At 51.3% G+C, this 136,880-nt stretch overlaps 2 protein-coding genes across 17 annotated transcripts; one reads left to right on the top strand and one right to left on the bottom strand.

Annotated features, from left to right (window-relative positions):
- Positions 1–31,533: 31,533 nt before the first annotated feature.
- On the bottom strand, positions 31,534–82,166 carry KANSL3 (KAT8 regulatory NSL complex subunit 3). 9 transcript variants are annotated; one of them, XM_032958505.2, is made up of 25 exons: positions 82,011–82,166; positions 78,048–78,184; positions 77,637–77,770; positions 67,497–67,679; positions 66,804–66,894; positions 65,738–65,923; positions 64,643–64,774; positions 61,258–61,380; positions 59,300–59,401; positions 57,733–57,804; positions 57,530–57,604; positions 57,000–57,157; positions 55,839–55,902; positions 53,208–53,438; positions 52,346–52,604; positions 50,062–50,130; positions 49,455–49,730; positions 47,381–47,494; positions 45,076–45,191; positions 41,563–41,671; positions 41,389–41,453; positions 40,896–41,136; positions 36,540–36,993; positions 35,486–35,567; positions 32,539–32,665 (listed from the first exon to the last, which is right to left on the bottom strand). In XM_032958505.2, the coding sequence occupies exons 2-24, from the start codon at positions 78,168–78,170 to the stop codon at positions 35,522–35,524; spliced, it is 3,423 nt and encodes a 1,140-aa protein (XP_032814396.2). In that variant the 5' UTR covers positions 78,171–78,184; positions 82,011–82,166; the 3' UTR covers positions 32,539–32,665; positions 35,486–35,521. The 9 variants fall into 9 exon arrangements, 8 of the variants coding, with proteins under 8 accessions (XP_032814392.2, XP_032814391.2, XP_032814393.2 ...); XM_032958501.2 differs by lacking the exon at positions 35,486–35,567 and having other exon boundaries at positions 31,534–32,665; positions 82,000–82,166; XM_032958500.2 differs by lacking the exon at positions 35,486–35,567 and having other exon boundaries at positions 31,534–32,665.
- Positions 82,167–82,187: 21 nt separating this feature from the next.
- Positions 82,188–106,817, top strand: LOC116944709 (sideroflexin-3-like). 8 transcript variants are annotated; one of them, XM_076068375.1, is made up of 12 exons: positions 82,275–83,759; positions 85,721–85,896; positions 86,112–86,148; positions 89,360–89,493; positions 89,688–89,786; positions 90,155–90,230; positions 100,658–100,743; positions 101,403–101,530; positions 102,411–102,460; positions 104,154–104,203; positions 105,044–105,091; positions 105,717–106,817. In XM_076068375.1, exons 1-12 carry the CDS (start codon positions 83,730–83,732, stop codon positions 105,811–105,813), a joined length of 1,011 nt encoding a protein of 336 aa, XP_075924490.1. In that variant the 5' UTR covers positions 82,275–83,729; the 3' UTR covers positions 105,814–106,817. The 8 variants fall into 8 exon arrangements, 2 of the variants coding, with proteins under 2 accessions (XP_075924489.1, XP_075924490.1); XR_012942480.1 differs by having other exon boundaries at positions 82,261–83,759; positions 102,411–104,203; positions 105,044–106,817; XM_076068374.1 differs by lacking the exon at positions 89,360–89,493 and having other exon boundaries at positions 82,269–83,759; positions 89,688–90,230.
- Positions 106,818–136,880: the final 30,063 nt, after the last annotated feature.

Here is a 136,880-nt window from a genome sequence, read left to right as displayed (position 1 = left end):
CTTGTGCAACCAGAGGGGGACAAGCATCTGACCCCCTGGGAGAATCGTCACTGTGTCTCACCAGCGCCTGCACTGACGTACAGCCCCTGGCTGTATCCCCGGCCGGCGACAAGAACGCCAACCTCCGTCCCGAGGGCAATTCCAAACACCTATGGTCAGTCAAAATTTTCAGGGGCATCTTCCCGAGGAAGTCCGTCCCCAACAGACACAGTACTGCCAGGGACTCGGACACCAAGACGGCTCCTATCAGTGAAATGCCACCGATCAAAACCTCCGCATCAATCTGGCCCAAAATCCCCAGCGACCCCCCATTAGCCGCAAAACATGGGACAGGGACGGCACGCAACCGACGGCAATGAGCCGGCAAGATGTTCCGAAATTATGGTGGCGGAGGCGCCGGTATCAACGAGAATCCGCACATCAATGCCCTGGACAGTGTCGACGACCGTGGACGACCCAACGGCCGCGGCTACAACTCGACGAGCCAACAGCGACCTCCGAGCGTGCCCCATTGCCCACGTCTCACCCAACGTGACAGAACGACCGCGCGACACAACCCGACGTGACAGAACGACGACCGTGCGTGGATCGGCACAATCAACAGATGGTGAGATCGAACCAAGGGCTGAATGTGTGGTGCACCAAGACTCGCCTGGGGATCCTTGGACGTCGAAGGCAGGCGAGGGGGCACTCGGCGACGTGACCCAGCCGCCCGCAGTTAAAGCAGACGCCGCGAGTGGAGCCCGGGCTAGGAGGAGATGAGGAGGCTGGTTGCTCCACCCATGGCGCTCAGTAGTATGCTGCCGAACGCTGGCGCCTGTCACGGCGGCGCAGGCAGGAGCGGCCTTGTTCTCCTCGGATGTCTCCTCCGCTGGCGCAATGCAGGCCATGAGGCCCGAGCGCTTCTTCAATCCAAGATGGGACTGAATACACTGGGTGATCACGAGGGACATCGGGTTGTCGTCCTCGGTCGCGGGCAGGAGAACGTTTAATTCCTTGGCCAGAGCCAACAACCGATCCAGCACAAGGGAGTTGACCCCCGTCTTCCCAAAGTCCGGGTACGCCGCCTGTGCCAGTGACAGGAGGGCACTTCTGAAGGTGAGGAGCGAGTCGGTTTCCTCCCGCCGTAATTCGACAAATCAGTTGCAAATGGTGGACGGTGGGTCGTAGATGGTGGCCATCTCCTTAAAAGCCGATGTCAGCGAGGAGCGCCGCGCAGGTGGAACGACGTAAAATGCCCCCAACGAGTCGTCGTCAAGACATGTCGGGAGCGCCCTCAGCACTTCCTCGTCTGACTACCCTGCCATGGTGCAGCCCATGGTCAACCGGCGTTTTAACGCCTCCCAATCCCCGCCAGCTGCGGAAAATTCTTTCACAAAGGGGAGTCGGCGATGCAGCGCAGGGTCCTCCCGCTGCGCGGCGGGCGGGTGAGTGGAAATGGCGGCCTCCACGCCGCGTGCTCCCGCAAAATAGCGGCCACGTGGTCCGCCGGAATGGCAGGAAAATCCCACGGTTGCGCTGCCGCCGCCATCGCAACGTCGCCCCGCGGTCCTGGCTCGCCCAACGCCGGCTGGTCGACGTCCAATTTGGTGACCAGCTCCGCCACTGCGCCCAGCAACTCCCCGATGCGGGCGCTCATCGTCCGCCGATCTTCGGCTGGAGACGGATCCGCCGGCCGGACCCCGCAGCGCTGCTCTACCGCCGGCGACACCTCGGTGGGACCCTCAAGGGCTGCCATCTCCGAGGCCGACTGCTGGGCGAGAGCTCCATCGTCGAACTCATCCTCAGAAGAGCGTCTTGCAAGTTGCCTACGGAACGTGGACATAGCGCATAAAGGTAAGTCTAACCTTAGTTATTGCCACTTCTGGCATAAAATGCAATGGGCTCAGATAGTGTCAGTCATTACACAGAGTACAAAACGGAGGCACAAATAACGTCTCCGTGAATCTGTTTATTGTGGGACTTTAAGAAGCATTGTCTGTAAGTTCGTTTATCTTCTTTGGTTCTTTCGGTAAAGTCACGTAGAATGAGAATAAAATAATAAATTGATAAAATAAAATAACGCAATAAAATTCTCACGATGTTTCAGCCACAACACAAGCGGCCTTCATCAGGTGAAGGGACGAGACTGTCTGGAGGACAGCGCTGGAGCGAACAAAGCCACGCTCAGATCGCGACCTTTAAGCTGTGAGAAGAAACAGAGCGCCTTGACAAAGGAATTAGCATAGAATTTAGCATTGAAATAGCTGAGTGATTAGCTTGTGACTGGTCACAGAAATGGGTAAGTTAAAGTAAAAGCATACACATCCACAGAGGCACCCCTTGACAAAGGAATTAGCATAGAATTTAGCATTGACATAGCTGAGTGATTAGCTTGTGACTGGTCACAGAAATGGCTATGTTAAAGTCAAAGCATACACATTCACAGAGGCACCTAGTACAAATCAAACAGGAGAATTTAGCATTGAAATAACTGAGGGATTAGCTTGTGACTGGTCATAGAAATAGTTATGTTAAAGTCAAAGCCTACACATCTACAGTGGCACCTAGTACAAATCAAACAGGAGAATTTAGCATTGAAATAACGGAGTGATTAGCTTGTGACTGGTCACAGAAATGGCTATGTTAAAGTCAAAGCCTACACACCTGAGCTATTAACAGTAACTGGGTATACACTACACTATATAATGAATACTATATAGTAAACCAATAAAAAAACTAAAATATAAATTACCTCAATGTTATCAATAAACTCTATATATTCTCCAATCAGCTAAGCTACCAACAATAAGTCGTTATATATCACAATGCTATATGGCAAAAAAATGGGTGGATTCTTACCCTCAACTTTAGCACCACGGATAGCTACGAGCCCCGTTCAGACGGATGAGTTCATCCATGGTCGGAACGGAGGAGGGGGAGAGAGACAGCTGCGAGGCGCTGTTATACTCCATGTTGTAAACCATACCATTAACCGAGGTATTAAGAGTCAATGCCAGCGAAAGAGCTGCGGTCTGAAAGTCATCGTAAAATACAATTAATTAAGAACGGAAATGTTTTGTCCATGATGACAGTGGACAAAACAGAATATAACAACAAAATTCAAGAACTACTCAACGATGGCAGCTATACAAAAATAAAAAGAGATCCCACCAATAGCCTGGTTACCAAAACGAACAAAGTCATCTCTGATTCAACAGCATTAATTGATCAGACCAAACAGTTCTCGTTGAAACCCTCTGCTGCCAGACCACCAAGATTATATGGCCTTCCAAAGATACACAAAGAAGATAAACCCCTTCGTCCCATCGTCTCTACTACCAACTCCCCCACCTATAAACTGGCACGTTTTCTTGCTGATATACTGCGACCTTTCACTGGAAAAAACACCTCTGCGGTACTAAATTCTACTCACCTGGTATCGACAATCAAAGGCATTTCCCTGTCCCCAGACGACCTGCTTGTCAGTTTTGACGTGGTTTCCTTATTCACCAAAGTTCCGGTACCTGACACCATCGCAATCATTGAAGAATTGGTTCACCAAGGAATGCATACTGATGTACCCCCCCTGGTGAGACATTGCTTAACCAACACATACTTCACCTGGAATGGAACTTTCTACAAACAAACTGAGGGCACCCCAATGGGCTCCCTCCTATCTCCGGTTGTAGCCAACGTATTCATGGAAAAATTTGAAACTGACGCCATCCAGACTGTCACTCTACGCCCGACCTTATGGAAGAGGTACGTGGATGACACTTTTGTCATCTGGCCACATGGCCAGCCTGCTCTAGACCAATTCCGCGACCACATCAATTCCATACACCCAGCCATCAGATTTACCGTGGAGGTCGATAAAAAGATGGCAAACTACCCTTTTTGGATATCTTAATTAAAAGGAGACATGATGGTTCAATGAGCCACTCTGTCTACAGGAAAGCTACCCATACAGATGCTTACTTGAAACCGGATTCCCACCACCATCCATCCCAGAATAACTCCCTCATCAAGACTCTATACCATAGAGCCCAATGCATTTCCGACCAGGAACACATTACCAGTTAACTCAAGCACGTACACAAGGCTCTTGGGGCTAATGGTTACTCCGACTACACAATCCGCAAAGCCATCACTCCAGTCATGAAGAAGGATCCTCTTGTGGAGCCACTCAAAACCATCACCTTACTCTACATTGCAGGGGTCACTAAAAATATCTCCAAAATCTGGAATAAACACAAGATCCAGGTCCGATTCAACACAGTACATAAATCCGTGATCTGGTTCCATCTGTAAAAGATGCTGTTCCAGACATACAGTACCCGGGCGTTTACAAACTAAAGTGCCTCTGTGGTAGTAGCTACATTGGAGAAACTAAACGACATATCTCGGACCGCATCCGCGAACATAAAGCAGACTTGAAACACGGTAGAACGAACTCCTCTGCCGTGGCAGATCACTGTTATTACTCAGTGGGCTCACATGACATTGACTTCTCCAAGACGGAGGTTCTTTGCAAACCAACCGGCTGCCATGAGAGATTTGTTCATGAGGCCATTCACATATACAAGCACAGAGACAATTTCAACCGAGAAGATGGACTCTGGCTTAGTAACCATTGGAAAGATGTTTTAAACCATTTCCGTTCTTAATTAATTGTATTTTACGATGACCTTCAGACCGCAGCTCTTTCGCTGGCATTGACTCTTAATACCTCTCACACCACGGTTAATGGAATGGTTTACAACATGGAGAATAACAGCGCCTCGCAGCTGTCTCTCTCCCCCTCCTCCGTTCCGACCATGGATGAACTCGTCCGTCTGAAAGGGGCTCGTAGCGTGGTGCTAAAGTTGAGGGTAAGAATCCACCCATTTTTTCGCCATATAGCATTGTGATATATAACGACTTATTGTTGGTAGCTTAGCTGATTGGAGAATATATAGAGTTTATTGATAACATTGAGGTAATTTATATTTTAGTTTTTTATTAGTTTACTATATAGTATTCATTATATAGTGTAGTGTATACCCAGTTACTGTTAATAGCTCAGATGTGTAGGCTTTGACTTTAACATAGCCATTTCTGTGACCAGTCACACGCTAATCACTCAGTTATTTCAATGCTAAATTCTCCTGTTTGATTTGTGCTAGGTGCCTCTGTAGATGTGTAGGCTTTGACTTTAACATAACTATTTCTATGACCAGTCACAAGCTAATCCCTCAGTTATTTTAATGCTAAATTCTCCTGTTTGATTTGTACTAGGTGCCTCTGTGAATGTGTATGCTTTGACTTTAACATAGTCATTTCTGTGACCAGTCACAAGCTAATCACTCAGCTATTTCAATGCAAAATTCTATGCTAATTAGTTTGTCAAGAGGTGCCTCTGTGGATGTGTATGCTTTGACTTTAACATAGCCATTTCTGTGACCAGTCACAAGCTAATCACTCAGCTATTTCAATGCTAAATTATATGCTAATTCCTTTGTCAAGGCGTTCTGTTTATTCTCACACAGCTTAAAGGTCGCGGTCTGAGCTTGGCTGTGTTCGCTCTAGCGCTGTCCTCCAGACAGTCTCGTCTGTTCACCTGATGAAGGCCGCTTGTGTTGTGGCTGAAACTTCGTGAGAATTGTATTGTGTTATTTTAATTTATCAATTTATTATTTTATTCTCTTTCTACGTGACTTTACTGAAAGAACCAAAGAAGATGAATCCTTGCAGTCACGAAAGCTTTAAATCGAAATTTAAGTTTGTTTATGTTTTTATAATACTGGGAATGATGTTAAAATATTAGAATGGCCGTTATAATGCTGTAAATGCCTTTATAATGCTGTTAAATTGTTATGAAAAATATGAGGCCTAGTTAACAACGAAGCCTGCCACTTGCCTTATCGTGAATGTTACTTGTAAATGAATGTCGAGTCAGACTTGCACCCATGTAACCTTATTGCGATCTTGAGAGCAAGGATGACGATGAATCTCACCACAGTTCAGTGTTATGTGTAGTGCTGTACATTTAGGCTGCAGTATGGTGATTACCCGATGTGCCCTTACTTAACACGGTAGCTTATACTCTTATATAGCTGTTCAGTACTAATATGGGTGCCTGGTCCATCCAGGATCTATTGTTGAGTTTCATGTTATCTAAGACAATGTTATGATGCTGTAGTGTTCATTCATTGTATTGATATTTCCAATTATTAACAGATGCTGTATTTGTGCTGTTTTTCCATCAATTTTACCTCTTCTTGGTTCTTTCGGTAAAGTCACGTAGAATGAAAATAAAATAATAAAAATAAAACATAATAAAATACAAATTCTCACGACGTTTCAGCCACAACACAAGTAGCCTTCTTCAGGTAAAGATATATTGGGGCCGCCGTTCCTCGTCTCCTCCGTCACGATCGTGCTACTGCTCCCCGACTGCTCTGTCGGGTTCTGGCTACCGCCCCCAAATTCCTCGCCCCCCTGTACCCCCGACTTTGTTGCTGCCCGCGTATTCATGATACAATTGGTGGGAACAACCACTTTACGCTTACGACACGCTACGCGGGCTCAGTGGCAGACGTGCTGCGGTGAGCGCGCCCGCGAAGTAAAACCCCGTCTCGTGCGTAAACAAAAGGGTACAGCGCGCCGACGCGTGACTCCGCGGTCGCACCGAGCACCCACGCACGGGACTTGAGGTCGGGGATCAGAAGTCAGGGGGCGTCCACCGTGCGCGTGCCGCTGATTGGAGGGAGTCTCTCCGCCCCGATTTAAAGGCCGTTTAAACAGCCACGCGTGTACGCGAACACCAGACGCTACACTCTCCTCTTCACCGTAAACCGCCGCGCATGCACGCGAACACAAAGCACTCCACCCTCCTCTTCACACTCACAAAGACCACACGACACAGTTTATCCTCTACTGGCGATTTTATTCCCCGCGAATAACCCGCTCAACTACATGTGGTTGTGTGGGTCAGCAGACACTAACTAGCCTACCCCTCGGGGATCCTGGACTCAATTTATACTGCCTGTCGCTCCACTTTCTACCCTCTTGATTAATTAGCCCAAACTCACCTCTCTCTTACTTACGCTTACTCCCAATCTGATGCGCCGGAAGCTGTGGAATGGCAATGCTGTGGGTCGTCTCCATGGAGAATTGGGCTGGGCTGCGTTGAACCTCATCACACGGACGACTCGAACGGCTGGCTCCAACACCCCCCTGATCTCGATGCCTTGAAGGACTTCCCCCCCTTACTGCCTGAATCCCCCTCCTTTTATCCTACCCAAAACAAATGAGTTCCGCTGTTTCGCCCTTTTGGCCTCTCGTACAATCAGGGGCCCGGATTTTCCCGCCCTTTTGATAGTCGGATCCCAGCTCTGGTGACGTCACCGCAGTGGTCCCCTCGACGTCCGCTTTCCGCTACCAGCCCACTGACCCGTGTTGCGTGTGTGTGGTTCCATCCGCGGTGGCTCAACAGCCCCTGCCGTGACCATGCAATTATAATACAAGGTCACGGCGCCGCGGTGCACGTCAGCCTTGGGGGTAGGTCTCCCAATTTCCCGGCCGCAGGAAACCATGAAGCTTGATCCCATCAGGGGCTTCTGGACGAAAACCTGTCGGTCAGGTGACTTCCCCTCGGGCCCTATGTGGGGTATGCGTGCATTCATGCGGGGGGCGGCGAGGGGTGCGCAGCGTTGGTGTCGTCGCTCCCCGGTGGTGGCGTCACGGCAGTGGGCACGGCCCCGACGGAGCGGCTCCGCTGTGGCGGCACCACAAAAACAGGTCTGTCCAGAAGACAGCGCTTGAGTGAACGCTGCCAAGCAAGGACCGCGTCTTTTAAAGGTGTGTGGGCAGAGTTGACATGAATTAGCATGTTACCCAGCCCCACCTCCGGAGCTGAGGAGGGTGGCGGCTAGGCACAAGAAAATACCAAAGCAGAGCAACTAATATGCGCTGCTCTGTCCTGTGTTGCATTATAACTGTGATATAAACTGGACTACTATACAATACAGTATTATACCTTCCAATCTAAACTACATGGTATAATATCATATTCATAGACAAATTCCACCTTTGAATTATACAATGTGTTACTTTACACTACCCTATACTTTAGACTATAAAATATCAGACTTGTAACATTACACTATGTCTTATTCTATGAACCCAACTATATACCACACTGCTGTATATTCACTATGCAATTACGATACAATATATTGCCTTCTGAATTATGTTAAACATTACAATGTTATACTATTTATTATTATACCACATGCTATAAACCATATCATTAACCGTGGTGTGAGAGGTATTAAGAGGCAGTGCCAGCGAATGGACTGCGGTCTGAAGGTCACCGTAAAATACAATCAATTAAGAACCGAAATAGTTTATAACATCTTTCCAATGGTTACTAAGCCAGAATCCATCTTCTCGGTTGAAATTGTCTCTGTGTTTGTATATGTGGATGGCCTCATGAACGAATCTCTCATGGTAGCCGGATGGCTTGCAGAGAACCTCCGTCTTGGAGATGTCAATGTCATGTGAGCCCACTGAATTATAACAGTGATCTGCCACGGCTGAGTTAGTCCTACAGTGTTTTAAGTCTGCTTTATGTTCACGGATGCAGTCCGAGATATGTCGTTTGGTTTCTCCAATGTAGCTGCTACCACAGAGGCAACTTGGTTTGTAAATGCCCGGGTACCGTATGTCTGGAACCACATCTTTTACAGACGGAACCAAATGACGGATTTTATCTACTGTGTTGAATCGGACCTGGATCTTGTGTTTATTCAGGATTTTGGAGATTTTATTTGTGACCCCTGCAATGTAGGGTAAGGTGATGGTTTTGAATGGCTCCTCAAGAGGATCCTTCTTCATGACTGGAGTGATGGCTTTGCGGATTGTGTAGTCGGAGTAACCATTAGCCTTGAGAGCTTGGTGTACGTGCTTGAGGTCACTGGCAATGTGTTCCTGGTCGGAAATGCATTGGGCTCTATGGTATAGAGTCTTGATGAGGGAGTTCTTCTGGGATGGATGGTGGTGGGAATCCGGTTTTAAGTAAGCATCCGTATGGGTAGCTTTCCTGTAGACAGAGTGGCTCATTGAACCATCAGGTCTCCTTTTAATTAAGACATCCAAAAAGGGTAGCTTGCCATCTTTTTCGACCTCCATGGTAAATCTGATGGCTGGGTGTATGGAATTGATGTGGTCGAGGAATTGGTCTCGAGCAGGCCGGCCATGTGGCCACATGACAAAAGTGTCATCCACGTACCTCTTCCATAAGGTCGGGCGTAGAGTGGCAGTCTGGATGGCGTCAGTTTCAATTTTTTCCATGAATACGTTGGCTACAACCGGAGATAGGGGGGAGCCCATTGGGGTGCCCTCAGTTTGTTTGTAGAAAGTTCCATTCCAGGTGAAGTATGTGTTGGTTAAGCAATGTCTCACCAGGGGGGTACATCAGTATGCATTCCTTGGTGAACCAATTCTTCAATGATTGCGATGGTGTCAGGTACCGGAACTTTGGTGAATAAGAAAACCACATCAAAACTGACAAGCAGGTCGTCTGGGGACAGGGAAATACCCTTGATTGTCGATACCAAGTGAGTAGAGTTTAGTACCGCAGAGGTGTTTTTTACTGTGAAAGGTCGCAGAATAACAGACAGAAAACGAATCAGTTTGTTGGTGGGGGAGTTTATAGTGGAGACGATGGGACGAAGGGGTGTATCTTCTTTGCGTATCTTTGGAAGGCCATATTATCCTGGTGGTCTGGCCACAGAAGGTTTCAACGAGAACTGTTTGGTTTGATCAATTAATGCTGTTGAATCAGAAATTATTTTGTTGGTTTTAGTAACCAGGCTGTTGGTGGGGTCTCTTCTTATTTTTGTATAGCTACCATCGTTGAGTAGTTCCTGAATTTTGTTGTTAATTCTCTTTTGTCCATGATGACAGTGGCATTGCCCTTGTTGGCTGAGAGGACGACAATGTCATCTCTATTTTTTTATTGAGATAATTCAAAGCGCTCATCAGAAATAGAACTGTTACTGCGATTAATTACGACTTTGTTAACGTCTATCTTTTCGGTGTGTGGGTCCGATTTCTTGTTGGAAAGGCGGTTGAATTTGGAAATCAAATTGTCCTTACATTTGGTCGACATAGTGGCAGCTGAAGAGGCAGTCATATTTTCTACATTTTCCCAATCCGATGTAGACATTGTTGCCGTCAATGATAAGTGTGATTTATAGAGTATCTTGTCTAAATGATCTTGTTCGGTGCGTGTAAGTCTGATTTTTTTCGAGATAAGAGCTATGCTAGTTCTAGCTAGAATTCGTTTTGCATTAGAAGAAGTTACAGCAACAGAGGTTAGTGTAAATGCGGTTGGTATTACCTTAGAGTCGCGGCATCTCTTCAGAAAGGTGAGAGACTCGATTAGTTGAGCCTTCTTATCCCGGAGTTTGTTGAAGTATCTTAAGGTTATGTGGAATCCCTCCACGTAGAGGCGGTTAAATTTCGATTTCAAGCTTTCGTGACTGCAGGGATTCCTGCGGCCGGGAAATTGGGCGATCTCCCCCCGTAGCTGACATGCACCGCAGCACCGTGACCTGATATTAAAATTACGTGGTCATGGCGGAGGCCGCAGAGCCACCGCAGATGAAATCACGCACACACGGCATGGGGCGTGGGAACGGTGGTACGCCTTTGTCATAGGTGGAATTAGGGACTCCAATAACAGTGAGACAGGAGCATTCCGAAATCTGAATGGACAAGGCAGCACGGGGTGTGAAAGCAACCCGAATGCTTTTTGTTTTAGGTAAGGTCACGGATCCGAATGTGAAAGAGACGAGAAGAACTCAGCCTCTGAATGGACAGGGCAGGCGCGGGTGCGGAAGCATCTGAATGCCTTTTGTTTTAGATACGGTCACGGATCCGAATGTGAAAGAGACGAGAATAACTCGGCCTCTGAATGGACAGGGCAGGCGCGGGTGCGGAAGCATCTGAATGCCTTTTGGGTCGATAAAATAGTGAGGCTTAGCGTAGCAAGGGAGACTTCTTCTGAAAATCATCGCGGTCCACGGAGCAGCAGAGTCAGCCGTTTTAGACGTTCGTGTGACGAGACGACTCACAGCCTCGTTCTTCTACAGCGTTCAGCGCAGCAGAGTGGAAGTAAGCACAAGTGAGAAAGAAGTGAGTTTGAGAGATTTAATCGAGAGTGGGGAGCGGAGCAGTAGGCAGGGTGAATTGAGCCTAGGATTCCCGAAGGATAGGCTAGGGGTTGCCTGCTGACTCACACAATCACACGTAGTTAACGGGTTACTCGCAGTAAATGAAATAACTGGTAGGGGGACAAACTGGGTCGTGTGGTCTTTTGGAGGGTGAAGAGGAGACCCCAGCTGCCCCGAGGACAATCAGGTCCTGGCCTGGCGAGTCGGCCCGACTCATCGAGCCGAGGCCGTCCCCCTGCTTGATGCTTACACGTACCCTGGACAGTTTTACCTAAGCGGGAGGCCGATCAGCTGCGCGGGTTACTGCGGGAGTACGCCGACGTGTTCAGTGCACACGACTCAGACGTGGGTCGGACAGACCTTGTTCAGCACCAAATTGACACCGGTGCAGCCCGACCCATTAAACTCCCCGCATACCGAGTAGGCGCGCCTGAACGGGCCCAGATCAAAGAAGCGGTCATGGATATGCTCCATGATAACATAATCCAGCCCTCAGCGAGCCCCTGGTCTGCCCCAGTCGTACTAGTGACGAAAAAGGATGGATAGACCCGGTTTTGCGTTCATTATCGAAAGTTAAACGCGGTTACCCTCGGCAACGCCTTTCCCATAACCCGCATCGATGACACCTTTGACAGCCTCGCAGGGGCGCGGTATGTTTCCACCCTCGATCTGGCGTCTGGGTACTGGCAGGTGGAGATGGCGGAGGAGGATTGGCCAAAATCCGCATTTACCACCCCGATGGGACTGTTCGAGTTTCGAGTGCTTCTGTTCGGGCTCACTAACGCGCCCGCGACATTCCAGCGGTTGATGGAGTTGGTGATGCGGGGCTTGCAGTGGGAACAATGCCTGATTTACCTGAACGACGTGATAGTGTTCAGTAGGTCTCTGTCTGAACACTGGTCCAGGCTGCGAGAGGTGTTCCAACGACTGCGAGCAGCCCATCTCAAGCTCAAGCCGCGTAAGTGTTACCTTGCGCAGCGCGAGGTGGGGTACCTCGGACACCGAGTAAACGAGGCAGGGGTGCGCACAAATCCGGAAAAGGTGCGTGCCGTAGTGGAATGGCCACGGCCAAGGAACCTGACGGAGATCAGATCATTCTTGGGGCTCGCCACCTATTATCGTCGATTTGTAAAGGGATTCAGTGAGATTGCACTCCCCCTCACCCAACTCACCTCCCCTAAGAACCCCTATCAGTGGACGGAGGCCTGCCAGACGGCCTTCACCACCCTCAAAGACCACCTCACCCACACCCCCACCCTGGCTTTCCCCAATTTCACCACCGATTTTATTTTAGACACTGACGCCTGCAGCAGTGGGCTGGGCGTGGTGCTGTCACAGGTGCAGGGTGGGACAGAACGGGTCATCGCATATGCCAGTCGGACCCTGAGTGGGGCCGAGCTGAATTATTGCATGACCAGTCAAGAACTGTATGCCGTGATCTTCGCGTGTAAACAGTTCCGACCGTATTTGTACGGTCCGGAAATGTCGGATGCGCACCGACCATTATGCCCTGCAGTTCCTCCTTACGTTCAAGGAACCACGGGGGCAGATGGCCCGATGGTTGGCACAGTTGCAGGAGTATAACTTGCAAATCGAGTACCGAGCAGGGCGTACACACGCAAATGCGGACGCCTTGTCGAGGCGGCCCGCGGTGTGCGCTGAGACAAGGATGGAGGAGGCCTGCCCGTGCTTCACAGGGGGACGCTGCCGGCAAGCAGCGGGACCCCGGAGGCGTGCTGAGACTAAAATCCCCCTCGCGGGAGAGAGTGCAGTATGTGCCACAGAGACCCCGGCAAGAGGAACCAGGAACCCGGAGGACCACCCGGCGGGCACGGAGCCCACACCCCGGGGCCTGACGGGTCGCTCAACTCCACCCGATCAGATCCAGGAGGACGTCGGCTGTGCCTTCCCGGGTCTGGACGACGAGCAGCTGAGACGGACCCAGCTGTGGGATCCAGATATGGCGGCGGTGGAAGCGGCCCTACGGGAGAAGAAGGACACCCTACCAGGACCCTGGAGTGGTTTGTATGCCCAGTTGTGTGTGCAGAACGGGGTTGTGCGGGAGCTCACCGAAGCCGGCCAGCCTGAGTGCATCTGTGTTCCCGCCCAGGTGCGACCCCAGCTGCTAAAGCTGGTGCACGACCACCCACTCGGGGGCCATGACGGGGAACGGTGCACTCGGGAGACCCTGCGTCACCAGTACCTCGGGCCCAAGTTAGCACAAGACGTGGCCGCCTGTGTACAGGGCTACCGCGCGTGTCAGCAATGCGGGCCGAAACCAGCGTGATACCAGGTACCCCTGAGACTGTTCCGCATCAGTCGAACAAATCAGCTGGAATGGATCGACCTGCAAGGGCCATTCCCGCGATCCCACCGGGGCAACCGATATATTCTCGTCGCGGTAGAATACTTCACATGCTATCCTGTAGCGGTGGCCATCCCCGATAAGACAGCCCTCATGGTGGCCCGAGCATTCGTGGAGCACTATGTACTTAAGCACAGGATCCCCGAACGAGTCATTACTGACCAGAGTAGTGAGTTCGAGGCAGAGCTATTCCAGGCGCTGTGCCGGGAGTTCTGGATCCAGAAAGACCAAACTACGGCGTATCACCCCCAAGCAAATGGGATGGTAGAGAGGATGAACCAGACTCTAGCCGGGAAGCTTAAGCGCATGACGGCCGCAAATCAACGGGACTGGGACAAACACCTCCCCTATGCTCTGTTCGCCTACGCCACCCACATATACGGAACAGACCCCGTTCCTGATGATGTTTGGACGCGAGTCTCACCTGCCCACAGATCTGCTGTTCGGTGTCCCTCCGTTGCAACGGGAGGAAGGGAGCCGCCCCATGGAGCACCTGATGGAGACCCTACGAGGAGCTAGTGTCCGGGCCTACCCGCAAGGCGAGGCCGCCCACCAGCGGCAGGAGCAGGGCGCCCGACCCCGAATAGAGCCCCCCTTTTTCTCGGTGAGCTCTAAGGTGTGGTTGCACACCCCTCGCGTCGGGGCCAGACAGGGAAGCTAACCACCTACTGGCGGGACCCTGGACCGTGGGGCGACAGATCTCCCCCTGGACGGTACTGATTCAAGGGGGGGAGAGGGTCCGTGAGATGGTAGTTAATGTCCGGTGACTAAAACCATGGAGGGCGGCCCCAGCGAGGGAGGACCCCGCCGTTCGAGAGCCCCAAAACCCCAGGGTCCCCACACCCCCATACCCAGGGGCCTCGCACAGTATATGGGCCCCACGGAGCCCCGGGCCCCAGGGGGTCCCGACCCGAGCCAGGAGAGACGGGGACGACGGCCTCTGAACCCTACCGCCCCCGAGTTTGTCTCCCAGCCCACAGGGACCCAGGACCGGAGAGAACCACTGGAGTGGAGGAGGAGACCGCCACCGGAACCCCGAGAGATGGAGCCACCACCGCCGAGGCCAGCCACGAGAGCCGGACGAGTCCCGCGAACCCCGCGGCACTACCTCATAGGGGCAACCCAGACAAGGTGCTCCAGTCAACTCGGGACGGGGACTGGCACCTCGGGGGACTGTGTGGTACAACCGCGGTGGAGCAGCTCCATTGGGGACCGTACCCACCGCCATGACACCACCACCGGGGGGTGACAACGCTGGCGCGGCGCGCCTCGCCGCCCCCCCCCCTCCCCCCGCACGAACGCACACACACCCCACGTAGAACCGGGAAGGGAGGTCACTTGGCCGACAGGTTTTTATCCAGAAGCCCCTAATGGGATCAAGCTTCATGGTTTCCTGCGGCCGGGAAATTGGGCAATCTCCCCCCATAGCTGACGCACACTGCAGCGCCGTGACCTGATATTAAAATTACGTGGTCACGGTAGAGGCCGCAGAGCCACTGCGGATGAAATCACGCACACATGGCATGGGGCGTGGGAACGGCGGTACACCTTTGTCATAGGTGGAATTAGGGACTCCAATAACAGTGAGACAAGAACATTCTGAAATCTGAATGGACAAGGCAGCACGGGGTGCGGAAGCATCTGAATTTCCTTTTGTTTTAGGTAAGGTCACGGATCCGAATGTGAAAGAGACGATAATAACTCGGCCTCTGAATGGACAGGGCAGGCGGGGGTGCGGAAGCATCTGAATGCCTTTTGGGTGGATAAAATACGGAGGCTTAGCGTAGCAAGGGAGACTTCTTCTGAACATCATAGCGGTCCATGGAGCAGCCGAGTCAGCCGTTCGAGACGTCCATGTGACGAGCTCCAGCGCAGCCAGGCTCAACCCTCTACAGAGACGACTCACAGCCTCGTCCTTCTACAGCATTCAGCGCAGCAGAGTGGAAGTAAGCACAAGTGAGAGAGAAGTGAGTTTGAGAGATTTAATCGAGAGTGGGGAGCGGAACGGTAGGCAGGGTGAATTGAGCCTAGGATTCCTGAAGGATAGGCTAGGGGGGCCTGCTGACTCACAATCACGCGTAGTTAACGGGTTACTCACGGTAAATAAAATAACTGGGGACAAACTGGGTCGTCTGGTCTTTTGGAGGGTGAAGAGGAGGGTGAAGAGTGTTTTGTGTTCGCGCGCATACGCGGCTGTTTACGGGGGTGTTTAGCGCTCGCGTACCCATACGACCGTTTATGGCAGTGCCTAGCATGCGCGTGCCTACGTGGCTGTTTACGGTGGTGTTTAGCGCTCGCGTACCCGTGCGGCTGTTTGCGGCGAATAAGGGAATCTAGTGCTTAGCACTCACGTGCCTGTGCGACTGTGTTACGGTAGCGTGTCTGCGCGATTGCCTATAGCGAGGTAGCGAGCTAAGCGCCTGACGTGCGCGTATTCGTGCGTCTATTTAAACGGCCCTTTAAATGGGAGCGGAGCAACTCCCCCCAATCCGCAGTGCACGCACGGCAAACGCCCTGCCCTCCCACCCCTCGACCCCAACCCCCTCGCGTGCGATTGGTGTACGGGGCTGGGCAGGAGGTGGCGGCGTGTTGGTTATTGCCGGAGCGCGTAGAGCGTGGGTGTGAGGGAAACGCGCGTCGGCGCGCCGCACTTGTTTGTTTACGTGCGGGTCGGGGTTTTTACTTGCGAACGCGCTCCCCGCGGCACGCCGCCACTGAACAGCATAGCGCGTCGCAAGCATAACGCGTACCGCCCCGCTAATTGAGCCATGCCTACGAAATCAGCAACACAGTCAAGGGCAAAAGGGGGGCAAGGAAGTGGGGGCCGGTAGCCCAGACCCGACAGAGCAGCCGGGGGGTAGTGGGACAAATGTAGCGGGGGAGTCGGGAGCCAATGGCTCCGACAATCCGGTGATGGCGGGGGACGGTAGCCCCCTCAATTACCCAGACCCACCTCTGGAGTGGAGGAGGGTGGCGGCTGGGCACAAGAAAATACCAAAGCAGAGCAACTAAGGTGCGCTGCTCTGTCCTGTGTTGCATTATTACTGTGTTATAAACTGTACTACTATACAATACAGTATTATACCTTCCAATCTAAACTACGTGGTATAATATCATATCCATAGACAAATATAACCTTTGAATTATACAATGCGTTACTTTACACTACCATATACTTTAGACTATAAAATATTAGACTTGTAACATTACACTGTCTTATTCTATGAACCCAACTATATACCACTCTGGTGTATATTCACTATGCAATTACGATACTATATATTGCCTTATGAATTATGTTAAACATTACAATGTTATACTATTTATTATTATACCACATGCTATAAACCATATCATTAACCGTGGTGTGAGACGTATTAAGAGGCAGTGCCAGCGAATTGACTGCGGTCTGAAGGTCACCGTGAAATACAATCAAGAACCGAAATGGTTTATAACATATTTCTAATGGTTACTAAGCCAGAATCCATCTTCTCGGTTGAAATTGTCTCTGTGTTTGTATATGTGGATGGCCTCATGAACGAATCTCTCATGGTAGCCAGATGGCTTGCAGAGAACCTCCGTCTTGGAGAAGCCAATGTCACGTGAGCCCACTGAATTATAACAGTGATCTGCCACGGCTGAGGAGTTAGTCCTACTTTGTTTTAAGTCTGCTTTATGTTCACGGATGCGGTCCGAGATATGTCGTTTGGTTTCTCCAATGTAGCTGCTACCACAGAGGCAACTTAGTTTGTAAACGCCCGGGTACTGTATGTCTGGAACCACATCTTTTACAGACAGAACCGGATGACGGATTTTATGTACTGTGTTGAATCAGACCTGGATCTTGTGTTTTTGAGATTTTTTTGTGACCCCTGCAATGTAGGGTAAGGTGATGGTTTTGAATGGCTCCTCAAGAGGATCCTTGTTCATGACTGGAGTGATGGCATTGCGGATTGTGTAGTCGGAGTAACCATTAGCCTTGAGAGCTTGGTGTACGTGCTTGAGTTCACTGGCAATGTGTTCCTGGTCGGAAATGCATTGGGCTCTATGGTATAGAGTCTTGATGAGGGAGTTCTTCTGGGATGGATGGTGGTGGGAATCCGGTTTTAAGTAAGCATCCGTATGGGTAGCTTTCCTGTAGACAGAGTGGCTCATTGAACCATCAGGTCTCCTTTTAATCAAGATAACCAAAAAGGGTAGTTTGCCATCTTTTTCGACCTCCATGGTAAATCTGATGGCTGGGTGTATGGAATTGATGTGGTCGCGGAATTGGTCAAGAGGAGGCTGGCCATGTGGCCAGATGACAAAAGTGTCATCCACGTACCTCTTCCATAAGGTCGGGCGTAGAGTGGCAGTCTGGATGGCGTCAGTTTCAAAATTTTCCATGAATACATTGGATACAACCGGAGATAGGGGGGGGGCCCATTGAGGTGCCCTCAGTCTGTTTGTAGAAAGTTCCATTCCAGGTGAAGTATGTGTTGGTTAAGCAATGTCTCACCAGTCCTATCGTCTCCACTATCAACTCCCCCACCTACAAACTGACTCGTTTTCTGTCTGATATCCTGCGACCTTTTACTGTAAAAAACACCTCTGCGGTACTAAACTCTACTCACTTGGTATCGACAATCAAGGGTATTTCCCTGTCCCCAGACGATCTGCTTGTCAGTTTTGATGTGGTTTCCTTATTCACCAAAGTTCCGGTACCTGACACCATCGCAATCATTGAAGACTTGGTTCATCAAGGACTGCATACTAATGTGCCCCCCCTGGTGAGACGTGCTTAACCAACACATACTTCACCTGGAATGGAACTTTCTACAAACTGACTGAGGGCACCCCAATGGGGTCCCCCTATCTCCGGTTGTTCCCAACGTATTCATGGAAAAAATTTAAACTGACGCCATCCAGACTGCCACTCTACGCCCGACCTTATGGAAGAGGTACGTGGATGACACTTTTGTCATCTGGCCACATGGCCGGCCTACTCTCGACCAATTCCTCGACCACATCAATTCCATACACCCAGCCATCAGATTTACCATGGAGGTCAAAAAAGATGGCAAGCTACCCTTTTTGGATGTCTTAATTAAAATGAGACCTGATGGTTTAATGAGCCACTCTGTCTACAGGAAAGATACCCATACGGTTGCTTACTTAAAACCGGATTCCCACCACCATCCATCCCAGAAGAACTCCCTCATCAAGGCTCTATACCATAGAGCCCAATGCATTTCCGACCAGGAACACATTGTCAGTGAACTCAAGCACGTACACCAAGCTCTCAAGGCTAATGGTTACTCCGACAACACAATCTGCAAAGCCATCACTCCAGTCATGAAAAAGGATCCTCTTGAGGAGCTATTCAAAACCATCACCTTTCCCTACATTGCAGGGGTCACAAAAAATATCTCCAAAATCCTGAATAAACACAAGATCCAGGTCCGATTCAACGCAGTACATAAAATCCGTTATCTGGTTCCGTCTGTAAAAGATGTGGTTCCAGACATACAGTACCCGGGCGTTTACAAATTTAGTTGCCTCTGTGGTAGCAGCTGCATTGGAGAAACCAAACAACATATCTCGGACCGCATCCGTGAACATAAAGCAGACTTAAAACACGGTAGGACTAACTCCTCAGCCGTGGCAAGATCACTGTTATAATTCAGTGGGCTCACATGACATTGACTTCTCCAAGACGGAGGTTCTCTGCAAGTCATCCCGCTACCATGAGAGATTCGTTCATGAGGCCATCCACATATACAAACACAGAGACAATTTCAACCGAGAAGATGGATTCTGGCTTACTAACCATTGAAAAGATGTTATAAACCATTTCGGTTCTTAATTGATTGTATTTTACAGTGACCTTCAGACCGCAGTCCATTCGCTGGCACTGCCTCTTAATACCTCTCACACCACAGTTAATGATATGGTTTATAGCATGTTGTATAATAATAAATAGTATAACATTGTAATGTTTAACATTATTCATAAGGCAATATATAGTTTCGTAATTGCATAGTGAATATACAGCAGTGTGGTATATAGTTGGGTTCATAGAATAAGACAGTGTAATGTTACAAATCTAATATAACATAGTCTAAAGCATAGGGTATTGTAAAGTAACGCATTGTATAATTCAAAGGTGGAATTTGTCTATGGATATGATATTATAACATGTAGTTTAGATTGGAAGGTATAATACTGTATTGTATAGTAGTCCAGTTTATAACACAGTTATAATGCAACACAGGACAGAGCAGCGCACCTTAGTTGCTCTGCTTTGGTATTCTCTTGTGCCCAGCCGCCACCCTCCTCCACTCCGGAGGTGGGGCTGGGTAACATGCTTATTGATATGTTATCTCCGCCCACACACCTTTAAAAGACGCGGTCCTTGCGTGGCAGCGTTCACTCAAGCGCTGTCTTCTGGACAGACCTGTTTCTTCACCTGAAGAAGGCTACTTGTGTTGTGGCCGAAACGTCCTGAGAATTTTTATTTTGTTATGTTTTATTTTTTATTGTTTTATTTCCATTCTACGTGACTTTACCCGAAAGAGCCAAGAAGATGAATCCCTGCAGTCACGAAAGCTTTAAATCGAAATTCAGTTTTACCTCGTTCAATTCATTAAATATGTTTGGAGTCGGATGTTCACCCTGGCTCTGAAGGTTTATTGAATGTGAGGTTATCTACTCGGATACTGGTACAACGCAGCGGACAGCGAGGCCGAGACAGTAAAAAGACAATTTTCTTGGAGCTCCCAACCAGCCAGCTCTTCAGGCTTGGAGCTATCAAGGAGCCAGCTCTGCAGCAAGCAGCCAACTTCTCACACTTGGAGCTCTCAAGCAGCCAGCTCCTCACACTTGTAGCTCTCAAGCAGCCAGCTCCTCAGGCTTGTAGCTCTCAAGCAGCCAGCTCCTCAGGCTTGGAGCTCTCAAGCAGCCAGCTCCTCAGGCTTGGAGTTCTCAAGCAGCCAGCTCTGCAGCGAGTCTACATTAAAATTGTGTTGCAAGCATCGCAGCATGGAAAGCCACAGTTCAGCAGGGAGAGATGCTGAAGCAAGTTATTTGATAAATCTAGGACCTCCCATCGTGCCTCAAGAGGACCAAGGGAGTTCAAGGCCCCAAAGAGAGGTCAGGCTGACACAATGGGCCTTGGAAAGCTATGACGCTGAGAAGCAAGACCTTGATGCCAGGATACAAATGGCATGGGATCGGGTTGAAATAGATATATCTAAAGCTCAAAACGCCTCAGACACAGTGGCCTCAATTCAGCGGGCTATACATTGAGTGAAGGTGAGCAGTTCAAGCTACAAGCTACTGGCGAATAAATACATCTCCCTCCTGATGAAGGTGAAAACAGATGAGGGCATCGAGGGAGTGCGCATGCAAGAGCACTTCCTTGAACTGCTCGATGATAATGTGAAGGCAATGATACAAGACACAATGGACCATGTGGAGGGGTGAAGAGAGACACGATCTCAGCACTCTTTCCACCACAAGATCTAATGGCTCAGCACACTCACAGATATCTACCAGTATGGCAGCAGCTCAGGCACGTGCAGCAGCAGAAGCAGCAAACGCCCATATCGCCTACATAGCTGAAGAGGAAGCCATGCTAATTGAAAAGGCCCGCGTACAAGGAGAAGCAAGTATAGCAACAGCTGCCGCTCTTCGCAAGAAAGCAGAGCTGTAAGAACAAGAGAGTATATTAGTGGCTACTGCTACATGGAGGAAAAGCTAAGTACCCTACAGCTCAAAAAAGAAGCAGCTGCTGCAAGGGCCCTAGCAGAGGTGCTCGAAGCAGCAGCCAATCTGGATAATAAAGAGAATTGGAATGAGTTTGGCACTCAAATGCCTGTCAACGACCGTAATAAACTTACCAGAAAAAATATTTTAGACTGGTCTGAACAATTCACCAATGCTCCTCCACGAATCGATACTGAACAAAGGGTGGACGTTGAGGCATCACCATCTCCATACCGAGTGAACATGAATGCTGTCTCCGGGAATGGTGGAAATGCGTATCCTGCCCTGGCAGTTAGTCGCCGACTCAGCGTCGCACACGTGGGGTCAGACGTGGATTCATCAAGTCAGACCCACATTCCAGACAGTCACATAAAGGGATCAAACCAACGTGATCGAAACCTCTTGGGCCCACAATCCAACGCCATCGGGATTGACGGCATGCAAGGCAATACAGCCAATAATGGCACCTCACAAAAGCACCAGTATGGACACACCCTGGATCAGCAGGCATAGGGGACTTTGGTAGGTACCTGGTTCACCACAAACTAATCAACACAGGACTCGTTCAGTTTGATGACCACTCAGAACTATCGAGCCTGGAGATCTACCTTCAGGAATGCAATCAGAAATGCAGACATCCCTGCAAGTGAAGAACTCGACCTGTTGGTGAAATGGTTAGGAAACGAATCTGCAGAGTAGGCAAAGAGGATCTGGTTGGCAAACATAGACGACCCTGCCTCAAGCCTGCATGCAGTGTGGGAGAGGCTCGAGGAGTGCTATGGTAGCCCAGAAACCATTGAGAAGGCTCTCTTCAAGAAGTTGCCGAACTTTCCAAAAATCTCTGGTCGAGACAATAAAAGGTTAAGAGGTTAAGAGAGCTTGGAGATCTTTTGATAGAGCTTAAATAAGCCCAGGCTGACCCCTACTTATCAGGTCTCATTTTCTTGAATACCTACCATGGCATGAACCCCATCGTAGAGAAATTGCCATTTGATGTGCCGGAAAAATGGAGAACAGCGGGTTCAAGATACAAGTCAGAGCATCAGGTTGCATTCCCCCCATTCTCTTTTTTCTCAAAGTTTATCCGCAATCTGGCTAGGACCAGAAATGACCCGAGTTTCATGTTTGGCACCACGGGGAACTCCGGTCCAGATCTCCCAAAAGTCGAAAGAGCATTCGCGAAACGAGGAACAGCGAGAGTGCCAATTTCCGTACATAAGACTGAGGTCTCTCCTACGACATTCACAAACTCCGTCCAGACAACCATCACAAAGAAGTAGATAGGAGATCCAGAAAAGCAATGCCCGTTGCATGATGAACCTCACTCCCTCCAGAAATGCCGATAGTTCAGGAGGAAGCCATTGGAAGAGCGGAATAACATGCTGAAATAATTTGGAGTGTGCTTCAAATGCTGTGCTTCTACAAACCACCTTGCAGGAATTGCAAGGCAGATATCAAGTGTGAGGAATGTGGCAGCGACAAACACGCAAACTCTCTGCACACATTTTACTCCAAACCCAGTGACACTAAAGCTTCCATTCCCGAAGCAGAGCACGACGGGGAGCAAGGTGAGACCGCCACATCCACTTCGTCAATCACAAGCAAATGCACAGAAGTCTGTGGAGAAGGCTTCAAAGGAAAATATTGCTCAAAGATATGCCTCGTCCGAGTGTATCCCAAAGGACATCCTGAAAGGGCAGTAAGGATGTACGCCATAATGGACAACCAGAGCAACAAGTCTTTGGCAAGGTCATAGTTCTTTGATCAGCTAAGCGTATGTGGGAATTCCTTTCCATACATGCTCAGAACATGCTCAGGACTGATGGAGACAGTGGGAAGAAGAACGAATGGCCTCATGGATAGCACCATGAAGCTAGTCCTTCCTACGGTGATAGAATGCAATGAGATACTGGACGACAGCAGTGAGATTCCCATGCCCGAAGTCGCACGTCACCCACACCTGAAACCCATAGCAGAATTCATCTCGCCATTGGATCACGGGGCACAGATTTTACTTCTGCTTGGCAGGGACATGCTGAGAGTCCACATGGTCCGCGATCAACGCAACGGACCTCACGACGCTCCCTATGCTCAGAGACTCGACCTAGAATGGGTCATCGTAGGTGATGTCTGTCTCGATAGAACACACTAACCAGACCACATTAGCACATTCAGAACAAGTGTGCTCACGAATGGACACACGTCGCTCTTCTAACCGTGCCCCAACCACTTAACCCTGAAAGAGAAACTCGAAGAGAGAAGTCAAGGCTGTACCATACATACTTACAAAGAAACCACCACGCTCACCTCGAACTCACTTGTACATCCACCACCGTCTTCGCTGGATTTTGTTCCTCCACATTTCTCCAAGCCAGTCCTGACTGACAGGAAGAAGACAAAGATCAAGCTGCTGCTCGTCACTCCGCTGGTGGTTGTGGCGGTGGTCGCTGCAGCCGTGGCCTCTCCGTTCCTCGACCCAGAGCTGTCGTCCGAGTGGGAATCCTGGAAGGAGTTTTACGACAAGGCCCCACAACCAGAACATACAATCCCAAGGCACGAGCTGTGTGGAACCGTTCTAGCTACAAAAGTGGCGGAACTGATCTTAGACGAATTGGACATTCAACTGGATGCAGTGTAGTTCTACTTGGACAGATAGGTCGTACTAGGCTACATAAACAACCAAACCAGAAGGTTTCTCCACCTACATCAGCAATGAGATCGACGCAGCCGGAGCAATGGAATTACGTTCCAACTGACCAGAATCCAGCAGATCTCGAAACTAGGTCCTTCCCTGCATTTCTGCTGAAGCAAACCATCTGGATGACGGGTCCAGCGATCCTCTTATGACATATTGCAGACTGCTTCCATCGCCCAATGAGAGGCACCACTGGTATCTGCAATGGGTGGCATCACTGCACAGTGCCATGCACTGAAGATGAGCTTTCCAGAACAAGGAAATGAATCTTCCGCTGTGTGCAACATGCAGCTTATGCAAGTGAGATCAAGTCCATCAACAAGGGAGAAGACCTTCCTCGGGTCAGCTCCCTCAGGAAGTTAAACTCCAGGATGGACAAAGACGGCTTGCTCAGGATCGGTGGTCGGCTAGGGAATGCAAAATTAGATGAGAATGAACGAAACCCCCTCATCATCCAAAGCCAGAGCCACATCGCAATTTTACTTGTGCGCTACTTCCACGAGAAGGTCAAGCACCAAGGTCGGCACTTCACAGAAGGAGCAATCCGATCTGCAGGGTTGTGGATCATTGGAGCAAAGAGGTGCATCACCAGCACAATCCACAAGTGTATCAGGTGTCGCAAGCTACGTGGAAAACAGGAAGAACAGAAAATGGCAGACCTCCCAGCCGATCGACTCAGTATGGAACCTCTCTTCACCTCTGTAGGGATCGACGTGTTCGGACCGTGGACAGTCATCTCCCGCCGCACCAGAGGAGGGCTCGCGAACAGCAAACATAGGGCAGTGCTGTTCACCTGTATGAGTACACGAGCAGTGCACATCGAAGTCATCGAGTCCATGGACTCTTCGAGCTTTATAAATACACTCCGGAGATTATTCGTCATCAGAGGGCCAGCCAAGCAACTCCGTTCTGATTGTGGAACCAATTTCATTGGAGCATGTAAAGAGCTTAAGATCAATATGGAAAATCTTGAAGATGATTCTTTAGGGAAATACCTTAATGACCAAGGCTGCACATGGATCTTCAATCCTCCTCACTCTTCGCATATGGGTGGAGCCTGGGAATGCATTATCGGGATTGTTCGACGCATTCTCGACTCCATGCTGTGTGATGTTGGGTCCACACGGCTCTCTCACGAGGTCTTGACCACTCTCATGGCCGAGGTCTCAGCTATAATTAACTCAAGACCCGTGATCCCCGTCTCAACCGACCCGGAGTCATCATTCATCTTGACTCCTGCTACACTTCTTACTCAGAAGACAGACGTGCTCACAACACCCACCGAGGAGGTCAGCACTGCAGACCTCTACAGACGTCAATGGAGACAAGTGCAGAGCATCGCCAACACGTTCTAGCGTCGCTGGAAAAACGAGTACCTTACGAAATTCTAGATTTGAAGCTTTCGTGACTGCAAGGTTCATACTCTTTGTTTTTTTCGGTAAAGTCACGTAGGTAAAATAAAATAAAAGTTTAGTTGTTTTTCTTTTCTATCATTTTACCTACGTGACTTTACCTTACGCCACTTGAAGTACACAGCAAGTGGCAGTCGAACAGACCAGACATCCAAGAAGGTGACCTCATCCTACTGTGGCCAATGGGCCGTATCCTCAAGACAATTCTCAGTGCCGATGGAAAATTTAGAAAGGTCGAGGTTATGATTGCGCAGCAAGTTGTCGCAAGAACTTTCGTCAGGCCTATAGTTGAGACTGTACTACTTCTCTCTCGAAAAGATATGGACAAATAAGTTGACACGTTGAAGCTTGTTATACATTTGTTTGAGATAGAAAATAAATGGTGGTATTTTCCTAGATACCAGACGAGGAGTGTTCTGCCTCACGGCAGGTGTTCTGCCTCACGGCAGGTGTGTGGGTGTGCGTACACAGGAATTTCCTGTTTGGAGGTTGAGTTTGGTCACGTGACCAGGAAGTTATGATTTAAGATTCCCTCTCAGCCACGCGGCAGGGTGTCAGCCATTACACAGAGTACAAAATGTAGGCACAAATAACGTCTCCGTGAATCTGTTCATTGTGGTACTTTAAGAAGCATGTCTGTAAGTTCGTTTATGTTGTTATAATACTGGCAATGCTGTTATAATTGTTAAAATGACCGTTATAATGCTGTAAATGCCTTTATGATGCTGTTGAATTGGTACGATAAATATGAGGCCTAGTTAACAACGAAGCTTGTCACTTGCCTTATTGTGAATATTACTTGTAATTGAATAAGTCGAGTCAGACTTGTACCCATGTAACATTATTGCGATCTTGAGAGCAAGGATGACGAAATATCTCATCCACAGTTCAGTGTTATGTGTAGTGCTGTACATTTAGGCTGCAGTATGGTGATTACACGATGTGCCCTTACTTAACACGGTAGCTTATTCTCTTGTATAGCTGTTCAGTACTAATGTGGGTGCCTGGTCCATCCAGGATCTATTGTTGAGTTTCATGTTATCTAAGACAATGTTTTGATGCTGTAGTGTTCATTCATTGTATTGATATTTCCAAGTATTAACAGATGCTGTATTTGTGCTGTGTTTTTCCATCAGTTTTACCTCGTTCAATTCATTAAATACGTTTGGAGTCGGATGTTCACCCTGGCTCTGAAGGTTTATTGAATGCGAGGTTATCTACTCGGATAGTTTCCTTGGTTCTTTCGGTAAAGACACGTAGGTATAAAACAAAATAAAGTAAATCACGACGTTTCGGGCGCAACACAAGTGTCCATCATCAGGTGGGAAAGCATGGTCTGCTGCTGAGGCAGACTGTTTTAAAAAGGTTTGAAATGGGTGTAGCTCAAGGGTCATAAAGAAGTGGCCGGGGCTAGTGATGTTAATGTGAGAAATTAGCATGTAACTGTAAAATAGGAGGAGAGCGGCCTCCTGGATGAGGGCACGGAAGTGACTATGTTAATGTGAGGGATTAGCATTATGTTAATGTGAGAAATTAACATGTAAAAGTAAACTAGGAGAGCGGCCTCCTAGACGAAGGCACGTAAGTGGCTATGTTAATGTGAGGGATTAGCATGATGTTAATGTGAGAAATTAGAGGCCACGGAAGTGGCTATGTTAATGTGAGAGATTAGCATGATGTTAATGTGAGAAATTAGCATGTAACTGTAGAAAAGAAGAAGAAAAGTGGCCTCCTAGACGAGGGAGTGCAACCCAATGGGTGTAATCCAAAGGGCCTGTGAGTATGAGAATGCAATCCAAAAGATATGTGAGCATGAGAGTGCAATCCAAAGGCATAAGAGTGCAATGCAAAGAACATGTGAGCATGAGAGATCTAAGAGAGAGGCATAGAGAGACAAACACAGAGAGTCGAAATAACAGCTGACACAGGCAGGTTGGAAACATCACAGTCAGTTAAGACTTTACCTGGTTAATAACGTCCTTCCAATGATTCCTCAGTTTGTACCCATCTCGGTTAAAGTTGTCTGTGTTTATATATCTGGATGGCTTCATCCAGGTCTACAGAGAATCTCCGTCTTGGAAAAATCAATTTCGTGTGAGCCCAAAGCGTTAAAACAATGATTGGCAACGGCAGAGGTATTGGTCCTACCGTGTTTCAGATCTGCCTTGCGCTCACAGACTCGGTCCGAGACATGTTTCGTTTCCCCAATGTAACTGCTGCCGCAACCATAGCTCAGTTTGTAGACACCAGGGTATTGCATGTCAGGAATCACATATTTAACAGATGGGATTAAATCACAGATTTTGTGTACTGTATTGAAACGAACCTGAATCTTGTGTTTGTTTAAGATTTTGGAAATATTTTTGGTAACCCCTGCTATGTACGGTAAAGTTTTGGTTGGATCCTCAGAAGGTTGTCTCCGCATGGCTGGGGAGACAGCTTTGCGGATTGTACAGTCCGAGTATCCGTTCAGCCTGAGGGCTTGGTGTACGTCCTCCAACTCACCTACCAAAAAGATTGCCCTTTCACCAGCTACCCTAGGGAGGTATCTCCTCCGGGCTAGCTATCCCTAGCTCACACGGAGTGGCTATCTTGGACCGGACCCCGGCTCGGGTCCGGGTCTTGTAGTCAGGCAGGTCTTCTCCAGGTGATGGCTTCGGTTTTGATTCTTGCAACAGCCAGCCGGACCCATTCAGGGCTCCGGCTTATATTGCCCGTGGCGGGGCTTACACCGCCCCGAGCGGCGCCCCCCTTCTCGAGCCTTCGAGAGGGATCTGGTCCTGGTCCTGTGGTCCCCCAGCCTTCTCTTTGGGGTCCCCGGACCGGGAACCTCCGGTCACCAGGCCTCCGGGTTCACATGGAATGCCATGGCCCCCTGTGTACCCCTGCACTGTCCCTGGCACTCTCACCCCCTAACCTCCAGAGGCTGACACTGTACATGGAGTGCAGTGCCATCCATCCTTGATCGGCGATCTCAGCCAGCCCCCGCTAGGGCCGGTACTGCATTCCCACTGCAGTGCTGTAGATGGTGTGAGCGGCGTGTGTCGTGCCTCACTCAGGCCAGCTTCACACAACATGCAGTGACATCCCCCGATGCCACTACATCACCCCCCCCCCCCCCCACCCATAGCACTCGGCCGTTCCCAGCTGATACTCCCCTAAAGATAAGCTGACCCGTAATAGCAACATAGCAACAACGTGTGCCTCAACGAGAACAATAATAATAATAACAAAAACGGTCCCGACAATAAACACCCCAGCCCACCTATACAAATGTACACTATATACAAATATACATCACGACCGGAAAAGGGCGGGAGCATGGAGCAACAACACGGGAGAGGACAAGAAATCACGCCAAGCTCATGACCCCGCACCCCAACAATCCCGCCACCCACACCATATATCACCCTGTGAAAATTCAATAAAGGCAATGATAACAATGGCCTGATGAGTGAAACCTCAACAAATGGTGTGGGGGGGGTGGCGCATGCGACGGGGTCATGTGAACCGGAAAGTATTGGATCGAGTCCTTGTGGCCGGTCCCCCGGGGGAGGATCCGGGGGAGGACCCGGGGGGAACTTGCAAGTGTTCCGGAGTGGGCGAGTCTGCCCCGGGAGTCACCGGCTGGGCGAAGGAGCTCCCGGAAGCCAGAGGAGCAGCAAACGGTGGCACCTGGACGGGCGTCAATCGCGCAGCATCTGGGGATGAATCCGCCTCGGCAGGCACACCCCTCAACTCGCCGGACACGTCACACACACGGCCCCTGCATTTTGGACGCGAGATGGAATCGCGCAGAGCGACGAAGAGCTTGAGGCGCGACGGGTGGACAAACCAGCACCGGCGGCCCCACCGAATTTGTACACATTGCGGACGGACAATGCAAACAATCTCGACCGGCCCCCTCCAAGGTTTAAATAATTTTGTGAAGTACCCACCGGAACTTGAGGGCAATGGAGCCATGCCCTGTCACCCACAACCCACTCATAATGCAAAACACGCCGATTCCACAGGCGCTCGTTCGCCAACTGGCGCGAATTAGAATGCACCCTAGAAGCTTCGCATGCTTCAGACAGCCTCTGAATGTTGAAGCGTGCCACCTTGGAATACTTGGATTTAGTGAGCGGAGGCGCTATGCGCAGTTGAACGTCAACTGGGGGGGGGTCGTGATCCCTGCCGTACATCAAATAGAATGGTGAATAGCCGGTGGAAGTATGAGGAGCCATGCAGTATGCGGCCAGCACACCCAGGACCCGCAAGTCCCAATCAAGCTGGGACTCGCTGACCTGGTGACTCAGCATTGAGGTGAGCGTTTTGTGCAGGCGCTCAACCATAGCATCCACTTGGCGATGGTATGGTGACGTGTGAATTTTCTTCATGACCAACAGTTCGCACACCTCCCGCAGTAATTTGGAGAAGTTCTTACCCTGGCCGGTCAATAGATGCTCAGGAGAATCCTTATCCATAACGTAACCATCCATGAAGGCGTCAGTGATGGCAGCCGTCGACTGGTTTGGGAGCGACCAGGCCATAGGCCAGCGCGAAAAATATTCCACCCCCACCAGTAAATATTTATTACCCCAGGGGGGTAACGGGAAAGGGACCCAGAATGTCCAGTGCGACCAGTTCATTGATGCGTGAGATGCGAATCGACTGCAAGGGCGGACAACAGGGCCTGGCCGGCTGGTTCCGCCGCGCGAACTGTACATAATCCTTCAATAGGTCAGCCACGTCCTTGGCCATGCCTGGTCAGAAAAAATCACGCTGGATCGTGGCGAGGGTTTTGTGCACGCCCAAGTGTAGAAATTTTGCATGCACGGCTCACACAACCCTCCCTCGCAGGGCCGTGGGCACGACAACAACATAACGGCGTGCCCCCTCGTCCCAGCACAGCAGCAGGCCATCCCTCAAGATGACCGGAGCCAGGCCCCTATGGTTACCATCACCATCAGCATGATCGGCACGGCGACGCAACTTGACCAGGGATGGGTCCTCCATCTGGAGACGTCCCCATTCAGCGAGGTCAAGTTCAAGGACGGCGTCGTGTGCGACAGGATCGTCCGTCACCTCCGTGGGAGCCACCTCAGCCGATGCTGCAAGGGGCGGGGCCGAATCGTCAACTGGCCGCCTACAGCACCTAGAGTCCAAAAATCACGCACATTCGGCGCTTAACGGCAACCATGACAGGGCATCAGCATTGGAGTGCTGAGTACCTTTCCTGTACGACACGGTGAAGGAAAAATCCTGGAGAATCTCGAGCGAACGTGAAAGTTGGCTAGATGGCTGGTCGACCCGCAGCGCATATTGCAGCGTGGCATGATCAGAGCGCACTGTGAAGTGCCGGCCATGCAAATAGGGATGGTACAGCCACACAAAAAAACAATTGCCAGGAGTTTGCGGCGCATGACGCAGTAGCGTTGTTCGGCCAGGGAAAGTACCCTGCTACCATATGCGATGACACACTCCACCTCGTTGACTACCTGAGACAAGACTGCGCCAATGCCGGCGTCACTTGCGTCCGTATCGAGGACTAGCGAAATCAGGGTAACGGAGGGGAGGGGCGTTGACTAGGGCCTCGCAAAGTGCCACAAACGAGGCCTCCTCTTCCCCTCAATGAAACTTTTGACCTTTGGCTGTCAGCGCGTGGAGGGGCTTTGCGATGGTAGCAAACCTGGCAACAAAGTGGCGGTAGGAGAGGATTGGGGAAGGCTTGGAGCGCTTTTGATGGTGGAAGTTGACATGCTCGCATGCTGCAGAAAATAAAATCTTCTCACACCTTTTCTACAACCAACGTGTTGGAGTGGTTCAAATTTATAAATTACCTTACATACCACCTAGGGCATTGCCATGTACCTGAATGGGTCTGCGTACCACTCCCCACCACCCCCCCCTCGTTGAGAACCACTGCCGTACACCATGGGAAAAACAGAATGACCCTCTCTACAGAGACAATCTCCCTCTGCACAGATGGTGCTGCAGATGGTAATGATTGTTTACGGAAATTGAGTGGTAGTGATGTGAACAGATGTTGATGGTAATGTTTTGGGTGGTGTCACGCAATAATGATAGTAATGATGGAGTCACCGCGCATAAATGAGCTCACAGCCCGAATCTCGCTTCTCCATGTTTATTGAGAATCTGAGTCGATAACAGAAACCGGAACGCAATCCAGAATCTTAACTCGCGACGCTTTTCAGACAAACATTTACATCATCACTGTAATGAGTTGGTGGGAGGCAGCAACACACAACCTCAAACACAACGCATTACCTCTACCAAACCACAACTTTAACCCCCACTCAAGCACAACTTAAATATTTAACTCGGCTACTGCTCAACATTAAAATAACCAATCAACTACTTTAACCACTGCCCAACCACTCAACCGCTGTGAGGTGGCAGGATCACAGCACAGAAACGTATTCTTGAATGCATCTGTGCAGAGTGTGCCACGTTTTCTCCGGTTTCCTCGCGCACAAAGCCAAATTTTCACTAAAACAAGTTAATGGCCAAACATCCCAGTGGAACAGGATCCTCCTGAAAGGGATTCTTGAAAAATCGGTGAGACTCTCCTGGACAAATGCACATCGTGATTACTGTGCCTAGCTACTCCCCAACCACTCATCCGTCACCACTCGCTCATCCGACACCACTCCTTATTGAGTGGTGTGGCTATCAATCGTGCAGACAGTGAAACTGCCCCGGAGCCCACAGGCCAGAGGAGGCCATCCAGGCTGCAGGCTACCAAGAGGGGACAAACTGGCGAGGGAGCCGCATTTGACTCCTCACCCAGGGACCCCCCACCGTGGTGAGTCAGTAGGGCTGTTTGGTGCCATGGGGGGCTGTGCAGGAGCGACGCGGCCTGGACAGAGCGATGGACGTGTGAGCCGAGGCGACTGGCACACGAGGGAGCGTGACGGTAGTGTTGGTGGCAGCATTGTGGGTGGTGGTGGTAGTAGTGATGGTCAGAGCGAGAGTGTTGTGGGAGGCAGTGGTGTTGTGGCCTATGATGGTGGAGGTAGTGGAAGTGGTGGTTGTTGTGTTGGTGGTTGTGTTGGTGGTGGTTGTGTTGGTGGTGATTGTGGTGTTGGTGGTGATTGTGTTGTTGGTGGTGATTGTGTTGTTGGTGATGGTTGTGTTGGTAGGATTGGTGGTGGTGGTAGGATTGGTGGTGGTGTTGGTGGTGGCTTCTGTAGCTTCGGAGATCTTGTGAGACGCATGCTCAGGGGACGGGATGAAGTGCCTGATGATGCACATACACAAACCAAATAAGTAAAGATACATGGGCACAGGCATTAACATATACACACAAGCTTTTATAAATGCACAACTACCATTTGCCATTAAGTGTACCATGTGAGGTGCACTTTGAGGCCATCACGTAAAGTGTCTGAGGCTCATTGGCAGGTCAACGCACAGGTGGCAGCTGATATGGGTTAAATGAGCATGGACACAAGCACATACAACAACCGTTGCTCGCCACTCAGTTGCGGTGACATCACCATGACACTTGTGCCAAGCTAGGTGCTTCTTGAGGCCATGTGAAGTGTCGAAGGCTCACTGCTGGCAGGCAATCACGGGACAAATCCAGGTGCTATGGGTTGAATGACTGAGGTGACTGGCAAAGGCAACAGATGTGCTCCTCACTGTGCAAACTCGCTGCATTTTAGCCACCCCACGCTCCACTTGCTGTTTTGAGCATTGCTCCTCTGCCCTCCGCTATTGCTGGAGGGCGACTCCCTCCAACTTCCCAGATGCTCTTAGGGCTCCACATTTCATGAGCATTGAGAGTGGAGGAAATAACTGTGGCTGAGAAGACTGAGAGCTTTGTGTCGAGCGACAGACCAAGAAGCTTCCACACGGTGTTACACAGCTGATAAAAAGATAATGGCGCTCAACTGATTCGAAATGAATCCTCTGCTGTCAAAGCAGAGCTGATCATAAGCACACTGCCCAGGTACAGAAACTTCTCCACTCTGTCGACAAATGCCCCTGCACTCATGCGGAGTTGAGGGAGTCGAGTATTTTATGATGTAAAACACCCAGGCAAGTGCTTTGTTTTTGTCAGACTAATTGTGAAGCTCCATTTCTTAATAGCACACTCCAGGTTCAGTAGTAACGTCAACTCCTCAAAGTAAGCTGCAATATCCAAATCATTAGCATACATAACATGGTTGATCAATAGGCAGCCATCCCTTGACCCTACCCAGGCATCGTTCAGTCTCCCATTGTATCTGTACCAGATGAACATTCCTCCGGTAAAGCCATGAAAGCATCTTAAATGACATGGTCGATTAAGTGTAAATAATGAAAGGGCTAGAGGAGATCCCTGTCACACCCCAATGTGAACAGGTAATGGACCTCGACTCCCACCCACGCAGCTTTACTCGGAACTGGCCACCATCAAGGTCCTTAATGATTGTGAGCAGAGTCAGGGACCCCAAAAACATGACAACCCAAAGCCCAGGCCTCATCATATCATAGGCCTTGACCAGGTCAATAAAGCATAGATGTAGGTCCTGTTGACAATTTATACACCTCTGCTGTAGCAGACGTACAGGGAAAATGGTATACGGGGCAGGACCGCCCCGACTTTAAACCACATTGGGGCTCTGCAAGCTTCTTCTCAGTGTACCTGGCAAGGTGATAATACCTGCTAGGACCTTGCCAGCACACTGAAGAGGCAATCAGTCGGTTCCTCCTTTTTAAAAAATGGGGAGCACCAGGGCATCCCTCCAATCCTGCGGAACCCTTCAGGCAGACTAGATGGTTCTAGGGAGGTCACATAGGGTAGCCTGCATAAAAACGCCACCCTGCCTCAGCAGTTCCCTTTAGAGGTCATCTCTGCCCGGCGCTTTAGCCCGTTTCGAACTCTGGATCGCTATTCACACTTCTTCAACTAATGGCACACCAGCCAACCACTCACAGACAGTGGCTACTTCCTGTTATAATTGAGGTGCTGCAGTCCCAGCATTGTCAACTCTAACCTTGCCCCATGTTTTGAGTTGAGGGGTTTCCCCTCCCCCAAGACATAAATGTTTATCAATTCTGCAGACCTGTTCCATAGGGTCGGAGGTTTATGGGATTAATGAGACTCGTGATCGCGTGCAACTGAGGCCATTTCCATCTCCTTAGCAACGCATGACCAACCCTCATCCTTGCAGTACCACACAGCTTTCCAAACTTATGAGCCCAGGCAGTGGTAAAGCCTCATCATTTTTGTGTATGGCATGTTGTATACAGTGGGAGTGGGCCTGTTACTTTCTCTCAGCTAGACTGTAAGCCAGGGTCTCACAAAAATGCTCAACAATACCTGCAGACCTGCTTTTGGGGGTCAGAGATCAGATCACTATTTGTTGATTGTTGTGGTGCTGCAAGTTACTTTTTTGATGGCTTTACAGATTCATGATGATGAGCTACTGAGCCAAATTCCATCTCATCAGCAACCAGTGACCACCATTTATCCTTGCAGAGCCATATGGCTTTCCGAACCTCCGAACAAAGGCTGTGATAAGTCTCCTTATTCGATGTTGTAGACGGTTGGAGTGGGCCTGTTGCTTTCTCCCAGCTAGCCAGAACATCTCTGTTAGTCAAGGTTTCTGGGGAGGTCTCAACTGTGTACCCAATACAGCCTTTGTAAACGAATGAGTTACAGTCCTAATCCTCACCCATTTCCCCTTGGAATCTGAGGAAAGAGGTGAGAATGCCAACCCCAGCTGCAAGTGATGATGACATTCTTGCCTGCAACTTTCATCAGATAGCTGAGACCAGGCCACTATGGGTTTGAATGGGGTCCTAGATGGACACCCACCACCGGAGTGGAAGCATGGTAGGCACAACTTACAGATGACGAGCCAATGGTCAGTGGGAAAATCAGCTCCACTGTAAGTTCTGGTGTCAAGAACATGGGCCCACATCCACTGTTCTGTCACTATATCGTCCAGCATATGTTTTTGCATGGACCTGGCGTGCATCCATGATGTTGTGTGGATGTGCCGATACCGGAACAGCATGTTGGTGATTACAAGCCCATGGACTGCATAGAAGTCTAGCAGCCTCCTACCGTTGTTATTGAGCTGACCTGGCCCATGCCTTCCAATCACTCCGGCCCAACATCGGTACTCGCTGGACGGAATCGGGGGTGGCTATGGAGATGGCAAACAAAAACGTCATTGAGGACCAGAATGTGAAAGTATCGGGCTTCTCTCCCACAACTATGGACCTCGCTACATCGCGCTCGAACTAAACACGGGAGACGAACATTTACCTTCCAAAAATGGAAGGTCAACGAACCGCCAAACTATGACCATGGTCCAAATCATCACGCACACCACCGACAAATGTGCCATCCATGCAACGTTCTGGTGGTGTCTGTCGCTGCAATCCATACCATATCTAATGCCTCCTTGCATTAGTTGAAAAAACGTAGCAATCAACTAAAACACGTTTACAACCGATTGCTCTTTCCTCCTGCCATGCAAAAGAAAAAGACTCCGGCTGAGGTGCCTGTGTCAATACCCACTCGGGCATTAAGGTTACCCAACAAGATGACTCGATCCTGAGGGGCCACTTTAGCTAGCACCTGGGACAAGAGGTCATAGAAGACATCTGACTCATTAGCCTTGCCTGCATCCCTACATTATATCCACACACTACTGTACACTACTGTAGTGTATAGTTCTTCACAATATAACATGTACACATAAACATGCACACAAATACATAAACACCTGTGTTAGCGAACAAGCACGCTAACAAATACCAAGATCCCCCGTGTAGTCCTAACAGACTGTTGGGGGCAAGTGCTTTTGGTGAGCACCTATGAAGGCCGGCACAGCACACCATGGGGTGGGTGGCCAGTACCACGCCCAACTGCATTTACCTCTCCAGTGGCGATGTTAACACATCACAGCAGGTACTCATTTGAGGTTCAGTCGACCTAGGGTAGACCCAGGACCGGTTGAGATAATCGTTACCAATGTTGGTCGGTTAGGCGGGTTCGTAGAGCAGCGTGCTGCGCCACCGCTCCACACACACGCATGCACTTTTAGATACACCAAAGACAATACCACACACATACTCCACATACCCCACACACACAGTGAGTGGTCACTCACCTCGTTATGCCAACCTCGTCACCCCCATGTGCACCACTTGCTGTTGCTGAAGATTGTGCTGCTGCTGATGCTCTTTGACTTGTGGAGATGATGGCTGGCAATGGGGGATGTCTCTCCTTTGAGTGTGTGGGTGTGTGTAATGAGGTGGGGTTTGGGGTGTGCGATGTGACTGTTGTGGCGGGAGTGGAGGGGTGCGCTGTGAGCGTTGTGGCGGGGGCTGGTTTGTGTGTAAATTTTGGGGTGTGTGTTGGGGCGTATGCTGCGAGTGTTGCGGCAGGGGTTGGGGTGTGCGCTGTCAGTGTTGTGGCGGGGGTTGGGGTGTGTGCTGTGAGTATTATGGTGGAGGGTGTTGTAGTGTGTGTTGGGATGTGCGTTGGGGTGTGTCGAGGAGTGAGTGCACTCAGCTTGGCATTGGAGACCACGTACACAGTTCCAGGGCTGCCTGACGTCGCGCCTGCGGAGATTCATAGAGAACCACAACCACAACGGTAACCACAACCACCGCGTAAACCACAAGCGCAACAATAACCACAATTACAACGGCAATAATCACAACCATGATGGGGGGAGGGGGGGGGGGGTTGGCAGTGATGTGTCTTGCTATGGCCTCTCGCTGCGAAATGTGTGTACAGGCACCTTCTCGTGGTCTCCCCTGTTCATCACCGAGTCTGTATATGCAACCGAATGTCCAGGAGTATAAATGGTCGAGGAGCAAATGCTGGCCCGATAGCTGCAGTGTGCTGAGCCGACCGGCATGTGGATATGTCCTGATGTTCAGCAACAGCTACCCCTGCTCTAAGGTGAAAGGAGCAGCCGGGTCGCCGGCTCAAGGGAACCCAACATCAAGTCTCCCAGCTACCTACCCTAGCCCCACGGCAAGAGACTAGGGGTATATAACTGCCAAGAATTCCCCATGTGAGACACTACCACGTAAGTCTTTATACTGTATCGCTCGTCGCGTGGGTTAGCAAGGCGTGCACAGCCTGGTTTTTTACCAGCCAGCTGTGACAAGTGTGCTACGGTGGACATGACTGAGAGCCTCAAACTACGCAAACCATTTCGCAGTGGCACCTGGAACATCAGAACCCTCTGCCAACGAGGTGCAATTCACACACTTGTTAAATAACTTGAGAGGGGGAGAATCAGTATCATGGGCCTCCAGGAGGTATGTTAGCGTGGTGCTGGTAAAACCACTGCAGAAAACTACACCATCCTGTGGTCGGGGCCTCCTGATGGCTCTCCCCTGCTTGCTGGAGTGGCTATTGCTCTTGATCGGACAGCCAAGTCAGCCCTATGAGAATGGCACCCTGTGAATGACAGGCTACCGATGGCTAGATTCAGGCACACCCTAGGTGATTTATCCATTGATGTGGCATACGTACCAACGAACGAAGCACCTAACAACATCGAAGACCACTTCTACCAATCTCTAGAACAGTCACTAAACCTAAAAAAATGATGGGACCTCATTATGTGCCTTGGAGATTTCAATGTAGTCTCTGGCACTTATAGAGAATGCCTCCAAACTGTGATCGATCCACATGGCAGTGGCACCCCCAATGACAACTCTGAAAGGCTACTACATTCTACGCAGGAAATGGGCTTAGAACTGGTGGCTCATGGTTCCAACCCCGTGACATTCACAGACTTACCTGGTTTTCAAACGACAGCCACAGAGAGAAAAAAATAGAGTATATACTCATTAACTCCAGTTGGAAAGCTCTGCTAAATTGCAGAGTTTACCGGGGCTTGGAGTTCGACACAGATCATCGTCCAGTTATCGCAACCATTGGCATCAGACTCAAACGATTCCCGAGCAAAAAATCGTGACCATCTCCCCGATACAACATAAAAAAAACTCTCAGGCCCGGCATTCGAACAGCAATTCAGTCGATATTATCAACCAATTTTCCACCTTATGTATTCTCTCTCTCCCCCTGTCTCTCGCGCAGCCCTTTCCCCCACCCACTCACTCTGGAGTGTGTATCACCATTCCTTTCAGCTGTTATCCCCATTCCTATCTCTGCCCCACCCCCTCTCTCTCCCCCTGCCTCTCGCGCAGCCCTTTCCCCCGCTCACTCACTCTGGAGCCCTTATAAGCAGCTGCATTTGGAAGCTTGCCCCCTCTTTTCTCTCCACCTGAAGAAGACCGCTTGTGTTGCGATCGAAACGTTGTGGGTTTTTTGCTTTTAATTTAGATTTTTTTGCTTTTTAGATTTTTTTTTCTATCTACGTGACTTTACCGAAAAAAACAAGAATATAATTTTGCAGTGTCCAGCCCAATCATGGACTGCAGTGTCCTCCTGGTCAGCGATAGGCAGAAACTAGCACACTGGAAATAATTATATTCTCAGCTGCCGAATCACCCTTCATCTTCTTCCCCCTCTGAAGAACAGCAACCGAAGATCCCAACACCTCTTGCTCACAGCCATCTGAGGAAGAAGTGATGGCTGCTCTAAGAAAAATGGGAGGGCACCCGGAATTTGCAACATCTCAGCAGAAATGCTGAAGTCCGGAGGCCCAGCTGTTATCAAATGGTAAACAAGGATCTTCCAGCACACGTGAGGACAGGCTCGGTACCGGCAGACTGGAAGAAAGGCATCATTGTGCCTTTCCACAAGGGTAAGGAGAGTAGACATGAGTGCAAGAACTATAGTGGCATTACTCTACTTTCTGCCCTGGCAAGTTATTTGCCTCAATTTTGCTGGCAAGTAAAAAATAAACTATTATAGGTGCGCTGCATGGAACAGAGCAGCTTCACACCCGAACGTTCCACCGTAGATCGCATCACCATATTGACCTCTCATACAAACAAGGTGAGAGTTTCCGCATCCTTTCTAGGTAGCCTATGTCGATCTCAAGGCTGCTTTCGACTCTGTCGACTGCAAAGCTCTTTGGCTGCTTCTCACAAGCAATGGATTACCATAGAAGATCGTGAATCGGATGAAGGAGCTCTACACAGACACAATCAGTTGCGTTCGTGTAGACGAAGAGTTGTCCGAGTGGTTCAGTATCCAACGTGGCGGAAGGCAAGGCTGCACCATTGTCCCGAACCTGTTCCTTGCCCCACTGGACTGGATACTGCAGCGTACAGTTCAAAAAGGGCTGCTGGGAGTAATCCTAGGTAACGAGGCTTTCACCGACCTGGACTATGCAGATGATGTTGCCTTGCTAGCTGAAATGCATGATCTCCTTGCGCTGGAGGTCATGCACAGTGAAGCCCTCTCATTTGGCCTGGGAAAAAAACTGAGCAGCCACACAACTTTCCTTAAGTGCAAAGAGCGGGCAACAATGTTAAATTGGTAAAATCGTTCACCTATCTCGGCTGCACTATTCAACACACTGGAAGCACCAAGGTAGACATGAAAAGGCGAATCTAATTGCACGCGAGTGCATGAAACAGCTCGACATACACATCTGGCGCTCCAGTATTACAACAGCAACAAAGATTCGACTATACATTGCATATATCCTCCCCGCACTACTGTATGGCTCAGAGCCATGGTCAATGATGGCGTCCCTGAGCAGGAAGTTGGATGCCTTCGACCAGTGGTGCCTGCGACAGATACTCCACCTCCACTTCAGTGAATGCATCACCAATGTCGAGGTCTGCCTTGGCACGGGATGCCCGGTAGTGCATGAAAAAGTCAGAGCCAGAAGACTTAGGCTCTTCGGACACGTTGCCTGGGCAGACACATCAACAAATCACGCCAGAGCCCTGCGCGCAATGGTCGACAGCCCATCACGGGACTGGAGGTGCCCCCAGGGAAGACCACGGGTGACATGGACACACACATTTGAGGCTGATCTTCGACACCACGGCCTTGGCTTATATTCAGCGTGGCGGCTAGCGCAGGATAGGATTGCCTGGCGGCGGCTCGTGAGGATTGCTATGCCCAGAGCGGCATGCACATGATACTGACAACCATCACGATAACCACAATGATAACGATAACCACAACCAAAACAACAGCAATAACCACGACCATCATAACCATGACAATGATAATCACGACCCCAAAGATAACCACAATGATGACCCAAACCAAAACCACAATAACCACAAAAACATAACCACAATTGCAATAATAACCACAAAGATTACCATAAAAACAATCATAACCACAACCATAACCACCAACACAACAATAAACATTACGAAACCATCACCATCAACGCAACATTACATCAACAAAGCTAGACTGTTGGGGCAAGTGCTGTGCGCGAGCACCTATGATAGCCCACACAGCACACACATCACCACCTCCACCAGCACACACATCACCACCTTCACCACAGCACACATCACCATCATCACACTTCACCCCTCCCCCCACTACCATAGTGATCTCTCACCTCCACCCGACGCAGCTGCCTCCCCCTCCTCTGTCGGAGAGCCCCTTTGCGGCATCGGTGCTGACGCTACTATTGTCGAGTTGCTGGTGATACCGGTGATGGTGGCAGTGGTGGCGGTGATGGCGGGGGTGGTGGCGGTGCTGGCAGCGGCGAGCTCGAGCTGCTGCAGGATGCGTGCGTGCGTGACGGTCGGCGTGCCCAGCACTGTGAGCCCGGCCGTCGTGAGAGGGAAGTCATGGAACTGGTGACGCCAGTGAAGCGAGGAGAGGAAGAGCAGCAGAGAGGAGGATGAGGTGGAGGAAGACAGATATAAACCCTTGGTCTACCGCTTCTTCTGCACAGTCGAATATTGCGCTGCTCAGTGACAAACATCTCATCTCTGTGACCAATTATAATTGTGCTCCTACAACCGGACAATCACAATACAGATCTCATTTGTCTGAAGAGGGGGTGGGAGCGGCGGTGCCGTGGCTCGCACTGCGTTCCTCCTCACCTGCATACGCTGGATCGCTTGCACCCTGGTGCTCTCTCGCTCCGTCTCCTCCGGTCTCACTGCACCTGTGGTGTTTACAGGGGGCAGAAAAGATCAGAGATCATGGGGACAAGGGCAAGTGTCCCTGAGCGTGCGATTGTGACCCTGTGTTACCCCGTGTGACCCCATACTCACCGGGCTTAGGGGGCAGTCCAGTCGATAGTTTCCCCACAGAAAGCAGCTGCTTGATGGAAGAGGAGGAGGGGGGTGGTGGCTTGTGTGGTCCGAGGGGTACCAGCACACTCTGTGTTACGTAAAACGGATATCAACATCACTAGCACATTCACAGGAAACCACCCACCACACAACAGCACAGAAATACACCACACAACAAACTAACACACAACCACACTTATAACGGATTGAGTTAAAAATTTCTCCACTAGAGGCCATTTACATAATGTGTAAGACATTGGGGGTCTGGGTGATATGGGAAATAAAACAAACTCCTGCAAGGAGCGTAGGTTAACCAAACCAATGCTGCAACTGCAAAGGAAGGAGAAACTGGGTTAAAAGTGAGGGAGAGGCACGGGAGAGGAGAAACAAAAACTCTGAAAGCGAGGCCTCCACCCATGGCTGAGACCTCTAGCCAGCTGAGGCGTGAGACGAACCCAGCAAACAGGGGACATGCTGCTACAGAGCTGAAGGGCTAACATTCAAGGAGGCAGTCACTCCAAGAGGAAGAAGTTGTTGCCAAGTGCAGCCACTTCACTCCAAGTACCCAGGCCAAGTCAAGCCACTCCAAGTGCTGGGGCCAAGTTAAACCACGCCACTGCAAGTGCTGGATCCAATTCAAGCCACTCCACTGCAAATGCCGGGGCTAGGTCAGGCCACTACATGCGTGGGCTGAGACAGCGAGCATGTGGCTTAACATAATTCCAGTGATCAGGGCTTCAGTCGCGGACCAGTACTAGCGTGGACTGAGTCCGGGCCAGGACAGAGGCTCGAATCGGCGGTGGGGTGGAACGAGGCAGGGCCTCCGTCCTCCGACTCCTCCTCGGGGGCCATCTTGAGGGACCTCATCGAACCGACACCCGTGACACTTTGATCCTGCACAATGCTACGTCGTTAGGGCATCAAGATGGGATAATAAGAGGAACGTCTACATTTCATACCCATGGTCCCCAGACGGCAGGGTTATTGGGAATAAGTGGGTAGGCGATTGAGTGTGTCTGGAGGGTATGCTCTGTATTGTGTTGATAGTGGCGTGTGCGTTGGGTCGTTGAGTGCGTTCTACTGTGTTCTGTTAATAGTTGTTGCGTTGCAAGGTAGACATTGATATAGAACCAAGTGTAGCGAATCTACAATGCAAACCTATTGCTCATTACGTTCACGATCTCTGCTCTTCGAGTGTAATGCGTTTGATTGCGTAATTGCTTGAGGTAACTTAGCCTGCATATTTTTGGGTTAATAAATATTGCAGCCTAAGCGTTATTGTTTTAATGCTGCTCCTTCAAACGGGTGTACAACTTAACTGGTCACTTGAACCCTTAATACATCACCTTGACAGGCAAAGGGTCCTTTGCGTGACACTAACACACCACCACCACCACCACGTAACAAACCAACACACCACACTAATACACTACAACACCACCACACAACTACACTAATACCGCACCAACAAACTACCACCAGTTTAACACGTAATCGCAACCATATTACAGGTGTTTTTGGATTAGATCGCGTAAATATATAAATGTGTCGTTAAACCCGCCACCACCCAACACAGCCAATTAGTAAGGTTTGTCATGTAAACAGAACATGCCAATTAGTTACTAGTACAGCACACTGATGTGTTGGAGAGCCAATCCACAACATTTACAATCTGAGTACAAAATTTCACCAGTAATTACAACTAGCTTCATCAGGCGACAGCCAGATTTAGTTCTTTAAATAGGAGGGTAGAAGATGTAATGACAACACTCATGTGCTCTTCTTGCGCGAAGTGGGGGGGGGGGAAATTAATGAATATGTAGTGACATCGCGGATGTCACTGTGTAATGCCGGCCCCAGAGAGGCACGGCGTGCAATGTATAGACATCGCAGACACCACATATATGTGGGTGCAGTATCGGCCCTAGAGGGGCTCGGTGAGCACTGACTGAGAGTGCTGAATGGTACCACGCTCTGCGTGCAGTGCCGACCCCTACAGAATAGGGTCCCCAAGTGGGGGCTAGGGGTGGTCACGTGTTTTCAGTTTTTTTTCAGCCATGAGGCTCTTGACTCGGGTGCAACCGCAACAAACAAAAGATGAACAAAGAACATCTTAAAGTGACGATGCGCAACAGAAACATCCAGGAAAAAACAGTAAACTCTTCCAGAAAAAAGTACCGTATACCAACGCTGTGTGCAAAAATACCAATGGGATGCAAGTCTAACAATAACAACCATGAGACAATTCAGATAAAGTCGAGATCCTGCTCGAGGATTCCAGAAGGTGGTCGTGGCTAAAGGCGGGGCCAGCCACGCCACAGAGGATATAAGCCGGGACCCCGAGAGGGACCGGCTGCTGTTGTTCATCCTGAAGAATCTACGTTATACGTTATACGTCCTACAGAGTCACCAACACGTGGACCGGGACTCAAGCTGTAATCCGGTCCGTTGTAGCTAGTTACGGTGTAATTAGTGTAGTTAGCCTGGTGGAAGTTACCCCTTGTGTTGGTAATAATAAATGTGTTGCCTCCAAAAAGTATGTCTGCGACTCAGTTGAACTCACTACAAATGCATATAAATGACTGTGGGTATCCATTGCCGTTTGGGTTATTTATATGGTAATCAATGTACATTATGCATTAACATTATGCAAACCCATTGTTCTTGTACTTCCTGTCGATTGTGTGTACTAAAATAGCTGTACTAAAGGTAATCCCTATTGAAGTATGGTGACCTGTATAGGCATGCATTTAAACAAAACAATTTAGCACTAAGTCTGTAGCTATCTGAACAGTTACAATTATTTGTTTTTCTCTCAATTTCAATAGATTCTCTAATTAGTCTTGGCCAATAGTAACCAGTTTTGCATAGAACTTAAACATTATCAAAATAAATAGATTTTGATAATGTTGAAGTGTCCTTGTTGGCACACCTTACCAATCGGCTGTGTCGGGTGGCGGCAGGTATAATGACACATATTTACACGATATAACCCATACAACCTGTATTAACACTACCACCATATAAGAATAGGTTTTACCCTTTCTGGAAATAAAACAGGTGTTAAAATGTTAAAACACCAAAGAGGAACCTTTTGCAAGGAATCATGTCTGCATTAACCACACATTGGTGGTGAACATGCAAACAAAAACATGCTCTGGTAATATATGCATTGCCTTTGAAACCGATTGGTCCACACCAGCAATAGCCTTCTTTATGGCCTCGTCTCAAACAGTGTTAGACCAGAGAATGCCAAACGGCAAACACTATCATCTCCATGCAACAAACCAACACAAAACCACACTAATACACCACCACCACACCACAAAACCAACACCAAAACACACTAATACACCACCAATACACTTTCACCACTACCACACAACAAATCAACACACAGCTACACTAATACACCACCATACCACCCAACAAAACAACACACAACCACGCCAACACTCCACGCAACTACACCAAGTATACGTGTGTACTCACCTGTGTGGGGGGAATGGCGGACATTTGTGTGCGTGTGTGGGGGGTGGAAGCTCCGGGCCCCCCCCCAATTTCATGCAGACTAAAGCTCAAACCTTGCAGCAGACTGCCTGCCACTCCTGCACAGGAACATGGAGACATGGGAAAATGGAGAAAGAGGGACAGGGGGACACAGGGACAGGGGGACACAAGGAAATGAGAGCCTGACCAAGGGGAACCAATGGGCAAATGACGACAAGAGCACATAGACCATAACAACAACCGCCATTCGCCACTACAGGTCGGTGATGTCACCACAACGTTTTTTCCATGCTCGGTGCACTTTGAGGCCACGTGAAGTGTCGAAGGCCCGCTGGCAGGTCACAGAACAGACCCAACAGACCCAGGTGCAATGGGTTGACTGAATGAGATGGCTGGGAGAGCACCAACTGTGCTCCCAACTGTGTCAATTTTCTGCGTTTTAGCCGCTCGGCGCTCTGCTCATTGTTGTGAGTGTTGCTCCACTGGCCTTTGTTGTTGCTGGTAGGCGACTGCCTCCAATTCCCCAGTTGCTTTCTTCACAAACCTCCTCCCCAGAGGTCGATCTTGATAACGCTGGTACCGGTCATCGACAAATAAACTCCACATCCTTCTGTACCATATCAGTCCATCTCGTCTGTAGCTCATACCGCGCCCGTTTAGTTCCATATATTTGGCCAAACATAAGATGTTTGGTCATGTGGTGGCTGGGCCTGCGGACTACATGAAGCAGTCAATGTAGCCTCGCTTGCTACAGCTCACTGAAGGAAGTGTCCAGATCTTTCATGGATCTAAGTTCATAACACTTTTCAGTCTGGTTAAACCCAGGATGGACCAGAGGCAGGCTAGCCTAAATATTTCAAACCGGTGTGGATGTACTTTCAGAGGGCTTAACGTTTTGCAAAAATAGAGAATGGAGGGCATAACTATGGCTGAGAAAACCCAGAGCTTCTTATGGAGTGATAGACCAGATAGCTTCCACACAGCATTACGCAGCTGATGAAATTATGCCGCTCGACTGATTCTAAGGTACGGAAACTTTTCCACTATCTCCACAATTGCCCCATCACTCATGGGGAGTGAAGGGACGGGAGCATTCGATGACATAAAATACCCATGCCTGATTGTAAGGCCCCAAGTACAGCAGTAGCATCTCCAACTCCTTCTCAGAGTAGGCAGTAATGATGGCATCATCTGCATACAAAACATGGTTGAGTGGTTGACCAATAGGAAGCCATCCCTTTACCACACCTGGGCATCGATCAGCCTCCAATTGTATCTATACCAGATTGAAATTCCACCGGTTCATCCATGGAAAGCTTCTTGAACTACGTGGTCAAAACATATGTTAAATAATGTAGGGGCCAACATCCCTGTCACACAAGGTGAACAGAAAATTGCTTCTACACCCAGCCATACCGCTTTAGCCTGGGCCAGCCCACCATGGTAACTGGTGTGGTGCTGCAAATTGCTTTTTTATGAAGTTGAAGATCTGTGAGCTACTGAGGAATATTCCATCTCGTTAGCAACCAGTGACTACCACTCATTCTTGCAGCGCTGTACGACTTTCCGAACCTTCCAACAAATGCTGCGGTAAGCCTCCTTATTCGACGTAAAATAGTGTAAATGGTGGGAGTGGGCATGTTGCTTTCTCTCAGCTGGAACCCTTCCTCCATAATTCACGGTCTCTGGGGAGGTCTGGACTGTGTACCAAATTCAGCCACTGCAGCTGCATGAGCCAAAGTCCTGAATCTCATATATTTCCTCTAAGTATCTGGAGGAAAGAGGCGATGATGCCAACCCCAGGCGCAAACGATGGAATTCTCGCTTGCAACTTTCATCAGCTAGCTGAGACCAGGCTACTGTGGGATTGAATGGGGTGTTCTAGGTGGACACCCACTACCGGAGTGGATACATGGCAGGCGCATCTACAACTACACAGACACAAATATCTCCTATGTAGCCTTTAACAGGCTGTTGGGCCAAGTGCTTTTAGTGGGCACCTATGAAGGCTGGCACAGCACACGAGGGGGTGGGTGGCCAGCGCCACAGTTGGCCACATTTGGCTCCCCAGTGCTGATATTTACACATTGCACCAGATACTCATTTGAGATTGAGTCAACCTAGGAGAGGCCCTGGACTGGTTCAGTGGGAATCAAACTGAGGTCGCCAGGTTTGTGGCGCAGTGCAGTAATGGCACACACACACATACCGAGACATAAAGACACACAAAGACAAAAATGCGCAAAGGCACAGAGACACATACACACAGACAGGTGCACACGTGTACCTGGCGAGGGTCCGTGCGTGCGTGTCGAGGCTGTGCTGCTGTTGCTGCCCCCCATCATTACCAAATCAGAGAGCTCCTTCACTCCTGACACAGGGGGTGACCTTCTGGGGGGCCCTACACACAGACACAAAGTTCCCCCGTATAGCCTCAACAGACTGTTGGGGAAAGTGCTGTTAACGAGCACCTATATTTTCCGGCACGACACAAGAGGGCGTTGTTGGTCAGCACCACACCCGACCACCTTTGTCTCTCCAATGGCGATGTTTTCACATCGCACCAGGTACTCATTTGAGGTTGAGTCAACCTATGGGAGAGCCAGGAACAGGTTCAGATAATTGTCACTGGTGTTGGACGTGAATAGGAATCAAACTCAGGAGCCGTATTTGTAGAGCAGCGTCCTAACCGCTACAACTACATCCAACAACTGCCATCACCATGGCACTTGTGTAGAGGAGTAATATGGGGACGTGACGTCATGCACGCTGTCCAGTGCAATGACGTCATGGACCGTGACGTCATGCGTGCTGGGCGGGGCGATGACATCATGTCTCCTCAAGGTACTTAAGGGAGACCCCGTGACGAAAGCGGGGTCGTAGCGAGGGATCTGGAACGTGAAGGCTGGGTGTTAGAACCAGGGGTGAGGAGAAAGGCCAGCGTAAGCGCTAGGAGTGGCTGCACTCCTCGGCCAGCTGAAGTTGGATCAGCCCTCGGCCGGCGCGGAGGAGGCAGCCCGGACAGCCAGCTGAGCCAAGGAACAGACCATGGGGAAGGTCCAAGTAGAGTACCCAGCCTGGGACCCCTAACCCCTGGGAAAGTGTTACACCCTTAGTGTTAAGTTGGCATAAGCCCTTAATAAAACGCCGGCGTAAGCTTGCGCCGACATGTCCACCAAGTGTCGTCCGACACTTCTCAACAATTGTGCCAGGCTGGGTGCTCCTTAACACAACATGAAGTGTCGAAGGCTTGCTGGCAAGAGGTCATGGGATACACCCAGGTGCCAGGGTTGACTGAGATGACTTGCAGATGCACCACCTGTGCTCCCTACTGTGCCAGAGTGCCGCTAGCCCAGTGCTCCGCTGATTGTTGTGAGCGTCGCTACTCTGCCCTCCGCAGTCGTTGGAGGGTGACTGCCTCCAACTGGCCAGTAGCGTGCTTCATGAACCTCCTCCATAGAAGCTGATCTTAACACTGCTGGTACCAGTTATTGACAGGTCAATTAGCTCCACATCCTTCTGTATCGCATCACCCTATCTCCTCTCTAGCCCGTGCCCCTGCCATTTAGCCCCCTCTAGATGGCCAAACAAAGCTGTTTGGGAATGCCTTGCCTGCTGGAGGAGCTCACTGGTGGGACTTACAAGGATCTACGAGCAATTCACACAATCCAGCCTGGTTAAACACAAGATGGATTGTAGGCAGGGCATTCTGAATGTTGCAAACCGACACAGATGTTCCTGCAGAGGGGTCCATGATTCGCAAGCATAGAGAAGGGATGGCATAACTGTGGCCAAGAAGAATCAAAGCTTCGTCTGGAGCGACAGGCCAGGCAGCTTTCAGACGGCGTTATGCAACTGATAAAAAGATAATGCCGCTCGACTGATTCGGATTGAGACCTCCGCTGACAAACTGGAGCTGGTCCTAAGCACACTGCCCAGGTCTAGAATCTTCTCACACTCACCATACTCCATACTGTATACATTAAACGAACTAATATTACCAATCAGGTAAACAACCACTGACACACTTGGACAAGGATCCCCCCTATAGCCTTAAAAGACGTTTATGGCAAGTGCTGTTAGTGAGCACCTATGAATGCTGGCACAGCACACCAAGCAGTGGGTGGTCAGCACCATACCTGGCCACCTTTGTCTTCCCAGTGGCGATGTTTACACACCACACCAGGTACTCATTTGAGGTTGAGCCAACCTAGGGGAGGGCCCAGGAGTGGTTCAGATAATTGTCACTGGTGTTGGTCCGTAAGCGGGAATCGAACTCGAGTCGCCGGGTTCATATTGCAACGCGCTAACCACAAAGTGACACACACACACACACACGTGTGAAAACTGGCACCACATACCCTCCAGTGTGCTGGTGGCCGCCTGCCCGCCGATCGGGCTCGCGGTGCCCCCGGCATGCCCCGGGTCCACCACGGCTTGCGCCGACATGTCCACCCCGCTGGGTCGTGCGCGCTTACTCAGCCCGCCCGCTCCTCCACTGCCTCCTGCCCCCCTCCCACCCCCCGTGCCCCCCGCAGCCCCGGGCCCTCCTACGCGGGAGGGTCCTGCTCCATGGCGCCGCTTGCGAGAGTTTTTGTCGTCACCGTCGTGAACACCAGTGTCAGAGCTCACGGGAACTGCTCACCACACGGGAGATGCGAGGGGTGGGGTGTCGGTGATTAGATGAGTGTGGGAGGGAGAAGGTAAGTGGGCAAGGGTGAGTGGAGTGAGTCGGTGAAAGTGTGTGAGTGGGTAATGAAAAGATGCCACTCGGCTGATTCCGAGTGAGACCTCTGCTGCCAAACTTGTGACTGTGGGTGGTAAGCGCTCATGGGTGAGTATGGCTGGGTGAGAATGGCTGGGTGTGCCTGGATGAGCGTGATCGTGGCTGGGTGAGGGTGAGCATGGCTCGGTAAGGATCAGTGTGGCAGGATGATCGTGGCTGGGTGAGGGTAAGAACACACTCACCGAACACGTAGGCGGGGCTAGATGGAGGTTTTTTGTCCAGAGTTTGTTTGAGGAAGGCAGCAAATTGAGCTGCGCACACACGCATACATACACACTTGCCGCTTTCCACTTACACTCACTCAACAACAACCGCCGTTCACCACTAAGTAGCGGTAACATTATCACGGCACTTGTGTCATGCTAGATGCACTTTGAGGCCATGTAAAGTGTTGAAGGGCCGCTGTCAGGTCATGGAACAGACCCAGGTGCCATGGGTTAACTGACTCAGATGACTAGTAGATGCACCACCTGTTCTCCCCACTGTGCCAACTTTCTGCCTTTTAGCCACCAAGTGCTCCACTCATTGTTCGAGTGCCGCTCCTCTGCCCGCTGTTGTTGCTGGATGACGACAGCCTCAAACTCCCCAGTAGCATCATTCATAAACCTCCTTCAAAGAGGCTGATCACTGCTGGTACCAGATATCGGCAAGGTCAATCGGCTCCACATCCTTCTGTACCACATCAGTCCATGACTTCTCCAGCCCATGCCATGCCCGTTTAGACCTGGCAATACAGAAGCTGCTTGGGCAGGCGGTGGATGGGCATGTGGGCTACATGACCTAGCCAATGGAGGCTTGCCTGCCAGAGCTCACTTAGGGGACTGTGTCAGATCTTCTAAGGATTTGAGCTCCTCAAACAATCCAGTCTGGTTAAACCTGTGATGGATCGTAGGCAGGCCAGCCTGAATGTCTTAAACTGGTGCAGGTGTTCCATTGAGAGCGAGAAGGGAGGACTGTGGCCGAGAAGACCTGAAGCTTCGTGTGGAGCGACACATATGGTAGCTTCCACACAGCGTTACATAGCTAACAAAAATATGCCGCTCGGCTGATTCAAAGTGAGACCTCTGCTGCCAAAACCGGAGTTGGTCATAAGCACACTACTTAGGTGCATAAACTTCTGCACTCTCTGCACAACTGCCTTATGGGCAGCTGAGGGTATGGAGTATTGGATGACATAAAATACCCAAGCAAGTGCTTAGTTTTGCTGGGGCTGATGGCAAGGCCCTACCACTTAGTGGCACACTGCAGGTTCAGCAGCAGAACCTCCAACTCCTTAGAGTGAGCAGCAACCATCAGATCATCCGCATACATAACATGGTTGACCAATAGGGGGCCATCCTTTGACCGCATCCAGGCATCAATCAGCCTCCCATTGTATCTTTACCAGATGGAGAGGGAAAGCTTCTCGAACTGTCCACACTCTCACAATCCCCTCCCCACTCAGTCCCCTCCCCACTCACCTTCTTACAATCCCCTCCCTACTCACACTCCCACTCTATCATACTCTAAAACGATTACACTCACACTCGCTGGCTCTCATATAACCATTCACACTCTCACTCTAACATGCTCACTTCTTCACACTCACTCCCTGGCGCTCTCACTCACAAATACAAAAGATCCCTGTAGAACAGACTTTTAGTGAAAGTTATGTTAGCGAGCACCTCTGAAGGCCCATGAGGGGGTGGGTGGCCAGCACCACGCCCAGCCACCTTTATCTCCTGAGTGGTGATGTTACACACCACACCAGGTATTTGAGGCTGAGTCGACCTTGGGGAGGCCCAGGACCGGTTCAGATAATCGCCACTGGTGTTAGATGTCAGCGGGAATTGAACTTGGGTCACAGGGTTTGTAGCGCAGCGCTCTAACCACTGCACTACTTCTCCCCACAAAGACCGAGATCCCTTGTATAGCCTTAACAGACTGCTGGGGCAAGTGCTGTGAGCGAGCACCAATTCCACTCAATGGCGGAGCCAGGATTTTCAGGTAGGGGGGGGCAACCCCTCTAGCAATGAAAAATGATAGGAGTTGTTAGTAAGAACTTGTCCCTTGCTTTTTATTCGACGCGTGTGCGGCGATGGCGCAGCCATCGATCGAGGGTCGAATTCAAACCGTGTGTGATCGGCATCGCGCTTGCTGAAGGTATGCCTTCAGGGAAGTCGTGTACTGTATATGCAACTACGCACAATTCTGTGAGTCACTTATAACTGCTTTGCCGTTACATATTGACAATTATGGACTCAGACTATTGTCCTATCATCTCATAGAGTTCCTGGCACGTAATAATATGCTACACAGTGGCAGAGGGGGTCGCAAAATGCCGATTTATTACTAATAAACCCCAATGATCCGATCGAAATTAGGGATTTCGATCGGATCATTGGGGGGGCACGTGCCACCCCACTCCCCCTACTTGCTCCGCCAGTGTTCCCACTCACACTCTCACACACTCACTCTCTCTCTCACCCCCTCGCGCTCGCTCGCCGGCTGCCTCCCACTCACGGGAGAGAGCGTTGCCCCCGGCGCGCTGCAGGCTGTTGCGCACGAGGCTGGCGTAGTGGGCGCCGGAGCCCGATGCCAGGAGCGACGCCTTCACCTCGGCGGAGGAGAGGCCCAGAGCGGACGACAGTGCCGGCGAAACCAGCCCCGCCGTGCCACCGCACAGCCTCACTCGGGTGCCCCCGACACCACCCCCCACTGGCGCTGAGCTCAGCCCCGTTGCTCCCTGCAAACGCAGTAAGGACAGCAGCGGCGGCAGCACTCGCAAGCTCAAAAAGACAAACCTCCCCCGTGTAGTCTCAACATACTTTTGGGGCAAGTGCTGTTAGTGGGCAACGATGAAGACCGGCACGACACACAAAGGGGTAGGTGGCAAGCACTACGCACACTCACTCACTCACAAATACACTCACTTAAACACATATTAACCGACTGTTGGGGCAATTGCTGTTAGTGGACACCGATGAAGGCCGGCACGGCACACGAGTGGGTGTATCCCTAGTGGCAATGTTTTACACACCAGGTACTCATTTTAAGCTCAGTCAGACGAGGCGAGGCCAGTTCATATAATCGTCACTGGTGTTAGTCGTGAACGGGAATCGAACTTGTGTTGCCAAGTTTGAAGAACAGCATGCTAACCACAGCGCCACTGCTCCCCACTCACACACAAACTCACTGACACACACACACTCGCTCAAAAGCAGAAACTTACAAACTCAATAGCAGAGACATGTCAACATTCAGATTCTGTAAATAAATTCACATGGTAATTGGTTAGAGCGAGGGTGCAGAGCGGAGTGAGGAGCTGCTGGATTTTAGTGGTGGGCACCTGTGCAGTCCGGTAAATGGAGAAGGCCGATTGGGGGGCCCTCTCCTGCATCTCTGCCGAGAGGTCTCTCCGGGCATCTCTCCCGCCCCCCCCGCCGCCCCCTCCCTTTCTCCGGCCACCCGCATCGCCCCCACCGCCCCCCGCGCCCCCATCGCCCCCTGGGGGGTCGGGGCCCACATGGGCGGAGGCAGCGCGACCCAGCACCCAGGAGAGGAAGTCTGAGATTTCATCCTGAGAGATCGAGACACACATACACACGGAGACAAGCACACATTCATAGAGATACATGGAGACACACACATTGATAGAGACAACACATTAACCCTTTCCTGTTCCAATGACGTACGTGTACATCGTCAATTTTCCTTCTGATTCCGTTCCGATTCCGTACGTTTACATCATCGGAACAGAATCGATTCCGAATGGAATCGTAAAAGCCCATGCGGGAGGGCGTGTAGCAGTTTGGCACCAGCTATCGTGGAGTGCATTCGTGTCGCTACAGTTATCTGCAGTGAGTACAGTACAATGTCATTAAAAACAGCAGTGCTTCATCTCTATAAATACAATGCTAAACCGCTTGAGCGTTGAGATTCAGCGGTGAACAGGACCCACTCTATACTCTTTGGTTCTATTCGGTAAAGTCACGTAGGTAAAAAAATAAAACAACAAAAATCACGACGTTTCGGCCACAACACAAGCGGCCTTCATCGGGTGAAGGGATCAGGCTGTCTCGAGGACAGCGCTGGAGTGAAACACAGCCACGCTCACTCCAGCGCTGTCCTCGAGACAGCCTGATCCCTTCACCTGATGAAGGCTGCTTGTGTTGTGGCCGAAACGTCGTGATTTGTGTTGTTTTATTTTTTATGTACGTGACTTTACCGAATAGAACCAAAGAGTATGGATCCTTGCAGTCACGAAAGCTTTAAATCTAGGACCCACTCTGCAACTTGGAGATGTCTCGGAACAGGAAAGAGCTAAATAGAGACACAAAATCATAGATATATATAGACACAACAAGAACAACAACCGCCATTCGCCACTAAGTGGGGGTGACTTCACCACGACGCTTGTGCCAGGCCATGTGCACCTTGAGGCCACGTGAAGTGTCGAACGCCCACGGGCAGGAGGTCACGGGGCAGACCCAGGTGCCACGGGTCGACTGACTGAGATGACTGGCTGGTGCACAACCTGTGCCCCCTACTGTGCCAACCTGCTGTGCTTTAGCCACCCGGCGCTCCGCTCGTTGTTGTGAGCGTTGCTCCTCCGCCCTCCGTTGTTGTTGGAGGGCGACTGCCTCCAACTGCCCAATAGCGTCCTTCACAAGCCTCCTCCACAGAGGCCGATCTTGACACCGCTGGTACCAGTCATCGGCAAGTCCACTCAGCTCCACGTCCTCCTGTACCACATCACTCAATCTCTTCTCTAGCCCGTGCCATGCCCGTTTAGCCCCCTCGATCCGGCCAAACAATAGCTGTTTCGGCATGCGGTGGCTGGGCATGCAGGCTACATGACCTAGCCAACGCAGCCTTGCCTGCTGGAGGAGCTCACCGATAGGACCTTGCCCAGATCTTTCAAGGATTTTTGAGCTCCTCACACAATCCAGCCTGGTTAAACCCAGGATGGATCGAAGGCAGGCCAGCCTAAATGTTTCCAACTGGCAAAACAACCCCCTACCTCCCCGCGGTGCCGGACGGGCAACTCTGTCGTGGACAGTGCTGTGGGGGGAGTGCCAATTCCGATTGGCTTCTCCCCTCATGGCATCTGTCTCCACCACAGTGGCTAAACAGGGGCTCTGGACGGGTGCGAGGGGCTGGTAACCCCTCCACCTTCAATTAATTACCACTAAACCACGAGTTAAACTGAAATATGTAACTAATATAGACACACCCACATTCAGAGATGCACATTCATAAGAAAATATGTACACACATTCACAGAGATGCACAAACATTCATAGACGTAGAAATACACACATTCATAGAGATCTTGATTTGAAGCTTTCGTGACTGCAGGAATCCATACTCTTGGGTTCTTTCGGTAAAAGTCACGTAGGTAGAAAAAATTATAATAGATCACAACGTTTCGATCGCAACACAAGCAACCATCATCAGGTGTGAAACAAACACAGCAGGAGAACTGCTGACGTAGGAGAAAGAGCTGCTGCAACAAGAGATTATAAAGGATTTTGGTGGGCCCAACCCAAGGGTAAGTGGGTGGAGCTATAGAAGGAATTTGTACATAAATCTTGATTTTAAGCTGTAAATGTGAGAGATTAGCATGTCAACGTGAGACGGCCCCGCCACCGGAGGCGTGCCAATGAGAAGATTAGCATGTCAATGTCAGAGACCCGGGCAACCGGAACAAAAAAAACCCTAACAGCAAGAGGTACACATGGTGAGAGGGAGACACAGAGAGAGAGACACACAGAGAGAGTCGGAAATAACAGCTGACATAGGCAGGTAGGATGGAAACATTACAGTCAGTTAAGATTTTACTTGGTTAATAACGTCCTTCCAATGATTGCTCAATTTGTACCCATCTTCTCGGGTGAAGTTGTGTCTGTGTTTTTTCTACCTACGTGACTTTACCGAAAGAACCAAAGAGTATTCATAGAGATATGCAGAGGCACACCTGAATGCAGCGATCCACCATGCTTTGTGTGAGACCCTCCAACCGTCGCTTAGTCTTGTTCATCCTGCACACATACAGGAGTACAAGACAAAAATCTCAGTATAGCCTTTAACGCTTTAATAGACTGCTGGGGCAAGGGCTGTTAGTGAGCACCTTTGAAGGCTGGCACGGCACAGGAGGGGGTGGGTGGCCAGCACCGCGCCCAACCAGTTATCTCCCTATTGGAGATGATTACACACCGCACCAGGCACTCATTTGAGGCAAGAGTCGAACTAGGGAAGGTCCATGATTAGTTCAGATAATCGTCACTGGTGCAGGAATCGAACTTGGGTCTCCAGGTTTACAGGACAGTGTATACACACATCCCAGTACTCGCATCATGATGCACACACAGCAGTGTACACACGTCACAAAGGACACACACATCTCAGTGTACATGCATTAAATGTTTAGACTCACCCTGTACTTTCAATGAATAAGACTCATTCAATGTGTACATGTGGGAGGGATAGAGCTGCACTATCGCCCCCCCCCCCCCCCACACATATACACATATATACACGCGTACACACATACAAACTCCGATATGTGAATACGGTGTGACAATGAGGTGACGCTATGGTGATGGTGCGGTGTGGTGGTGTGGTGTAACGGTGCGACGCTTAGGTGCCGCTGTGGTGTGAAGCAACGGTGTGATGGTGTGATGGTAGTGTGTGATGATGAGATGTGACAGTGTAACGATGCGGTGTAATGGTCGGGCGTGACAGTGCGAGGATGTGGCATGATACTGTGACGCTGAGGTGATGCTGAGGTGACACTATGGTGATGGTGCGGTGTGACAGTTTGGTGCGATAGCAAGACTGTAGTGTGACAGTGTGGTGTGATGGTGCAACAGTGCAGTGTGATTGTGTGGTGCGATTGTGCGGTGTGACGATGCAGTGTGACGGTGCGGTGTGACAGTATGATGGTGCAGTGTGACTGTGTAATGGTGCTGTGTGACAGTGCGGTATGACGGTGTAATGTGGCAGTGAGATAGTGTGCTGTGGTAGTACGACGGTGCAGTGTAATGGTGTCACCTTGCGGTGTGACGGTGTAGTGTAACGGTGCGGTATGACGGTGTGACCTTGCGGTCTAAAGATGTGGCAGTGCGGAGTGACGCACCGGAGACTCGAGTCGGCGCCCCCGACGATGACGAGGCCGCTGTGAGCGCGGAGTCGCTCGCGGAACTCGTCCATGGCGGCAGGCGAGCTGAGGGTTGAGCGCTGACCAATCACAAACAGCGTTGGGACTCGCAGCTCCAGCAGAGGGTCATCCACATCCTGGTCCGGCCACACGGCAGCACACGGTCACACCGTAGCACGCCGTCACATGGTCACATGGCAGCACATGGTCACACCGTAGCAGATAGTTACACGGTCACATAGTAGCACATGACAGCACACAGTTACACGCTTACACGGCAGCAGACGACAGCACACAGTCACATGGCAGCACAAGGGTCACACGGCCACACCGCAGCACACGGCCACACGGCAGCACAAGGCAGCACACGGCCACACGACCAGACAGCAGCACACGACAACACACGGCCACACCACAACACACGGTCACATGGCAGCACATAGCCACATGAACACATAACCACACGACAGCACACAGACAAATTGGGGACCTTTGTCTTTGTGTCTCACCCCTCTCTCGCCCTCTGTGGTGAAGAGTGGGAAGCCGAGGCAGACAACAGCTGAGACGCTCTCCATTAGAGACACCTGCAAACACGCACACAAGCATTCCAGTATGGGTGTGTGTGACATTCCCTGTGTGTGTGTGTGCGAGAGTGTTTGCATGTGTGCGGGTATGTGTGTATGTTGATCTTTGTCTTTGTCTGTGAACTCACGTGACATGCCACCAGTGCTCCCACGTTCCAGCCAATTAGAACTACCGGTCGGTTTGGGAAGTGGTGCTGAAGCTGTAAACACACAAACACACACACACACACGTACAACAACAACCGTGATTCACCACTAAGTGGCAGTGACAGCACTATGGCACTTATACCAGGCTAGGTTCACATTATCGCCATGTGAAGTGTTGAAGGCTCGCTGACAGGAGGTCGTGGGACAAACCGAGGTGACTGAGATGACTGGCAGATGCACCACCTGTGCTCCACATGGTGCCAACTAGATGCGTTTTAGCCGCCAAGCACTCCGCTCGTTGTTGTGAGTGTTGCTTCTTCACCCGCCGTTGTTGTTGGAGGGCCCAGTAGCATCCTACATGAACCTCCTCCACAGAGGCCAATCTTGACACTGCTGATCAATGGCAAGTCTACTCATCTCCACATCCTCCTATACCAGCCCAACCGCACCGATTAATCACCCTCTATCTGGCCAACAGAAGCTGCTTAGGAATGCCTTGCCTGCCGGAGGAGCTCACTGATGGGACTTTAAATGATCTCCTCACACAATTCTGCCTGGTAAAACTCAGGATGAATTGTAGGCAGGCCAGCCTGAATGTTTTAAACTGACACAAATGTTCCTGCAGAGGGGTCCATGTTTTGCAAGCATAGAGAAGGAATAGAATAACCGTGGCTGAGAAGACTCAAAGCTTTCGTCCCTTCACCTGATGAAGACCGCTTGTGTTGTGGCCGAAACGTCGTGAGAAAATTATTGTTATTTTATTTTATCAATTTATTATTTTATTCTCATTCTACGTGACTTTACCGAAAGAACCAAAGAAGACTCAAAGCTTTGTGTGGAGCGACAGACCTAGTAGCTTCCACAGAATTGCACCAACATAATGCTGCTTGACTGAATATCTCAGCTGCCAAGCTGGAAATATTCAAAAGCACACGGCTCAAGTAGGGAAACTTCTCCACTCTCTCCACAACTTCCCATTCACTCATGGGAAGTGGACAGGGTTGAGTATTTTATGACAAAGACCCAGGTAGGTGCTTTATTTTTGTGAGACTGATGGTAAGGCCTCACCTCTTACAGACATGCTCCAGGCTCAGCAATAGGGTATCCTAACTCATAATTGGGAGCCATCTCTTGATCACATCCGGGCATAATCAGCGTGCCATTGTATTTGTATCAAATTATTCCGGTACAGCCATGGAAAGCTTTTAAAACTATGTGGTCAAAGATGTTCAGTAGTGTAGGGGTCAGAGGATATCTCTGTCGCACCCCAAGATCAACAGGCCATGCAGCTGTACCTGGGCCTGCCCACTATTATGAAGGTCCTTGATGATTTTGAGCAGATGTCAGGGACCTCGAAAGCATGAGGAATAACCCAGAGCCCTGGCCTGTTGGTGGTATAATAGGCCTTGACGAGGTCAACAAAACAGAGGTAGGTCCTTAAATACACACATACACGCACACATGCATGCATACACACGCACAAACACACACGCAAGCACCCATACGGATGTGCGCACCCACACACATGGACAGACAAGTGTGCGCTACCTCCAGAACTTTGGTCCTGACGGCGCCCACCATGTGCTCCAGACACTGTCCCACACTGAAGCCAGCGCCACCACTCGTGGTGTGCATAGTGACTGGCACCACCTGCGTGACATCACCACCACTATTGACATCATCGCCATCATCATCATTACCGTCTTCACAACCACCAACACCACCATTGTTAAAATCACTTCTAGCACAACTGCCACCACCACCACCACCATTACCTCTACTGTCACTACCATCACCTATACCACCGCCACCAGTCACACTACAAGAACCACCACTCGCAGTTTGTATAGTGACTGGAACAAAGTATTTCTCCTATCATAATCATCACCACCACCACTATCACCACCTCCACCAAAAATAGAGACAAAAGGTTTCTCCTGTATAGCCTTAACGGAATTTGTTGTTAGCAGACACGTACAGTGAGGGAAGAAAGTATTTGATCCCCTGCTGATTTTGTACGTTTGCCCACTGACAAAGAAATGATCAGTCTATAATTTTAATGGTAGGTTTATTTGAACAGTGAGAGACAGAATAACAACAAAAAAAATCCAGAAAAACGCAGGTCAAAAATGTTATAAATTGATTTGCATTTTAATGAGGGAAATAAGTATTTGACCCCTCTGCAAAACATGACTTAGTACTTGGTGGCAAACCCTTGTTGGCAATCACAGAAGTCAGACGTTTCTTGTAGTTGGCCACCAAGGTTTGCACACACCTCAGGAGGGATTTTGTCCCACTCCTCTTTGCAGATCTTCTCCAAGTCATTAAGGTTTCGAGGCTGACATTTGGCAACTCGAAACTTCAGCTCCCTCCACAGATTTTCTATGGGATTAAGGTCTGGAGACTGGCTAGGCCACTCCAGGACCTTAATGTGCTTCTTGAGCCACTCCTTTGTTGCCTTGGCCGTGTGTTTTGGGTCATTGCCATGCTGGAATACCCATCCACGACCCATTTTCAATGCCCTGGCTGAGGGAAGGAGGTTCTCACCCAAGATTTGACAGTACATGGCCCCGTCCATCGTCCCTTTGATGCGGTGAAGTTGTCCTGTCCCCTTAGCAGAAAAACACCCCCAAAGAATAATGTTTCCACCTCCATGTTTGACGGTGGGGATGGTGTTCTTGGGGTCATAGGCAGCATTCCTCCTCCTCCAAACACGGCGAGTTGAGTTGATGCCAAAGAGCTCCATTTTGGTCTCATCTGACCACAACACTTTCACCCAGTTGTCCTCTGAATCATTCAGATGTTCATTGGCAAACTTCAGACGGGCATGTATATGTGCTTTCTTGAGCAGGGGGACCTTGCAGGCGCTGCAGGAATTCAGTCATTCACGGCGTAGTGTGTTACCAATTGTTTTCTTGAGATTAGGAGCACTCTCTTTAAGAGTGTGCTCCTAATCTCAACTTGTTCCCTGTATAAAATACACCTGGAAGCCAGAAATCTTTCTGATTGAGAGGGGGTCAAATACTGATTTCCCTCATTAAAATGCAAATCAATGTATAACATTTTTGACATGCGTTTTCCTGGATTTTTTTTGGTTGTTATTCTGTCTCTCACTGTTAAAATAAACCTACCATTAAAATTATAGACTGATCATTTCTTTGTCAGTGGGCAAATGTACAAAATCAGCAGCGGATCAAATACTTTTTTCCCTCACTGTATTAAGGCCATTATGGCACACGAGAGGGTGGTGTGACCAGAACCACACCCACACCTACTGGACAAAGAGCTTCATAGCTCATTGGATTTGTCTACGCTAAATAAAGATTCTGATTTTGATACCGAAGGCTGAGTCCACCTAAGGAAGACCCAGAACCAGTTCAGATATTTATCATTGGTGCTGGTCGTGAGTAGGAATCCAACTCAGGCGACCAGATGCGAAGCACGGTGCGCTAACCACAGTGCCACAGCTCCTCAAGCACACCACCACCTCCAGTCACTCCCCGCACCTTGCCCAGGCACGAGAGCTGTGAATTCCAGAAGCGTAGGCGTCGCGATGCGGCGGCAGCAGCCGTGGAGGCGGTAGGGCCACTGGGGGCGACGAGGAGGAGGGGGGCACCCAGCAGCTTCACCTGCACACACACACAACAACAACCGCCATTCGCCACTAAGTGGCTGTGACGTCACCACGACGCTTGTGCTAGGCCATGTGCACCTTAAGGCCACGTGAAGTGTCAAACGCCCGCTGGCAAGTCAGGGGGCAGACCCAGGTGCCACGGGTCGACTGACGGAGATGACTGAGATGACTGGCTGATGCATCACCTGTGCCCCCTACTGTGCCAACTTCCTGTGCTTTGGCCACCCAGAGCTCCGCTTGTTGTTGTGAGCATCGCTCCTACGCCCTCTGTTGTTGTTGGAGGGCGACTGCCTCCAACTGCCCAGTAGCATCTTTCATGAGCCCCCTCCACAGAGGCCTATCTTGACACTGCTGGTACCAGTCATCGGCAAGTCCACTCATCTCAACATCCTCCTGTACCACGTCACTCCATCTCTTCTCTAGCCCATGTAGCGCCCGTTTAGCCCCCTCAATCCGGCCGAACAAAAGTTGTTTCGGCATGTGGTGATTGAGCATGCGGGCTATATGGCCCAGCCAACGCAGCCTTGCTTGCCGGAGGTGCTCACCGATCGGACTTTGTCCAGATCTTTCGAGGATTTGTGAGCTCCTCACACAATGCAGCCTGGTTAAACCCAGGATTGATCGTCGGCAGGCCAGCCTAAATGTTTCTAACCAGCGAAGATGTTCCATTAGGGGGATCCACGTTTCGCAAGTGTAGAGAAGGGAGAGAATGACCGTGGCCGAGAAGACCTGAAGCTTTGTGCGGAGCGACAGACCAGGCAGCTTCCACACAGCGTTACGCAACCGATGAAAAAATAATGCCGCTCAACTGATTTGGAGTGAGATCTCTGCTATTAAACCGGAGCCGGTCATGAGCACTCTGCCCAGGTATGGGAAACTCTCCACTCTCTCCACAACTGCCCCATCACTGATTGGGAGTTGTGGGGGAGGAGTGCCCGATGGTACAAAATACCTAGGCAGGTGCTTCGTTTTGGTTGGGCTGATAGTAAGGCCCCACCTCTTAGTGGCATGCTCCAGTTTCAGCAGCAGCGCCTCTAACTCCTCCTCTGAGTGAGCCGCAATTACCAGGTCGTCGGCATACATAACGTGGTTGACCAATAGGGTGCCATCCCTTGACCGCACCGGGGCATCGATCAGCCTCCCATTGTATCTGTACCAGATGGAAATTCCTCCGGTACAGCTACTGAAGGCTTCACGAACTATGTGGTCGAAATAGATCTTAAATAATGTTGGAGCCAGAGGACATCCCTGTCGCACCCCAAGGTGTACAGGGAATGGCTCTGACTCCCAGCCATGTAGTTTTACCCGGGCCTGCTCACCATCATGAGGGTCCTTAATGAGCGTCAGCAGAAGGTAAGGGACTCTGAAAGCACGAGGAACAACCCAGAGCCCAGGCCTATTGATGGTATCATAGGCTTTGACCAGGTCAATAAAGCAGAGATGTAGGTCTTGTTGGAATTCCCTACACTTCTGCTGTAGCAAACGGACAAAAAATATGGCATATGTGCAGGACCGCCCTTTCCTGAAACCGCATTGGGGCTCCGCAAGCCTCTCCTCAGCGTGCCTAGCAAGGCGATGTTGAATAATCCTTGCCAGGACCTTTCCCGGCACACTGAGGAGTGAGATTCCCCTGTAGTTGTTACAGTCTGTGCGGTCCCCCTTCTTAAAGAGGGGGAATACCAGGGCATCCTTCCAATCCTGCGGAACCCGTTCAGTGGCCCAGACTGTTGTTATGATGTCATGTAGGGCAGTCTGCGCACAAATGCCACCCTCCCTCAGCATTTCGCTTGGGAGATCATCTCTGCCCGGTGCCTTTCCTGGTCTCAAACTCTGGATCGCCTTCAGTACTTCCTCAGCGGATGGCACCTCAACCAGCCACTCCCAGGGGGTGACTTCCTCCTCCAATATTTGAGGCACCGCAGCCTCAGCAGGGTCATCCCCACTTTGTCCCATGATGTTTTCCAGGTTGAGGAATTCCCCCTCCCCCAGGACCTCACAGAAATGCTCAGCAAATCTGCAAACCTGTTCCTGGGGGTCAGAGATTGGATCATCGTTCTTTGCCCTAATGATGGTAATAGGTGTGGTGCTGCAGGTTACTTTTTTGATGGAGTTAAATAGGGATTTGTAATCGGGGGCCACTGAGGCAGACTCCATCGACTCAGCAACCCGCAACCACCACCCATCCTTGCAGCGCCTCACGGCTCTCCGAACCTCCGAGCGAAGGCTGCGGTAAGCCTCCTCATTCTCTGACGTGGGATGCTGTAGACGATTAGAGTGGGCCTGTCACTTTTTCTCAACCATCCTAAACACCTCCTCTGTCAGCCAGAGTCTCTGGGGAGGTCTGGACCACGTATCCAAAGCAGCCATTGCAGCTGCATGAGTCACAGTCCTAAACCTCCCCCATTTACCCTCGACATCAGGAGGAGTGGGGGACGATGCCAACCCCAGCCGCAAGCGATGATGAAATTCTCGCTTGCAACTTTCATCAGCTGAGACCAGGCCACCTTAGGTTGGAATGGGGTCCTGGGTGTACACCCACCACCGGAGTGGAAGAATGGCAGGCGCATCTTACAGATGACTAGTCGATGGTCAGAGGGCAGATCAGCTCCAAGGTAGGTCCTGGTGTCAAGGACATGGGATCGCATCCGCTGATCCGTCACTATGTAGTCCAGCAGATGTTCTTGCTTGGACCCGGCATGCATCCATGACGTTGTGTGGATGCGGCAATGCCGGAACAGCGTGTTGGTAATTACAAGCCCATGGGCTGCACAAAAATCTAGCAGCCTCCTACCGTTGTTATTGAGCTAATCTGGCCCATGCCTTCCAATCACTCCAGACCAGGTACCAGCATCATGACCAACTCGGGCATTGAAGTCACTTAACAAGATGACTCTATCCCGAGGGGCCACTTTAGCCAGCACCTGTGACAGGAGGTCATAGAATGCATCTGACTCATCGGCCTTGCATGCATCCCTCCATGGATGTACGTCTTCGGTGGGGGCATAAGTAACCACGACCACCACTCCTCGCCTCCGATTGATGGGAAGGCGAGCCCAAAGTAGCCTGCAGCTTACACCTTCCCACACCTCACCGCCATGCTCCCACGCCTCCTTCATTCTTTTGTTCAGAAGAAGAGCCACTCCCTGTTGTTTGGCAGTCTCCTGCCCCGAGTAGAGGACTGTCCACCCCTCACATGTCTGTGTTCCCATGTCTCCGTGTCCCCATGTCTTCGTATACCCGTGTCTGTGTCCCCGTACCGGTTTGTATTGAGACAGGAGTCCCACTGCGGGGTCCCACGGGCGCTTGAGGAGGAGGGACAGCGCCTCGGCGCTCGTGGCCTCCGACTTGGTAGTGGACGGGGCGATCATGCGGTCCACCAGCGACGGGACCTGGGGGGGCAAGCACAACCATTCAACTGACCCTCTCCACACACTCGCTCACTCACTACAGTCAACCAATGACAGCTTCGCAACACATCCTTCAACCTTACCCTCTCAACAAAGCCTTTTAACACCAACAAACATCCGTTTGCCGCAAAGTGGCAGTGAAGTCACAATATCACTTGTGCCAGGCTAGGTGCACCTTGAGGCCACGTGAAGTGTCGACGGCTCGCTGCCAAGTTACGGGACAGACCCATGTGTTTTGGGCTGAGATCACTGCCAAAGGCACCTCCAGTGTTCCCTACTATGCCAACTTGTTGTGTTTTAGCCGCCCGGCGCTCCGCTTGTTGTTGGACAGGAACTGCCTCAAACTGCCCAGTAGCGCCCTTGAAGAGCCTCCTCCATAGAGGCTGATCTTGACTCCACTGGTAGCAGTCATCAGCAAATCTACCCAGCTCAATATCCTCCTATACCCCATCAGGCCATCTCTCAACGCAGCCGATCAACACATCCTTCCGACACAGCCTCTTGACACCTCCTCTCGACACCACCTCTCGATACAACCTCTCGACAAGCCTCTCAGCAAAAGTTCCCTCAGGCTTTCCTTGTCGTCTGCTTCCCCGTGTCGCCACTCTCACACACCTCACAGAGGAGCGGCTGCTATTGCTCTGACTGCAGCAAGGCAAGGACAAGCTGCAGATGAAGATGCAATTTCTTTTGTCTTGCTGTTGTAATGTTTGTGACCCAGGTCTCTCTTGCAAATGAGACTATCTTGGTCTCTTGAGCTCTCATGCTGGTTAAATAAACTCAACTTGAAACTGGTTGCTTCGTGCCGAGCTAAACGTGCCTGGCGTGCTCGCAGCACCATCAGTGCGGAGGGGGGTGTGAGTATTGCTGATATCATATTGCCAGCACAGACCACTTTCCAGCTACCATGCACAAAGGGAGGAATGGTGGTGAGTGCGATCGTGCCTTGGAGCGTAGCGTCTGCAGCACGTCGAGGTAGGAGGAGAGTGCTGCGACGCTCAGAGAGTCAATGAGCGTTGCATGGAGCCACTGGGTCAGTCGTGGCTCCCAGCCACAGCTCGCAAGCGCAGCGCGTACGCGGCTTGCACAACGGTCCACAGCAGCGCGGCGCAGCACCGCCTCGCCACTCACCTACACACCACACGGACACACGCAACGAGCATTTAGGAAGGCCGGCACAGCACACGACGGGGTGGGTGGTCAGCACCACGCCCGGCTGCCTTTGTCTCTCCGGTGGCGATGTTTACATGTCAAGGCAGGTACTCATTTGAGGCTGAGTGGACCTAGGCGAGGCCCAGGACCGGTTCAGATAATCGCTACTGGTGTTGGCCTTGAGCGAGAATCGAACTCGGGTTTTCAGGTCCGTAGCGCAGCGCACTAACCCGCTGCACTACTGCTCCCCAACAGACACACACACAAAATATGCGTAAACTTATATTTGCTGTGTATATACACACGCGCACACAAGCAGATACGTGGGCACACGCATGAACAAGTGTACACATGTATACAACACACATATATGAAAATACACACATAGATAAAGGATTTCATCTCAGCTAACAAAAATAATGAATACAAGAGACCAAGATAATGTCTCTTTTGCATGAGTGACCTGGGTCACCAAAATAACAGGCACCACACACGGGTGCACATGGGCACACACGCACACAACAGTAAGACAAAGATCCTCCGGATAGCTTTAACAGACTTATTGGGGCTAGTTCCATTCGCGAGCACCTATGACGGTCGGTAAGGCACACGAGGGGGTGTGTGGCCAGCAAAACGCATGGCTGCCTTTGTACCCTGAGTGATGTAGACATTGTACCAGCTACTCATTTGAGGCTGAGTCGACATATGGGAGGCCCAGCACCAGTTCAGATAATCATCACTGGTATTGGCTGTAAGTGGGAATTGAACTTGGGTCACTGGGATTTGTAGCACACTACTGCTTCCACAAGGGTAAACACACACACGTGTACACACAGGACACACGGGTACACACACGTACCCCTTGGTAGGCGAGACGAGTGAGCCGATCGGCCTGCAGGGCTTTCACCACCTTCGTGAACAACTTGTTCTGGCTGATGCTCCACCCCAGCCTGCACACAACAACAATGGCCGCCGTTCGCCATTAAGCAGTGGTGACATGACAACAGCGCTTGTGCCAGGCTATACACACTTTTAAGGCCATATGGAGGTGTCAAAGGCTCGCTGACAGGAGGCCACAGGATAGACGAGGTTGACCGAGATGACTGACTGGCGCACCGCCTGTAGTCCCCACTATGCTGTGCATGCGTCTGTGCCAACATAAACACACGCACAGTGTGACTTCAATTCCTCAAGTTCTGCCCCTGCGCAATGTGACCTGCATGTACCATGTGATGCCTCTAAGTACAGCGTGACTCCATTGTTACAGGTGCTGCCCCCACAATACATCATGTAATCTCCGAACCATGTGATGTTCTTTCTCCAAGTACCACAACCCACCTCTCCCTATGCACCATATGACCCCCCCACTTCCGCATGAGATTTCATACCTCATGTGACCTAAATGGAGCATGTGATCCTCATTTTCCAATTGCCATCCCTCCCCCCTCTCAAGGAACGATGCAACTCTGCATCCCAGGTGCCATCCCCCCCATCCATGTGCCATTTGACCCCATGACACCCCCATGACCCCCACATGACCCCGTGACCCCACCTGCTGACGCTGTCCTCCCACTCATCGGGAGGTGGGGGAGCGGCCTCGGAGTGCGAGCGAGCAAATGTCACGTGACGCTGGCACTCGTTCATCACCGAGCGAGCCTTGGCGGAGTCGCCCAGTGCCGCGGGGGCGAGCGGGGGCGGCTCCACGCTCTCCACGTTCACCAGCTCATCCACCACACTGAGAGATAGAGAGAAAATCATACACACAAACGCAAAGCCATATAAACTCAGAGAAATTAGCTTGTGTACCGTGGTAAAAACTCGTTTCTCTAGTCCAAACTGCCAGCCACTGGTCCAATGTTAATCCTAATATTCAGTAATTTCCTTCGAGTCGTGGAACGCACAGCAGATAAAAAGAAGTGTCTGCCCCCGCCAATCATCACCATTGCCCACACCCTAGCCATAAGCCTTACTACACTACTTATAGCAAAGCACACTTCCGGTAGCGTGAACACAAATAAAGTTAACAGCCTCCCTTCCATTTACACAATCGAGGCCATGTGGAGATGCGATAGTGGGGGGGAGGGAGAAGTATGACACTGACCAGAACATAATCAGTGGAAACTTCTCAACTTGAAAGTGTAAGAACACTGAAAATGAGGATCAGGACATGAACAAAACTAACACACGTCACCTCTTCAACGAAATATGAACCCCTAAAGACTCTCCTAATGATCGAAAGAAGTGTGAAATTGTGGCAATGGCTAGGCAAGAAACCGAAGGCTGGCAGTATGAGCTCGATAAAAAAGTGTTTACCAAGGTAGAAAACTTTATATTCATCCTATTCTGCCCAAATCTGATCCAATGCTATTCATACCATTCAGCAACCATACCAGAGCTGGTACCTGGAGGAGGCAATGGTCACTCATTAGATGGCCGCAAACAAACCCAAAAGGGGGGGGGCAGCAAGGCCGCTGCTGCCACGGGAGGAGGACAATGACAGAGGGCATCTGTTTTTTTTCTCTCTTGCAAGAGACGCGGAGAGAGGAGAGAGAATTTCACATTTAAGCTCGGCAAGGGACAGCTCGACACAGCAGCTCGGCAAGGGACAGCTCACACAGCAGCTCGGAAGAGGACAGCAAGCCAGTTCCGGAGCATGGCCTCGAGATCAACAATGCGTGTGGTGCATTGCAGAAAAGAGGGGCGAGGTGATGTTAGGTGCTGAGTTTGGCATGGACCGACAGAGTATCGCTGAAAGTTTATTCTACATTCATCCTGATGTTTTGAGTCGCTTGCAGAATCGAGGATTGCGATATGCTGTATTGTACTAAGCTATCAGAGTTGTGTAAGAGGCGTGCAAATACAATTTTCAAGTTTTGAGAGTGAGTGATCCAGCCAGCGACGAGCAGCTCACAGCAAGAGCCCTCCTGGAAGAAGGGTGAAGAGCACGAAAGTTGAGCAACGACAAAGCGCAGCCCTGAAGTAATGGCGGGTGTCCGTGTGAAGCTGGCAGCTGCACGATCAAGGAGAGAGCTAGAGAAATGAGAGAGAAAGAGTGCCGAGCGACGACAAGGAATCAACCTGGAGAAAGGGCGGAAAGCACCAAGCATCAACCAAGCCAGCATCACAGAGAACCAGCTCCACCGAGCAAGGGTGTCTGCCACCAGCGAACGAGCTGCACGCGCAATCGAGCATCGCCAAAGAGCACGGAGCCGGAGAGAGCGCACAGCAGCGCCACCAGCACCACCAAGCAAGGGTGTCAGCTGCCAGCGGACAAGCGGTGTGCCGACTCGGCTCATCCAGCAGGGGAAAGAGCCTGACCAGCCGCCCGTGAGGAAGAGGAGAGCGCCGGCGAGAGCACCGTGGGTTCGACCCACACTCCCACCAGCGTCACCAAGCCAGGGTGACAGCTGCCAGTGGACAAGCTGCGGGAGCTATGTGACAACGGGATCATCGCGCACCGACGGCGAGCGTCGTGCCGACTCTTCCACCCAGCTGTGGACAGAAACTGTGGCCGCCCCCGAGCAAGAGAGAGAACGAAGCCGTTTGTATGACCCTCCCCCACACTCACACCCTCATGACGCATCGCCCGGCGTCTGCTTTACGCAAAGAATTGAACAAGTGGAAAAGAAGACACACAACACGCATATCGGGACAAATAAGATTGTTCTAAAAAGTTATCTTTGTGTTTCAAGAAGGGTTGGCATTCCAAGGTGGTGCGTTAAATATAAACTGATCGTGAAGAACATTGCTGCCCATTGAGTTACATGTATACGGTCATACAGTATTTTAGTCGTTCGTTTTTTTAATTTCATAATCTTACCAATGAATTAATTGATAACTACTCTTGCCTTCGGGACATGTTCTTTATTGCCCTTTGTATGAATATGCCGTGTATGCTCGCGTACTCTGAGGAATAACTGATTGTACTGTTACTCAGTTAACAAACGTGACCATTGAGGGTTAAATGTATGGATCAATGAGGGGAACATCTCCAGGAGTACTGTGTTGACAATTCCAAGCATAAGAGTTCGCATATTAGAGTGTTAAGGTTTGTTTAGAAATTAAAATTGCTCAATACAGAAGTGTCTGAGTGGTGCCTTCCTAAGTTAATGCATATTAATCTTAATTAAAAGAACTGTATCCTGCGGTGAGATTTGAATTTGGAGACCTGATATAAACACACTAAGACATAATCAGTAAATGTTAAAGTGAGAATAATTGTATTATACCGATTGATAATACAACCCTCGACAAGGAGGTTGAGCCTAATTATCATAACTACGCACATTAGCATAATTTACGCACATAAGTGCATCTATTAACATAATTTCGGATAATTACGCATTTTTCCAAATTTCATTTTTTTTCATTAAATTTTCAAGACCCGGCATATACAGTGGTGACCGATTATTTATCTGATAACCAGTCATAACGATACTATGCCTTCTCTCTTGGGGCAGTACTGCAAACTCCAGGACTCTCTCCTCAATAGCAGCACTGGTAGGGCAAGGCATTTTACCATACTGTAGATGTTCAGCAAGGTAAGATGCCTCCCTGCAAAGGAGCCATCTACTAGGATAAATCTCCCCTGAGGGTGTTTTGTTTGAGAGGGGTGGAAGTTCCTCTGTTACTGACCAAAATTAATAGTTCCCTGCATCCCTGGGAATAGAAAGAGTGGAAAACCTGTTCCACCCAGGCCCTTTTAAGCTTGGCTAACTCAGGCTCAGTGAGATGGGTTTCCTGTATGAAGGCAATGTCAGCTTTCTGCCTCTGGAGGAAGGACAGGGTCCTCCGTCTTTTTATAGGGTGGTTAAGGCTGTTGTTGTTCAGGAAGATGATGCTTAGTCGGACGACCTCACATTCCGGCCTCATCGAGGCATAGAGGGAAGTGTCCCCATTAGCTGGCAGTGGCATCGTGTATCAAGGAGGGAGGGATGGTCTGAGGGCCAGGGGGCTGGGCCCGCTGTTGACCCCGATCCACAGAAGCGTGAGTTTCTATGGCGGACTGCGAAGTACTGACTCAGGGAGTTGGGGAGGGGGGAGAGGGGAAGGTTGGGGAGGCGGCCAAACACCGGCCCCCCAAGGGGGGAATCTCAGTGTCCTCCGGTTATAGCCATAAAATGAGGCAATCCGCCGTGACCGGTGTGGTGTGCTTTGCATTGCCCATGAGCGCGGTACAGTACAGAGTGTCATCGTGCAGGGGAGGAGGGAGGGGGGTTGAGAAAAAAACACCTCCCGGGGGAGGACAGAGAAGGGGGATCACCACGATAGGAAAAGGTCCCCATACAAATGTTAGGTCGCATAAGGTCGCGAGGTTGACAGTCGGGCTCGAACTTGCTGACTCTAAATGGGGCCAACAGTGGCACCCAGGGGATCATGGTCCCCAACGGTAAACAGCATGAGTCGCGAACAGAGTGTTCCAATTGTCGGGGAAGAGGCAAGGCCAAGACAACGTTAAGGGGTATCGGGGGATGGAGGGGGGGGGCAAAACAAACACGCCTATAATGTTTACACCCTACAACCCAAGAGTGGTGTGTTACTGACCGCATCGGGGTGGGTGGGCGGGGAGGAGGTCTATGGCGGGTGGAGTTGTGGTGAGAAAGGTGAGTGGGGTGGTGATGCGTGATGTAAGAGAGGCGGTGATATGGGGGGGGGGGTGAAGTTGGGTGGAGTGGGGAGAGGTAGTGTAGCGGTTAGCGCACTGCGCTGCGAACCCGGTGATCTGAGTTCTATTCCTGCTCATGGCCAATTTCAATGACGATTATCTGAACCAGTCCTGGGCCTCCCTTAGGTCGACTCGGCCTCAAATGAGTAACTCGGTGCAGTGCGTAAAAACATCGCCATTGCCACTAGGGAGACAAAGGCTGCTATGTGTGGTACTGGCCACTCACCTCCTCGTGTGTCGTTCTGCCTTCATAGGTTCTTGTTAACGGCACTTACCCCAACAGTCTGTTAAGGCTATACGGGGGATCAAAAGAAAGAAAGTTGCAGAGATGGTGCATGCGAGAGGGGGGGTGGGGAGCAGTGATGGGTGGATATCACGTTGGTCCCAAGGATCCACCAAGACCGCTGGAATGACGGCTCAGACGTCGAGGTCTCAGGGAAGAGAGGGGGGCCCACATGGCCGAGGTGCATGAGGCGAGGGGATGACCTGCTATCCGTACCGCTTCACTCTTCGTGCCGTGCCTAGGTGTGTCCCAGCAGATCATGCTCTCTCTCCTGGTATTCGAGTGGTTCCTGCAGTAGGTCCTGGATCTCCCTGTTGCTCATCGCCTCTCTGGGGTTGGTGAATTCTAGGTGCTTCCCGTTCAGGTGGACCCTGAGCTTGGCAGGGTATAGGAGCTGTGTCCTCACCCGATCTCTTCCCCAGGTCCAGTGCCCACTGTTTGGAGTTTAGCTGGGTCAGATCCGGGGAAATTAAGGCCTGGGAATCCTAGATTTGTATGTCTTGGCCTTTCATGTTCCTGGCAGTGGCAAGGATGGTGTTAGCCTCCGCTCTGTTTATCAGGTGGATGAAGGAGGGGGCGAGGTTTGGCAGCTTGTTTTATCTCCATGTCGGCCGTGTTTTCCCTTCAACCCACTCGGAAAGCCTGCACTATAGTTTTAGGTGCCGGCGGGGGGATGTCCTGTGGTTGGATGTTCTTGAGTGCAGCTGGGAGATGCTTCCTGACATACATGAGGGCCCCATTCCTTGCTTTGCCCTCCACCCCTTCCGGGACCCCGAATATCTTCAATTGGCTTCTCCTGTTTTTAGCCTCTAACTTATTGAAAGCCTCTTCCAGAGCCTGGAGTTGGTCTCCTCTCCTATTGTCACACATCACCAAATTGTTCGTCGTGACCTGCAAGGCCATGATATGCGCCTCCTGCTTCACCACCCGCTTATTCATCGATCGAACTTGAGGGAGAGTAGGATGGAAGTATTTTCTCCCAATTTAGAGAAAAGTTCTTAGAGGAGCTGAAAGATATCCCTATCCATTTCCTCAGGTCTTTGTTTGGACGGAGAGGAGGGGGGGGGAAGCATTAGCCTTCATCTCCGGGACGCACTCCACCATTAGGCTCAAGGGGGAGTTAGTACTCAGGCTGCTGACACATCAATTATCATGTTGGGCCTGCTCTGGGAGGTAGGGATCTTTCCCTGACGTTAGGGACACCGGTGGAGTGGAGAGGGAGCAGGAGGCTCCAACTAACTGTAGTTCGGGAGGGGAGGGAGGAGTCGGGGTATAGCAAAGTGTGGCACTGCAAGGCAGGCCCTAGCCTACCCTGTTTCCTGCTCCTGCTGCTCCTTTACCGTCTAGGATGTTTAACGGGTAAAGGGAGGGTTGAATTGTCTCTTTCTAGGACCCTCTTTAATGGGTCCGACGTCGAGAGTAAAAAATATATATTCGTAAAAATAAAAAGGTGCTTCAAGACACTTACATGAAGTGGTTGGTGAGGAGGTAACTCAAAAGATCAGCTCACTCCGGCACGATGCCACCAGAAGTCCAAAAGACAGATTTTTAAGGTTGGAAACCTCTCGGAAGCAATAGCCAATGTTTCAAATGGAGGACATATGAAAATGTCCAACACCAATCTAAGGTTGCAAGGAACCATGGACATTGACCGCCTTGGTCTCTCCACAGCCATGGCGTACAGGAGCCTAGACAGCACTGCCGAGGAACCCACCGGGACTCCAAGGATGTGTTCGTGAAAGGCAGAAATAGCCAACAGGCATACCTTTATGGATGCGGTCAATGTGCCGTTTTCAAATTCCACCTAGTGGTGATTGGTATAAGTTGAGACTCAGCATGACAGAGGAACCTAACCTTCCTTGACAGACTGGCAGAATGCCCTACAGGGGCTGGCATAAACCATGCCCTTGGGGGCTCTCCTCATTGTCCGTGGAGTCAACTGAAAACGCCTGACATATGGATAACACATCTCGCACAACACAGAGGCCCCCAAGCCTCCATCATTCGTGAGCAAAATTTTGGGTAACCTTGGCGATTCACCCTCACGACAGCTGTTACTTTATCACAGCATTTGAGAATTCACCTCTGTAGGACCTTAGTCCGAAAGTGACAAAGCCCTTGATGCACTGCTCAGAGCTCCAGGAGATTCATTCTTCCCTCTGTGTGTCTTGGCCACCTGCCTTGGACCGGGATATGTCTTGGAGGTGTGGTCCCCACACCCACGCACTTTCATCGGTCTCAAGTAGAGGTCTGGCCACCGAGTTATCTCCAGAGGCATGGCTCTCAGCAGTCTAGATACTCAAACGCTTGTTGGGCAAGTTCAACCCATTGATCAAGACTGCTGTGAAATGCATCCCAGTAATGCAATCGAGCCAAATTAAGTTACCTCAAGTGAAGTCTTGCCCAGGGTACCATCTCCGTGGTGGAAGCTATTTACCCCAGAAGAACTATCATCTTCTTTGGTTCTTTTAGAAAAAGACACGTAGAATGAGAATAAAATAATAAAATAACACAATAAAATTCTCACGACGTTTCGGCCACAACGCAAGCGGCCGTCTTCAGGTTAAAGGAACAGACCTGTCGGGACGACAGAGCTTCAATGAACGATGTAAAAGATTCGTAGCGACTTTTAATGCGGTTGGTATTACCTTAGAGTCGCGACATCTCTTCAGAAAGGTGAGAGACTCGATTAGTTGAGCTTTCTTGTCCCGGAGTCTGTTGAATGATCTTAAGGTTGTGTGAAATCCCTCTCCGTAGAGGCGGTTAAATTTCGATTTAAAGCTTTCGTGACTGCAAGGATTCATCTTCTTTGGTTCTTTCGTAAAGTCATGTAGAATGAGAATAAAATAATAAAATAACACAATAAAATTCTCAGAACGTTTCGGCCACAACGCAAGCGGCCGTCTTCAGGTGAAAGGAACAGACCTGTCGGGACGACAGAGCTTCAATGAACGATGTTAAGATTCGTAGCGACTTTTAATGCGGTTGGCATTACCTTAAAGTCGCGGCATCTCTTCAGAAAGGTGAGAGACTCGATTAGTTGAATCCTTGCAGTCATGAAAGCTTTAAATCGAAATTTAACCGCCTCTATGGAGAGGGATTTCACACAACCTTAAGATCATTCAACAGACTCCGGGACAAGAAAGCTCAACTAATCGAGTCTCTCACCTTTCTGAAGAGATGTCGCGACTCTAAGGTAATACCAACCGCATTAAAAGTCGCTATGAATCTTAACATCGTTCATTGAAGCTCTGTCATCCTGACAGGTCTGTTCCTTTCACCTGAAGACGGCCGCTTGCGTTGTGGCTGAAACGTCGTGATAATTTTATTGTGTTATTTTATTATTTTATTCTCATTCTACGTGACTTTACCGAAAGAACCAAAGAAGATGAATCCTTGCAGTCACGAAAGCTTTAAATCGAAATTTAACCGCCTCTACGGAGAGGGATTTCACACAACCTTAAGATCATTCAACAGACTCCGGGACAAGAAAGCTCAACTAATCGAGTATCTCACCTTTCTGAAGAGATGCCGTGACTCTAAGGTAATGCCAACCGCATTAAAAGTCGCTACGAATCTTAACATCGTTCATTGAAGCTCTGTCGTCCCGACGGGTCTGTTCCTTTCACCTGAAGATGGCCGCTTGTGTTGTGGCCGAAACGTCGTGAGAGTTTTATTGTGTTATTTTATTATTTTATTCTCATTCTACGTGACTTTACCGAAAGAACCAAAGAAGATTAATCCTTGCAGTCACGAAAGCTTTAAATCGAAAGAACTATCATGCTCCTTGCCCAGGTCATTGTAGCTTTTGAGCCTGTTGGCTGATGTCCAATGCCATTTTCTCTGAAAGTCGCATCTGACATTGGTCCTCCCAGATGTCAGCACCAAGGTGGTAGAGTCGCTGAGTTGAAGGACATTGCTGGCTTCAGGACTAACGCACTTCTGCCTTCTTGGCATCGTCCACCTTCTAAAGTCGCTCCTGCAGGTCCTTGTTAAAGAGGATCTCGCCCGCGGACAGCAGAGCGCACAAGACCTTCTTTGAGCTAGTGGTCAACTTCGGCCCACTAGGATGGCTGCTACCACCTGAGAGGCAATGTACAGTGTGTCTTTTCCCACATTGAGGAAAAACACGGTCTCAACATGAATGTTGAGGTAAGCCTGCTAGAACTCCTGGTCCTCCTCCTCCTCGCTGGGCTTATGGCAGATGCTGTGGTTGATGACCTTTGTTGCATCCCACAGGGTCTGGGAGCTTTCCTCCTGTACAGTAGGTTAACCTGTTATCTGGCACGCTCACTGGCTCCTGCCTGCTATGTCCCCAAGCAACTGAGGAATGACTCCGCCTCAGTCAGCTGAGGGTGCTCCGGTTCAGTAAGATTGACCTTGTGCCTCATCCTACATCTCAGCAAGTGCAGGACATGTAGAAACATCCATTTTTTTATGAAGGTGCGCAGACAATGCTTATTCAGCTGCATTCAGGGCTCCTGGAAGATGGATTCATCCCAGCCAATGGCATCATCTTCAGAGATTGACACTTCCACAGCGAAATGCTAGGTATGTGGCATTGATCTCCGACCAGTGACAGCAGACGCGCCAATGGATCTGTCCCAGGAAGACGTTATCGTCTTCAGAGACTGACACACCTGCTGCCTTGTGCAGGGTGTATGGTAGTCTCAGAACGACAGCAGGAGGTCCCTGGTCGACGCGAAGTTGGACCTGTTTTGGCAAGACATTATCATCTTCTGAAGCTGACACTACTGCTTGGTCTGTGGCAAACACTTCAGCTGTCTGGTCAGGACCATCGGGGCCTCCGTGTCTGCTGAGGGCAGAACTGCTTAATCACCCCTGTGAGGATGTCTTTGTCCGCATGGTATATATGGTGAAGAGCCCTATGAGACTTGCGTTGGCTCCACGCCTGCGTATGCCTCTTCTTTGTGGCGAGAAGTCACCTCAGCAACGACAGCCTTGTCCCCAGATAGTTGGTCAGAGGCGTCGACAAGCGTCTCTACCAGCAATCTTACTAGAGATCCACCAAGTGATCCCGAGCACTGTTGCATACTGCTCCCGTGTGTGTGGCGCGGCGGCTGTGGACTGCACCAGCCGGTCTGCTGTTATTGCACGCTGGCATTTCCTGCCTTTGGGTGTCACCTGACACAACCTTTGACAGGAAGACCGACATAATTCTGTGAGTGTTATAGAAGACTTGCTCCCTACTAAACACTGCTGATTAGCAGGAGGTAACTTGATGCCAAAGCATATAAAATTGATTGAAGAGATAATATGTGTGGCTTCGCACCACACCAATTTAATAGTTGCAAATGTTAACAAAACCATTCTCAAACTGTCATCTCGTCCGTTTGTAAAACAGGCAAGAATGCCACCACCTGTACAGTGATTCGCAATGTTGACTCCAAGGTATAATAGCACTAAGCACCTGAATCTAAATAAACATCTCTAACCTCCACATACAGTCCTGAGTCGATGGACCAGTGGCCAGAATTATTGGACAAAGGGGAATCGTTCACACGGAAACATACACATACCCACACACAGCCATATACACCCAAAGAAAATCACACACAAAGTTAATCACACACAAATAGAAAGTCATATATATCCACGGAGAATCAAATACACACGCATAGAGAATCATATACATTCATAAAGTCAAGCACATCGTGACATATACACATGGAGAACTCTGAGAGATATATTCACAAAACACACACACACCGCAATCGACTCACAGCGCCTGCTGCTGCTGCAGTCTGCGTTTACGCATGAAGAGGAGGCGAGGGGGGCGTGTGTGCCCCGCGTCCGGGTGCGCGCTCCAGGGCCTCGCGTAGCTGTGATCGAGCACCACCAGGTCCAGTTCGCGGTCCTGCGGTGGGGGTGGGAGCAGGGGAGAGAGGACAAGGGGGGCATGCACACAACCATAGCCAAATACAAGTCAAACATCTTCATTTCGCGGATTTGTTTCGGCGGATTAAATTATTCGCAATTTTAAATTTGTATACCAGTTTAACTTTCGCACACATTTCCTTTGACTATTCACATCATGGGATAGGGATACTGTACTTGCACACATACACAGAGAGACACACTTACACAGGGAAGCACGGGGAGACACAGGGAGACAAAGGGAGACGTGAAGGCACCTGTGGGGACAGCAGAGAGAGCAGGGAAGGGGCCGTGCCCCCCCCGGGTCCCCCTCTCCGTGCCGCACCCCCAGCCGAGCCCGCTACTGCCCCCAGGTCCCGCTCACTCGTGGGGGGAGACATCACGGTCACGTGACCTGTAGACAGGGGAGACGGTCACAATGTTACTCACTCAGTTAATCACAGAATTCTATACATTTAGTGGACAAGTTATATTTAACAGTTATATTCATCCTATTTTACATTTTTAAAAATACCTGTTTCATGTTTGAGTTAATGTAGGGTAACAAAAGAAGGGGGTGTCATATAACAAACCGAGAACCCGTTTTTGCCTTTGAGTTTGTGGAATGGGGATTTACCGATTGCTATCAATAACATAATCACCGCGAACGACAAAGTTTTGGGGTATGCACAATGCCACCTTAAATGTATATCTAAAACACCCAACAACAGCCGCCATTCACCACTTATTGGCGGTGACATCACCATGGCTCTTGTGTCACATTAAGTACACCTTGAGGCCACTTGAAATGTCGAAGCTTGGTGGCAGGTCACGGAACAGACCCAGCTGTTCTGGATGGACTACGATTACTGACAGAAGTGCTACCTGAGTTCCCAGTGCCAATTTTCTGCGTTCTATCCGCCCGGTGCTCTGCTCATTGTTATGAGTGTCGTTCCTCTGCCCTGTGTAGTTGCTGGAGGGTGACTGCCTTCAACTCCCAGCAGTATCCTTCACGAGCCTCCTCCAGAGGCCAATCTTGACACCGCCTATACAAGTCATCCGCAAGTCCACGCAGCTCCACATCCTCCTATACCGCATTAGCCCATCTTTTCTGTAGCCGGTGTCATGGCTGTTTGCCCCCCTCTATCCGGCTATACAGAAGTTGCTTGGGCATGCGGGCTACATTACCCAGCCAACGCAGCTTTGCCTGCCGGGGCTCACTGATGGCACTGTATCCCCATCTTTCAAGTATATGTGAGCTCCTCACACAATCCAGATTGGTTAGACAGAGGATAGATCATAGGCAGGCCAGCCTGAATGTTTAAAAATTACACAGATGTCCCTTTAAAGGGTTCCACATTTTGCAAGCTTAGACAAGAGAGGGTGTAACTGTGTCAGAAAAGACCAAAAGATTTTGGTCTTTTGTGGTTAATGCAGACATGATTCCTTGTAAAAGGTTTCAGTTTGGTGTTTTAACATCTAAAAACCTTGTTTTGTTGCCAGAAAGAAAAAGGGGAAAACCTATTTTCATATTTTGGTACTGGCAAAGGAGGTCCCATGATGTAGTTGCTCACCCCGAGCTCTCATTACTCTGATAGTGCTTGCCTTTGTGCTGTACCCCTTTTGGCGTCCTCTGGTCTAACACCGTTGAGACTAGGCTCAAAAGAAAGTTGTCTTTGGTGTGGACCAATCAGTTTCAAAGACAATGCATATATTATCAGAGTATGTTTTTTGTTTGCATTCTGACCACAAGTATTGTGGTTAATGCAGAAATGATTCCTTGTAAAAGGTTTCAGTTTGGTGTTTTAACATCTAAACACCTGTTTTGTTGCCAGAAAAAAAGGGGAAAACCTATTCTCACCCAAGATTTGTATGGAGCAATAGGTCAGGAAACTAACGCAGCTGATTTGGATACCTCTGCTGCCAAACTGAAGCTGGTCATAACCACACTGCCCAGCAATGGAAACTTATCCACTTTCTCCACAACTGCCCCATCACTCATGATGAGTTGAGAGAGTGGAGTGTTTAATGACATAAAATACCCAGGCAAGTGCTTAGTTTTGATGGGGCTGATGGTAAGTCCACATCTCTATGTGGCATGTTCCAGGTCCAGCAGCAGAGTATCAAACTCCTTATAAGAGTAAGCAGCAATTACCAGATCTCCATACGTAAAATGGTTGACCAATAGGGAGCTATCCCTTGCCTGTACCCAGGCATCGATCAGCCTCCCATTGCATTTGTAATGAGAATGCCATCCAATGGGTGGCAAGGGGTAACTGCACGCCCACCACCGGGTAACGAGTATCCAATCCCAAGCGGGGATATATCTGGGCGAAGGGTGATGGCGGAGTCAAAGGGGAACGTGCGGGAACTATCGGGAAGGTTCCACGAGGGGGCGTGGCTAGAGGCGGAGGAGCCAGAAGACATCCCTGTCGCACCCCAAGGTGAACAGGGAATGGCTCAGACTTCCGGCCATGCAGCTTTACCTGGGCCTACTCACCATTATGAAGGCCCTTCGTGTTAGTGAGTGTGAACATTAACCCAAAGCCCTGGCTTATTTATGCTATCATAGGCCTTGACCAGGTCAACAAAGCAAAGATGTAGGTCATGTCAAAATTTCCTATACCTCTGCTGTAGCAGGACAGAGAATATGGCTACTATGCAGGACCACATTGTCCTGAAACATCAATGGGGCTCCACAAGACTCTCCTAAGCGTGCCTGGCAAGGCGATGTTGAATAATCCTTGCCAGGACCTTTCGCAGCACACCAAGAAGGGAGATGCCATGGTAGTTGTTGCAATCAGTGCAGTCCTCATTAAAATAGGGAACACGAAGGCATCCTTCAATCCTGCAGAACCCATCCTGTGGACCAGACAGTTGTTATGCCGTCACATAGGGAAGGTAGCCTTCAGACAATTGCCACCCTACCTTAGCTCGCTTGAGAGGTCATTTCTGCCCGGCGCTTTTACTAGTCTCAGGTAATAGATCGCCCTTCCTCAACAGATGGCACATCAGCCAGTCACTTACAGGGGGCAGCTACTTTTAATATCCGAGGGGTGGCAGCCCCAGCAGGGTCAACCCCCATCTTGTCTCATTGTTATCTGAGCCGAGGGGATTACACTCCCCCAAGACCTCACAGAATTCCTCAGGAAACATGCAGATATATTGCTGAGGATTGGAAATAAGATCGGTTTTCCTTCACTTAAGGATGATACTAGATGTGGTGCTGAAAGATACTTTTTTATGGCATTATAGAGTAGCGTGTGATTGTCACACACTTAAACTAACCATGCACTCAGCAACACATACCTACTCACACGCACGTACTCTCACTCACCACACACTCGCTCAAACTTTTTATTTAGACTAGATGACTGATGAGCTATAAAGCTCTTTTCCATAGTTGTCCAGTAGGGGTGGGTCAGCAAGCTACATTAACAAAACATTCAGGAAACGACATAGGAGCAAGAAAGGTCAATGTTAATTTACTACATATATGAAGTGTAAAAGTACAAATTGCAAAGGTAAATAAAGTCCTGCAGATTAGTCAAGGCCAAATATAAGCTTGAGCAAGGCATCAAAACAACAGTCCCAGACCACACCAAGACAAGTCCTTTAATTACATCGCACTCTAAAATCTATCAAAACTAAGGTAAGGTTCATAGTTTGAAATAGCACTGTACACACACTCACTCAACACACGCTCAAAACTCACCTATCCTCTCAAACGTTCACTCCCTACACATGCACACTTACCACGCAGGCACTCATTCATCACACACTCTTACTCACCACACACACACCACAAAGTAATCACTCTCCTCACACTCACTCTACAAACACTCTCACCACAAATTCTCACTCACCACACACGCTCACAATTCACCTACCCTCTTACAATTTCACTCACCACACTCTCACTCACCACACACTCTCACCACACGCACTCTCACTCATCATACCTTCTCTCCCACACACACTCTCTTTCACCACATACACTCTCTTTCACCACATACACTCTCTCACCACACACGCCTATTTGCCACACAGTCGCTCTCAATACACACTCTCTCACTCAACACTCACTCTCTAACCACAGACTCTCACTCACCCTCGCATCGCACAGACTCCCACACACCACACCCACTATATCATCACACAGACTCCCACTCACCACAACCACTATATCACCACACAGACTCTTACCTACAATAACACGCTCGCACTCACCACACACTCACCTCGGGCCTCCACTGCAGGCTGCAGGAATCGATTCCATTCTAAAAACAAACCTCTGAATCGATTCACGGTAATTGCGACACACTTGTAAACTGCTCACGGATCCACCAGAATCGACTTTAGAAAATCGCGTTATTTATCATAATGCGATCCAAGTGCCGGTATTCATCCGCCCCGCCACGGATAACTATTCTGCCTCAGCGGTGGAACATCGCCTCGCGTGAGCGGTGCTCAGGCATTTAAAAGCATTCGGTGGCTCCGGACGCGGAACTATTTTCCGTAGGCGGCTGCAAGGACTAGTCGGTTGTGCCGATGCCACGGTCTAGAGACCAGACTGTTGCGGCAAGTAGCTGTGAGTACAGTATCTATGAAGGCCGCGCACGCGCAGATAGATAACCAGCACCACGCCCAGCCGCCTTTGTTTCCCTAGTGACGACGTTCACCAACTACTCATTTGAGAATGAGCCCGCCTAAAAAAAAACACCTCAGGGAAGCCCGTTCACATATTCTTTACCGATTTTGATCGAGAGCGGGAATCCCAACTCGCTTCGCCGGGTTCGCAGCGCGCGAACGGCTGCACTACTGCCTCCCCACGAATCAATGAAACACACGTGGACAGCCAGTGTCGATCCACTGCTGGATTGATCGCTTCTTAAGAGCCACCGCTGGCACTCGTCACGATCCTGCGATGATTTCATCGCTCCATATAGATGTCTTATCGATATTTATAAGAACGTGTTTCTGTTTTCTGAATGTTATTTCTGAACCAAGGCCTAAATTTGATTCGAGATTGACGCTGCCAGCGCTGGCCAAGCGCACTAAGGAACGACAGCGGACGTGAACGATGAAACGCGTGCGGCTTGGGTGGCGGGGCCCGGAGCACTGAAGTCCACATTGCCAGTACATACAATTAAGCGCTGTGTGTTTAAAATATATAGTGAGTGTGATACTTATAAGTGGGGGAAAATGCCTGTTCGAAATCCCAGCACGACAGTTTAAACAATGGAGCGAGTTTATCAACTCCACCTCCCCCAGCCGTTATCCACCCAGCAGCAGTGTGAATACATCATTGAGCATTGCATGGCAGGATGGGGATGGTTTCTTTTTATGTGTTTAGGTGATTTGTTTACCTTTATTGTACTTTGCAGTTATGTTGTTGTATTGTTTGTTGTAACCTTCTTACCCACCCCTCCAGGACATCTGTGAAAAAGAGCTTCATAGCTCATATGATTCCTTCGGCATAATTAAACATTCTGATTCTGAATGGGTTAAGTCGACGTGCAGGTCACTGCGGGTGGTGGGTGGGGTAAAGTGGGTACTCCCTATCTCTTTCAAGATATCTCGTCAGCATGAAAGAGTTGGCCGAATCTATCTGGAGCTTTCTCTAGTGGAGGCCCCTTTCTCCAGCAGCAGTGGCGAGTAGCAGTTGCAGAGCTGCGCCTAGACACCGACGAGAGACATCGAGAACGGAGGCGTTCATCCAGTAGTAGAGAGAGACTGGCGCATCGCGATTGACTTTTCATTAATGATCGAGAACGATGGGTTCCACGTGAGGGTCGGTGGCTCCGCATGAACTGCACGTCCCCAGGACGTTCGGCACTCGCGTCGACAGAGCGGCGCGCGGTGACTCGCCCAACTTCCCCAACCACCACCACCACCACCGACTTCATCCCACGCGTTCACCCAGGAGGAGCGCCTCGCTGAGTCTCAAGCCTCTTTTCATGAGGGTCCTGCCAAGGGCTCGCTGGAAGGTTGTGCAGCGATTTCAGCTGCTGCTGCTCTGCGGCAAAACATGCAAACAAACATCCTCTGACAATTAAATGCATTGTCTTTGAAACTGATGGGCCTACACACATCAGTTCCAAAGAATGCATATATTATCAGAGCATGTTTGTTTGCATGTTTTGTCACAAGTATGTGTGGTTAATGCAGACTTGATACCTTGCAAAAGGTATCTACAGTATTTGGTGTTTGAACATCTTAACACCTGTTTTATTGCCAGAAAGGGTCAAACCTATTCTTATTTTTCATCATTTTGGATGCTGGAAAAAGGTTCCAAAAATGTGTTGCTGCTGTGTACATTGCCAGAGTTGGGAAATTTGGAGCGTGGAGCCATTGGCACACAATGAAGTACTACGTTTTGCTAATGACGGCACGTCGTAGTTGTATGGTTCAACACGCGCCGCAGTATTAACCGAGAGGTGAAGGCGCTCGTGCGCAGCTGATTCTCGCAGCGAGAATCAGCTGCGCTAGATTCCCCACTCGGGCGCCTCTGTGTATGTGGAGTGTGTTCGCCCTCCCCATCTTCTACAGTGGGAGTGTGATTGTGTGTAGTGGTTAGCGCGCTGCGCTACACCCTCTCGTGTACCGTTCCGGCCTTCATATGTGCTCGCAAAGAGCACTTGCCCCTACAGTCTGTTAAGGCTATTCGGGGGGGGGGGTCTTTGTGTCGCTGTGTAACCGTGTGTGTAAACACCGACAAGGTGCCCCCTGCTATAATTAAACAGTCTTTGTGGGAGTCGCGGTTTCCACCCACGCGGTCACGTGACGCACCCCCACCCCCCTCAAGTGCAGGTGAGGGGGGGGCTGCCAGTTCTCATTCAGCTCACCACCTCATCCATTCACCACCTCTACAACTCACCACATCAAATAACATCGTCAGCTCACCATTTCATGAACCCATGACAAACAGATTTAACCTCATTAACTAATAAATACCTCAATCACATCAAAATAACCAACCTCCTTTCCACGTCCACTCATTCGCTTACCACCTCTTCACAAGACTCTCAGAAATCTGCGGAAGCCAAGTAAGTGCTTGCCGATCGAGGCGATCGTTAAAACAGCTCCGGGGATAAATAAAAATCCGCGATAGTTACATGGATGTTTTACAACTGGGACCAGGTTCCCTAGATGTCCGTGGAAGCCGCATGGCTATACTGCCATTGGTTTGGAGGGACTGACAGAAATCGTCAGCGGCCGCGTGAAAGCTAAGATGGTAATGGATCAGGTCTGTCTTCTGGAACTCAGTGGGAGCAGCGTACAATTCCATATACAGTACTAAATATCAAATTGGGAACTTACAACTGTTTCTCAATCCACTGCTGAAGGAAAGCCTCCCCACGCCTGTTGGTCACGGGTGTTGTTTGACCATACTTCACGCGGGTCAGTGCAAGTTGATGCAGATATAACTCGATACAATAACAATGTTAGCCGTGGTTTGGAGTCCAATTCGGATATCCGCTCCTCCGCAGCTATTGGTTATAGTTTTGTCGGTACTATGTTAGAAGTCTGTTGAAGCCAGGTAGCTTCCTAAATTGACTACTGGATTGTTAATATTGGACCGTGAAGTTTAGAAATGCGAGGCAGCGACGTTTCAATGCTTAACACGGGATCATATCGTCTAGTAATCTGTGGCAGCCAGATAACATGGCCATGAGACATGACCTCCCTAAGACTATAAATCTCACCAGCACGGGTATTACGGTGAATACGGCACCTGCCGTAACCAGTAGAAATATGTAGACGCCAAGCTGACTCAGCCATCGATACTATCTCAATAAGGATTACGGGGCTGGTTTAAAAAAAAAATCCGTGGCAGCCACTTCACCGATGTGCGGAATAAAGTTGACGTACAAATGGGATTAGTAGTAATCTGCGGAAGCCTTCAGAGACATGTAACCCACTTCCCATCTCTCTCCCCCCCCACAAGGCGATGGGCGAGGAGGGCTCTGCTCTCCCCCGAGTCGTGGACCTGCGATCACCCCGCTGGGACCAGTCGACGTTTTGGGGGCGCGCGCGCCATTTCTTTGCCGTCACGGACCCCCGAAATCTCCTGCTGAGTTCCCACGAACTAGAGCAGGCGCGCTCCATCGTGACCGACTTCCGGTGGGACCCCCACTCGTCACGTAACCGCTCCACCCACACCTGTCTCGGTATATGGTCACCACCACCACACGGCGTTCACCACTACCACTCCACCACCACATTGCGTTCACTATCACACCACTACCACCACCATCACAATCATCTCACAACACCATGTTGCTGATGATGTTGATGTTCATCTTGTTGATGTTCATCTTGTTGATGTTGGCATGCAGGGCAGGCTATACACATGCAGAGCTCAGCGAAGAGGATGTGAGTTCCATACCTTACCTCCTCACTCCTCCACTCATCCTTCGCTCCAGTCACCTCATCTTATTTCACCACTCCACCTCACCTCCATTCACCTACGCACACCTCCACTCACCTCACTCTTCACCTCACTCTTCACCTACTCACACCTCCACTGACCTCATCTTCACCTCCTCACTCCTCCACTCACCTCCTCACTTCTCACCTCCTCACTCCTCCACTCACCTCATTCTTCCACTCACCCCTCACTCCTCTTTGGTGGTTGTAGTGGTGATGGTGGTAACTATGGGCTCGCCTCCCCATCAACAAGAGGCGAGGAATGGTGGTGGTGGTTGTAAGGCCGATGAGTCTGACGCCGTCTATAACCTTCTGTTCCAGGTGTTAGCTAAAATGTCCCCTCGGCATAGAGTCATCCTGTTAGGTAACTGTAACGCCCAAGTGGATCATGACACAGATACCTGGGTTGGAGTGATGGGAAGGCATGGGCCAGATCAGCTTAATATTAACGGAAGGAGGCTGCTAGACTTCTACGCAGCCCATGGGCGTATAATTACGGACACGCTGTTCTGGCATCGGCGCATCCACATAACGTCATGGATGCACACCGAGTTTGGACTCTATATAATTACGGACCAGCAGATGCAAGCCCATGTCCTTGACACCAGGACCTACCGTGGAGCTGATCTGCCTACTGAGCATCGACTTGTCATCTGTAAGATGCGCCTGCCATTCTTCCACTCCAGCGGTGGGTGTACACCCAGGACCCCATTCAAACCCACAGTGGCCTGGTCTCAGCTAACTGAGGATAGTTGAAAGCAGAAATTTCAATATCGCTTGCAGCTGGGGTTCGCATCATGCCCCCCTACTTTTGATGCTGAGGGGAAATGGGTGAGGTCCAGGACTGTTGCTTGTGCAGCTGCAATGGCTGCATTGGGTATGCAGTCCAGACCTCCCCAGAGACCCTGGCTGAAAGAGGGGGCTAACCGCAGCCTTTGCTCGGAGATTCAGAGAGCCATTCGGTGCTGCAAGGATGAGTGGTGGGGGCAGGTTGCTGGAGAGATGGAATCTGCCTCAGTAGCCCGCAAATCAAAAATTACTTTTTAATTCCTTCATAAAAGTAACGTGCCTATCACCATCCTTAAAGGAAAGAATGCAGGTTTACAGAGCATTTTTGTGAGGTTTTGGGTGAAGGGAATTCCCTCCGCCCAGATATCATGGGGCAAGGTGGGGACCACCATGCTAGGGCTGCGATGCCTCAAATATTGGCAGAAATAGCTACCCTTCTGAATGGTTGGCTGAGGTGTCTTCTGTGGAGGAAGTGTGAGGGGCGATCCGAAGTCTGAGACCAGGAAAAGCACCGGGCAGAGATGATCTCCCAAGCAAAATTCTGAGGGAGGGTGGCATCTATGTGTAGACTGCCCTATATGACATCATCACAACTGTCTGGACCACAGGACAGGTTATGCAGGATTGGAAGAATCCCTGGTGGTCCCCCTCTTTAATAGTGGGGACAACACAGATTGTAATAACTATAGGGGCATCTCTCTTCTCAGTGTGCTGGGAAAGGTCCTGGCAAGAATTATTCAACATCACCTTGCCAGGCACGCTGAGGAGAGGCTTGCAGAGCCCCAATGTGGTTTCAGACCAAGGCGGTCCTGCATGGATGCCATATTCCCTGTCCGTTTGCTACAGCAGAGGTGTAAGGAATTCCAACAAGACCTACATATCTGCTTTATTGACCTGGACAAGGCCTATAATACCATCAACAAGCCAGGGTTGTGGGCAGTTCTTCAGGTTTTTAGAGTCTCTGACTGTCTGCTCACAATCATTAAGGGCCGTCATGATGGTGGGCAGGCGTGTTCACCTTGGGGTGTAACAGGGATGTCCTCTGGCTCCCACATTATTTAACATAATCTTTGACCACGTAGTTCAAGAAGCTTTCCATGGCTGTACTGGAGGAATTTCCATCTGGTACAGATACAATGGGAGGTTGATCGATGCTCGGGTGCGGTCGAGGTATGGCTCCCTATTGGTCAACCATGTTATGTATGCTGATTATCTGGTGATTGTTGCTCACTCAGAGGATGAGTTGGAGGCGGTGCTGCTGAACCATGGAGTGTGCCACTAAGAGGTGGGGTCTTACCATCAGCCCCACTAAAACTAAGCACCTGCTTGGGTATTTTGTGCCACCAAACACTCCACCCCCTCAGCTCCCCATTGGTGATGGAGCAGTTGTGGAGAGAGTGGAGACTTTCCCTTACCTGGGCAGTGTGTTTGTGCTTATTACCAGCTCCGTTTTGACAGCAGAAATCTCACTTCTAATCAGACGGACGGCAGTATATTTCAGTCGGCTGCGCAATGCTGTGTGGAAGCTACCTGGTCTGTCACTGCACATGAAGCTTCAGGTCTTCTTAGCCACAGGCATGCCCTTCTCTATGCTGTTGAAACATGGACCCCTCTAATAGAACATCTGCGACGGTTAGAAATATTCAGGCTGGCATGGCTACGATCCATCCTGGGTTTGTCCATGCTGGATTGTTTGAGGAGCTCACAAATCCTTGAAAGATCTGGAAACATTCCCATCATTGAGCTCCTCCGGCAGGCAAGGCTGCGTTGGCTGGGTCATGTAGTCCGCATGCCCAGTTACCGCATGCCCACGCAGCTCCTGTTTGGCCACATAGAGGGGGCTAAATGGACATGGGCAGGAGAAGAGATAGACTTATGCGGTACAGGAGGATGTTGAGCTGAGTGCACTTGCCGACGACTGGTACCAGCGGTGTCAAAATCAGCCTCTATAGAGGAGGCTGGTGAAAGACGCTACTGGGTAGTTGGAGGGAGTAGCCCTCTAGCAACAACGGAGGGCAGAGGAGTGACGCTCACAACAACAAGCGGAGCGCCGGACGGCTAAAATGCAGCACGTTAGCAGAGTAGGGGGTAGCTGGTACATCTACTGGTCATTTCAGTTAGCCAACCCATGGCACCTGCTGGATCTGTCTCGAGACCTGTCAGTGAGCCTTCGACACTTCACGTGGCCTCAAAGTGCACCTGGCCTGGCACAGGCGCCATGGTGATGTCACCGTTACTTCGTGGCGAATGGCTAGTATTGGTATTGGTAGTTATGATAGTGGTGGTGGTGATCGTAGTGGTGGTGGTGATCGTAGTGGTGGTGGTGATCGTAGTGGTGGTGATGGTGGTGATGATGGTGGTGGTGTAGGTGTGGCATGCTAAGTATGCCCATGACTCTGCGTTCCACCCGGAAACCGGGGAGAAGATGCTGCTCATCGGCCGCATGTCAGCCCAGGTCCCGGCCAACATGACCATCACGGGCTGCATGCTCACTTTCTACCGGTCAGCACTCGCTCACCAACACACTCACCTACTTACCTATGCACTAATATCAGCTGATGGTCAGTTGACTTGTTGATGGTTGCCCGTGGTGGTTGATAGTTGTCCGTGGTTGTTGATGGTTGCCTGTGGTGGAGATGGTTGCCCATGATGGTTGATGGTTGCCTGTAATAGTTGATTGTTGCCTGTTGCTCCAGATCGACCCCGGCGGTGGTTTTCTGGCAGTGGATCAATCAGTCATTCAATGCCATCGTCAACTTCACGAACCGCAGCGGAGTCGCACCCATCAGCACCATGTGATCATGGGGACACACGGGGAGAGACGGCAGACACACCGGGAGACACGGAGATACAGGGACACAGGACTACGGGGATGCACAAGGAGCCACGGAGACACACGGTCACACATGGGCACACACGTGACCATGGGGACATACGGGGGTATGGGGACACACAGGGAGACATGGAAACACACAGGGACACACGGAGACACACGGGGATACAGGGAGACACACAGCGAAAAACAGGGTGACACGCGGGAACACACGGAGACACACGGGGACAAATGGGGAGACGTGCAGGGACTCGAGGACAGAGGACATGAGAGGAGATACGAGTCTATGAATAAGTGTCTCAGTCGTGACACTTGTTTTTCCTGCTGCAGGCAGCTGGCAAGCGCATACATTTGTGCCACATCGGGAGCCGTGGCTACCGCGCTGGCACTGAAGTCCCTCGCCAAGGTAAGAGGTGACGACCCTAATCCCAACTGTGACCCCATCCCATGTCATTCCCGGCCATGGCTCAGTGGTGAACGATGTCTTGCTTATTCTTTGGTTCTTTCGGTAAAGTTACATAAATAGAAAATAATAAAATAAAATAATAAACGTAAAATGATTTTTTTTTATTAAAACCAAAAACTATGACGTTTCGATCGCAACACAAGCGGTCGTCATCAGGCGGAGATAAAAGGGGGCAAGCCTCCAACTGCAACTGTTTATAAAGGCTTGAAATGGGTGCAACCCGAGTGTCAGAAGGAGTGGGGACAAGTGCTGCAGGGCAGCATGAATGGACGAGCCAAAGCTGAGAGTGGGCAGGGCACAAGAGCCGTGGAGCCAGCCCTGAGCGGCGGGCGGCGCAGTCCAAGTGTGTCAGCAGCATGAGTGGAGCAGGCAATGCTAATGCAGGAGAAGACAAGGGGGAGAGAGAGGGGGCAGAGCTAGGGGGAGAGAGAAGGGGCAGAGATAGGGGAAGAGAAAGGGTGCAGAGACAGGGAGAGAGAAGGGGTAGAGATAGGGAGAGAGGGGGGGGGAGAGAGAGGGGGTAGAGATGGGGTGCATTGCACCTCGCTCCACACATCCACACTACTGACGGTGGAGGTTGACAAGAAATTACAAATCAAGTCATGACCCAAAGTGGTTGATGACATCTTTCCAATGATTGTTGTGTTTATAACCATCTTCTCGGTTGAAATTGTGTCTGTGTCTCTTTAAGTGGATGGCTTCATAAACGAATCTTTGTTGATAGCCAGTAGGCTTGCAAAGTACCATCGTTTTAGACAAATAAAATTTGTGTAAGCCAGCCGCATTAAAATAATGATCAGCTGCGGCAGAAGTATTGGTCCTACCGTGTTTCAGATCTGCCTTATGTTCACGAACACGGTCTGAGACATGTCGCTTAGTTTCCCCAATGTAACTGCTGCCGCAGATACAGCTTAGTTTGGAGACACCGGGATATTGCATGTCAGGAATCTTGTCCTTCACAGATAGGATCAGATCACGAATTTTATGTACTGTGTTAAATCGGACCTAGATCTTGTGTTTGTTCATGATTTTGTAAATCTTTTTGGTTACCCCCGCTATGTATGGCAAGGTGATGGTTTTGATTGGATCTTCAAATGGTTTCTTCCTCATGGTTGGGGTGATGGCTTTGCAGATTATGTAGTCAGAATATCCGTTCGCGTTGAGAGCTTGGTGTACGTGTTTGAGTTCACTGGTTAGGTGTTCATGGTCGGAAATACATTGAGCTCTATGGTGTAGCCTTTTGATGAGGGAATTCTTCTGGGATGGATGTTGGTGGAATCAGGTTTTAGGTAGGCGTCAGTATGGATTATTTTCCTGTGGACAGAATGGCTCATTGAGCCATCTGTTCTCTTTTTGCTTAAGACATCCAAGAAAGGTAGCATGCCATCCTTTTCTAAGTCCATGGTGAATGTTATGGCTGGGTGTATGGAATTGATGTGGTTGAGAAATTGATTCAGAGCCGGTCGACCATGTGACCAGATGACAAATGTGTCATCCACGTACCTCTTCCACAAGGACGGGCATAGAGTGGATGCCTGGATGGCGTCCGTCTCAAATTTTTCCATGAAAATGTTGGCTAGAACCGGAGATTAGGGAGAACCCATTAGGGTGCCCCTTCAGTTTCATCTTCTTTGGTTCTTTCGATAAAGTCACGTAGAATGAGAATAAAATAATAAATTAATAAAATAAAATAACACAATAAAATTCTCACGACGTTTCGGCCACAACACAAGTGGCCTTCTTCAGGTGAAAGGAACAGACCTGTCGGGACGACAGAGCTTCAATGAACGTTGTTAAGATTCGTAGCGTCTTTTTAAGCTGGTTTAGAGAAGTGAGGCACCTTGACAAAGGGGTTTACATATCAAACAGGAGAATTTATCATTTAAATAGCTGCATGATTAGCTTGTGACTGGTCGTAGAAATAGCTATGTTAAAGTCAATGCTTACACATCCACAGAGGCACCTAGTACAAATCAAACAGGAGAATTTAGCATTGAAATAACTGAGTGATTAGCTTGTGACTGGTCATAGAAATAGCTATGTTAAAGTCAAAGCCTACACATCCACAGAGGCACCTAGTACAAATCAAACAGGATAATTTAGCATTGAAATAGCTGAGTGGTTAGCTTGTGACTGGTCACAGAAATGGCTATGTTAAAGTCAAAGCCTACACATCCACAGAGGCACCTAGTACAAATCAAACAGGATAATTTAGCATTGAAATAGCTGAGTGATTAGCTTGTGACTGGTCACAGAAATGGCTATGTTAAAGTCAAAGCCTACACATCCACAGAGGCACCTAGTATAAATCAAACAGGAGAATTTAGCATTGAAATAACTGGGGAATTAGCTTGTGACTGGTCATAGAAATAGCCATGTTAAAGTCAAAGTCTACACATCCACATAGGCACCTAGTACAAATCAAACAGGAGAATTTAGCATTGAAATAGCTGAGTGATTAGCTTGTGACTGGTCACAGAAATGGCTATGTTAAAGTCAAAGTCTACACATCCACAGAGGCACCTAGTACAAATCAAACAGAATAATTTAGCATTGAAATAACTGAGGGATTAGCTTGTGACTGGTCACCGAAATGGCTATGTTAAAGTCAAAGCCTACACATCCACAGAGGCACCTAGTATAAATCAAACAGGATAATTTAGCATTGAAATAACTGAGGAATTAGCTTGTGACTGGTCATAGAAATAGCCATGTTAAAGTCAAAGTCTACATATCTACAGAGGCACCTAGTACATGGACGCCAAAGGGGCTGCAACAACTCGACTATCATATAGTAAAACGATGTGAAAAAACCTAAGTCTAAATTACATCAATATATCTTCTTTGGTTCTTTCGGTAAAGTCACGTAGAATGAGAATAAAATAATAAATTAATAAAATAAAATAACACAATAAAATTATCACGACGTTTCGGCCACAACACAAGTGGCCTTCATCAGGTGAAGGGACGAGACTGTCTGGAGGACAGCGCTGGAGCGAACACAGCCAAGCTCAGACCGCGACCTTTAAGCTGTGTGAGAAGAAACAGAGCGCCTTGACAAAGGAATTAGCATAAAAATTTGCATTTTAATTGGCGGACTTAGCATGATGAACGGTGTAGAGGGGGTGAACATGTGCAGACCGGCGAGGGGGGGAGGGGGAGTTTACATATTGATGGTGTGAAAAGGGAATTTAAACTGCTGCGAAAGTTTGGGATACCACTACTTGAAAAAATATACTGTACCATTGAAAATTAGTTTGATGTTAGGTTCGGATAATTTAGCATTGAAATAGCTGCATGATTAGCTTGTGACTGGTCACAGAAATGGCTATGTTAAAGTCAAAGCCTACACATCCTCAGAGGCACCTAGTACCAATCAAACAGGAGAATTTAGCATTGATGTAAATCGAAATTTACATCAATATAATAAATGTATATTCTTAGTTTTTTCGGTAAAGTCACGTTGAAGAGAAACAACAAAATAACAAAATATATATAAAACAATAAAAAATTCTCACGACGTTTCGACCATAACTCAAACGGTCATCATCAGGTGTGTCGGTTTGCATAAATTTATTTTTAAAACGGCATATTTGTTTATTTATAAAAAAAAACGTTGGCGTCACGCGCAGCGATTGGCAGTTTGCCCAGGACTAGTCCATCTATTTTTTTTTTTGAAAAGAGGAGGGGGGAGACGAAATTTTTTATAATGTATGCTGTCTGAAAGCCACTGTAAGCGTGAACAATCAATCAAGAACTGAAATGATTTATCAAATCTTTCCAATGATTGCTAAGATAGAATCCATCTTCTCGGTTGAAATTGTCTCTGTGCTTGTATATGTGGATAGCCTCATGAACGAATCTCTCATGGAAGCCAGATGGCTTACAAAGAACCTCCGTCTTGGAAAAGTCAATGGCATGTGAGCCTACTGAATTAGAACAATGATCTGCTACGGCCGAGGTGTTGGTCCTACCGTGTTTAAGGTCTGCTTTATGTTCACGAATGCGGTCCGAGACATGGCGTTTGGTTTCTCCAATGTAACTACTACCACAGAGGCAACTTAGTTTGTAGACACCAGGGTATTGTATGTCCGGAATCACATCTTTTACAGACGGAACCAGATCACGGATTTTATGTAATGTGTTGAAACGGACCTGGATCTTGTGTTTATTCAAGATTTTGGAGATCTTTTTTGTGATCCCAGCAATGTAGGGTAAAGTGATGGTTTTGAAAGGCTCCTCAAGAGGGTTCTTCTTCATGGTTTGAGTGATAGCTTTGCGGATTGTATAGTCGGAGTAACCATTAGCCCTAAGAGCTTGGTGTACGTGCTTGAGTTCACTGGTAATGTGTTCCTGGTCGGAAATGCATTGGGCTCTATGGTATAGAGTCTTGATGAGGGAGTTCTGCTGGGATGGATGGTGGTGGGAATCCGGTTTCAAGTAAGCATTTGTATGGGTAGCTTTCCTGTAGACAGAGTGGCTCATTGAACCATCATGTCTCCTTTTAATTAAAACATCCAAAAAGGGTAGTTTACCATCTTTTTCGACCTCCATGGTAAATCTGATGGCTGGGTGTTTGGAATTGATGTGGTCGCAGAATTGGTTTAGAGCAGGCTGGCCATGTGGCCAGATGACAAAAGTGTCATCCACGTACCTCTTCCATAAGGTCGGGCGTAGAGTGGCAGTCTGGATGGCGTCAGTTTCAAATTTTTCCATGAATACGTTGGCTACAACCGGAGATAGGGGGAGCCCATTGGGGTGCCCTCAGTTTGTAGAAAGTTCCATTCCAGGTGAAGTATGTGTTGGTTAAGCAATGTCTCACCAGGGGGGGTACATCAGTATGCAGTCCTTGATGAACCAGGTCTTCAATGAGAGAAGTTGCTGCAGAGGTTAGTGTAAATGCGGTTGGTATTACCTTAGAGTCGCGGCATCTTTTCAGAAAGGCGAGAGACTCGATTAGTTGAGCCTTCTTATCCCGGAGTCTGTTGAATGATCTTAAGGTTGTGTGGAATCCCTCTCCGTAGAGGCGGTTAAATTTCGATTTAAAGCTTTCGTGACTGCAAGGATTCATCTTCTTTGGTTCTTTCGGTAAAGTCACGTAGAATGAGAATAAAATAATAAATTAATAAAATAAAGTTCTCAGTGGATGTGTAGGCTTTGACTTTAACATAGCCATTTCTGTGACCAGTCACAAGCTAATCACTCAGCTATTTCAATGCTAAATTCTCCTGTTTGATTTGTACTAGGTGCCTCTGTGGATGTGTAGGCTTTGACTTTAACATAGCTATTTCTATGATCAGTCACAAGCTAATCACTCAGTTATTTCAATGCTAATTTATCCTGTTTGATTTGTACTAGGTGCCTCTGTGGATGTGTAGGCTTTGACTTTAACATAGCCATTTCTGTGACCAGTCACAAGCTAATCACTCAGCTATTTCAATGCTAAATTCTCCTGTTTGATTTGTACTAGGTGCCTCTGTGGATGTGTAAGCTTTGACTTTAACATAGCTATTTCTATAACCAATCACAAGCTAATCACTCGGCTATTTCAATGCTAAATTCTCCTGTTTGATATGTAAACCCCTTTGTCAAGGTGCCTCACTTCTCTAAACCAGCTTAAAAAGACGCTACGAATCTTAACAACGTTCATTGAAGCTCTGTCATCCCTGCAGGTCTGTTCCTTTCACCTGAAGAAGGCCACTTATGTTGTGGCCGAAACGTCGTGAGACTTTTATTGTGTTATTTTATTTTATTAATTTATTATTTTAGTCTCATTGTACGTGACTTTACCGAAAGAACCAAAGAAGATGAATCCTTGCAGTCACAAAAGCTTTAAATCGAAATTTAACCGCCTCTACGGGGAGGGATTCCACACAACCTTAAGATCATTCAACAGACTCCGGGATAAGAAGGCTCAACTAATCGAGTCTCTCACCTTTCTGAAGAGATGCCACGACTCTAAGGTAATACCAACCGCATTAACACTAACCTCTGCTGCTGCAACTTCTCTCAATGCAAAACGAAGTCTAGCTAGAACTAGTTTCGCTCTTATCTCGGAAAAAATCAGACTTACACGCACCGAACTCGATCAGTTAGACAAGACACTCTACAAATCACACTTAACATTGACAGCAACAATGTCTACATCGGATTGGGAACATGTAGACAATATGACTACCTCTTCGGCTGCCACTATGTCGACCAAATGTAGAGACAATTTGATTTCCAAATTCAATCACCTCTCCAACAAAAAATCGGATCCACACACCGAAAAGATAGACGTTAACAAAGTCGTAATTAATCGCAGTAACAGTTCCATTTCTGATGGTCTGCAATCCGTTTTAGCTAAAGGTTTAAACTTTGCTGTCACACCGAGACACATACCGGTTAATGATATCATTGCCCATGTTGATGTTGCACTCAAGGGCTTGAGTCACATCTCTGCAGATGTAGCAAGATCTGAAATCGCTGCAACTCTCAAAAACGCTAAGTTGCCACCTAGCAACATCAGCAAAGATGAACGCTTTGAATTATCTCAATTAAAAAAGAGAGATGATATTGTCGTCCTCTCAGCCGACAAGGGCAATGCCACTGTCATCATGGACAAAACAGAATTTTACAACTAAATTCAAGAACTACTCAACGATGGCAGCTATACAAAAATTAAAAGAGATCCCACCAACAGCCTGGTTACAAAAACGAACAAAATCATCTCTGATTCAACAGCATTAATTGATCAGACCAAACAGTTCTCGTTGAAACCCTCTGCTGCCAGACCACCAAGATTATATGGCCTTCCAAAGATACACAATGAAGATACACCCCTTCGTCCCATCGTCTCTACTATCAACTCCCCCACCTATAAACTGGCTCGTTTTCTTGCTGATATACTGCGACCTTTCACTGGAAAAACTACCTCTGCGGTACTAAATTCTACTCACCTGGTATCGACAATCAAAGGCATTTCCCTGTCCCCAGACGACCTGCTTGTCAGTTTTGATGTGGTGTCCTTGTTCACCAAAGTCCCAGTATCTGACACCATCGGTATCATTGAAGACCTGGTTCATCAAGGACTGCATACTGATGTACCCCCCTGGTGAGACATTGCTTAACCAACACATACTTCACCTGGAATGGAACTTTCTTCAAACAAACTGAGGGCACCCCAATGGGCTCACCCCTATCTCCGGTTGTAGCTAACGTATTCATGGAAGAATTTGAAACTGACGCCATCCAGACTGCCACTCTACGCTCGACCTTATGGAAGAGGTACGTGGATGACACTTTTGTCATCTGGCCACATGGCCAGCCTGCTCTAGACCAATTCCGCGACCACATCAATTCCATACACCCAGCCATCAGATTTACCAAGAAGGTCGAAAAAGATGGCAAACTACCCATTTTGGATGTCTTAATTAAAAGGAGACATGATGGTTCAATGAGCCACTCTGTCTACAGGAAAGATACCCATACAGATGCTTACTTGAAACCAGATTCCCACCACCATCCATTCCAGAAGAACTCCCTCATCAAGACTCTATACCATAGAGTCCAATGCATTTCCGACCAGGAACACATTACCAGTGAACTTAAGCACGTACACCAGGCTCTCAGGGCTAATGGTTACTCCGACTACACAATCCGCAAAGCCATCACTCCAGTCATGAAGAAGGATCCTCTTGTGGAGCCACTCAAAACCATCACCTTACCCTACATTGCAGGGGTCACTAAAAATATCTCCAAAATCCTGAATAAACACAAGATCCAGGTCCGATTCAACACAGTACATGAAATCCGTGATCTGGTTCCATCTGTAAAAGATGCTGTTCCAGACATACAGTACCCGGGCGTTTACAAACTAAAGTGCCTCTGTGGTAGTAGCTACATTGGAGAAACCAAACGACATATCTCGGACCGCATCCGCGAACATAAAGCAGACTTGAAACACGGTAGAACGAACTCCTCTGCCGTGGCAGATCACTGTTATAATTCAGTGGAATCACATGACATTGACTTCTCCAAGACGGAGGTTCTTTGCAAACCAACCGGCTACCATGAGATATTCGTTCATGAGGCCATTCACATATATAAGCACAGAGACAATTTCAACCGAGAAGATGGATTCTGGCTTAGTAACCATTGGAAAGATGTTTTAAACCATTTCGGTTCTTAATTAATTGTATTTTACAATGACCTTCAGACCGCAGCTCTTTCGCTGGCATTGACTCTTAATACCTCTCGCACCACGGTTAATGGTATGGTTTACAACATGGAGTATAACAGCGCCTCGCAGCTGTCTCTCTCCCCCTCCTCCGTTCCGACCATGGACGAACTCGTCCGTCTGAACGGGGCTCGTAGCTATCCGTGGTGCTGAAGTTGAGAGTAAGAATCCACCTATTTTTTCGCCATATAGCATTGTGATATATAACGACTTATTGTTGGTAGCTTAGCTGATTGGAGAATATATAGAGTTTATTGATAACATTGAGGTAGTTTATATTTTAGTTTTTTTATTGGTTTACTATATGGTATTCATTATATAGTGTAGTGTATACCCAGTTACTGTTAATAGCTCAGCTTATTGAAGAATATATTGAGTACATTTATTATATTGATGTAAATTTCTATTTACATCAATGCTAAATTCTCCTGTTTGATTGGTACTAGGTGCCTCTGTGGATGTGTAGGCTTTGACTTTAACATAGCCATTTCTGCGACCAGTCACAAGCTAATCATGCAGCTATTTCAATGCTAAATTATCCGAACCAAACATTAAACTAATTTTCAATGGTACAGTATATTTTTTCAAGTAGTGGTATCCCAAACTTTCGCAGCAGCTTAAATTCCCTTTTCACACCATCACTATGTAAACTCCCCCTCGCCGGTCTGCACATGTTCACCCCCTCTACACCGTTCATCATGCTAAGTCCGCCAATTAAAATGCTAATTTTTATGCTAATTCCTTTGTCAAGGCGCTCTGTTTCTTCTCACACAGCTTAAAGGTCGCGGTCTGAGCTTGGCTGTGTTCGCTCCAGCGCTGTCCTCCAGACAGTCTCGTCCCTTCACCTGATGACGGCCATTTGTGTTGTGGCCGAAACGTCGTGAGAATTTTATTATGTAATTTTATTTTATTAATTTATTATTTTCTCATTCTATGTGACTTTACCGAAAGAACCAAAGAAGATATATTGATGTAATTTAGACTTAGGTTTTTTCACATCGGTTTACTATATGATAGTCGAGTTGTTGCAGCCCTTTGGCATTCATGTGCTAGGTGCCTCTTTAGATGTGTAGGCTTTCTCTTTAACATAGCTATTTCTATGACCAGTCACAAGCTAATCCCTCAGTTATTTCAATGCTAAATTCTCTTGTTTGATTTGTACTAGGTGCCTCTGTGGATGTGTAGGCTTTGACTTTAACATAGCCATTTCTGTGACCAGTCACAAGTTAATCACTCAGCTATTTCAATGCTAAATTCTCCTGTTTGATTTGTACTAGGTGCCTCTGTGGATGTGTAGGCTTTGACTTTAACATAGCTATTTCTATGACCAGTCACAAGCTAATCACTCAGCTATTGCAATGCTAAATTCTCCTGTTTGATATGTAAACCCCTTTGTCAAGGTGCCTCACTTCTCTTAAACAGCTTAAAAGACGCTACGAATCTTAACAACGTTCATTGAAGCTCTGTCGTCCCGACAGGTTTGTTCCTTTCACCTGAAGAAGGCCACTTGTGTTGTGGCCGAAACGTCGTGAGAATTTTATTGTGTTATTTTATTTTATTAATTTATTATTTTATTCTCATTCTACGTGACTTTACCGAAAGAACCAAAGAAGATCCTTGCAGTCACAAAAGCTTTAAATTGCTTTCAGTTTGTTTGTAGAATGTTCCATTCCAGGTGAAGTATGTATTGGTGAGGCAGTGTCTCACCAGGGCCGATACATCAGCATTCACTCCTTGTTTTCTATCTACGTGACTTTACCGAAAGAACCAAATAATATAAATTCCTACAGTCACGAAAGTTTTAAATCAAGATGTCTTGCTTGCTAAAAAACTCACGTCCGTTGGGATTGCACAGAGGAGCTGCGACAGCAGCAGCAATCACCGCTGCCCAGTGTAAACACTGGGTAGGAGCTTCCAGCAAGAGAGTGCTGAGACTCGGCGAGGCTCTCATCCTGGATGACTGCGCATTTGCCGGCGCCATGCAGCTTCTCAATTCCGGTGCAGGGGGGTCGAGTCCGCAGCTCAGCCATGGAGTCTGTGTGTCCTCTGTGCATCTCCGTGCGTCTCAATGTGTCTCCATGTGTGTGCGCCGCGGTGCCTTCTCCCTCCCTCCCCCACCCCCATCCTGATCACCGTTGTCGGGCAGACGCTGCCGCCCATCATGGGGAGATTAGTTCCCTTCGCCGCTGTTGCTGCCGCCAACTGCATCAACGTCCCTTTCATGCGGCAGAGGTGATACATGCACCTCACTGTGCCTCCCTATGCTTATCCCCGTGTCTCTCCGTGCAACTCTCCATGCATCTCCCCATGTGTCTCCCTGTTTGTCTCTCCATGCGTCTCCCTGCATCTCCCCATGCGACTCCCTGTGTATCTCCCCGTGCGTCTCCCTGTGCGCCTCCCCCCGTGTGTCTCCCTGTATGTCTCCCTGTGTGTCTCCCCTTGTTCCTCCCCATGTGTCTCTCCATGTGTCTCCCCGTGTGCCTCCCCATGTGTCTCCTTGTGTCTCCCTGTATCTCCCCTTGTTCCTCCCTGTGTATCTCCCTGTGTGTCTCCCTGTGTCTCCCCTTGTTCTTCCCCGTATGTCTCTCTGTGTGCCTCCCTGTGCATCTCTTTGTATTCCCGTGCGCCTTCCCGTATGTCTCCCCTTGTTCCTCCCTGTGTGTCTCTCTGTGTGTCTGTGCATCTCCCAGTGTCTCCCCCAGTGTCTCCCTATGTCTCTCAGTCTCTCCCTGTGCCCCTTTGTCTCCGTGTCTCCGTATCACCATAGGGAGCTAATTCAGTGTTTCCATGTCCCTGTGCCTCCATAGGGAGCTCATGTATGGAGTCTCCATGTCCACCTGTCTCCATCGGGAGCTCACTCACGGTGTCTCCATGCCCCCATTTCTCCATAGGGAGCTGACTCATGGTGTCTCCGTGGCTGATGAACACGGAGTCTGTGTCTCTGAGTCTCGCATCGCCGCACGCTCCGCCATTGCTCAGGTCGTCTTCTCTCGCGTGTGCATGGCCCTGCCGGCCATGGGTGAGAGGGCCAAGCACCACCACCACAACCACCACAACCACAATAACCACCACAACCACAATAACCACCACCACCACAACTACAACCCCCACAACCACAACCCCCACAACCATGCTTCTGACCAGCTCCGGTTTGGCAGCAGGGGTCTCACTTCAAATCAGTTGAGCTGCATTGTTTGTTAGGTGCGTAACGCTGCGTGGAAGCTACCTGATTTGTTTCTTCACACGAAGCTCCGAGTCTTCTCGGCCACAATTATGCCTTCCCTTTTCTATGCTTGCGAAACGTTGACCCCTTTAATGGAACATCTGCACCGGTTTTAATGATCTGGACAAATTCCTATCAGTGAGCTCCTTCGGAAAGCAAGACTGCATTGGCTGGGTCATGTAGCCTGCATGCCCAGCCACTGCATACCCAAGAAGTTTCTGTTTGACCAGATAAAGAAAGCTAAATGGGTATGCCACGGGCTAGACAAAATATGTATTGATGCTGTACAGAATGATGTGGAGCTGGGTAGACTTGCCGAGGGCTGGTGCTAGCCATGTCGAGGTCGTTCTCTATGGAGGAGGCTCATGGGGGATGTTGTTTGGCAGTTGGAGGCAGTCGTCCTCCAGCAACAGAATTGAGCAGAGGAGTGATACTCACAACAAGGAGCATAGTGCCAGGTGACTAAAATGCAGAAAGATGGCACAATGGGGGGCACAGCTGGTGCATCTGCCAGTCATCTCAGTCAACCCATGGCACCTGGGTCTGTCCTGCCAGCGAGCCTTCACAACTTCACGTGCACTTGGCCTGGCACAAGTGCTGTGGTGACGTCACCACCACTTAGTGGCGAATGGCAGTTTTTGTTGTTGGTGATGATGTGGATCTGTGCTCCCTGCAGCCATTCCACCAGTCATCATGAACATGCTCGAGAAGAGACCTCTCCTCAAGGTGAGGCAGACTGCTCCCCAGGCCCAAGCAATGGGAACGTGGGCAGGAGTTTCAACATCGGTGGTAGTGACTGTGGTGTTGATTATGAAAATTGGTAATGTTGGCGATGGAAGTGATGGTGATCAATCGTTCAGAATCATGAAGGATATTCATGATGGTGGGGGCAGACCCGGGTTCAAGTTGTGTGACCGGGAATCAAAGCTATTCCCTGTTCACCTCGGGGTGTGACAGGGATGTCCTATGGCCCCGACATTATTTATCATCTTCGACCGTGTAATTCGAAAAGCCGTCCATAGGCGTGCCAGAGGAATTTACATCCGGTACACATAGTGGGAGGCTTATCGATGCCCAGGTGCAGTCGACAGATGTTTCCCTATCGGTCATGGTGATGATCAACTGGTGCCCCCCGCCCCCGGTTGTGGAACTCCTCACTGGTGCCCCCCGGTTATGGACCTCCCCACTGGTGCCTCCTGGTTGTGGAACTCCCCACTGGTGCCCCCGGTTGTGGGGCTCTCCACTGGTGCCCCCGGTTGTGGGGCTCTCCACTGGTGCCTGCCGGTTGTGGACCTCCCCACTGGTGCCTACCGGTTCTGAAACTCCCTCGTTGTGCAGATAAGACTGGTTGTGAACAGTTGCAGACAGTGCTGATGTGTATGGCGTCTATAAACCAAGGCCGTAATTAAAATATATATTGGGACACACACACCCCCCCAATATTCAAATATGCTCAAAATGTCCCCCACAACATATATTGCTATAAAATAGATTTCTGTTTATATGATTGTGGTTATGGTTGTACTTTAATCCCTAATCTCTGCCATTACATCCAATGAAACAAGAAAAGATGAAAAAAAGAAAAACAGAGCAATGTAATACAATACACTTCGGCATTATTGTAAAAAAATAATACAAAGTCCATACTATGTGTTAGTGAATTTTTAAATATTTTAGGCAGGAAATTCGTTTTCAAATTTAGATTTTTTTCTGTGGGGGGAGCCTCAAACCCCCTGGAAGATTTGGTCCCCCCCAATGTTGACTCCATGGCTATGGCCTTGCTATAAACCTCTCTCTAGTTAATTGTCTTCGTCTTTGCATCTTATTCTGTGAACCTGGTTCTCTCTTTCCAATCTTTCTGCTTTTTTCACTAGTAGGAACATTGTGTGAAATGTTCCTACTAGTGAAAATAATTTTTGTGGTAATATTCATGGTAGTGATGATAATGCTGCTGGTGATAATGGTGATGACAAAGATGGTGACAATGATGATGGTGATACTAATGATGATGATGGAAAATCAATCTTTATTTATACTGCAGGAATCCGATGAGTTATAAACCTCTTTTTCACAAATGTCCAGTAGGGGCGGGTCAGAAAGCGACAAGAACAATACAAAAACACGATAGGAGTGCAAAGTATAGGAAAGGTAAGCAAATCACACAAAAAATCCTTTTCATTTTACCAGGCCACTGAGCTATTAGCTTATTTTTCTAGAGTGACCTAGCTATCACAAATGACAGCTCAACGAAGTTGCGTATCACATGGAAATGTATAGCAGCCAAATAACCTAAATTCATGTTTCTAAATGTGGAGGGTAAAACTGGAGGACCTGGAGAAAAAAATCCACGCTACCACGAGGGAACAGTGATGATGATAGTGGTGATGGTGATAATGATCGTGGTTATTATGTTTCTCAGCGGATGCCATGGATAGGAGCTCCTGTGCAAGTGGCCTTGGTTGGACTCTGGTAAGAATATATCTCTGTGTCTCTGTGAGCCAGGGTATGAGCCTGCGGCTTTCTCTATGTGCGAGTCTGTGTCTCTATGTTTCTATGGATCAAATGGTCTCTGCCTCTGTTTGGCCGGATAGAGGGAGTTAAACGGGCATGGCATGGGCTAGAGGAATTGGGCTGTGGTACATACAGGAGGATGTGGAGCTGAGTGGACCTGCTAATGACTGATACCAGTGGTGTCAAGATCGACTTCTGTGGAAGCGGCTTGTGAAGGATGCTACTGGGTAGTTGGAGGCAGTCGCCCTCCAACAACAACGGAGGGTGGAGGATTTATTCTCAAAACAACGTTGGCACAAGTTTGCACAATGGGGAGCACAGGTGGTGCATCTGCCAGTTATCTCAGTCAACCCTGATCTGTCCAGTGACCTGCCAGCGATCCTTCCACACAACGTGCACCTCGTCTGGCACAAAAGTTGCGGTGTTACCACGACTACTTAGTGACGAATGGCAGCTGTTATCTCTATGAACCCCTGTGTCTGTCTTTGATTGTGTCTTTAGTCTCCGAGTGTCTTTGTGACTGTCTCTCTGTCATTCTGTTTAATCGGAATATACTCTGTCTCTAAAAAGGTACCTGTGTCACATCGAGTGTCTGGATATGTGTATAATTGTCTCTCTGTGACTGTCTTTGTATTTGTAATTTACATCAGTTTGTGTTAATATGTCAACTACGAAGATATATTACTGCAAGTGATTTAACCTATCTTCCCTCTCTCCTCCGTGTGTCCTCATATCCCTTTGTGTTCCCCCTGTATTCTTGTCTCCCCGTGTCTCTCCGTGTCTTCTTATTTCCCCCAGCCTGGTGTTCGCCACACCACTTTGCTGCGCTCTCTTCCCACAGAACAGGTTCTGATCAAAAACACAGGAAGTTCATCATGATTGTGTCAAAAACACTGAGCTGGCACCGTTGAGGTCCTGGGCTAAAGTCTAGGTTTTAGCCACCCACTTTGGTAAAATGGCTTCTTAAGTCTACTGAGTTGATGGATTTAGCCCAGTCACCAGTGACTCACATGGAAGGTCCACAGACTTACATAGAAATCCATGGACCGAGCGACCCACAGACCGAGACATCCATAGACCTACGTAGAGACCCATAGAACTATAGAGAGACCCATGGGACCTAGAGATCCACAGATCTATGTAGAGACACATTGACTTATAGCAAGACACATTCACAAAAGCTGACAGAGACTGAACTGTGATGAAGCCCGGGCTCAAGTGATGACTGTCACATCAATGGGTGGTAAATATATGGGTTGGGATGGTGATGGTGCTGATGTTGATGGTGTTGATAGTGATGGTGTTGATTTGAATGTTGATGGTGTTGATTGTGATTGTGGATGGTGATGTTGCTGATATTTGGATTGTTGCTACTGAGAGTGTTGTTAATGCTGCTGCTGATGTTTATGCTGATTATGCTGCTGGTGATGATGTTGGAGCTGATGATATTGATCGTGTCACTGTGGCCCAGTTCCATGCCGGTGTCGCGCCTGGAGCCCGAGGTGAGGGAGGAGATCTGGAGCAAGAATCCCAAACTATGTGTGGTCTTCTTCAACAAGGGTCTATAGCAGCCTCCAGTGGAGCTAGGAAAGTAGCGCCTCCCACACTGTATGTTATGCAGGCCCTATCTTTATGAAGCTCTGTCTGTAGGCCTCATCTCTTTAAGGTATTTTTCTTCTCTATTTAAGCTCCTTGAGGCCCTGTCTCTCTACCTATGCGTAGGCCATCTCCATGAGGGCCTATCTGCAGGCCTCATAATTTTATGGGTTTGTATCCTGTTTCTTTGAGAGCTCGTGTGTCTGAATTTTTCCTATCTTTGAGGCTTTGTAGGCCTCATTTCAAATGCACACTTATCTGCAGGCCCTGTCTGCCCCCAGCGAGCAGCCGCTGCGACGTCTCTGTCGTGTGCTTCCCATGTTAATCGACTTCCGCCCTGGTTAATACCACGGTGCCTAGTAACCGTGCAAATATCACGTGCTGTCTGCTTGATACTGGACGTTTAAGATCCTCTGGCATAATTTCCAAGAGTAGGCCATTGTGTGCTGGCATGTCAGTAAAAATGACACGGTGAACTACTCAATTGGAATCTGCATAGCAATCTCCCCCTAAAACTAGGGGTATTGATTGGAAAAGATCTTGAGAATTGGTGAAGATTTCTGAGGTAAACCAGTGGAATAATAATTACAAAATATGAGTACGAGTGTATTAACGTCTAAATAGCAGTGTACAGGCGTTTTGTTGTTTAACATGGTTTCTGTGCAGTGGCCTAAAACGTCAAGCGGTCAACAACAAACAGCACTCTCAAAAGGTTGCATAGAAAATATTCAACACGAGCCTAGAATTGAGGGATGGTGCAGGTTTCCCCAGGGCCAGTGCGACCTTGTGCCCTGTCTGGTTTGGATGTTAATGTAATCTCAAAATCAAACTGCAGTTTCATCCAGTGTCAGTTTGTCCATTACCCGCTCTGCGGCATCCACCCCCACCTCCCCGACATTGCCTGTCCACTGCTGGCAAGAGGCTCGTGTCGCGTAAAGATCTTTCGAGCCATTAATAAAATTTGTTTATCGGTGAAGGCAAATGTGAGGTGCTGTGTATAATGCACATTACACACACACACAAAGCCTACAGACACCACCCTTGCGATCTTCAGCTTCCCCAGACTCACCACCGTGGTGTCTCATGGTGCCAGGCAACCCCCAACCAGGATACTATGTGTGGGTGCGCTGCGTACGGGTGTGTGTTTAGTGCGGGGGGCGGGAGGGAGTCGCGGCGCTTGCGGAGTTGTTCCGCGGTCGTGGCACCATACATTCCGTGCATACTTTCAACACATTGTGGACGTCTCCTGCCATGCCCGGCCAGAAAAAGTTAAGGCGGAGAGTAGACAGGGTCTTCTGGACCCCGAGATGAATCACACTTTCATGTGTCGCCCAAATCAATTTGCCCCGCAAGAGAGTGGGAACAACGACGTACTTGCGCAGTTCCCCATCCCATCTCATCAATAGACCCCCTCTAAGGATCATCGTGGACAAAGCTCGCCAGCCCCCACCATACCCGGAGTCCTGAATACGGCGTCTTATTTTAAATAACGAGGCATCCTCCACCTGGAGTCGCCCCCACTCAGTGTTGGTGAGACCGAGCGTATGATCCTGCATGTCAGCCATGTCTGTGTGTGCAACATCAGCTGCAGCGACAACAGAACTAGGCTGTACTGTATCAGCGGACTTGCATCGTCCCGCACCCAAAATGCATGCACACTGGTCACTGGGTGGCAGTCGTGAAAGTGGTCAGCATTTACATGGCGAACGCCCTTTCTGTAGGAGACTACCAACGCGTAGGACTTCAAGCCTACGGGATAGCTGACCCGATGGCTGTTCGACATGCAGCGCGTACTGCAGCACTGCATGATCCGAGCGCACCTCAATCTTCCATCCATAGAGGTACGGACAGTACTGTTGGACGAAGTAAACTATCGCCAGCAACTCCCGGCGCATAACGTAGTAGCGCTGCTCCGCTGGAGACAGCACTCTACTCCCGTATGCAACCACACGCTCCACTCCGTCTACAACCTGTGATAAAACGGCGCCAGTACCCATGTTGCTGGCGTCGGTATCAAGGATAAAGGGCAAGGAAAAACCGGGGTACAAAAGGAGAGGCGTGTTAACCAGGCCATCTCGCAGCGTGGTGAACACAGCCTCCTCCTCTCCCCACCGAAATTTCTGTCCCTTAGCCGTGAGGACATGGAGAGGCTTAGCAATCGTGGCGAACCCGGGGATAAAACGTCGATAAGAGGGGAACCCGACAAAACTACGCACCTCACCCACCGACTTGGGGGTTGGCCACGCGCGCACGCACGCAGTTTTTATCAGGGTCTGGATTCGCCGACGATGTGCCCTAGGTACCAGAGTGATCTTTGCAACAGATGGCACATCTGCGGTTTAAACATCAGTTTAGCAGCCCGCAATTTGAGGAAAACTACCTGCAACCTCTGCAGGTGTTCCTTGAACGTACGTCCGAAGACTGACGTCGTCGAGGTAAATTAAACATGCGTCCCATTGTAGGCCTGCCTACACCAGTTCCATAAGCCGCTAGAATGTGGCAGGTTAAACTCAAACAGTCCTTGGGGTTGTCATATATCCAACAGTGTGTGGAACCCAGTTTTTGGTCTAGAGCTGTCGTCCAAGGGCAACTGCCAAAACCCCAACAGCAAATTAAGTGTGGAGAAGAACCATGCCCCCGACAAAGCATCCAACGAATCATCCATCCGTGGGAGCGGGTACGCTTCCGCCACGGAGACTTTGTTTAGCTTGCGGAAATTGACACAAAACCGCAGACTCCCATCCTGCTTTTTAACGAGTACAATGAGGGCTCCCCATGGATTGTTTGACGGGGTAATGATGTCGGTGGCCAACATCTCGTCAAACGCACAGTGCACGTGGTCCTTCTCCTTGGGACTCAATCTATAATGGTTTTGTCGAATGGGGGCGGAGTCTCCCTTATCGATGTGGTGGTGTCATAGAGGCATGCAGCCAATATCGAATTTAGTTGGGCTAAACATATCGGAGAACTCTTTTAAGAGCGCACGCAACTCGAGCCTCTGTGCCTCCAATAAATTGTTGCTCTCGGTACAGAGCGCATCCAACCATGACTCATCACAGTCCTCATCCTGGCCCACAGCCGCTGCAACACTCATAATCCCACCGTTTTTCCCTTCGCAACACGCGGCTGACGCATGAGCCAAAACAATGACCTCTTGAATCACAGACGCATCTGGACCGACGTTCAAACCCTCGATGAGTGGTTTATAATCTCGTGCCACCAACGCCTGCGCGTACACTACATTTTGGGCATGAACTGCCTTGGTGGAGGGGACCAACAACATCCCTTCTGCGAACGTTTGCTGGTCGAGATGTTTCCTCAGACGCAAGGGAATGAGCATTTGTGCACCGGGGGGGATTTTAACTGTTTGGTTGGCCATCGCAAGAACCGAAACATTTGCCGTGCGAAATAGAGTCGGCGATGACAAAAATTCCATTCGGCGGCACAACGGTAACTCGATGCAGCCTTGATCCACAAGGATCTTTAGCGGCATTTTACCTCGAAAATCAGTCCCTAATAGGCAGGGTACAGGAAGGGATTTCGAATCGTGTACCAGCTCCGTCAAGTGAATGTCACCAATGCAAATTGTAGCCAATATCTGACCAATAATTCCTAAGGACTGTCCGTTTGCGGAAAAACAGGGCATGGAAACGGGCGAAATGGCATGCGATTTTGGCGGAAAATAACCAAAAATCACTTCTGAAATGATTGTCGCCGACGCACCGGTGTCGACAAGTACCCACACCTGTACACCCTCGACGGTCCCGATAACCGCGGATGAACCCGCCGCCGCAGCAATAATATGGCATGCCAGGGCCGTCAATTGCACGGGGCGCCGCGGCCAACCCTCACCCGCAAAGACCGGATCGGTACGCGACGTACCCCGACAAGAATCCACAGTCGCGGCAACCCATGGAGACGTGGCCTGGCAGCCCCCACTTGTAACAGACGATTGGTCTGTCCCTCTGGTGACAAAAGGGCCCCCCCCTGGCCGGTCTCACCCGCCTTGGCGATTCACCTCGGACCTCCCCCACTTTGCAGAGGGAAGGGAAACACCGGCTTGAAGGTGCTGCTCGCCTGCGGATGCTCCCTCGATCCCGGAGGGTCCGGAGCTCGCGACCCCGCTGGCACGTCAAAGGATGTTGAGGTGGGCAGAGGCATCGCGCGACCTTGAACGAAGATAGGTCATCATCGTTCATGGCTGGTATGACGACTTAGAGTTCTTCAGCCAACAGCAACATCTTCTTGAGTATAAAGGAGTCTCTCCCCACCTGGTCTATCCCGGGGTACGCCGACTTTGCTAATGCCAGAAATGCGATGCGAAAAGCGAGGGGCGTCTCGGCCTCCCCCAAGACACCCCTTACGCGTGGCGAACTTGTGACGCTTGTTGGACGGAGGAGCAAAAATCTTCCCCATCTGTGCGAGGGCGGTAGAGGTCCACGGACGTGGCGTCCTGTCGTCATCCTCTCCCTGCAGGACGACAGCCAGAGCTGCGACGGCAGCCAGGCGGTTGCCGAGACATTCTTTTTTTGTCCGGCGCTCCCCTCCTGGCGGCAGCAGCGAAGCGAGCTCCGGGGCCCGACGCTGTGCCGCCGGCAGGACGTCCACGTGCTCCATCTCCGGGGCTCCAACACCAGAGGCTGTCTTAGGGATGACTCCCTCGTCCTCCTCTTCGTCCCAAGACGACTTGGTGAGCATTTTCTGCCTATTTAAGATACCCACTGTATGAACGGTTACAATGATGCACAAATCAACAAGGCATTGAATACCAAAACCAAATCAAATAACAAGAGCATTGAAACTGCCCAAGTAATGAAAACGATCAAAATACCGTACATTGCGGGAGTGACGTCTTAGTGCTGCGTGGAAGCGAATCATCAAATAATACATTATTTGAATGCATGCCTACAAAGGGCAGCATATTTAAAAGGGATTACCGTTGGTAGGGCTATTTTATGAAACAATATACAGGAAGGACAAGTTCAAAGGGCTCGCATAATGCACATGCATAATGTACGTTGCCTCAGTAATCACCCCCCCCCCCCCCCCACATTATGCAAAAGCGCAGAAGGGTAGTCAACACATCTATGCCTCTATATAAGGAACGAAACAGTAAGACTTCTCCACAAATCTGGCTGTCGCCTGATGAAGCGAGTTGTAATTGCTGGTAAAACGTCGTACCCAGTTTGTAAATGTTGTGGCTTGGCTCTCCAACACACCAGCATGCTGTACTAATGACGAATTGGCATGTTCTGTTTACGTGACAACCCTTACTAGTTGGCTGTGTCGGGTGGTGGCAGGTTTTAACGACACATATTACTAGCGGGAGGTACCCGGCGTTGCCCGGGTGTAAAATATATTTCAAAACTTCTCTTAAAAACCTTACATATACATACACAGATACTCAGCAATTGTGACAGGCTGGTGGGCCGTTTGTCCATTTCTCCACTAACAAAAGTATAAGAGGCTTGCACAAGTCCAAAAAGTTATAGAAAGTGGGGGGTAAATAGTTGATCTTAAAGGTTTGTGAAAATTGTTGCCCCCCCCCCCCCCGAAAATATATTGACCCTCACGTAGGTATATATACCTATACACCCTACATACAACAGAGTAAATAGTCTCTCTTGACTCTGTAATTGTATCTACCGACTGTACAGTAGTATCTACTGAGGCAATAGTAGCAACTGACTGTTTAGTAGTATTTACTGACCGTAGTAGTATCTATTGGCCCTACAGTAGTATGTACCGACTATAGTAGTGTAGTGGTTGATTTCACTGGGACAACTTTTGTCCTTCTTCCAACACCACTTTATTTACAGTTCTCCACATGTCCTCAATGCTTCACAGTTCCCCTGCTTGCCACGGCTCGCTCGCCGTGCCTCACTCGACTCACTCGCCGCCTTTGTCTCTCCAATCTCTGCTTCTCCGCTATCACTGCGCTCTCTCCACTGCTGGTTGCGTCGTCTCTGCTCTCCGCTATCACTGTGCTCTCTCCACTGCTGGTTGCTTCGCCTCTGCTCTCCCTGTGCTCTCTCCACTGCTGGCTGCTTCGTCTCTGTTCTCCGCTCTCCGCTATCACTGTGCTCTCTCCGCTGCTGGCTGCTTCCACTTCAGCTTCACTTCCCTCTCCCCACTGCTGGCTGCTTCCACTTCAGCTCCTGCTTTCCTCTCTGCACTCTCCACTGCTGGCTGCCTTCACTTCAGCGCTGCTCCACGTCCTGCTTCGTCCAGCCCCCGAATCCAACTCCCCTCTCTCCTCGCGTCTCCCCAATTTATCCCCGCTCTCATTATTCTCCAATTTATTAACCCGCGTCCCACCGACGCTACGCGTGCCCGTGCACCTGTTCCTTGCCCAGACTTTAAGATGCCACTTCAGCCCTGACAACAACATCAGCCAATCACAGCCGTCTCTGGCTCCCTAGCTTAATTGGCCTAATCATTACCTCATCGTCCCAACCAAGGGCGCCGTAAAGGGGTGGAAGGTTAGGACGATTCTAAGGGCCCAGGCTGATTTAGGGCCCAGAAGAGCAGACCCCCTTTTTCTTTTCTCTTTTTTATACATACATTAAATGTGCTAGGGCCCCTCATGCACTAAATGTGTATTTTGTCCGTTTTGACCATAGATTTAATATTTAAAAAAACAAATAATGTATTTACTGTTTCAGTCACACCCCTCCCCCTCACAATGGTGCATTCCACCTGCGCTGCCCGAGCTACGATCGCTAGTGTAGCGTCTCTTGCTTATTGCACTTGCTATGATGCAGTGCAGACAGTGACACACGCAGGCATGACACATCAAAAGTCAGGGCATCAAAAACGGAAAGAAAAGAAGGAAAGAGAAGACAGAGAACGCCGAAGTCGACAGTATGTCACACAGTTTTTCAAAGAAAGGTAACTTGCCCTATTCCTGTATTCCAAAACTTTCAGAGTTACTTATTTTTGTTGCTACATGACCTGCTTTTATCTAGCTAGCTTAGTAAAATAATTACTGAATTATGATTTACATCCAACAATAATAACATCTCTGCTGTCTCCGGGGTTATCATGTCTCGTAGACACAGATTCAGCGGCTGCTGCTCACCCACGTCCTCCTTCCCCCACATCCCCCGTCCCCGTCTCAGCCGAACAAGGTGAGCCTGAGGGCGAAACTTCACGAAGATTGAAGCCTCTAAACACGTCTTATCTACTGTGTTCGCCACATGATGATAACTTTACAAAACAAAAAGTAATCTACACGCTTCAAAAATTCCAAAATCAGTTTGCCGTGTGTGTGTCGTGTGTTCTGTGAAGTGACAGTGCTGCTGCTACGATCGATGCTGTCAAACTTGACGTTCTTAATGTGAATAAAATGCCCCAGAAAAAATAATATAAAATTGAATAAAACATGTGTCTGTAGTAACCATTGGCTATAAGGAGTTTACAAAATAGATATTTTAATATTTTATATTAAGAAAACTAAATAGGCCAATAAAAATAATATGGTTATTATTACGTGTGTGTGTGTTTGACTTATACAGATGTAGTGGAGTAGATAATGCGCATAGGAATTGGCCATATACAGTACATACAGACAGACAAGGAGAACGGGTCACACGAGGTCGAACAGGTGGTCGAGTCGCGAGTGGCGTAAACAAACCCAAGTAATTAAGGGAGTCGTGGCACGAGGGCTGTGATTGGTCGAGAGGCTGTTAGCATTAAGTGGTGGCGGCTGAATGTCTGATGAAGGGGACAGGTGTGGGCTGGCGGGAAACGGCCAGCGAGCCACGTGGCAATTAATTAAGGCTAATGCGAGAGGGGATAAAACGCGAGGTGGTTGGAACGGAGAGGAGTTGTTGCCGGCCAGTTGTTGCCGGCCAGTGGTGAAGAGATACGAAGAAGACAGCTGGAAATGTTAGGGAAGAATAGATAGAGAGCCGGACCCCAAAGACAGTAAATAGCGATAGGGAGAGTCAGCGTTAGCGGAGATAGTCACTGTGTGTGAATAGATGGAAGTCACTGCGTGTGAAGAGATAGCGGCGATACTGTGTGTGAGGAGATAGAAGTCGAACCACTGTGTGTGAGGAGATAGAAGTCGAACCACTGTGTGTGGAAGAGATAGAAGCCGAACCACTGTGTGTGGAAGGGAAGACCCTGTGTGTGAAGAGATAGGCGAAGAAACACTGCGTGTGGAAGGGGATGCACGGACGATGCTGAAGTAAATCGGAGTGTACGAGTTGGCAGAGCACGGAGAAAATTACTGTGTACGGAACGATGGAATAAAAGTGACGGCGGAAAAAGAGACGGTTGTCGTCCGAGTGAATTCACGGCACTACACAGATGCAGAGTCGGCTTTATTGTCTGCACCTCGTTCTCCTACTAATGACCCAGTCCTCTCAGTGTCAGGTAAGGTGAACATGGTCAGCTACCAAGGTAGTAAAAAACGAATAAAGTTTTGGATTGTCTAATTTTTTTCTTGTGTTGTATAGTTATATGTTTCATATAATATTATTCAACAATGCAGTTAAGAGAATATTCATTCTAAGCTCTAACTTGTTGTTGACTGGGGGACAAAAATGATTTTGCTATCCTAACCCCACAGAAACAAGAGAGACAGAGTTTTGCCAGGAAAGAGTGTGGAAGTTGAGGAAGTGGTGAGAATAGTGGAATATGAGAGCACAGAGGGAGCCCTAAGTGTAAAGGAAGATAACAGAAGAGAGGAAGATGAGAGAACAGAGGAAGCCATGAGAGCAGACTCGGAGGAAGATGAGCGAACAGGGGAAGCCATGAGAGCAGACTCGGAGGAAGATGAGAGAACAGGGGAAGCCATGAGAGCAGACTCAGAGGAAGATGAAGAAGAGACTCGTGTCAAATGATCCTGGTTTGTGGCCAGCAAAAATTAGCAATGCAGACAGAGAAACAATTGTGAAAAAAATAGCGTCCTCTAAAGATAAAGAACAAGAAATGCCACATGATTCAAAAGGTAAAGCCTTCCCCGAATACCTCAAGTACACAAAGTCAGGAAATTGCAGGGAAAAGATTAAGAGAGACTGGGTCATTTACAGCCAAAGCACAAATGCACTATTTTGTATTCCTTGTGTATTATTTGGTCATGAGCTAAAGAAACCTTGTATGAGCGCACTAAGCAGTCAACATGGTTATAAAATCAAAGACATAACATGGCGTCGAATGTATGATAAATTCCCTAACCACGAAAGCAGCAAAGCACACAGGGAGTGCTACTTAAAATGGAAAACCTTTCAACAGTCTGTAATGGCAGCTGTCCCTGGGGGAATAGACAGCAAGCTGAAGAAGCTCGTACAAACAGAAATAGACAAAAATAGAGCTATTCTGAAGAGGATACTAGATGTAACTTTGTTCTTGGCCTCTCGAAATTTACCCTTTAGGGGTAAAACAAAAGACTTGGGGGACATTCATAATGGCAACTTCTTGGGCACCCTTGAGCTCCTGTCCCATTATGACCCACTACTCAACGAACATCTACAAAAAGTCAGAGACAAAAAAACAGGAACAAGATTGACACACTATTTAAGCTCAGATATTCAGAACGAATTTATTGAGTCATGTGGAAAACGAGTGTTAAGTAGTATTCTTAAGGAAAGGGAGGAATCGGTCTATTATTCAGTCATTTGCGATGCTACTCCTGATATTTCACATAGAGCAAAATGTATTACTCTTACGATATGTAGGTTTTGATCAAGAAAACAACAAATGGGAGGTTGTTGAAAGGTTTTTGGAGTTTAAAGATTTTCACAAAAAAACAGGAAGTGAGATTGCAGACATGATTGTAAATGTGCTTAACAGTCATGGCATAGATCTGAATGACTGCAGGGTCCAAGGCTATGATAATGGGGCAAACATGTCTGGAAAAATCAAGGGGGTTGAAGCCCAATTATAAAAAAAATATAAGCTGGCTACTTTTTCCCCTTGTGCGTCTCATACTCTGAACCTTGTTGGTGTCCATGCAGCTCAATCAAGTCCAGAGGTTACCAACTTTTTTGGCTTTGTCAATCGCCTTTATGTACTTGTTAGTGCCAGCCCAGAGCGATGGGCCATCTACAAGGCAAAAACGGGTTGCACTTTACATCGTCTGTCAGACACTCGGTGGAGTGCAAGGGTTAAGGCTGTTCAACCTATAGCCAAGCACCTGCCCAGTGTCCTAGAAGCTCTTGATGCCATCCTCTCAACCTGCAGTCTGAAGCCAGCGGCCTAAAAAAGTATTTTGAAACTTTTGATACTGTTTTTCTGTTGACTGGGTCAAAGTTCTGCAAGCCATTGACAAAAGGAATATTATTCTCCAGTCAGGGAAATTAACTCTTGAGAAAGAGGCAGAAAATATCAGAGCATTGCAGGAGGAGATGCAACATCTGAGGAATGAATGGGAGAGTTTCTTTTCTGAAGCATCACTTGTTGCCCAACAGATGAGCATTAACCCTCTGTTCAGGTCAGGATTCAGCCGCCAGAGGAAAAGAAAACGGTTTCACGATGAGACAGAGGTAGACGGAGAAAGGGAGCACAGTGCAGACACCATATTCAGAAACACTGTTTCTTTCAATGATGGACCACATAATCAATGACTTAAGTACCAGGTTTGCCACAACAGCTTAGATCTTGGATCAGTTTTCTGTAGTTGTAAAAATGGGTCAGTTACGTGATGATCAAATCCATTCTGTATGCAAGCCATTGATTTCAAAATACAACACTGATCTGACTTGTGAATTTGAAGATGAAGTCAGACACCTCAACTCTGTATATAGGGCCACTTTCCCAGGGTGTCTGTCACCAATTTATCTGCTCAACAGCATTTACAAGATGCAGCTGTAGAGTGTTTTTGGGCAGGTCTGTATAGTTTTGCGAATATTTTGCACACTGCCTGTGACCGTTGCTGGTGGCGAGAGAGCATTCAGGTTGCTGAAACTGATAAACAAATTTTTCTGAGGTCTGCTATGTTGCAGGATAGACTTTGTCACCTTGCCATACTATCCATTGAAAGCAAACTGGCAAGAAAGCTGAACTTTGATGATTTGATACATGATTTTGCAGGCAGAAAGGCACGCCGCTGGGCCATTATAAAGTGATGTTGAACATAACTTTGTTAGATCTGGATAACAAACAGTTGATGTCTGGTTCAGTACTTGTTTAGTCCTGGACTGGATTAGGCCTGGCATTACTCCTGGTGTGTCTTCATTTTGAGCCCTTTTGGCCTAGCTAGTTTTATTCCTGGACTGATTTAATTATGGGTTAGTTCTAGCTGATGTTTCCTGATTGAGCAGTTTGACGCAGCTAAAGCTTATTCATGTAAAGTATATGTCAATATGTGTACATTATGTTCTGTTGTGCTTGCAATTGCAATTGAGATAATAGATGTTCTCCCTTTTATGTAAACAAGTACATATTTCTATATATTTTTTTGTTTTTGTAGGCTTTGTACTCACTTTAGACATTTTAACTATGCAATGTGCTAAGTATCTTTTTTTTAAATTATACTGGGCATGTTTATTGGGTTAAATTTAATCTGTAAAAAATGTAGGGGGCCCAGAAATTTTGGTTTCCATAGGGCCCAGAATTTCTGGCGGCACCCCTGCCCACCCGACACGCACACCCACCCCCCACCCCAACCTGACACACACGCACACACACACCCACCCACCCCCCGACACGAACACACCCACCCCCCGACACGAACACACCCACCCCCCACCCGACACACACACACCCACCCACCACACACCCGACACACACACACCCACCCCACGTACGACACACACACACACCCACCCCACGTATGACACACACACACACCCACCCCACGTATGACACACACACACACCCACCCCACATACGACACACACACACACCCACCCCACATACGACACACACACACACCCCACACACGACACACACACACCCACCCAACCCCGACCCGACACACACACACACGCACCCACCCACCCCCCACCGGACACACACACACACCCACCCACCCCCACCCGACACACACACACACCCCCCACCCGCCACCCGACACACACACACCCCCCACCCCCCACCCGACACACAAACACACCCACCCACCCCCCACCTGACACACACATACCCACTCACCCCCCGACATACACACACACACCCACCCCCCACCCGACACGCACACACACCCACCCCCACCCGACACACACACACCCACCCCCCACCCGACACACACACACCCAGCCACCACCCGCCCGACACACACACACACCCACCACCCACACGACACACACACACCCATTCACCCCCCATCCAACACACACACACCCACCCACCCCCCACCTGACACACACATACCCACCCACCCCCCGACACACACCCACCCCCCAGCCGACACACACACACACACACCCACCCCACATACGACACACACACACACCCACCCCACATACGACACACACACACACCCACCCCACACACGACACACACACACCCACCCAACCCCGACCCGACACACACACACACGCACCCACCCACCCCCCACCGGACACACACACCCACCCGACACACACACACCCCCCACCCCCCACCCGACACACACGCCCCACCCCCCACCCGACACACAAACACACACCCACCCCACCCCCCCACCCGACACGCACACACACCCACCCCCGCCCGACACACACACACACCCACCACCCACACGACACACACACACCCATTCACCCCCCAACCAACACACACCCACCCACCCGACACACACACACACACGTACTCACCCCCCACCCGAAACACACACACACACCCACCCCCCATCCGACACACACACACCCACCCCCCACCCGACACACCCACCCACCCCCCACCCAACACACACACACACCCACCCACCCCCCACCTGACACACACATACCCACCCACCCCCCGACACATACCCACCCACCCCCCGACACACAAACACCACGCCCCACCCGACACACACACACACACCTACCCCACACACGACATACACACACACCCAGCCACCCACCACCCGAAACACACACACACACACCCACTCCTCACCCGACACACACACACCGACCCACCCGACACACACACACACCCACCCCCCACCCGACACACACACACACACACTCCCCACCCGACACACACCCACCCCCCACCCGACACACACATACCCACCCACCCCCCACCCGACACACACACACCCACCCACCCGACACACACACACACCTACTCACCCCCGACCCGACAGACACACACACACCCACCCTCCACTCACCCGACACACACACACACCCACCCCACACACGACACACACACACACCCGCCACCCCCACCCACCCGACACGCACACAACACACACACCGACCCGACACACACAAACACCATACCCACATGAAACACCCATCCACCACCCACCACACACCCCCACCACCGACACACCCCGCACATCCACACCCGACACACCCACCACCCACTCAACACACACACCCACCACACACCACACACCACACACACAATACGCACACACACAATACGCACACCCACCACCCACCCGGCACGCACACCCGACACTCACACCCACCACCCACCCGACACGCACACCACACACACACCCACCCGACACACACAACCACCATACCCACCCGACACACACACCCACCCCCCACCTGACACACACACACACACCCACCCCAACCTGACACACACACCCACCCACCCCCCGACACGAACACACCCACCCCCCACCCGACACACACACCCACCCACCAACCACCCGACACACACACACACCCACTCCACATACGAAACACACACACCCACCCCCCACCCGACACACACACCCACCCACCCCCCACCAGATACACACACACACACACACCCACCCCCCGACACACACACACCCACCCCCCACCCGACACACACACACCCACCTGACACACACACACCCACCCGACACACACACCCACCATACCCACCCAATCCTCACCCGACACACACACACACCCACCCTCCACCCACCCGACACACACACACACCCACCCCACACACGACACACACACCCACCACCTACCCACCCGACACGCACACAACACACACACCCACCCGAAACACACACCCACCATACCCACATGACACACCTACCCACCACCCACCACACACACCCACCACCGACACACACCCCACATCCACACCCGACACACCTACCACCCACCTGACACACCCACCACCCACTCAACACACACGCCCACCACACACCACACAAACGACACGCACACCCACCACCCACCCGGCACGCACACCCGACACGCACACCCACCAGCCACCCGACACGCACACCACACACACACCCACCCGACACACACAACCACCATACCCTCCCGACACACACACCCACCCCCCACCTGACACACACACACACACCCACCCACCCCCCGACACGAACACACCCACCCCGCACCCGACACACACACACCCACCCACCACCCACCCGACACACACACACACCCACCTCACATACGACACACACACACCCACCCCACATACGACACACACACACACACCAACCCCACATACGACACACACACACACCCACCCACCACCCACCCGACACACACACACCCACCCACCCCCCACCCGAAACACACACACTAACCCCCCCCCACCTGACACACACACCCACTCCCCCCCGACACACACACACCCACCCCCACCAGTCACACACACGCACACACACCCACCCACTCACCACCCGACACGCACACACACCCACCCACCCACCCCCCTCCCGACACACACCCACCCACCAGACACACATACACACACCCACCCCCCACCTGACACACACATACCCACCCACCCCCCGACACACACACACCCACCCCACACACGACACACACACACACACACTCTTCACCCGACACACACACACACCCACTCCCCACCTGACACACACACACACACACCAACCCGCCACCCACCTGACACACACCAAGCCACCACCCGCCCGACACGCACACCCACCACCCACCCGACACACACGCACACCCATTCACCCCCCACCCGACACACACCCACCCACCCGATACACACACACACACACGTACTCACCCCCCAGCCAACACACACACACACACACCCACCCCCCACCCGACACAAACACACACACCCACCCACCCCCCACCCGACACACACACACACTCCCCCCCCCCACCCGACACACACAACCACCCACGCCCCACCCCACACACACACCCACCCCCCACCTGACACACACCCACCCACCCCCCACCTGACACACACACACACCCACCCACCCCCCGACACACACACACACCGCCCACCCGACACACAAACACACACACACGCATCCCCCCGCCCGAGACACACACACACAAACGCCCCCACCATCCCCCACCCGACACGCACACCCACCACCCACCCACCCCCCACCCGACACGCACACCCGACACGCACACCCACCACACACCCGACACGCACACCCACCAAACACCCGACACACAGACACCCACCCACCACCCACCCTGCACACTACACACCTGCCCATCCGACACACCCACCCACCCACCATCCGACACGCACACACCCCGCCGACACACACACACCCGACACACCACACACCCGACACGCGCACATACCACACACCCGACACATACACCCACCCAAAACCCACTGTACACACAACACACCCGCCCACCCCACACCCGACACACCCACCACCCACCCGACACACACACCCACCACCCACTCAACACACACACACACGCACCACACACCACACACCACGCAAACGACACGCACACCCACCACCCACCCGGCACGCACACCAGATACGCACACCCACCATCCACCCGACACGCACACCACACACACACCCATCCGACACACACAACCACCATACCCACCCGACACACCCACCTACCCCCAACCTGACACACACACACACACCCACCCACCCCCCGACACGCACACACCCACCCGACACACACACCCAACAACCACCCGACACACACACACACCCACCCCACATACGACACACACACACACCCACCCACCCACCCCCAACCCGACACACACACACACACCCACCCCCCACCCGACAAACACACACACCCACCCACCCCCCAACCGACACACACACACACACACCCACCCACCCCCCCACCTGACACACACATACCCACTCACCCCCCGACACCACCCACCCACTCCCCACCCGACACGCACACCCCCCCTCACCCGACACACACACAACACACACCCACCCACCCCCCACCAGACACACACACACACCCCCCACCTGACACACACATACCCACCCACCCCCCGACACACACACCCACCCCACACCCGACACACACACACACCCACCCCACACACGACATACACACACACACCCACCCCCCACCCGACACACACACACCCACCCACCCACCCCCCACCAGACACACACACACCCACCCACCCACCCCCCACCAGACACACACACACCCACCCACCCCCCACCAGACACACACACACCCACCCACCCCCGACACACACACACACCCACCCCCTACCCGACACACACACACACACCCACCCCACACATGACATACACACACACCCACCCACCCCCCAAACGACACACACACACCCACTCCTCACCCGACACACACACACATCCACCCACCCGATACACACACCCCCCCCCCCCGACACACACAGCCACCCACCACCCACCCGACACACACACACGCACACCCATTCACCTCCCACCTGACACACACCCACCCACCCGATACACACAAACACGTACTCACCCCCATTCAACACACACACACCCGCCCCCCACCCGACACAAACACGCACACCCACCCACCACCCACTCGACACACACCCATCACCCACCCGACACACACACACACACAAACCCACCACCCACCCTACACACAACACACCCCCCACCCGACACACCCACCCACCCACCACCTGACACGCACACACACCACCCACCCACCCGACACACACACTCACCCACCCACCACCCACCCTGAACACTACACACCCGCCCATCCAACACACCCACCCACCCACCCACCATCCGACACACACCCGGCCGACACACACACACCCGACACACCAGACACCCGACACGCCACATACCACACACCCGACACATACACCCACCCACCACCCACCCTACACACAACACACCCGCCAACCCCATATCCACACCCGCCCACCCCATATCCACACCCGACACACCCACCACCCACCCGATACACACACGCACCACCCACGACACACCACACACACGACACGCACACTCACCACCCACCCGGCACGCACACCCACTACCCACCCGACACGCACCCCACACACACACCCACCCGACACACACAACCACCATACCCACCCGACACACTCACCCACCCCCCACCTGACACACACACACCCCCAACCTGACACACACACACACACCCACCCACCCCCCGACACGCACACACCCACCCCCCACTCGACACACACACACCCACCCAACACCCACCTGACACACACACACCCACCCCACATACGACACACACACACCAACCCACCCCCCACCCGACAAACACACACACCCACCCACCCCTCACCCGACACACACCCACCCACCCCCCACCTGACACACACATACCCACTCCACCCCCGACACACACACACCCACCCCCCACCTAACACACACATACCCACCCAACCCCCGACACACACACACCCACTCCCCACCCGACACACGCACACAAACACACCCACCCCACACACGACACACACACACACCCCCACCACCCGACACAAACACACACACACTCCTCACCCGACACACACACACTGACCCAACCGAAACACACACACAGCCACCCCCCACCCGACACACTCACACATACCCACCCACCCCCCACCCGACACACACACACCCACCCACCCGACACACACACACACACACACGTACTCACCCTCCACCCGACACACACACACACCCACCCCCCCACCCGACACACACACACACACACGCCCACTCCCCCCCACCCGACACACACACACACACATCCACCCACCCCCCACCTGACACACACACCCACCCCCCACCTGACACACACATACACACACCCACCCACCCCCCACCAGAGACACACACACACCCACCCCCCACCTGACACACACACACCCACCCACCCCCCGACACACACACACCCACCCCCCACCCGACACACACACACCCATCCGCCACACACACACACACCCACTCCCCCCACCCGACACACACACACACATCCACCCACCCGACACACACACCCACCCCCCACCTGACACACACATACCAACCCACCCCCCACCTGACACACACACCCACCCCCCACCAGACACACACACACACCCACCCGCCACCCGACACGCCGACACGCACATACACCCATCGGACACACACACACACACCCACCCCCACCCGACACACACACACACCCACCCACATCCCATCAGACACACACACACACACCCACCCCCCACCTGACACACACACACCCACCCCCCACCCGACACACACACACACACCCATTCACCGCCCCACCCGACACACACCCACCCACCCACCCGACACACACAGACACAGGTACTCACCCCCACCCGACACACACACCCACCACCCACCGGACACACACACACCCACAGGTACTCACCCCCCACCCGACACACACACTCACCACCCACCGGACACACACACACCCACCCACCCCCCACCTGACACACACACCCACCCCCCACCAGACACACACACTCACCCACCCACTCCCCACCCGACACGCACACACACCCACCCCCCACCAGACGCACACACACGCCCACCCACCCCCCACCTGACACACACATAGCCACCCACCCCCCGACACACACACACCCACCCCCCACCCGACACACACACACCCACCCACTCCCCACCCGACACACACACACGCCCACCCACCCCCCACCTGACACACACATACCCACCCACCCCCCGACACACACCCACCCACCCCCCATCCAACAAGCACACACACACACCCACCCCCCACCTGACACACACATACCCACCCACCCCCCGACACACACACACCCACCCCCCACCCGGCACACACACACCCACCCCACAGACGACACACACACACCAACCCACCCACCACCCGACACACACACACACACACTCCTCACCCGGCACACACACACACCGACCCACCCGACACACACACACACCCACCCCCCACCCGCTACACACACACACGTACTCACCCCCCACCCGACACACACACACACACCCACCCCCCACCCGACACACACACACCCACCCGCCACACACACACACACCCACTACCCCCCCCCCCCCACCCGACACACACACACACATCCACCCACCCGACACACACACCCACCCCCCACCTGACACACACATACCCACCCACCCCCCACCTGATACACACACCCACCCCCCACCTGACACACACACACCCACCCCCCACCCGACACACACACACACACCCATTCACCGCCCCACCCGACACACACCCACCCACCCACCCGACACACACAGACACAGGTACTCACCCCCACCCGACACACACACCCACCACCCACCGGACACACACACACCCACAGGTACTCACCCCCCACCCGACACACACCCACCACCCACCGGACACACACACACCCACCCACCCCCCACCTGACACACACACCCACCCCCCACCCGACACACACACACCCACCCACTCCCCACCCGACACACACACACGCCCACCCACCCCCCACCTGACACACACATACCCACCCACCCCCCGACACACACCCACCCACCCCCCATCCAACAAGCACACACACACACCCACCACCCACCTGACACACACATACCCACCCACCCCCCGACACAGACACACCCACCCCCCACCCTGCACACACACACCCACCCCACAGACGACACACACACACCAACCCACCCACCACCCGACACACACACACACTCCTCACCCGGCACACACACACACCGACCCACCCGACACACACACACACCCACCCCCCACCCGCTACACACACACACACCCCCCACCCCCCACCCGACACACTCACATACCCACCCACCCCCCACCCGACACACACACACCCACCACCCACCCGACAAACACACAAACCCATTCACCCCCCACCCGACACACACACACACCCATCCACCCGACACACACACACGTACTCACCCCCCACCCGACACACACACACACACCCACCCCCCACCCGACACACACACACCCACCCGCCACACACACACACACCCACTACCCCCCCCCACCCGACACACACACACACACATCCACCCACCCGACACACACACCCACCCCCCACCTGACACACACATACCCACCCACCCCCCACCTGATACACACACCCACCCCCCACCAGACACACACACACACCCACTCCCCACCCGACACGCACACACACCCATCCGACACACACACACCCATCCCCCAACCGACACACACACACCCACCCAACCCCCACCAGACACACACACCCACCCACCCCCCACCTGACACACACATACCCACCCCTCACCCGACACACACACCCACCCACCCACCCCCCGACACACACCCACCCACCCCTCACCCGACACACACACACACACACACCCACTCCCCACCCGACACACACACACACACCAACCCCCCACCTGACACACACACCCACTCACCCCCCGAAACACACACACCCACCCCCTACCAGACACACACACACACACTCCCCACGCGACACGCACACACACCCACCCACCCACTCCCACCCGACACACACACACACCCACCCACATCCCATCAGACACACACACACACACACCCACCCCCCACCTGACACACACACACCCACCCACCCCCCGACACACACACACCCACCCCCACCCGACACACGCACACACACCCACCCCACACACGACACACACACACCCACCCACCCCCCACCCGACACACACACACACACACTCCTCACCCGACACACACACACACACCGACCCACCCGACACACACACCCACCCCCCACCCGACACACGCACACACACACACCTACCCCACACACGACACACGCCCACCCACCCCCCACCCGACACACACACACACACCCACCCACCCCCCACCCGACACACACACACACCCAGCCACCACCCACCCGACACATACACACACACCCACCCCCACCCGACACACACACACCCACCCACCCCCCACCCGACACACTCACACATACCCACCCACCCACGACCCGACACACACACACCCAGCTACCACCCGCCCGACACATACACACACACTCACCACCGACCCGACACACACACACACCCATTCACCCTCCACCCGACACACACACACCTACCCCCCACCCGACACACACACACCCACCCGACACACACACATCCACCCACCCCCCACCCGACACACACCCACTCCCCACCTGAAACACACCCACCCCCCACACGACACACACACCCACCCACCACCTGACACACACATACCCACCCACCCCCCGACACACACATACCCACCCCCCACCCGACACACACACACCCACTCCTCACCCGACACACACACACACACCGACCCACCCGACACACACACACCCACCCCCCACCCGACACACACACACACACCCATTCACCCACCACCCGACACACACCCACCCGACACACACACACACACACGTACTCACCCCCCACCCGACACACAGTCCCACCCCCCACCGGACACACACACACCCACCCGACACAGACACCCATGCCCCCCCCCAGCCGACACACACACCCACCCCCCACCAGACACACACACTCACGCACCCACTCCCCACCCGACACGCACACCCCCCCCCGACACACACACACACACGTACTCACCCCCCAGCCAACACACACACACACACCCACCCCCCACCCGACACAAACACACACACCCACCCACCCCCCACCCGACACACACACACACTCCCCCCCCCCCACCCGACACACACAACCACCCATGCCCCACCCCACACACACACCCACCCCCCACCTGACACACACCCACCCACCCCCCACCTGACACACACACACCCACCCACCCCCCGACACACACACACACCGCCCACCCGACACACAAACACACACACACGCATCCCCCCGCCCGAGACACACACACAAACGCCCCCACCATCCCCCACCCGACACGCACACCCACCACCCACCCACCCCCCACCCGACACGCACACCCGACACGCACACCCGACACGCACACCCACCACACACCCGACACGCACACCCACCAAACACCCGACACACAGACACCCACCCACCACCCACCCTGCCCACTACACACCTGCCCATCCGACACACCCACCCACCATCCGACACGCACACACCCCGCCGACACACACACACCCGACACACCACACACCCGACACGCGCACATACCACACACCCGACACATACACCCACCCAAAACCCACTGTACACACAACACACCCGCCCACCCCACACCCGACACACCCACCACCCACCCGACACACACACCCACCACCCACTCAACACACACACACACGCACCACACACCACACACCCCGCAAACGACACGCACACCCACCACCCACCCGGCACGCACACCAGATACGCACACCCACCATCCACCCGACACGCACACCACACACACACCCATCCGACACACACAACCACCATACCCACCCGACACACCCACCTACCCCCAACCTGACACACACACACACACCCACCCACCCCCCGACACGCACACACCCACCCGACACACACACACACACCCAACAACCACCCGACACACACACACACCCACCCCACATACGACACACACACACACCCACCCACCCACCCACCCCCAATCCGACACACACACACACACACCCACCCCCCACCCGACAAACACACACACCCACCCACCCCCCAACCGACACACACACACACACACCCACCCACCCCCCCACCTGACACACACATACCCACTCACCCCCCGACACACACCCACCCACTCCCCACCCGACACGCACACCCCCCCTCACCCGACACACACAACACACACCCACCCACCCCCCACCAGACACACACACACACCCACCCCCCACCTGACACATACCCACCCACCCCCCGACACACACACCCACCCCCCACCCGACACACACACACACCCACCCCACACACGACATACACACACACACCCACCCCCCACCCGACACACACACACCCACCCACCCATCCCCCACCAGACACACACACACCCACCCACCCCCCACCAGACACACACACACCCACCCACCCCCGACACACACACACACCCACCCCCTACCCGACACACACACACACCCACCCCACACATGACATACACACACACCCACCCACCCCCCAAACGACACACACACACCCACTCCTCACCCGACACACACACACATCCACCCACCCGATACACACACCCCCCCCCCCCGACACACACAGCCACCCACCACCCACCCGACACACACACACGCACACCCATTCACCTCCCACCTGACACACACCCACCCACCCGATACACACAAACACGTACTCACCCCCATTCAACACACACACACCCGCCCCCCACCCGACACAAACACGCACACCCACCCACCACCCACTCGACACACACCCATCACCCACCCGACACACACACACACACAAACCCACCACCCACCCTACACACAACACACCCCCCACCCGACACACCCACCCACCCACCACCTGACACGCACACACACCACCCACCCACCCGACACACACACTCACCCACCCACCACCCACCCTGAACACTACACACCCGCCCATCCAACACACCCACCCACCCACCCACCATCCGACACACACCCCGCCGACACACACACACCCGACACACCAGACACCCGACACGCCACATACCACACACCCGACACATACACCCACCCACCACCCACCCTACACACAACACACCCGCCCACCCCATATCCACACCCGCCCACCCCATATCCACACCCGACACACCCACCACCCACCCGATACACACACGCACCACCCACGACACACCACACACACGACACGCACACTCACCACCCACCCGGCACGCACACCCACTACCCACCCGACACGCACCCCACACACACACCCACCCGACACACACAACCACCATACCCACCCGACACACTCACCCACCCCCCACCTGACACACACACACCCCCAACCTGACACACACACACACACCCACCCACCCCCCGACACGCACACACCCACCCCCCACTCGACACACACACACCCACCCAACACCCACCTGACACACACACACCCACCCCACATACGACACACACACACCAACCCACCCCCCACCCGACAAACACACACACCCACCCACCCCTCACCCGACACACACCCACCCACCCCCCACCTGACACACACATACCCACTCCACCCCCGACACACACACACCCACCCCCCACCTAACACACACATACCCACCCAACCCCCGACACACACACACCCACTCCCCACCCGACACACGCACACAAACACACCCACCCCACACACGACACACACACACACCCCCACCACCCGACACAAACACACACACACTCCTCACCCGACACACACACACTGACCCAACCGAAACACACACACAGCCACCCCCCACCCGACACACTCACACATACCCACCCACCCCCCACCCGACACACACACACCCACCCACCCGACACACACACACACACACGTACTCACCCTCCACCCGACACACACACACACCCACCCCCCCACCCGACACACACACACACACACACGCCCACTCCCCCCCACCCGACACACACACACACACATCCACCCACCCCCCACCTGACACACACACCCACCCCCCACCTGACACACACATACACACACCCACCCACCCCCCACCAGAGACACACACACACCCACCCCCCACCTGACACACACACACCCACCCACCCCCCGACACACACACACCCACCCCCCACCCGACACACACACACCCATCCGCCACACACACACACCCACTCCCCCCACCCGACACACACACACACATCCACCCACCCCCCACCCGACACACACACCCACCCCCCACGTGACACACACATACCAACCCACCCCCCACCTGACACACACACCCACCCCCCACCAGACACACACACACACCCACCCGCCACCCGACACGCACATACACCCATCGGACACACACACACACACACCCACCCCCACCCGACACACACACACACCCACCCACATCCCATCAGACACACACACACACACCCACCCCCCACCTGACACACACACACCCACCCCCCACCCGACACACACACACACCCATTCACCGCCCCACCCGACACACACCCACCCACCCACCCGACACACACAGACACAGGTACTCACCCCCACCCGACACACACACCCACCACCCACCGGACACACACACACCCACAGGTACTCACCCCCCACCCGACACACACACCCACCACCCACCGGACACACACACACCCACCCACCCCCCACCTGACACACACACCCACCCCCCACCAGACACACACACTCACCCACCCACTCCCCACCCGACACGCACACACACCCACCCCCCACCAGACGCACACACACGCCCACCCACCCCCCACCTGACACACACATAGCCACCCACTCCCCGACACACACACACCCACCCCCCACCCGACACACACACACCCACCCACTCCCCACCCGACACACACACACGCCCACCCACCCCCCACCTGACACACACATACCCACCCACCCCCCGACACACACCCACCCACCCCCCATCCAACAAGCACACACACACACCCACCCCCCACCTGACACACACATACCCACCCACCCCCCGACACACACACACCCACCCCCCACCCGGCACACACACACCCACCCCACAGACGACACACACACACCAACCCACCCACCACCCGACACACACACACACACTCCTCACCCGGCACACACACACACCGACCCACCCGACACACACACACACCCACCCCCCACCCGCTACACACACACACGTACTCACCCCCCACCCGACACACACACACACACCCACCCCCCACCCGACACACACACACCCACCCGCCACACACACACACACCCACTACCCCCCCCCCCACCCGACACACACACACACATCCACCCACCCGACACACACACCCACCCCCCACTTGACACACACATACCCACCCACCCCCCACCTGATACACACACCCACCCCCCACCTGACACACACACACCCACCCCCCCACCCGACACACACACACACACCCATTCACCGCCCCACCCGACACACACCCACCCACCCACCCGACACACACAGACACAGGTACTCACCCCCACCCGACACACACACCCACCACCCACCGGACACACACACACCCACAGGTACTCACCCCCCACCCGACACACCCACCCACCCCCCACCTGACACACACACCCACCCCCCACCCGACACACACACACCCACCCACTCCCCACCCGACACACACACACGCCCACCAACCCCCCACCTGACACACACATACCCACCCACCCCCCGACACACACCCACCCACCCCCCATCCAACAAGCACACACACACACCCACCCCCCACCTGACACACACATACCCACCCACCCCCCGACACACACACACCCACCCCCCACCCTGCACACACACACCCACCCCACAGACGACACACACACACCAACCCACCCACCACCCGACACACACACACACTCCTCACCCGGCACACACACACACCGACCCACCCGACACACACACACACACCCACCCCCCACCCGCTACACACACACACACCCCCCACCCCCCACCCGACACACTCATACATACCCACCCACCCCCCACCCGACACACACACACCCACCACCCACCCGACAAACACACAAACCCATTCACCCCCCACCCGACACACACACACACCCATCCACCCGACACACACACACGTACTCACCCCCCACCCGACACACACACACACACACACCCACCCCCCACCCGACACACACACACCCACCCGCCACACACACACACACCCCCCCCCACCCGACACACACACACACACACATCCACCCACCCGACACACACACCCACCCCCCACCTGACACACACATACCCACCCACCCCCCACCTGATACACACACCCACCCCCCACCAGACACACACACACACCCACTCCCCACCCGACACGCACACACACCCATCCGACACACACACACCCACCCCCCAACCGACACACACACACCCACCCAACCCCCACCAGACACACACACCACCCACCCCCCACCTGAAACACACATACCCACCCCTCACCCGACACACACACCCACCCACCCACCCCCCGACACACACCCACCCACCCCTCACCCGACACACACACACACACACACACACCCACTCCCCACCCGACACACACACACACACCAACCCCCCACCTGACACACACACCCACTCACCCCCGAAACACACACACCCACCCCCTACCAGACACACACACACACACACTCCCCCACGCGACACGCACACACACCCCACCCACCCACTCCCACCCGACACACACACACACCCACCCACATCCCATCAGACACACACACACACACACACCCACCCCCCACCTGACACACACACACCCACCCACCCCCCGACACACACACACCCACCCCCACCCGACACACGCACACACACCCACCCCACACACGACACACACACACCCACTCCCCACCCGACACACACACACACACTCCTCACCCGACACACACACACACACACCGACCCACCCGACACACACACCCACCCCCACCCGACACACGCACACACACACACCTACCCCACACACGACACACGCCCACCCACCCCCCACCCGACACACACACACACACACACCCACCCACCCCCCACCCGACACACACACACACCCAGCCACCACCCACCCGACACATACACACACACCCACCCCCACCCGACACACACACACCCACCCACCCCCCACCCGACACACTCACACATACCCACCCACCCACGACCCGACACACACACACCCAGCTACCACCCGCCCGACACATACACACACACTCACCACCGACCCGACACACACACACACCCATTCACCCTCCACCCGACACACACACACCTACCCCCCACCCGACACACACACACCCACCCGACACACACACATCCACCCACCCCCCACCCGACACACACCCACTCCCCACCTGAAACACACCCACCCCCCACACGACACACACACCCACCCACCACCTGACACACACATACCCACCCACCCCCCGACACACACATACCCACCCCCCACCCGACACACACACACCCACTCCTCACCCGACACACACACACACCGGACCCACCCGACACACACACACCCACCCCCCACCCGACACACACACACACACCCATTCACCCACCACCCGACACACACCCACCCGACACACACACACACGTACTCACCCCCCACCCGACACACAGACCCACCCCCCACCGGACACACACACACCCACCCGACACAGACACCCATGCCCCCCCCCCCAGCCGACACACACACCCACCCCCACCAGACACACACACTCACGCACCCACTCCCCACCCGACACGCACACCCCCCCCCGACACACACACACACACCCACCCACCCGACACACACACACACCCACCCCCCCCCCCCGGACACACACACACCCACCCACCCCCCACCAGACGCACGCACACACACACCCACCCACCCCCCACCTGACACACATACCCACCCACCCCCCGACACACACACACCCACCCCCCACCCGACACACACACACACACACCCACTCCCCACCCGACACACACACACACCCATCCCCCACCTGACACACACACACACACACACACCCACCCCCCACCAGACACACACCCACACACCCCCCACCTGACACACACATACCCACCCACCCCCCGATACACACACACCCACCCCCCACCCGACACACACACACACACCCACCCACCCCCCACCCAACACACACACCCAGCCACCACCCACCCGACACATACACACACACCCACCCGACACACACACACCCACCCACCCCCCACCCGACACACTCACACATACCCACCCACCCACGACCCGACACACACACACCCAGCTACCACCCGCGCCCGACACATACACACTCACCACCGACCCGACACACACACACACACCCATTCACCTTCCCACCCGACACACACACACCTACCCCCCACCCGACACACACACACCCACCCGACACACACACATCCACCCACCCCCCACCCGACACACACCCACCCCCCACCTGAAACACACCCACCCACCCACCCCCACCCGACACACACACACACCCACCCACCACCTGACACACACATACCCACCCACCCCCCGACACACACACACCCACCCCCCACCCGACACACGCACACACACACCTACCCCACACACGACAAACACACACACACACCCACCCCCCACCCGACACACACACACACACCCACTCCTCACCCGACACACACACCGACCCACCCGACACACACACACACACACCCACCCCCACCCGACACACACACACACACACACCCATTCACCCCCCACCCGACACACACCCACCCGACACACACACACACACACACACGTACTCACCCCCCACCCGACACACACACCCACCCCCCACCGGACACACACACACCCACCCGACACAGACACCCATGCCCCCCCCAGCCGACACACACACCCACCCCCACCAGACACACACACTCACCCACCCACTCCCCACCCGACACGCACCCCCCCCCCCCCCCGACACACACACCCACCCACCCGACACACACACCCCACCCTCCCCCGACACACACACACACACACCCACCCCCCACCAGACGCACGCACACACACACCCACCCACCCCCCACCTGACACACACATACCCACCCACCCCCCGACACACACCCACCCCCCACCCGACACACACACACACACCCACTCCCCACCCGACACACACACACACCCATCCCCCACCTGACACACACACACACACACCCACCCCCCACCAGACACACACACACCCCCCACCTGACACACACATACCCACCCACCCCCCGATACACACACACCCACCCCCCACCCGACACACACACAAACACCCACCCCACACACGACACACACACACACACCCACCCCCCACCCGACACACACACACACACCCACCCCCCACCCAACACACACACACACACCCACCCCCTCACCCGACACACACACAAACACCCACCCCACACACGACACACACACACACCCCACCCATCCCCCACCCGACACACAGCCACCCATCCACCCGACACACACACACGTACTCACCCCCACCCGACACACACACACCTACTCCCCACCCGACACACACACACCCACCCGACACACACACACCCACTCCCCCCCCCCCACCCGACACACACACACATCCACCGACCCCCCCACCCGACACACTCACCCACCCCCCACCTGAAACACACCAACCCACCCCCCACCCGACACACACACACATTCACCCACCCCCCCACCCGACACACTCACCCACCCCCCACCTGAAACACACCCACCCACCCCCCACCCGACACAACAATAACCGCCATTCGCCACTAAGTGGCGGTGACGTCACCACGACGCTTGTGCTAGGCTATGTGCACCGTGAGGCCACGTGAAGTGTCGAACGCCCGCTGGCAGGATGTCACTGGGCAGACCCAGGTGCCACGGGTCGACTGACTGAGATGACTGGCTGATGCACCACCTGTGCCCCCTACTGTGCCAACCTGCTGTGCTTTAGCCACCCGGCGCTCCGCTCGTTGTTGTGAGCGTCGCTCCTCCGCCCTCCGTTGTTGTTGGAGGGCGACTGCCTCCAACTGCCCAGTAGCATCCTTCACGAGCCTCCTCCACAGAGGCCGATCTTGACACCGCTGGTACCAGTCATCGGCAAGTC

Source organism: Petromyzon marinus, chromosome 21 (assembly GCF_048934315.1).
Source record: "Petromyzon marinus isolate PM22_M1 ecotype Great Lakes invasive population chromosome 21, UKy_Petmar_22M1.pri1.0, whole genome shotgun sequence".
Taxonomy (NCBI): Eukaryota; Metazoa; Chordata; class Hyperoartia; order Petromyzontiformes; family Petromyzontidae; genus Petromyzon; species Petromyzon marinus.
The sequence above is the reverse complement of the archived record's forward strand: the minus strand, read 5'-3'. Positions and strand labels throughout refer to the sequence as shown.

Excerpts from the sequence above, each read along its gene's own strand:
- KANSL3 (XM_032958501.2), bottom strand. The coding sequence starts at position 78,170 with ATGTCTCCCCCCACGAGTGAGCGGGACCTGGGGGCAGTAGCGGGCTCG. Across the intron at positions 36,994-40,895 it reads GGCAGCTGCGTCGGGTGGAG|GCGCGACGTCAGGCAGCCCT; the intron begins GTGAGAGATCAC and ends GAATCTCCGCAG. Across the intron at positions 32,666-36,539 it reads GACGAGGTTGGCATAACGAG|GCACTTCATCCCGTCCCCTG; the intron begins GTGAGTGACCAC and ends GTGCATCATCAG.
- LOC116944709 (XM_076068374.1), top strand. The coding sequence starts at position 83,730 with ATGAGGGTCCTGCCAAGGGCTCGCTGGAAG. Across the intron at positions 86,149-89,687 it reads CAGAGCTCAGCGAAGAGGAT|ATCGACCCCGGCGGTGGTTT; the intron begins GTGAGTTCCATA and ends CTGTTGCTCCAG. Across the intron at positions 105,092-105,716 it reads GCTCTCTTCCCACAGAACAG|TTCCATGCCGGTGTCGCGCC; the intron begins GTTCTGATCAAA and ends ACTGTGGCCCAG.